The 111,029-nt window shown below is 36.2% G+C and overlaps 1 protein-coding gene and 2 long non-coding RNA genes across 4 annotated transcripts; 2 read left to right on the forward strand and 1 right to left on the reverse strand.

Moving 5' to 3' along the window:
• Positions 1-15,074: 15,074 nt before the first annotated feature.
• LOC128549606 (diacylglycerol kinase theta-like) lies at positions 15,075-80,562 on the reverse strand. Of its 2 annotated transcripts, none has more exons than XM_053526657.1 (22): positions 80,164-80,562; positions 68,347-68,529; positions 65,647-65,735; positions 63,902-64,033; positions 61,224-61,365; positions 57,604-57,720; positions 47,910-48,007; positions 45,014-45,086; positions 39,631-39,769; positions 38,952-39,042; positions 37,697-37,810; positions 36,898-37,048; positions 36,219-36,376; positions 25,688-25,839; positions 24,725-24,873; positions 21,379-21,487; positions 20,613-20,816; positions 19,332-19,487; positions 18,647-18,812; positions 18,138-18,236; positions 17,048-17,180; positions 15,075-16,234 (listed from the first exon to the last, which is right to left on the reverse strand). In XM_053526657.1, the coding sequence occupies exons 1-21, from the start codon at positions 80,387-80,389 to the stop codon at positions 17,052-17,054; spliced, it is 2,877 nt and encodes a 958-aa protein (XP_053382632.1). In that variant the 5' UTR covers positions 80,390-80,562; the 3' UTR covers positions 15,075-16,234; positions 17,048-17,051. The 2 variants fall into 2 exon arrangements, with proteins under 2 accessions (XP_053382632.1, XP_053382631.1); XM_053526656.1 differs by having other exon boundaries at positions 39,631-39,781.
• A 13,306-nt stretch (positions 80,563-93,868) lies between these two features.
• Positions 93,869-95,671, forward strand: LOC128549849 (uncharacterized). The gene is made up of 2 exons (XR_008367978.1): positions 93,869-94,038; positions 94,460-95,671. It is a non-coding gene; the product is annotated as an uncharacterized LOC128549849 (long non-coding RNA).
• A 7,973-nt stretch (positions 95,672-103,644) lies between these two features.
• LOC128549607 (uncharacterized) lies at positions 103,645-105,273 on the forward strand. Its single transcript, XR_008367818.1, has 2 exons — positions 103,645-103,820; positions 104,057-105,273. It is a non-coding gene; the product is annotated as an uncharacterized LOC128549607 (long non-coding RNA).
• The last annotated feature ends 5,756 nt before the right edge of the window (positions 105,274-111,029 follow it).

The following is a 111,029-nucleotide window of genomic DNA, read 5'->3' on the forward strand; positions in this document are numbered from 1 at the left end:
TACGATGCATTGTCTAGTAGTCCTCTACCAAAATGTTCAAATTATGCCCCTGGGGTTAAAAGAGGCCCTGCCCTAGGGTCACTTAGTTATTATGTGAGTTATGTAGGAAAAAATACTTAAAAAATCATTTGATCCTATTTCCAAGACTGTTTAATTATAATTACCTGATGATCCCAAGTAATATGATGTCACTTGACTGTGACCTTGACCTACATTCTTGTTTTTAGCTCACCTGAGCAATGCTCAGGTGAGTTTTTCTGATCGCTCGATGTCCGGCGTCCGGCGTCCGTCGTCTGTCGTCTGTCGTCCGGCGTCTGTCAACATTTAGCTTGTGTATGCGATAGAGGCTGTATTTTTCAATTAATCTTCATGAATATTGGTCAGAATGATAACCTTGATGAAATCTAGGCCGAGTTCGAAAATGGGTCATCTCGAGTCAAAAACTAGGTCACTAGGTCAAATCAAAGAAAAACCTTGTGTATGCGATAGAGGCTGTATTTTTCAATTAATCTTCATGAATATTGGTCAGAATGATAACCTTGATGAAATCTAGGCCGAGTTCGAAAATGGATCATCTCGGATCAAAAACTAGGTCACTAGGTCAAATCAAAGAAAAACCTTGTGTATGCGATAGAGGCTGTATTTTTCAATTGATCTTCATGAATATTGGTCAGAATGATTGCCTTGATGAAATCTAGGCCGAGTTCGAAAATGGGTCATCTCGGGTCAAAAATAGGTCATTAGGTCAAATCAAAGAAAAAACCTTGTGTATGCGATAGAGGCTGTATTTTTCAATTGATCTTCATGAATATTGGTCAGAATGATAACCTTGATGAAATCTAGGCCGTGTTCGAAAATGGATCATCTCGGGTCAAAAACTAGGTCACTAGGTCAAATCAAAGAAAAACCTTGTGTATGCGATAGAGGCGGTATTTTTCAATTGATCTTCATGAATTTTGGTCAGAATGATTTCCTTGATGAAATCTAGGCCGAGTTCGAAAATGGGTCATCTGGGGTCAAAAACTAGGTCACTAGGTCAAATCAAGGAAAAACCTTGTGTATGCGATAGAGGCTGTATTTTTCAATTGATCTTCATGAATTTTGGTCAGAATGATTACCTTGATGAAAATTAGACCAAGTTCGAAAATGGGTCATCTAGGGTCAAAAACTAGGTCACTAGGTCAAATCGAAGAAAAACATTGTGTATGCAATAGAGGATGTATTTTTCAATTGATCTTCATGAAATTTGGTCAGAGTGATTGCCTTGATGAAATCTAGGTCGAGTTTGAATATGGGTTATCTGAAGTCAAAAACTAGGTCACTAGGTCAAATTAAAGAAAAATCTTGTGTATGCGATAGAGACTGTTTTTTTCAATTGATTTTTATGAAATTTGGTCAGGATGATTGCCTTAATGAAATCTAGGTCGAATTTGAATATGGGTCATCTGAGGTCAAAAACTAGGTCACTTGGTCAAATCAAAGAAAAAACTTGTGTATGTGATAGGGGCTGTATTTTTCAATTGATCTTCATGAATTTTGGTCAGAATGATTGCCTTCATAAAATCTAGGTCGAGTTTGAACATGGGTCATCTAGGGTCAAAAACTAGGTCATATCTAAGAAAATGCTTGTTTTATCGCAAGAGACCAATTTTTTGGTCCAATCTTAATGAAAATTGGTCAGAATATTTGTTTCCATGAAATCACAAGGTCAAACATGTTTTACACTGTTATGGTGTGTTTCTTAGGTGAGCGACCTAGGGCCATCTTGGCCCTCTTGTTTAAGATACAGCCTTGAAATTTTGATGACATACACAGTTTTGCACACCAATTGTAAAACTGAATTTCATTGACCATGAATGTGACCTACTGACTTTCTTAATATTTTATCATCAGTTTGACATTTGAAACATGTGGCTCATATTACTCAGGTGAGAGATCCAGGGTCATCATGACCCTCTTGTTAATCTTCATAGAACTTGGTTAGAATGTTTGGTTATGATTTCTACTCTGGGTCATGTTGGGTCAAAAACTAGGTCACTTAGTAAAATCAAAGGAAAAGCTTGTTTATATTCTAGAGGCCACTTTTTTGCTCCAATCTTCACAAAACTTTGTCAATGTTTGTTTTCATGAAGTCATGGACGAGTTTTAATCTGGGTCGTTGGGGGTCAAAAACTAGGGCACTAGGTCAAATGAAAGAAAATGCTTGTTTACACTCGAGCCACATTTTTGGTCCTATCTTAATGAAAATTGGTCAGAATATTTGTCTCCATGAAATTTCGGACAGGTTAAAAATTAGGTCCGGTTGGGTTTAAACTAGGTTACTAGGCCAAATTGAAGAAAAAAAACACTAGAGTCCACATTTTTGCTCCAATCTTCATGAAACTTAGTCAGAATGTTTATCTCCTTGAAAACTCTGAACTGGGTCATGCGGTGTCAAAAACTGGGTCACTAGGTCAAACATATTTGTTATGGTGTTACTCCAGTGAGCGACCTAGGGCCATCTTGTTTGTTTTTTGGCCAATGGGTAGTCTTTTTTCAGCACTTTCTGTTGCTTTGACAATTGCTGGGCTTGAACACTTCAATTTAGCTTTTTATCTATGAAAAAAAAAACAAGAGGACCATGATGGTCCTGAATCGCTCACCTGTCCCCACATGACCCAGTTTTGAACTGAGTATGACGTCGTTTTTTTCTATTATTTGACATAGTGACCTAGTATTTGAGCTCATGTGACCCAGTTTTGAACTTGACCTAGATACCGAGATAAAAATTCTGACCAAGTTTCATGAAGATCCATTGAAAAATATGGCCTCTAGAGAGGTCACAAGGTTTTTCTATTATCTGACCTAATGACCTAGTTTTTGAAGGCACTTGACCCAGTTTCGAACTTGACCTAGATATCATCAAGGTGAACATTCTCACCAATTTTCATGAAGATCTCATGAAAGTACGGCCTCTAGAGAGGTCACAAGGTTTTTCTATTAATTGACCTAAGGACCTAGTTTTTTAAAGGCACGTGACCCAGTTTCAAACTTGACCTAGATATCATCAAGATGAACATTCTGACCAATTTTCATGAAGATCTCATGAAAAGTATGGCCTCTAGAGAGGTCACAAGGTTTTTCTATTTTTAGACCTAATGACCTAGTTTTTGACCAGACGTCATCCACTTTCGAACTTGACCAAGATATCATCAAGGTGAACATTCTGACTAATTTTCATGAAGATCCATTGAAAAATACGGCCTCTAGAGAGGTCACAAGGTTTTTCTATTTTTAGACCTAATGACCTAGTTTTTGACCGCACGTGACCCAGTTTCGAACTTGACCTAGATATCATCAAAGTGAACATTCAGACCAACTTTCATGAAGATCCATGGAAAAATATGGCCTCTAGAGAGGTCACAAGGTTTTTCTATTTTTAGACCTAATGACCTAGTTTTTGACCGCACGTGACCCAGTTTCGAACTTGACCTAGATATCATCAAGAGGAACATTTCTGACTAATTTTCGTGAATATCCATTTAAAAATATGGCCTCTAGGGAGGTCACAAGGTTTTTCTATTTTTAGACCTACTGACCTAGTTTTTGACCGCACATGACCCACTTTCGAACACGGCCTAGATATCATCACGATGAACATTCTGACCAATTTTCATGAAGATCCATTGAAATATATGGCCTGTAGGGAGGTAACAAGGTTTTTCTATTATTAGACCTAATGACCTAGTTTTGGACCGCATGTGACCCAATTTCGAACTTGACCTAGATATCATCAAGATGAACATTCTGACCAATTTTCATGAAGATCCATTGAAAAATATGGCCTCTAGAGAGGTCACAAGGTTTTTCTATTTTTAGACCTACTGACCTAGTTTTAAATAGCACGTGACCCAGTTTCAAACTTGACCTAGATATCATCAAGGTGAACATTCAGACCAATTTTCATACAGATCCCATGAAAAATATGGCCTCTAGAGAGGTCACAAGGTTTTTATATTATTTGACCTACTGACCTAGTTTTTGATGGCACGTGACCCAGTTTCGAACTTGACCTAGATATCATCAAGGTGAACATTCTGACTAACTTTCATGAAGATCCATTGAAAAATATGGCCTATAGAGAGGTCACAAGGTTTTTCTATTTTTAGACCTACTGACCTAGTTTTTGACCGCAGTTGACCCAGTTTCGAACTTGACCTAGATATCATCAAGATGAACATTCTGACCAAATTTCATAAAGATCCCATGAAAAATGTGACCTCTAGAGTGGTCACAAGCAAAAGTTTACGCACGGACGCTGCGCGATCACAAAAGCTCACACTGTCACTTTGTGACGTGAGCTAAAAAAACATTTGCCCATGGAAAAACACAAATCCCACTGGGGTCCGTAACAGAGCAAGGGTATATTGAGCTTCTTGGCACTTTGTCAAGTCGTTCAAAAGGCCCTATTGAGAAGTATCTGTATATGCCTCAGATGTCAGATATTTAATTTAAGTGGCAGTGCAAAAAGACAAAACAGTAGTGGACAGTGCTAAGACATGTAATTTTAAGTGGCAGTGCAAAAAGACATGGCAATAGATGGCAGTGCAAAAAGACAATACAGTAGATGACGGTGCTAAGACTTAAGTGGCAGTGCAAAAAGACTAAGACAGCACAGTGATCAACCCCGCAATGTGGTAACAAAATGACTTTGGCAGAAGACACGGCAGTAGCCGGCAATGCATGTGGTAAATCAAAAGTGGACTACAGATGATGATAAATTATACTTTAATCATAGAAAAAAATTGCAGTTTTGTTACAATGCAATGTTTCTATTGAAATACAAAGTATGAACAATACAGAATAACAGAAAATTGAATGAACAGCCCAATGGAGCAAGTTTGTTATTAAAATCACAGTCAAACATAGAAATGAACACTGCTATTTTTAACACTGATGTGGATATTGTAAGCTATACTTCTAACAAATTTACCAGGTTTTTTTTTTAAGTGTTGTGTTTGGTAGACATGGACATCACAATACTGATGAAGCATGAAAAAAATCCAAGTGTGTTTTTTTTTTTTTAGAAAAAAACAAACAAAAAACCCTGTTTGATCTTGGCTGACCAATGTATTCCATTGTCAAATTGATCAACATTTAAGTCATAGACATATGGTACAACAATTTCCATTGAGCTCTTCATCCAAATTTTAACTTCACTTCTGTATTCCATGTAACACATTACCAGTAATAGTTGAAAATACACATCTGAATTTCTATAAAGTTTACAGTATAACAAGTAGAGGTTGTTTTTGCTGAAACTTGTATATAATACAGTCAAAGCTGTCCATAAAGACATCCTGGGAACAAAGACACCTGGCTCTTAAAACCAGCAATTTCATTTCTGATTTAAATATCTGTTTTTGCAGTGTATTTTTTTTTACCTACGAGTAAAGACCACTGAGAACTTAAGCCCGATAGCTGGCTGTCCCAAAGGTGGTCTTTACAAACAGGTTTGACTGTATTTACCACAATACCTTCCTGCAGACTTCCCTCCCTCGACTTACACATAGTCGGGTATAAAGTTAGAAGAGTAGCAGTGGCCAAGAATGACCACAAATGGAGAGGTACCATAGGGTTTGGACAATTACACAATTACTGTTTTTTCTAAAACATAATTTTGTCAATCAAATGAACTTCAAAGAAGCCGTCTTCATTATACTTTGTCCTTGTCCTAAGTTTATATAAAACTGAAGTTGGTGCCAGTCTTAAAGCTCCAGCGCTATATAAGTACTTGTCAAGGGAGAAAACTGCAGGAAGTATCTACTGACCACTTCAACCTTTGCAAACTTCCTTGGTACTTCACTAGGTTCAATTAATTTATGGTGCACGTAATCAATGGGTTAACGCGGCCCCTGTTTTCCAAAAACCTAGCAAAGATATCAGACAACTGTATGATTCTTTCAAATGCTTTGAACATGTATGTATTGTCAGATACTAGCAAGGACTTGCATACCACAGTTTCATGATAATGCTGTCAAACTAAACTACCTAGGACTTGCATTCGACAGCTTAATGATACCACATAATGCTGTCAATGAAACTCTTGACCATAATCTACAGTATAGCATGAAGGAATGCTTACCCAGCTGACATTCCAGTCTAACAGTGATATTACCATCATCTGTTTGCTTAAATGTCCAAAACTTTGTAGCATTGCAAAACTACTTCTATTCCACGACCAAATACCCAGTGCTACATTGCCACTGAATAACCCAGTAAAGTACCAGAAGTTTGCAATTATATGTATGTTAGTTTCAGTGAAAACCACTCAACAAAATTCTGACATCAGTTCCAACATGATATACAACTCATTACAAGTGAATTTTTAAAAACAAATTTTATTTCTGCTAAAACCAATGTCAAGAAATGACTATACTAAATTGTTTTACACTAGCAATATTTTTCCACTAAAATCTACAGACTTTAACCTTTAGCCTGCTGGCGGCAACTGATTCTGCCTTTACGACCAATGCAGACCAAGATCAGCCTGCACATCCATGCAGTCTGATCATGGTCTGCACTGTTCGCTATTCAGTTTGTAAATTTTCAATGAACACCCCTTTGATTAAAAGTGGTACTGCCCAAACTGAATGATGGACCAGTCCATTTTAGAAATTTAGCAGGGTAAAGGTTAATACTAGAAAGCTAGAACCTGAATATTTGTTTTATTATATCTTTTCATAAAGATTCATTATGACTGACGGAGTCTCGAATTTCTAAAATTTTAGAAATTAGAACACAAATTTTACTTCAAGGAAAGTTACAAAAACTTTAAGGAAAATGTGGGTATGGAAAATAACTGTATGGAAAGTGTTGAAAAAAATTGTTGGGGAGCACATACTATGCTCATATTACTTGTCTGTAACAGTATTAATAACTAGAAACATTTTTTTGTGACTGAATTTTCAATATGATTTTACATGCAATAATTTCAGTAAGTCTTGTTACTTTTATAAGATTTGAATAATTTTTTTAATCATCTGTCTTCTTGTTTCTGCCATTTAACTGAATAACTGATATCAGACTGACTACTGACCAGATAATCAAATGTTTCTCTCTGTAAAAAAATACTCCAGACAATGAAGATGTGGTATTTATCCTCGAAAGTGTGTAATAAAACAATCTTTTTTTTTTTTTTCGAAGTCTGTTTTTTTCAGTTCAACTTCTCACTTCCATTCTCTCAGTAAAAATGCTGTCAACTCTGTATTTTGAAAGGCAAAGGAATATAGTTCATAGATTATTGAACAGACCAGGATCCCTATGCTAGGGGAAACATGGTGTCTAAATATAGACTAAATGGATCTGTACAATATCACACTCCTGTATTACTACAGACGTTTAGACTTTGTAATAAACCTGAAAACATTACTGATATGAAAATAATTTTCTCACCAACAAGGTGGACAGTTCGATACTTCTACATGCACGAAGCAAGAAATACCTTGTTTTATCTAGTTAAATCTGCAATACTTACATCAGCAGATTCCGAAATTCTCAGACAAAATATAAGGTCTGAAAGTATTAATGTATCTAACTGATAAAAGTTTTCAAACTTAAAATATTTGCAACTGGAATTTGCAGAAAATAAACCCTGAGAAGACTCCTTATGATTTAAGCAAGCCATTATCACTGCGACTGTTTGTAGAACAAACACGATGTTCAGACGTTGACAATAATCAAGAATTTTCAATTAATCAGTAGTGGAATTCAGTCACAAAAAATTGTTTATAGCCTTTTTTCAATATAAAATTTATAAGACGGAAAATCTGAATGTCTTACAGATTTTCTGGACAGTTTAAATAAGACAGAAAAATCTGAACGTCTTACAGATTTTCTGGACAGTTTCAAGGGAGGTAATTGATGATATACTGCCCTGCAGGAAGGGAGATAACTATATTGTATGTATAAACACTGCTCTGCAGAGTTGTCTCTCAAAAAAAAAAAGTTTCATAAAAAATCACAACAATATCATGAATGAATGAATATTTTTAAACATATCTATACAGGCAAAAGAACAATGAAAAAAATTCTTTTTTTTTTGCCATGACAAAATATCAGACTTCATCCATATAAATAATTACAACGAAAATTAGAACAACCTAGCATATATCAGCAAGTAGAATTAATGCATGTATATAATACAATCACTATAAAGTCAAATCATATAAATGGAGATTATATGTTAACTAATCATTCAGACTCGTACAAATAACAATGAGTTCATATGCTATAGGCTGGACAATGTTCGCGCCATGATGATGCTGCCAAGGTCCCGAACAAAACGGACACCATAAAAAAAGTTGAAAATTTTGTATTCTGATATTTGAATACTCTCGTTATATGAATATTTCATCCTGACAAAAAAAGGTTATTCAAATATCAGAAATCCACTGTACTTTCTTTCACCCAAAACAAGGTACGGCAGAAAGTTTGACACTGACAAACCATTAGTGTTTAAGATATGGAACTTTCTCTTAATTCAAATTGCTGTGATACTCGTGTATCACAGCCAGACGAAAAAAAATTAAAATCCATTTCTTTTACAAAATATTTTCTTACAAGGAATGCTTAAGACACTGAATATACAATTCTGACGGTGCACATAAGAATTTTATTTTATCAATATTATGTCAATTTAGAATTACATTGTTACATTTTGAAGAAAGCATTTAAAGAAAACCGCCATTACAATTGATTCTGTACCATATGAGGGCTCTACATAACATCTCTATAAAAGTAACGAGGAAGGTAAAACTCCAGTGTTTTCTTTTCTGTGTTAGGGGAATGATGGCAGGGTCCATTAGAAGGGGAAAATTCTGCCATAATGACTCAAATGAGGGAAATTGCAAGCTAACACAAAATGAAATTATTCATAAATATATTACTCAAAAATAACTTTTTTTAAAAGCATACTGTCTTGAGTTTTAAATGTTACAGTTTACAAAATTATGGAGAATTTCCTATAGATTATGTTGGAATAAAAAAAAAAAGAAAATCAAGCGTAATTAGAAAAACAGTACAAGAGGACCATGATGGTCCTGAATCACTCACCTCTTCCCACATGACCCAGTTTTGAGTATGACGTCGTTTTTTCTATTATTTGACATAGTGACCTAGTTTTTGAGCTCATGTGACCCAGTTTTGAACTTGACCTAGATATTATCAAGATAAAAATTCTGACCAATTTTCATGAAGATCCATTGAAAAATATGGTCTCTAGTGAGGTCACAAGGTTTTTCTATTATTTGACCTATTGACCTAGTTTTCAAAGGTACGTGACCCTGTTTTGAACTTTAACTAGATATCATCAAGGTGAACATTCTCACTAATTTTCATGAAGATCTCATGAAAAATATGGCCTCTTAGAGATGTCACAAGGTTTTTCTATTTTTATACCTACTGGCCTAGTTTTTGACCGCACGTGACCCAGTTTCGAAACTGACCTAGATATCATCAAGGTGAACATTCAGATCAATTTTCATGAAGATCCATTGAAAAATATGGCCTCTAGAGAGGTCAAAAGATTTTTCTAATTTTAGACCTACTGACCTAGTTTTTGACCGCACATGACCCTGTTTCGAAATTGACCTAGATATCATCAAGATGAACATTCTGACCAACTTTCATACAGATCCCATGAAAAATATGGCCTTAAGAGAGGTCACAAGGTTTTTCTATTATTTGACCTACTGACCTAGTTTTTGAAGGCATGTGACCCACTTTCGAACTTGACCTAGATATCATCAAGATGAACATTCTGACCAACTTTCATACAGATACCATGAAAAATATGGCCTCTAGAGAGGTCACAAGGTTTTTCTATTATTTGACCTACTGACCTAGTTTTTGATGGCGCGTGACCCACTTTCTAACTTGACCTAGATATCATCAAGATGAACATTTTGACCAATTTTCATGAAGATCTCATGAAATATATGGCCTCTAGAGAGGTCACAAGGTTTTTCTATTTTTAGACCTACTGACCTAGTTTTTGACCGCACGTGACCCAGTTTCGAACTTTATCTAGATATCATCAAGATGAACATTCAGACCAACTTTCATACAGATCCCATGAAAAATATGGCCTCTAGAGAGGTCACAAGGTTTTTCTATTATCTGACCTACTGACCTAGTTTTTGAAGGCACGTGACCCAGTTTCGAACTTGACCTAGATATCATCAAGATGAACGTTCTGACCAATTTTCATGAAGATCTTGTGAAATATACGGCCTCTAGAGAGGTCACAAGGTTTTTCTATTTTTAGACCTGCTGACCTAGTTTTTGACGGCACGTGACCCAGTTTCGAACTTGACCTAGATATCATCAAGATGAACATTCTGACCAATTTTCATGAAGATCTCATGAAATATATGGCCTCTAGAGAGGTCACAAGGTTTTTCTATTTTTAGACCTACTGACCTAGTTTTTGACGGCACGTGACCCAGTTTCGAACTTGACCTAGATATCATCAAGATGAACATTCTTACCAACTTTCATAAAGATCCCATGAAAAACGACGGACGCTGCGTGATCAAAAAAGCTCACCTTGTCACTATGTGACAGGTGAGCTAAAAACACACTTTTATTGGAGAAGGGAATGGGACCTATTTTTGGATTTTTCGGGCAAAAACCCTATGAACTCTGAAATATAACTCTGCCACATGTATCAAATGTCAAATGCCAGGATAATTTTTTAAAGGCTAACAAGTTTTAACTCTATTTGCTAGTACAGAACATTCAACGAACGCAGAATCAGTGAATATATCACATTCAGGACTTTGTTTTAGTGAGCGAGTTGGATTCGCCGTAAAACCCAACTCACTCACTTGTTTTAAATACAAATAAACGTTGTATCTCGTAAGCCATAAAACGTACACAGAAACTAGGCAGCAACAAGGCACAAACATTTCCCAGCCTATCGTACCTACATCAGTACAACTCATGACCTAGAATAACATACTTTCAACATTTACTTTAAAAGACTTAAAAGGACGGAACGAAAAACTATCGTAGCTCCTCCTTTATTTAATACGAGTTACTGCAGTTTTCCGTTCACTCCTCAAAGTATACAGAAACACTGGAATTCAGCAATATTCATTCCAACTGATCAACAGCAGTGGAGCTTTTCAATGGTAACTATGACAGAGAACGATACTTCTGTAAAAGATCTGACAAAACATTGCCACAAACCAAGTATTACCATTCATAGATCTGCCAGAAATCTTCAATCTTGTTTAAAAAATCCTACAATAATTATAAGGGATTCGGTTCTACTGAAAGCACAACAATGTTTTGAATCACATAACTGGAAAGACTGCAATACAAAAACGCATTTTACCTAAAATGTTTATTATTTATACTCCAGATTTATACCATGTTGAGTAAAAACATAATGGTGTTAAATTGTTTCATATGTTATATATAGTGCAGGTAATATACTACTAAATGTAGAAGGTAAAAACTTTCCGATACAGAAATGTATGAAAGACAATACATAGTTTGTGGGGGGCAGATTTCAATGCCATTTCTGTCCGCTAAAAGTGTCAACAGTTATAATACAATACAGAATGTTTTATATTCTGCCGTAGGCTGCATACACTTTTTGAGTGTATACACTGTGTATGGCATGTAAAACGTAACAGCGTGTTTGCATGCGGGAATCAGACCCTGAGTAGTACTAAAACAGAGTTAAACCTATACACAACATTTGCAAATACAGCCAACAATAATTCATGTAGATTATAAAATCCGTACCAGAAAAATCACGAAGTATTTACCAGCACACTTGTACTGAGTATGAATATATTAGTACACTATCAGGTTTATGGAGGTAACACCTTTGGTATTTTTTGCATAAAGTGAGCTATCATGTTAAAAAGGACCATCTCTCCGATAAAAACATGACATTTTGAATACTATGCACCGCAGAACACAATACAGTGTTGTTTAATTACTCAAACCCTAAAACAGAATTGAAATCGCTCGAGATCACAAGGGGATGACCAAAATGCTTGAATTATCCAGGGTAGACAGAAAATGTATGGAAAACTGGAGTGAGCCTTGGTGCTTTAACCCTTAATGCTTGAGTCATGGGGTGTTTCTCTGTGTGGCAAAAAAAGCCTTGTTTGGACATAAAGGTGTCTAATAAGTGTTTAAAAATAAACACCACTGCCAGAATACTAGGTATGATGAAGGACCTTATAACACTTCTCTGCAAATATATCAAAACTTTTGAGGTAAAAAAAAAAAAAATCAAAAAAAAAAATCAGGTATCCCCTTTCAACATGATTACTCACATTTATTTCTTTTTTTTTTTTCTTTTTTTTTTGTCCAAAGAATGACTGTCCAACAATATCTCTAACAGGAATATGATATGTAATTTTGATTAGTTTCAAGAGACTGAATTTTTTTTGTTGAAACAGGCATTTAAAGCCGGTTAAATCAAAAAGCAGAAAACACTGAAGAAACAAATTATATTAGTGTCTTTAAATATTTAATACATCTTTTTGGTTATGTCCACACAAAAAATTTCAAAATCTGAAGAAATTAAAAAGTAAACTAAATAGATATTACAGTGTAAACAGAATCTGATCTCTGAAATAAGAAAAAATCAGGACGGGGGAAAAAAAAATCCAGTTCTCGTAAATAGTAAATCTCTCATAATTATGTAACAACAAAATATATAGATAACTCTATAAATAATAATAACAACACAAATTAGTGTGCCCTAATATATAACAAACATATTGCACAGATTTTATCATTTTTAACAAAATATCAAAGCTAAAACAAAAGAAGCTCCTACATTCCATACTGCAGGCATCACTCTGATTTAGCGAGACAAACCAAATGAGCCACACCATGAGAAAACCCAACATAGTGCAGTTGCGACCAGCATGGATCCAGACCAGCCTGCATATCTGCATCTGCGCAGTCTGGTCAGGGTTCATGCTGTTCGCTAACAGGCTTTGAAAGCGAACAGCATGGATCCTGACCAGACTGTGCGGATGTGCAGGCTGGTCTGGATCCATGCTGGTTGCAAACGCTCTAAGTTGGTTTTCTCATGGTGCGGCTCAAATAACCTTTAAAGTTACCACGGTTACCTTGGGTCATTTTCATGAAATTACTTTTGTACAAATTTATCATATTTAACAAAATACCAAAGCTACAACGAAAAAGCTCCTACTTTCCATATCGCTGATATCACTCTTATTCCATGAGACAGATAACATAGCCTTCAAAGTTACCATGGTTACATGGGATTATTTTCATGAACTGATTTTTGTACAGTTAAATTGTTTCCTGTTGGTTGCTAAAGCAACTGCAATAACTTTTCAGTCCAGGTGAAATTATGTCCGACCCATTAAATTTGGTTGCCACAGAAACCAGAAATCGTTCTTTTTAACTATTATCTGAAATAGAAGGTTTGTACCTGTAAATGTTGAATATTGAATGTTACTGGCCAAGCTTCTTATTGAAGCGGAAATGTGGTCCGAAGCAATTCCTAACAAGAAATGGATAGGGCAGATATGAACCAATCACAATGGTTCAATTTATCCGGGGGCAAAAAGAAAACGATTTTTAAAGCTTTAGATTAAAAACTGATATGCTCTACAACCATTCGCAAATAATATGTTTAAAAACTCTATATATTATCACTTAAGCTGCTTCAAAACAAAAATATACAAAAACATAACTGATATGGAAACTATAATGCTCAGCACTATCAACTGAAAGGAATTGAAAATGCAATTTTTTTAATGTTTGAAGTTAAATTTTGTTACAACCTTTATGGTCAAAAGGTTTTCTACTTAACGATAAAAAACAAAATGGTCTACAGCGTAGAACCCCTTCCTCTTCTAATCTCCTTCTCTGTAAATACAACCAAAGCCTTAACTTAAAGCATTCTCTTTTCTAAAATTAGCTGTTACATGTCTGTTACGGAAAGCAGAATGGTAATAAATGGCCTGCATATGGTTTTGATTCCTATGTGGCCCTGACACAGCACAACATTACTTTAAAGTTACCTACCAATTCACTTCGTCATATAAACATTTTTTTTTTGAGCCAGAACTGTTATCTGATACTCTATGAAGCATACTGAAATGTTCTGTTCTTTATCTTGAAAATGTTGTTCACTATACCGAGCTGATGCTGTTTATGTACTAACCTTTTTAAAATCATTTGAGCCATGCCATGAGAAAACCAACATAGTGGCTTTGCGACCAGCATGGATCCAGACCAGCCTGCGCATCCGTGCAGTCTGGTCAGGATCCATGCTGTTCGCTTTCAAAGCCTAGAGTGATTAGAAAAACCATTAGGGAACAGCATTGATCCTGACCAGACTGCATGGATGCGCAGGCTGGTCTGGATCCATGCTGGTCGCAAAGCCACTATGTTGGTTTTCTCATGGTGCCGCTCATTTTTGCCTTGTATTTTTTGTATGTTGTTTTATATAGTAATTAAAATTTGGTACACAAAAATTTGCAAGAAACTAGTGCTAACATTCATGATAATTTATCCTAACTCTTACACAGCAGACATTATATGCTATCACATTTTGTCCCAAATTGTTTAAAAAAAAAAAAATTCTATGTAAATAATACATGTACAATGTACTTCGTCCGCGCAAATAAACTGGAAAGTATATCGAATTATGTCCTAAAGGGTTCTAAACCCCTCATGCCAGCACTTTTTTCTCTCATTCTTTTGATGCATTCTGTAAAAGGACCTGTTCACAAGGACCTATACCACAATTGCCAATGTGTATGTTTTCATAACTCATCTTATAAATTTAAAAAAAAAAAAAAAAATGCTTTAAAATACATCACTACACAAGCTCTATTTGAATACAAATGTATATGAGCCGCGCTATGGGAAAACCAACATAGTGGCTTTGCGACCAGCATGGATCCAGACCAGCCTGCGCATTCGCGCATTGTCAGGATCCATGCTGTTCGCTAACACTTTCTCTAATTGCTATAGGCTTTGAAAGCGAACAGCATGGATCCTGACCAGACTGCGCAGGCTGGTCTGGATCCATGCTGGTCGCAAAGCCACAACATTGGTTTTCTCATGGCACAGCTCATATATCTAATGACCTATTCCTGAAGTCTTTAAAGTGTAAGTAACTGCTGATCACTGACAACATAATGTTTAGCATGACATTTTTTTTTCTAAATTGCTTCATCCCTTTTTATTTTACTTTGTGCACAAAATTTAAACTAACATTTTTTAGTATTATTTTTCTTTTTGACTGTAGTGTCCTGTCTCTACAATTGCTTAGTGCATTCTTTTCGGTTAAGCTCTATAAACAAGATATGTTCAACCCACACCACAGCTTCAAATAAATATTGGCCCGATTATTGGCCCGAGCCTTTGCCAATTATACATCAAACAAACAAAAGAGGGCCATGAAAGCCAATAGTCGCTCACCTCACCTAAAAAATTATGGAAATGCCAGATCAAGAATGAACTTTCTCAGTTTCGTAAATATTCAGTACAAGTTTCAGGACAGGAAGTTACTTTTTCCTATTTTTAGCTCTCCATCGAGCAGTCGGTAAAAAGTTTTTAAAGTCTGCTGGATCATGTACCTATACAAACGGCTCAAGCGGAACGTACCACTGGTCCACTGGAGCTAAAACTTCTGTGAATCACCACCTTGCAGGTTGAGTTTGACAAATGTAACACATTTACTTTTTTACATTTTGATATAGATGTTCACCTAGAAAAATCGAAACTCTTTCAGATCAATAAATAAAAGACTAGGAGATTACTATAATGAGGGGTGGGGGGGAAGGGAAACTGTCATATGTAGCTATTTCATTTCTACAAAGAAATCTTTCACAATTCTTTTGTTGAATCGAATGAACTTTATAGTTACTAAATTTATTTCAGACACGACTGTAAAATTTAGAAGAGATCTAATCTGTCTTTCGTTTGTAGAGGAATCCCACAATGCAGTTAAAAGATCCATCTTGGGCCAGCGAATAATCTCCGTCCATAATATTTTGATAAAATAACGACACACACATATACACTACATGCTGAATGATTGCAATTACACATATGCTGTACACAGCTAAATCACACTTTACACATTTGCCGTTCCATTCTGCCATCACAAGTTCAGAAAACCAATATTTACATGTGTATATTGTTTAACACATATAAAATAAATAGAAGATCAGATCTGAAAAGGAAAAAACAAAAACATTAATTTTGTACTGCAAGTCAGTATGTTTGATACACTATGAAACAGTGGGCTCTAAATTTCTTTGTAAACTTTTGATGATGATATTGAATTTCACAATCAACTCAAACTACATTTAATAGTATAAACTATAAATCTGATTCATTCTTTTAAATGCCATCTTTGTGTAGCAGTAATTTACAGTATCATTAACTATTAAAAGGGTTGTCTACCGAAAAGTTACTGACTGAATGGCGAACAGTGCAGATCATGATCAGTCTGCACAGATGTGTAGGCTGATCATGATCTACACTGGTTGCAAAGGCAGACTCAATCGTGACCAGCATGATAAGGTTTAAGGTACCTCCAAAGAGCAATCACATTCACAGCTGAACCTGCCTTAGCAGCTACATTAACAAAGCAGCCAGTTCACTTAAGTAGCAAGTCGGCTTACTACCGAAACTGACCTAATTTTAAGCAGCCACCTGCCTTAAGCAACCAGACTGTCTCTCCTATGACTGACTGCTCGGCATGGGTCTGACTGTACATTGAACAAAATTCTTAGTAAGTTAACCTACAGTTGAACTTTGTCCGCTTGAACTTGACGGGCCACAAAATTTATGCGAGTTATCGGTAGTTCAAGACATCGAACAAAATTTGCCTTGACATGAAGATGAGTTCAAGCAGAGATGTGTTCTAATTATTTGAGTTAGAGCAAACAAAGTTTGAATGCATATAAAGTAAAAACTTCAAAGCAACAAGAACATTTTTGGTTTTCCAACTACTTTTTGCTCTAGAGGACAACAAACTTACTATGTTAAAGTGGACCAGTGCTGTTTTCATCACTGGGTGACTGTGCTTTTAAGCCTTCATTTTCTGGGAAAAATATACTTGGCTCTGTATTGCGTCTTCGGATCTTATTCTTACTCTTCTTCAACATTGTTGCCTGAAAACAAGTTTATAAAACATTCATCAGGCCGTAATTAACAAATTTTGTTTGCGGTAACACAACCCAGTTTTTTGTGTGGGCAGGTAGGTAGAGATTTTTTTTAATCATATAGGGGGGGAACATAAATTTCATCTGACTGGCCAGAAAAAAAAGTTGGGTTGCAGCGATTTTCACGGGGTAGGTTGTGTAACCGCAAACAAATGTTTTTTTTTTTTAATGATAGCCTCATTGAGTGCAATGTATTTCCAAGACATTTTGATGAAAAACACTTCAACAATCTATTGACCATTGACCTTATGCACTGTTTAAATTTTCAACTTGCTAAATTTTTCCATGTAATACATATTACAAACACATGTGCTTCTTCTTATTTGGAAGGAGGTATATGCTTGAGTGGTTTAAGGTTTGTTTGCCCTATACCGATGTAGTTTCCAGCCTCGCAGGTGTCAAATTTAATTCATTTGAGAAAAGAATCTAGTTGGCATGTAAAGTTTGTTAGTTCTACCAAGATGCTCTCTCCAGTATGAAGTTACGCCCAGACCTTGGGCCTTCCTTCGCCACGAGGCCAGTGGTTTTTTTTTTCAGGGCAAATTTAGAGGCCGGCATTCTTCTCCAATCCTACTGAAAAATCATGTTTTTTTACCAATTCAAAAGGTAATATTCTCAAATTAAATATATTGTATGATTATTTTTGTCTTCACTTTTTCAGCTAAGACTGGTCAAGTTCTTACTTAAGACAATGTATTAACCCTGTAAGTCACTATTGAAACAATTTCTTCTCCAATCAAAAAGTTTAGTCCACATAATTACTTTTCCAAATTGTAAAGGCCCCATCCTAATGTCTGTTAAGATAAGATAAAAGTCTTCACAGGACTAAAACTTATCAATGGCTTATGACCCAATCCTGCAGTTACTTTATCTGTGTAAAATCAAACAATTTTCAGAGTTTTGTACCTTTAAAGCTGAGCGTAGTACTACAACTTGACCTGCAGGCTGTGTCCACGGCTCACCATCAACTTGTACGGGTAAATCTTGAAGTAACGTGATCCGCAACTGAAAAAATAAAATCAAGGCTTGTCTATTCATTTATATTTCAAACTTTATGTATCTAACAATTTTATTTGCTTCTGTTCTAGTACATACTAAGGTATTTTAAACATTTTTTTTCTATCAAATAGTTTTGTTTTTTGAAGGGCATTTTTGTGAAACCAAACAACTAATACTGTGAAATTATTCATATTGTGACAAACAATTTTTCATGGATTTCTGAGTTGCACCAATCTAACAAATTACATATCCAATGTACGTATAAAATTTTCCATATTTTAGCTTCAGAATTTACTAATTCATAATCCCACGAGGAAGAGATATTGTCCCAAACTCCAATGCAATATTTACCAAAAACGTAAATTTTGGAATAACCCTCATCCAAACTCAGTGCTATGGATTGAAGATAAACTTACATGACCACCCTGAGCGACCCTGATACCGGTTCGTAGGCCACTATGGATCTGTGCCATGTGCACGACTCCCGTTATTCCCACCACCTCGAGGTTGCCATCATAGTGCGTGGGTTTCTGAAATTGGTCCTCTTTCTCTGGGCCCCAAGGGTTTGCCCCTGAGCCCCAACTAAAATACAAATCGTTTAATATTCATTCTTGGAACAGAAATATTTCTTAAACTTCACAATTTGAATCATACTGAAATATCAGTGGAATGATCTGCTATTTAAGGTAGTAGACCACTAATGACAATAGAAAATTTCCGTTATATTACTTATTCGATGTGTGCTGTTTCATCATTCTCCGATTTGTGGGGGTGTACATGTATGTGGCAGTACTAATTCAGTCAGGTATCCAGAGAGATTGGTAAATAGAGGACTTGCACTTTTAGCGATGAGTACCAGGTTTCAATCCCAGCCTGATCGCATGTTTTTCTCACCCTGTGGTATTCTTTGGGTAAAAGTTAAGATGAATTATTTTTTGCATGTAAGCTCTGATAAATTATTTCTGGGGAAAAAGTCTAAAACGATTACCACATTAAGATAAAAAAAAAATCTTTCTCATGACTAACAGTTCCACTGAAATTTTTTTTTAATCACAGCCAGTAACATGTAAAATATGCCAATTCAATTTAAGTAAAACTTACCTTAAAATATTTAGAATTATAATTCCCTCGCATGGAGGTAGATCAACTAATTTTCCGTCCACTTCAAGACGTATACACCGATGAAGATCTTTACAAGTGTGCGGCTTCACCATCTTTCGTAAACTCATTTGCACATATACTTTCTTATTATGTAAGCTGAAATTCAATAACAAACAAAAACGTATCGTCAAGCTATTCAAAACTTACAAATTAGTCAAACATCATTTGCTCAAACTCAATATGACCAGCAAAATTTGTTCGAGTTATCGGTAGTTCAAACAATTAAAAATTATTCATTAAATAGGGATTTTGCCAGGACCTGATGGTGAGTTTGAGGGAAGGGTGGCGTTCAAATTATCAGAGTTCGAGTAAACGAGGTTCGGCTGTATACCATACTTCATTAAAAGTGAATTCCGATAATACCTGTTGTTTACTTTGTGTTCATAATACATATATTTAACCTTTACACATATATGTAATGCCAAAAAAAGGAAGAACCAGATCAAATGCCAGAAACACCAATTTCATTTTCTAGAGTATCTGTGTTCGACTCGATACAAATAGTTCAATATACCAAAAATTCAAGATTCCTCATTAGTATACATCTTCAAGCCAATAACAATGATGCATTCCACAGCAAAATATCTATATCATGTACATTTTGTATATTTATTTTAGATGTCCTAAACACACAGTTATGGATAATGTTTTATTCTGCGCAACTTTATTCTCTAATCTGAAAAGTGTGTCGTATTTGGCAAAACAGAGGCTAGGTTTGTAAACTGAGTCTGAAATAGATTGCAAAAGGGGAACGGTTAACATTTCTGCCTCTCAATCCTTGGGCCGAGTGTCGAGTGTTCAAGCTCCACTGGGATCATGACAACACTGTCTCACATGCCACCAGTACTAGTTTTTCCAGGACGTGGACTTGGTTAAAATAAGCTTAACACTTTCATCATAATCTAGCTAAAATAAATTTGTATAGACTAGAATAGATTGTAGTGCACCTGTACCCAAGGGGTAGAATTCATACTATGGCACTGTGCTACAAAACCCGATAACTGGGTATCTGTGAACTCGTCCAAGCAACAACCAGATAAACTAATGACTTCACAGTACATTTTGCATCTTAAAACAGGATAAAGCAGCTTGTATAACATTAGACTGACCTAATATCTGCTTGTGCTGCGTCATTTTACTTGCCCATGTTGTCTTCATTTCCTTACGAACCAAATTATTTTTCTTTGGAATACTAAAAGCAAAAGCATTAATATCACATACCGACTATTAAATTTATCTGGTTTTTCTTCTCGGGCTTGATGAAAATCAAGTGATATGTCGGCATCAATACCTATACCAAAGTAATTATTCATGACAAAGATGGTGGTAGTATCCTCGTTCGTGTTTGCAGAATTTGTATCGTTTGCTATGGCCACCCTCGTATCGTTTTGTTCTTTCTCATTAGGGTGAAATATCACGGTCCATCTAAAAGTAAAAAGTTAGTGTTAGGGAATGAAATGAACTAAAATAAAGACAGTAAAATCTGTAGTGATCATTTAAAGTTAGCCAAAACCGACTGCTTTCCAGTCTTGATTAGAAATTTATAATGGCACACAATCTATTTTTAGCTGGTTAAATTTATAGTGGTACACATTCTATTTTTGGCTGGTTTCCAGCCTTTTCTAGAAAGTTATAGTGGTACACATTCCATTTCAAATCCAATCAAAATTACATCAGTATTTGTCTGGACATTTGATTTGTTTTATCTTTTTGCAACTTTGACTATGTCCAGAGCCATGACTCACAAGGTACTGGTTCGCACTGATTCATGATCAAACTTGAGCACGATATTACAGTGTAAAACACTCCGTATTAACTGGGTTTAGATGAAAGCTTTCGACATGTAATGAGTGAATGCATTATTAAAACCATCTTTTACAAGCAGCCATTTATATCACCTATGTATTCAAACAGGTCTTCTTTGTAAGTTATACATACAACCAATCTGTTAGTTATATGGAATCAAAGTGAAAAAATCAGGCTTTACCTGTCTAGTTTGATATCTTCTGCATCTATAACATCTCTCAAATAATTCAGAGGATCTTCCCCACCCGTATACCCTGGTCCCCACCGTAACACTCGTGCTAAATCATTACCTGAAGTAACAAAATAAAATACCATCTTAACAACTGCTTTACTACATATTCTAATGACAGTTACAGTAATTCTCATCAACCTTAAAATGTCTCATTTTCATTTCTCTGTGAAAGCTCTAATGTCATCAAGCATACTGCTTTTAACAAGAGGACCATGATGGTCCTGAATCGCTCACCTCTTCCCACATGACCCAGTTTTGAGTATGACGTCATTATTTGACATAGTGACCTAGTTTTTGAGCTCATGTGACCCAGTTTTGAACTTGACCTAGATATTATCAAGATAAAAATTCTGACCAGTTTTCATAAAGATCCATTGAAAAATATGGTCACTAGAGAGGTCACAAGGTTTTTCTATTATTTGACCTATTGACCTAGTTTTCGAAGGTACGTGACCCTGTTTTGAACTTTACCTAGATATCATCAAGGTGAACATTCTCACTAATTTTCATGAAGATCTCATGAAAAATATGGCCTCTAGAGAGGTCACAAGGTTTTTCTATTTTTATACCTACTGGCCTAGTTTTTGACCGCATGTGACCCAGTTTTGAAACTGACCTAGATATCATCAAGGTTAACATTCAGATCAATTTTCATGAAGATCCATTGAAAAATATGGCCTCTAGAGAGGTCAAAAGATTTTAATAATTTTAGACCTACTGACCTAGTTTTTGACCGCAGTTGACCCAGTTTCAAACTTGACCTAGATATCATCAAGATGAACATTCAGACCAACTTTCATACAGATCCCATGAAAAGTATGGCCTCTAGGGAGGTCACAAGGTTTTTTTATTATTTGACCTACTGACCTAGTTTTTTAAGGCACGTGACCAAGTTTCAAACTTGACCTAGATATCATCAAGATGAACATTCTGACCAATTTTAATGGAAATCCATTCACAAGTATGGCCTCTAGAGAGGTCACAAGGTTTTTCTATTTTTAGACTTGCTGACCTAGTTTTTTTCTGCGCATGACCCTGTTTCCAACTTGACCTAGATATCATCAAGATGAACATTCAGACCAATTTTCATACAGATCCCATGAAAAATATGGCCTTTAGAGAGGTCGCAAGGTTTTTCTATTATTTGACCTACTGACTTAGTTTTTGATGGCACGTGATCCACTTTCGAACTTGACCTAGATATCATCAAGATGAACATTCAGACCAACTTTCATAGAGATCCCATTGAAAATATGGCCTCTAGAGAGGTCACAAGGTTTTTCTATTATTTGACCTACTGACCTAGTTTTTGAAGACACGTGACCCACTTTCGACCTTGACCTAGATATCATCAAGGTGAACATTCTGACCAATTTTCATGAAGATCTCATGAAATATATGGCCTCTAGAGAGGTCACAAGGTTTTTCTATTTTTAGACCTACTGACCTAGTTTTTGACCGCACGTGACCCAGTTTCGAAGCTGACCTAGATATCATCAAGATGAACATTCAGACCAACTTTCATACAGATCCCATGAAAAATATGGCCTTTAGAGAGGTCACAAGGTTTTTCTATTATTTGACCTACTGACCTAGTTTTTGACGGCACGTGACCCAGTTTCGAACTTGACCTAGATATCATCAAGGTGAACGTTCTGACTAATTTTCATGAAGATCTTGTGAAATATATGGCCTCTAGAGAGGTCACAAGGTTTTTCTATTTTTAGACCTACTGACCTAGTTTTTGACCGCACGTGACCCAGTTTCGAACTTCACCTAGATATCATCAAGATGAACATTCTGACCAATTTTCATGATGATCCATTGAGAAATATAGTCTCTAGAGAGGTCACAAGGCTTTTCTATTATTTGACCTACTGACCTAGTTTTTGAAGGCACGTGACCCAGTTTCGAACTTGACCTAGATATTATCAAGGTGAACGTTCTGACCAATTTTCATGAAGATCTTGTGAAATATATGGCCTCTAGAGAGGTCACAAGGTTTTTCTATTTTTAGCCCTACTGACCTAGTTTTTGATGGCACGTGACCCAGTTTCGAATTTGACCTAGATATCATCAAGGTGAACATTCTGACCAATTTTCATGAAGATCTTATGAAAAATATGGCCTTTAGAGAGGTCACAAGGTTTATCTATTATTTGACCTACTGACCTAGTTTTTGAAGGCACGTGACCCAGTTTCGAACTTGACCTAGATATTATCAAGGTGAACGTTCTGACCAATTTTCATGAAGATCTTGTGAAATATATGGCCTCTAGAGAGGTCACAAGGTTTTTCTATTTTTAGCCCTACTGACCTAGTTTTTGACGGCACGTGACCCAGTTTCGAATTTGACCTAGATATCATCAAGGTGAACATTCTGACCAATTTTCATGAAGATCTTATGAAATATATGGCCTCTAGAGAGGTCACAAGGTTTTTCTATTTTTAGACCTACTGACCTAGTTTTTGAAGGCACGTGACCCAGTTTCGAACTTGACCTAGATATCATCAAGATGAATATTCTGACCAATTTTCATAAAGATCCAATGAAAAATGTGACCTCTAGAGTGGTCACAAGCAAAAGTTTACGGACGGACGCACGCACGCACGGACGACGGACAGTGCGCGATCACAAAAGCTCACCTTGTCACTTTGTGACAGGTGAGCTAAAAATAGAACATAACACTTTCCATTAAATTTTTAACATAGGCCAATAGATTAAATTGACAATTGGAAGGAAGACATTTGAAGCACCTCTTGCCTATGTGTGCCAGAAGTAATTTTCCCCTTTAGATATTGTATAATAATTTTGTGTGTTATGTTTAGGTCTAGCATCTTTTTTAACAATGCTTCATGCAAATGACTGTCTACTTATGTCCAACTTTATAGTGCCATCTCACTGTGACATGACACCCCACTCAGTCTCTTACACTGACCTAAGGCTGACCAGTCTTAGGGCTATACTCTTAATGCTGAGCCCTAAGCGAGTAAGCCACTAGTACAAAATTTCGCATCTTTGGTATGACATGGACAGGCAGCGAGCCCATGACCTCACTCACTCCTAGGAAGCGTTCTGCCACTAGGCTACCAACGAGAAAGCTACTAGCAACATATTTCACATCTTTGGGATGACACGGCCACGCAGCAAGCCCATGACCTCCCGCACTAGAAGCGAGAGATCTACCATAAGGCTATCAAAGAGATTATCATATAATAGTATGAAAACTAGGGAAAACTTTGCCAAACACACATGCTCTTGCCCTGGCAAATACTGTAAGGATGGTCAACATACCAGTGCCTAAAGGAAGTATTGATAGAGGCGGTGATTGACAAATGGCATCCTGTCCAACATTATCGAGACACGATAGTACCCAGCCAACAGTACCATCCCCGCCACATGCTAGTATCTTGTAGAAGGGAACATTTCGGAACACATATAAACTGAAAAATAACATTACAGTGATTAGAAAATTCTGTTTATGAAAATCATTTTGTGCTAGTGTTCACACTTTTTTTTTGTTTTGTTTGTGTTGGGTTTAACGCCGTTTTTCAACAGTATTTCAGTCATGTAAAGGCGGGTAGTTAACCTAATCAGTGTTCCTGGATTCTGTACCAGTACAAACCTGTTCTCCACAAGTAACTGCCAACTTCCCCACATGAATCAGAGGTCGAGGACAAATGATTTCAGACACAATGTTGTTTATCAAATCATCACGGAAAACATACGCCCCGCTCGAGGATCGACCTAACGATCCCGCAATCTGTAGACCAACGCTCTACCTACTGAGCTAAGCGGGCGGGTTAAGTAGTCTTTCTTAGTACAATGAACAGTTTTAAAAACACCAACACTTACCAAGCTCAACATAACTCTATTATAAGCTTAAGGTTTGATTAAAGTTTTGTAGGAACTAGCATTATATGTAACTCACACTTGACAAAAAAACATAGTAAAGAAATATGTATAAACACTACTGTAGGCTTCATTAGGCAAACACTACAAAAAAGAATGTCACAAAATTACACAAAACTTGTAAATCATATAATGCAGTGGCCATGCACTTTCCTGGTTTTGGCCAAAACAGCTTTTCTGTGGGTTCATCTTTTTTTCTTCATTTTCTGAAGATAAAATAAACGGAAATTCTTTCTTGGCAGTTATTTCATAAATCACCAAAACCACAAAGTTAGTCAACCCACGAAAAGTAACAAGTCTACAGCATTTACGACCGAGAAACAACATTTGAGGTGAGTTACTTACCCTGGAAGAGGGCCACCATTTTCAAGATTGAAGACTTGATGAGGGTTGAGGAGCTTTCTGAATGACGTTATCAGGTTTAAGCCCTGACATCCACCACTCTTAACATTAACAAACACTAATAGCGGGTTTGTGTTGTCTGGAATCATGTGTGGCTGCAAAGTAAATTCTAATATGCTTGTCTCTGTTAAAACACTCTTACGCTAGAATGACGTCACGTTTACGTGCTGTGACGTCAAAGTTTTTGCTGCGACCAAGAAAGAGCGCTTCTGTAATTTATCAACTGTTTTAGATTAAGGGCATATTAGAATCTAAATAATTTATAGCAAAAGACTTAAGAGTGTATTAACACTATTTATACACTCAGGCCGAAATACGTCATATAAATAATCTAACTCGGGCTGCGCCCTCGTGCAATTATTACGCCCGACGTATAACCGCCCATCATGCATAAATAGTGTTATAGCACTCTTTTTCTATGATTTACATCTTAAATGGAACGTCAATTTCATTTTTTTCCAAACAATATACTACAAATACGTGTTCTACTGCTGCAGTACAACAGCAAAATTAATATGTGAATTTTTGAATAAATTCCTTACTTGACAAACTTTTACAATAGGAATACACTTCATATACTGTTGGGGTTTATCAACTTGGTAGCATAACAATACACATTAAATTAACAGAAACTTTAATTCTGAGAGACTGTAAAACTATCTCAGAAACATTGTACATACAGCTAAACCTGTATCATGCAGCCAGTCAAGGCAGCAAAACAATTTAGCTGTTTAAGGTGGAAGGTGGATAGCTGCTTAAGAGAAGTTGAAACAAGAGCCATGTTACACATGGCTAATCCCCCCGCCAGGCATATTATAATTGAAGGCTAAAGTTCCTGGCAAGTTAGTGTCTGAAAGTATTAATTTTGGGGAAAGCTTTGAAGAACCGTTTAGTTGTGGTCCGCATCAGGGGTTTTAAAGATGTGGAAGAAAGAATAAGTCAGTAGAGAGGTGGTTTACTGCTAAATTTTATTAATTTTCATGAACAGTATAGCTATGATGTTTTTCTATATGGCCACTGTAAAAAGAAGGAATGGAAAGCTAACAGGGAACAAGAGTGCCAGAATGTCACAATATATGCCTGTCGCAGCAAATTTCTTTACTCTAGCAGCTGTATTTGCAAATGGAATGTTAATTTTGTGGTTGTTTAGTAATCACTGTAAGTCTTTTGTTTTTTTAAGTCCACAAAAAAACTTCTTACCAGGTAGAGATACCTTATATATAATAAAATACACCTAAAATTGCAGAGTAACATCTATGTTGTACCACAGAAAAGTGGTCTTGTTTTTTCCCTACGGTCAATTATAAAAATGTTACAATATAAGTTATTTATAGTAACAACTAAGGGAAGTTAATCTTTAAAAAAAAAAAAAAAAAAAAAAAAAAAAATCTTTATCAGGTAGAAATTGGTCAAAATACACCTCAAAATTGGATATAGCATGCATGTTGTACTACAGAAAAGTGGTCTCGATTTTTCCCTACGACTAGTAATGAAAAAGTTACAATGAAAGCTATTTAAAGTAACAACAAAGGGAAGTAATTCTAAAGAAGGGAACTGCGCATGACACTTCGTCTCATGATGGTGTATAATTGTGCCAAGTTTCATCAAAATCCCTCCGTGCATGAAGAAGAAATGCTTCGGACAAAGTCATTCTTGTATCTGACCTTTGGCCTCTAAGTGTGACCTTGACCTTAGACCTAGTGACCTGGATCTTGCGCATGACACTCCGTCTCGTGGTGGTGAACATTTGTGCCAAGTTATATCAAAATCCCTCTATGCATGAAGAAGAAATGCTCCGGACAAGGTTTTCATTCTTGTATCCTTGGACCTCTAAGTGTGACCTTGACCTTAGACCTAGGGACCTGGTTCTTGCGCACGACACTCCGCCTTGTAGAGGTAAACATTTGTGCCAAGATATATCAAAATCCCTCCATGCATGAAGAAGATATGCTCCGGACAATTTTTTTAAAGAAAATATGATAAAGGGGAATAACTCAAAAAATAGGCAAGGTAGAGTTATTGTTCTTGCACATTGCACTTCCTCCCAATGTGTTCTATCAGTGTATGAAGTTTGAAGAAAATCCCTCCAGTACTTTTGGGGTTATGCTCTGGACAAAATGTTTTAAGAAAATATGATAAAGGGGAATAACTCAAACAAGAGGGCCATGATGGCCCTATATCGCTCACCTGATATCATTGCACTTGAGGACAAGAAGGTCCTCAGAAAAAATATCTATCTAAGTCCAAAAGACAGGAACAACAACGGGAAGAAATTTAACCAAAAAGAAAAAATCTTACAAGGTATAGATATGTTAAAATACACCTAAAAATTGGAGGTACCATCCATGCTGTACCACAGAAAACTGGTCTCTTGTTTTCCCTACGGCCAATAATAAAAAAGTTACTAAAAATAAGCTAATTATATATAGTAACGTAAAAAGGAAGTAATAAAAACAAGAGATCACAGAGTGATCTTGGCGCCCACCAATGTGCTATTTTTGAGTGTTCCAAATTTCAAGACTTACTGACTAGCTCAAGGTCAAATTTCATTTCCGTACACAACAGTGTGCATGTGGTCCAAATTCGAAAGCTGTAGCTTGAGAAATGTGAAAGTAGGTCACTAGATCAATTTCAAGGACGAAATGTGAAAGTAGGTCACTAGGTCAAAATCAAGGTCAAATTACACTTCAGAACACAAATTTATGCATGTGGTCCAAATTTAAAGCCTGTACCTTCAGAAATGTGAAAGTAGGTCACTAGGTCAATGTCAAGGTCAAAGTTTGTTTCGGTACACAATCCTATGCATGTGGTCTAAATTTGAAGCCTGTAGCTACAGAAATGTGAAAGTAGGCCACTAGGTCAATCTTAAGGTCAAAGTTCATTTCGGTACACAAAACTATGCAAGTGGTCCAAATTTGAAGGCTGTAGCTCGAGAAATGTGAAAGTAGGTCACTAGGTCAAAATCAAGGTCAAATTTTATTTCGGAACACAGAACTATGCATGTGTTCCAAATTTGAAGCCTGTACCTTCAAAAATGTGAAAGTAGGTCACTAGGTCAAAGTTTGTTTCGGTACACAAAACTATGCATGTGGGCCAGATTTGAAGGCTGTAGCTTGAGAAATGTGAAAGTAGGTCAGTAGGTCAAAATCAAGGTCAAATTCCATTTTAGAACACGAAACTATGCATGTGGTCCAAATTTGAAGCCTGTACCTTCAAAAATGTGAAAGTAGGTCACTAGGTCAATGTCAAGGTCAAAGTTTGTTTCAGTGCACAAAACTATGCATGTGGTCCAAATTTGAAGGCAGTAGCTACAGAAATGTGAAAGTAGGTCACTAGGTCAATATCAAGGTCAACTCATGTCAAGGTTCATCTTGCCACTCAAAACCATACATGTGGTCCAAATTTGAATGTTGTATGTTATTGACAAGATTTTAAAATCTTTTCCCTATATAAGTCTATATGAACCATGTGACCCCCCAGGGCGGGGCCATATTTGACCCTAGGGGGATAATTTGAACAAATTTGGTAGAGAACCACTAGATGATGCTACATTACAAATGTCAAAGCCCTAGGATTTGTGGTTTGGACAAGAAGATTTTCAAAGTTTTTCCCTATATAAGTCTCATGTAAACCATGTGACCCCCGGGGCGGGGCCATATTTGACCCTAGGGGGATAATTTGAACAATCTTAGTAGAAGACCACTAGATGATGTCATATACAAAATATCAAAGCCCTAGGCCCTGTGGTTTTGAACAAGAGGTTTTTCAAAGTTTTTCCCTATATAAGTCTATATAAACCATGTGACCCCCGGGGCGGGGCCATATTAGACCCAAAGGAAATAATTTGAATCATCTTGGTAGAGGACCACTAGATGATGCTTCATACCAAATATCAAAGCCCTAGGCTCTGTGGTTTTGGACAAGAAGATTTTCAAAGTTTTTCCCTATATAAATCTATGTAAATTATAGAAATAAACAAAGGGCCATAACTCACTAAAAAATTGTTGAACCAGTCTGATTTTCAGGGGGACACAACTAGGGTACCAATACATCATTCTGACAAAGTTTGGTTAAAATCCCCCCGGTAGTTTCTGAGGAGATGCGATAACGAGAAATTGTTAACGGACGGAAGGCCAGACGGACGGACGGACGGAAGGACGAAGGACCACGGACGCAGAGTGATTTGAATAGCCCACCATCTGATGATGGTGGGCTAAAAACATAAAGGCTTCATAATCAGAGCTCTGAGTTCATAAAAGCAAAGTAGAAATTCAGATAAATGTTGTTTTAAAAACTTTTAAAAATCATCTAGTTGGTGGCCAGGGTAGCGTAAATATAATAATAATAGTAGAAAGCACTTGCTTCACAGTAAAAGCTATTTAAGTGAGTGCCTACAAACATAATGTAAATTACTTCCACTATTCTGGGCTTATACACAAAACAAGAGATCACAGAGTGACCTTGGCACCCACCAATGTGCCATTTTTGAGTGTTCCAAATTTCTAGACTTATTGACTAGCTCAAGGTCAAATTTCATTTCCGTACACAACACTGTGCATGTGGTCCAAATTCGAAAGCTGTAGCTTGAGAAATGTGAAAGTAGGTCACTAGGTCAATGTCAAGGTCAAAGTTCATTCCGGTACACTATGCAAGTGGTCTAAATTTGAAGGCTTGTAGCTCGAGAAATGTAAAAGTAGGTCACTAGGTCAAAATCAAGGTCAAATTTTATTTTGGAATACAAAACTATGCATGTGGTCCAAATTTGAAGCCTGTACCTTCAAAAATGTGAAAGTAGGTCACTAGGTCAATGTAAAGGTCAAAGTTTGTTTCGGTATACAAAACTATGCATGTGGTCCAAATTTGAAGGCTGTAGCTTGAAAAATGTAAAAGTAGCTCACTAGGTCAAAATCAAGGTCAAATTTTATTTTGGAATACAAAACTATGCATGTGGTCCGAAATTGAAGCCTGTACCTTAAAAATGTGAAAGTAGGTCACTAGGTCAATGTAAAGGTCAAAGTTCATTTCAGTACACAAAACTATGCAAGTTGTCCAAAATTGAAGGCTGTAGCTTGAGAAATGTAAAAGTAGGTCACTAGGTCAAAATCAAGGTCAAATTTTATTTCGGAATACAAAACTATGCATGTGGTCCAAATTTGAAGCCTGTACCTTCAAAAATGTGAAAGTAGGTCACTAGGTCAATGTGAAGGTCAAAGTTTTTTTCAGTACACAAAACTATGTGGTCCAAATTTGAAGGCTGTAGCTTGAGAAATGTGAAAGTAGGTCACTAGGTCAAAATCAATGTCAAATTTAATTTTGAAACACGGAACTATGCATATGGTCCAAATTTGACGCCTGTACCTTCAAAAATGTGAAAGTAGGTCACTAGGTCAAAATCAAGGTCAAAATTTTTCCAGTGCACAAAACTATGCACGTGGTCCAAATCTGAAGGCTGTAGCTACAGAAATGTGAAAGTAGGTCACTAGGTCAAAATCAAGGTCAACTCATGTCAAGGTTCATCTTGCCACTTAAAAATATACATGTGGTCCAAATTTGAATGTTGTAGTTATTGACAAGAACATTTTAAAAGCTTTTCCCTATATAAGTCTATATGAACCATGAGACCCCCGGGGCGGGGCCATTTTTGACCCTAGGGGCATAATTTGAACAAACTTGGTAGAGAACCACTAGATGATGCTACATTACAAGTATCAAAGCCCTAGGCTTTGTGGTTTGGACAAGAAGATTTTCAAAGTTTTTCCCTATATAAGTCTATGTAAACCATATGACCCCCAGGCGGGGCCATATTTGACCCTAGGGTATAATTTGAACAATCTTAGTCGAAGACCACTAGATGATGTCACATACAAAATATCAAAGCCCTAGGCCCTGTGGCTTTGGACAAGAGGTTATTCAAAGTTTTTCCTTATATAAGTCTATATAAACCATGTGACCCCCAGGGCGGGGCCATATTTGACCCCAGAGAAATAATTTGAATAATTTTGGTAGAGGACCACTAGATGATGCTTCAAACCAAATATTAAAGCCCTAGGCTCTGTGGTTTTGGACAAGAAGATTTTCAAAGTTTTTCCCTATATAAATCTATGTAAAATATAGAAATAAACAAAGGGCCATAACTCACTCATAAATTGTTGAACCAGTCTGATTTTCAGGGGGACACAACTAGGGTAACAATACATCATTCTGACAAAGTTTGGTCAAAATCCCCCCAGTAGTTTCTGAGGAGATGCGATAACAAGAAATTGTTAACGGAAGGACGGACGTCGGACCACGGACGCAGAGTGATTTGAATAGCCCACCATCTGATGATGGTGGGCTAACAAGAGGGCCATGATGGCCCTATATCGCTCACCTGTTATCATTGCACTTGAGGACAAGAAGGTCCTCAGAAAAAATATCTAAGTCCAAAGGACAGTAACAACAAAGGGAAGAAATTTAACCAAAAAGAAAAAAAAATTCTTACAAGGTACAGATATGTCAAAATACACCTACAAATTGGAAGTACCATCCATGTTGTACCACAGAAAAGTGGTCTCGGTTTTTCCCTACGGCCAATAATAAAAAAGTTACTAAAAATAAGCTATTTATAGTAACGTAAAAGGGAAGTAATTAAAAAAAAAAAAAATATTGTAAGTGAAGAAAAGAAGGATCTGCCAAATAAATCTGTTGACATAACTGAAATTTCAGATCAGTATCTTCATTAGTTACGGAGATATACCCATTTTAATTTGAAATAAAGGGAGGTAATTTGACATAAAATCAGTCCATAGTTATCTACCCTGATTGGCTCAGTCCAACTAATGACAATAATGAAATTTCAAATAAGTACTATAAGTACTTACTGATATAAATCCATTTTGATTACAATCAGGGGAGGTAATCAGATATAAAATAACTCTGAACCTACGCTTGTATCTGATTTGTCATGGAATCCAAGAATTATTGTTGTTGAAGTTATTTTGGAAGTTTGTATCAAATAAAACCATAAATGAAGTCTCTATATGGCTGCAAAAGCCAAAATAGCCAATTTTGGACCTTTAAGGGGCCATAACTCTGGAACCCATGAAGAAATCTGGCCAGTTCAAGAAAAGAACCAAGATCTTGTGGTGATACAAGTTGTGTGCAAGTTGGGTTAAAATCGAATCATAAATGAAGCTGCTATTGTGCAGACAAGGTCAAAATAGCTAAATTTGGCCCCTTCAGGGGCCATAACTCTGGAACCCATAATGGGATCTGGCCAGTTCAAGAAAGGAACCGAGATCTTATGGTGATACAAGTTGTGTGCAAGTTTGGTAAAAATCAAATCATAAATAAAGCTGCTGCTGTGCAGACAAGGTCAAAATAGCTAATTTTGGCCCTTTCAGGGGCCATAACTCTGGAACCCATAATGGAATCACACCAGTTCAAGAAAGGAACCAAGATCTTATGGTGATACAAGTTGTATGCCAGTTTGGTTAAAATCAAATCATAAATGAAGCTGCTATTGTGCAAACAAGGTTAAAATAGCTAATTTTGGCCCTTTCAGGGGCCATAACTCTGGAACCCATAACGGAATCTGGCCAGTTCAAGAAAGGAACCAAGATCTTATGGTGATACAAGTTGTGTGCCAGTTTGGTAAAAATCAAATCATAAATAAAGCTGCTACTGTGCAGACAAGGTCAAAATAGCTAATTTTGGCCCTTTCAGGGGCCATAACTCTGGAACCCATAAAGGAATCTGGCCAGTTCAAGAAAGGAACCGAGATCTTATGGTGATACAAGTTGTGTGCAAGTTTGGTAAAAATCAAATCATAAATAAAGTTGCTATTGTGCAGACAAGGTCAAAATAGCTAATTTTGGCCCTTTCAGGGGCCATAACTCTGGAACCCATAATGGGATCTGGCCAGTTCAAGAAAGGAACCGAGATCTTGTGGTGATACAAGTTGTGTGCAAGTTTGGTTAAAATAAAATCATAAATGAAACCTCTATCGTGCAGACAAGTAATTGTGGACGGACAACGGACGACGGACGAAGGGCGATCACAAAAGCTCACCCTGTCACTATGTGACAGGTGAGCTAAAAAAATATTGTAAGTGGACAAAAGAAGGATCTGCCAAATAAATCTGTTGACATAAATGAAATTTCAGATCAGTATCTTCAGTAGTTATGGAGATATAACAATTTTAATTCGAAATAAAGGGAGGTAATTTGACATAAAATCAGTCCCTAGTTATCTACCCTGATTGTCTAAGTCCAACTAATAACAATAATGAAATTTCAAATAAGTCCTGTAAGTACTTACTGATATAAATCCATTTTGATTCCAATCAGGGGAGGTAATCAGATATAAAATAACTCTGGAACCTATGATTGGATCTGATTTGTCATGGAATCCAAGATTTATTGTTGTTGAAGATATTTTGGAAGTTTGTATCAAATAAAACCATAAATGAAGTCTCTATATGGCTGCAAAAGCCAAAATAGCCAATTTTGGACATTTAAGGGGCCATAACTCTGGAACCTATGATGGAATCTGGCCAGTTGAATAAAGGAAGCAAGATCTTGTGGTGATACAAGTTGTGTGCAAGTTTGGTTAAAAGCAAATCATAAATAAATGAAGCTGCTATTGTGCAGACAAGGTCAAAATAGCTAATTTTGGCCCTTTCAGGGGCCATAACTCTGGAACCCATTAAGGGATCTGGCCGGTTCAAGAAAGGAACCGAGATCTTATGGTGACACAAGTTTTGTGCAAGTTTGATTAAATTCAAATCATAAATGAAGCTGCTATTGTGCAGACAAGGTCAAAATAGCTAATTCTGGCCCTTTCAGGGGACATCACTCTGGAACCCATAAAGGAATCTCGCCAGTTCAAGAAAGGAACCGAGATCTTATGGTGATACAAGTTGTGTGCAAGTTTGGTTAAAATAAAATCATAAATGAAGCTGCTATTGTGCAGACAAGGTCAAAATAGCTAATTCTGGCACTTTCAGGGGCCATAACTCTGGAACCCATAATGGAATCTGGCCAGTTCAAGAAAGGAACCAATATCTCATGGTGATACAAGTTGTGTGCCAGTTTGGTAAAAATCAAATCATAAATAAAGCTGCTATTGTGCAGACAAGGTCAAAATAGCTAATTTTGGCCCTTTCAGGGGCCATAACTCTGGGACCCATAGTGGGATCTGGCCAGTTCAAGAAAGGAACCATGATCTTATGGTGATACAAGTTGTATGCAAGTTTGGTTAAAATAAAATCATAAATGAAACCACTATCGTGCAGACAAGAAATTGTTGACGGACGCACGGACGGACTTACGACGGACGAAGGATGATCACAAAAGCTCACCTTGTCACTATGTGACAGGTGAGCTAAAAATAGGCAAGGTAGAGTTATTGTTCTTGCACATTGCACTTCCTCCCAATGTGTTCTATCAGTGTATGAAGTTTGAAGAAAATCCCTCCAGTACTTCTGGAGTTATGCTCTGGACAAAATTTTTTAAGAAAATATGATAAAGGGGAATAACTCAAAAAATAGGCAAGGAAGAGTTATTGTTCTTACACACTGCACTTCCTTCCAATGTGTTCTATCAGTGTATGAAGTTTGAAGAAAATCCCTCCAGTACTTTTGGAGTTATGCTCCGGACAAAGATCATTGCGGACACACGGACGGATGGAGAGCATTTCTAATATCCCCTTCGCCTTTGGCGGGGGGATAAATTAGAACAAAATGTCAATTTGGAAAGATAGTTGATCGGCTGGTTTATATATGTGGTTGCTAAATACAGGCGGCTGCTAAGACCAGTTTAACTGTATGCAGGGTTGCCGCTTAGTTGAGAAAATGTAATTCCCTGACTTTTCACTGACTAAACAGTACTTTTCACTGACCAATACCACCATATTTTTTCGGCCTCCTCCTTCCCTACAGCCGTCCAATCCAAGCTTTTATATTTATTTTGCTTCAGATATAACAAACTTTCATTTAACAAATACAAAAATTTCAAAGTTAACATTAAAACAAAATTAATTGGTTCAAACACTTTAAATTATGTTTATACACATTTACACCAAAATGTGTTTAGAAATACTTATAACTACTGCCTGAAGACTGCCATAGCCACTGAACATTTTAAAATCGACCCAAAATTTCATTTTCCCCTGACTTTTCTAAAATTACACTTTTCACTGACCATTATCAAGATTTCCCCGACAATTCACTGACCTTGAAAAAAAAAAAAAAAAAAAAAAAAAAAAAAAAAAATTCCCTGACTTTTCAAGGTAAGTGGCAACCCTGGTATGTCATATTAGAGCACTACCTAAATGTTGCTACAGACTAAAATTAACCACTTGTCTTCTTGCCTTTTCTGTATTTTAGCAAAAAACTCGATACAATATCTCAAAAGTTCATGTTTTACGTATATCACATATTTTTTGGTTGTGTTTTTTTCTTCACATAACGCGTGCACGCCTTACAGGATCTTACCTGAATATTAGGTAATAAAAGCACTAGTAGCTGTTTGTCATCAAAAACAGCATCTTTGAGAATATTGAACACACGTGTTGCCTTGTCAGCCTGGGAAAAATCTAACACAAGAGCACCATACTCGTAGTATATCACATCAAAACGCACCCACTTGTTTGCTGAAAACATACAAAAATTATTCTATTTTGTTGCCGTTGTTTTTTTTTGTGTGTGTATAATAATAATATTTGCGTTTTTTTTTTCACTGATTCTCATTTTATGAACATGGGAAGCTTCAGTCAGATTAAATTCTTTCAAAACTACAACTTTACTTTGCATGCAATTACTTTAAACAAACCATGTAGTTTCAGAGTCAAATGCCCTAGCACCAACCCTGGCCTGATAAAGTGCTAGATAGAGCTCCTGGGGCCTGTATACTGTGAAATCATTAATATTTGTGGTAAATAATTTTCAAGGACTTCTTGGTTGGATCAGTCTGCAAAATTTAATTCCATGAACCAGTAAAATTCCTATTTATTGTATGTACTTTTAACATTAAATCTTCAAATCTTTAAATTCATATCCTAACTCAGCAATTTTTGCCAACAAAACCGAATTTTATACCCATGAAATTAAGGATTTTACAGTATGTCTGAGGATTTTGGCTCAGAACAAATCAATATTTACTACCGTAACATACCTTTGCCAACAATGTCCAACAATATTTTCTCATACTGTCGTTGTGACAAGCCTGTGGGTAAATTTCCTACAAATAACGATATACTGGGGCCATGAGGGTCTTCTTTTTGCTGAAGGTAGTACCGAGTCATTTGATTTTGCCGTAGAGACTCCTGTAAACGGACAAGTTGTAAATATGATCACATGATTGTGTATTAATTTAAAGCAGGTACATGTAATTATCAAGGTGGAGAGATTTAGCATAACTTCAGAAATTGACAATTTATGTAACAAAGCCTGTAAAGTCATTTCTTAATGGACATTTGTTTAGCTGACAAGCAGTCACACATGAATACGAAGTTTTACATTTTCACCCATGTGCTATTCAAGAACATCATGGCTGTGTCACTCAAGAATTAACAGATTTTACATTTTTACTATTGACTGTGCCATTCACCAAAGAATTAAATCTGGTCTTCACTTGGTAAAAACTCATCTTGCATTGAAACAGGAAAATTTCTTCTTATATGTAGCACAGACTTGGCTATTTTGTGTTGCTTTCACTCTGCCTATATCTTTAGAAAGAAAACAGCTTTGTTTGCATTCTGAATTCTGTATCTAGTGGCTAGTTATACTGCAATGATGTAAAGATCATTATTTTTTACAAGTTTCAAATTCATTAAGCACACTGTCCCAAAATATAAATATAAAGCATTGGAAATGTTATCTGCTGTAGTATTCCTAAAACAAAACAAAAATCAATCTTTTTCCTTAGAAAAGAATAAATCCCAGTTTCACTATTGATAATGTTTCATAGTTACCTTTCTACTAGTTTTGATGAGTTCCCAGGGTTTATCTGTATGTTCTAAAGTACGTTCTGAGACACCCTTATCTAATAACACTTCTATTAAACTGAACCGTGCTGGTTCCGTGTCCTGAAATATACAATAAGTATACATTTTACCATTCTAGTTTCGTGTCTTGGAATATACAGAAGTTATAAATGTAACTGGGGTAGTGTGCTGATTCTGTGTCCTAAAAAATACAGTAGTTACAATTATAACCATGCTGGTTCCATATTCTGAAGTTATACAAGTAATAATTTCACTGGTACCAAACCCTGACTGAAGCAAGAAGTATATGTATGTAAATATTTTTTTTTTTTTTGGTTGGGTTTAACGTCGCACCGACACATTTTTCATACGGTGACTTTCCAGCTTTGATGGTGGAGGAAGACCCCAGGTGCCCCTCCTTGCATTATTTCATCACAAGCGGGCACCTGGGTAGAACCACCGACCTTCCGTAAGCCAGCTGGATGGCTTCCTCACATGAAGAATTCAACGCCCCGAGTGAGGCTCGAACCCACATCGATGAGGGGCAAGTGATTTGAAGTCAGCGACCTTAACCACTCGGCCACGGAGGCCCCTATATGTATGTAAAATCATCTCCTAAAACAGTAAAATTAATTATGTCTTAATAGGCCATCAAATATATTGAGAAAATCTGGACATATAAGTCAATGTGACATAAATTTCTGACCATTGAAAAATATTGAGTAAATGATACCAGTCCTTCAACCAGCACTTAATGTGGGATCTATGGTAACCTTAACTTTCCTCTGAATGTGAATTAAACTGAAAATTCTGACCTACATGACCTTGTGGTCTAGGTTGCCAACCTAGAATCACTCGCCTCCTTCCACCTCTGTTGGTTCAAAACCTTGCTTTGGACATAGAATTTTTTCATGCATAAAAGCATTTCTCTGGTGCCCTTTAGTGCTCAAAATGACTTCTTGGAGGGGTGGGGAGTGCGCAACTGATAAATGCAGTGTCAAAGCTAACTAAAGGCAGTACGCCAACATTAAATCTCCCCTATTGGATGAGTACACACCTATTATAATGACTGAAAGTTAGGGTTAGGTTTAACATAGGTTTATCTTTACTGCCTTTAGCTACACAATAACATCAGTACTGCCTTTAATGCTAACCATGGGAGTGGATAAGGCACCTACTCAAAACTGTATTCACTATAAAACAATCGTCGGTTATTGCAATTAAGTAAGTAATGATGATGTACCTCTATACCAAATTTGTTGAGAGCTGTTCTGATAATGTCTTCTGTAGTTGATTCACTAGACACTGTTATATTTTTATGACCAGATGACACTCTGAAATAAAAAGCTGAATTACAATATTGTTACCAAGGAAACAATAAAAATTGGTTAGTATTCATATATTTTAAAATATTCAGTGATTTTCAGAATTTTTGAAATTTTCACTAATAATATTCAAAGACACCAGGCAAAAAGTGTAACTATTCAGTTTTAATTGAATAAGTATGATTATTAAACACTAATATAATCAACAATATAACCCAGTACAAGTTGCAAGTTCTTAAAAGTCCTGAAGAGCCCTGCAGACAACTAAATTGCAACAGAAAAATGACATAAAAGAATTTCTACTGTAGGTATTACAAAAGTCAACTAGTACTATTTTCCTACAATTTTTTTTTAGCTGTTTGATGAAGATCTAGCAAGACAATAAACAGTCTAAAGCTTTAAGTCTCTTGGTCATTGAAAAGTTCCAATACAAACTATCTAGCCAAGTATATGGACAAACAATAATTTTGTTCTTTTTAAAAATCTCGGCACATTTGCCTACTTAAAAAATGATGCTGTCCTTGCCTTAATGTAGGACTGTAGGCAGCATGATGAAAAAAGAACAAAAAAACACAACACTTTAAATCATTTACTCACTTTAGACCACCGGGATAGACCTTTATATGGCCCCTATCTGGGTCTTGTTCTTTATATCGCAGAAATATCGATGGACGTTTGCCGTCAGGAGTTTTGAGCTGTGCACGAATCGGTTTAGTTTCGTCCAGCTGTTTTTCACCTACAAACATAGCTGAAATATGAACACTTTTTGTAAATGGCGAGTATTATTAGCAAAAACATCATAGTTCTATCTAGAACATGCACTCACGGGAAACCAGTAGCCAGACAAATTCCATGTTTCTCTTTTTTTATTTCTTCTAAATTCCATATTTCTTTTTTTATTTTTTCTAAATCATCTGACAAAAATGAAGCTCATACCCACTAAAATAAAGCCCTTACTTTACTCTTCTTGTCTGTAATCAACTGTTATGTAGAACTATTGGTAGCTCACAAAATTTCATGAAATATGTGAAAAAATTCAAAACTATTCATCTTTATTTTTTTTTCAATTTAAGACCACCCGGAAAGACCTTTACTTAGCCCTCCCTTATTTGGGTCTTGTACTTTGTACCACAGGAGAACAAATACAGTGAAAAACAATGATTGCTACAGGTTGCTAGGGGACAAGCAAAATGTTTAGTGTAATTCTGGGCTCGAGCCATACAAACATAGAAGATACAGTCGAAACTCGGTATCTCAGAAATTGAGCATATTACTTCCAGATACCCGAAATTTGACTTAAAATGATATTTTGTACACGTGTTTTCATGACGGGACTTGAAAATGCCTTATAGGTACCCAAAATTTTGAGATAAGCATGTTCATGATACTGAGTTTCATCTGTACACGAAAAACAGCCAGTAAATATGAAAGTTGCTCAAATGAGACCAGGATCTTGAGTAGTACATGCTCGAATGAGCGGTGTTTCACTCCACCTGTTTATTCAAACTGACAGTAAAGTTTTGTACAACCTTGAGTTGGGTGGCGGCAGGGGCTATTGTGGGGGGGGCTATGGATGGATACTATAAACCTCAGCAAGAAACTATTTTTTTCTTTGTGGCAGCACTGGGTAATATACTTTTTGAGGTATATGCAACATAAGCTTGTAAGTCCTTTATGCATATTTTTCACTATGTCATGTGATCTGGATGAGTGAAATCCCAAACAAAACCACCAGGTGCACAGCTTTACTTGTTATATAATAATAATTCACTATTCCTTCATGACTAAAGGTCAAACGCTTTCTGAAGATTAAGTGAAGAACAAACTTTTAGGCCCTTCATGCATAATATTTAATGGTCAAGGGCTGTAACTCTGGTCTTGCTGCATGAAATCCAAAACAAAACCCAAAGTGCACAACTTTACATCCTGAATAACAGTTCAGGCTGTCTAACATACCCTGACAAAAAATTAGGGCTAATTTTAGGGCAATTTGTACAAAAAAATAGGGCTAAAATTAGGAATTCGGTACAATTTTAAGGAAATTTTAGGGCTAAATTTAGGAATTTTCAAATTAAAATATGGACTTTAAAGACCATGTAATGTGCTTACCTTTATGTGATTGACATAAAAGTAACTCAGAAATAGTGCTTTATTTACAGAAAAGACGTCTACCAGCTTTCCACTGTTTGAACACATGGATCCACTGGTAAACTGCTTTGAACTGTGATAAACTGTTTTTTTCTGAATTAGAAGAACTTTTAAACAACATTTAAAACATTTTCTCTTTTTGATCATTGCAAAAAAGTTAAAAAAAGTAGGAATCTTTGTGAAAAAATAGGGCCTTTTTAGGAATTTCCTTTGATTTTTAAAAAAAAATAGGAATTTTAGCCAAATTGAAAAAAAATAGGAAAAAGTAGGAATTTTAGGGACGCTAGACAGCCTGACAGTTCTATGAATTTTCATGATTCTAGTTCAAATACTCGAGATAATGCACAACATAAATTCTGACGGACGGACAATTAGGGTTAATTAAAGTGCAAACCTTTAAAATTTTGGGGACAGAAAAAGGGAGAAGAAATAAGGAAAAATGACGTCAACCCTTACCATGCTAAATTTCTATAATGAACTTGTCCATCTTTCAATTTGGACAGTACCAGTAACTGTTAAAAGGGGTGCTTACCAAAAAGATACTGAATGGCGAACAGGCAGATCATGATGAGGCTGCACGGATATGCAGGCTGATTTTGGTCTGCACTGGTTGCAAATCACTTGCCGCCAGCAGGCTAAGGGTTAAATACTTATTCAAATTTTAAAATTGCATTCCACTGTTCATTAGAACACAAAAATATTCAAATTTTAGGATATTCAATTCCATCCTTTGTTTAAATGAATTCTTATTTTATGACTACTAAAACAATGAAATGCTTGCATATTTTGATACTTGCTTATAAGCGGCAGTTTACTGAACCTACTTTCACAATGTGACTTTCTGATATTGATCACTGAATGTTTTTTGAACTTATTACACATGAATTAACTTTGCTTATTATAGCAACTCTGTCATTATCTTAGTGACAAGATAAAATCCTAATCAGACATTACAAACATGCAACGCAGCAATTACAGGTTTTACAGTATCTTTTACAGCAACCCCGTATCTTTTACACCAAACCCGAGGCACAAACTGCTATCATAGACCAGACTGCGTCTCACTTGGATTTTGTTTCTGGACTGGCACTGCTTTTTATTCTAGTTAGGTAAATGACTGGCACGTGTAACCCTACCAGTATTCCTTGTTCTGAACCAGCACTAACCTGAATTACACAAGTAACTGCCAACTTCAGAGTTGGTGGACAAATGATTTCAGACAAATTGTCAAGGAGAACATACGTTTTACCCAAGCATTGAAGTCTGGCAGGCCCTGGGATCTGTAGATCTGCCTTCTCTGTACTGAGCTATACAAGATAGAAGGTTCACAAACTTAAGAGCAAAACAATATTTCTACACCTCAATTTTCTTACATTTTCTTTTTTATTTTATTTGTTTTCGTTATGGCTTTAACGCCATTAATTTTATCAACAGTATTTCAGTTACTGAATGGCTGGCAGTTAACCTAACCAGTGTTCCTGGATTCTATACCAGTACAAATCTGTTCTCCGCCATGGTTCATACACATTCTTCCAGACAAAATTCCCTGACATTTCCCTGACTTTTCCCTGACATGAAAGCATTTTTCCCTGACTTTTTGGTTAGGTACGATACAAACCAAGTCACCTAGTATGACTTTTGTTATCTTAAAATGTGCACATTTAGTGGTTCAATGGAGAGAAGGGGATCGAATCATTAGATATAGCCATCACCAGATTTGCTCAGGAGGTAAGGGGTGCAAATCCCTTTCAGTTTCTTCTATATGGAATTTGAAAAATATGTAGAATATAGATATATGCATATAATTTAAAATTATGCTTTAATTGTTGTAAGTGTGATAGCTTTCATTAAAAAGGAAATATTTGAAGAAACTGCCTTAACCTTTACAAATTGTTGCCTAACCAGATCAGAAAATTCCCTGACATTTTCCTGACATTTTCCAAATTTCAAAATTTCCCTGACATTTTGTAAAATTCCCTGACAATTCCCTGACCTTGAAAAAAAATAAATTTCCCTGACTTTTCCCTGACGCGTATGAACCCTGTCCGCAAGTAACTGCCAACTTCCCCACATGAATCAAAGGTGGAGGACGAATAATTTCAGACACAGTGTCTTCTTTCAAATCATTACAGTAAACATACGCCTCACCATGGGATTATACTCATGACCCCATCTGTAGATCTGCGCTCTCCCTATTGAGCTAAGTGGGTCGCCTCTCTTATATTTTCTATCTCGGGTAATATTTTAGTATGAATCTGAGAACTGCATGATTTTACCTGCAAAAGCAGTTTGAAACATAATATTTGTATTTATCCTACCCTCATATAAGATATAGCGCAATATTGGCCTGCCTAATAAACTTTGCTTTATCTAGTCAGTGTCAAGATATCACTTTTGAAATCACTTATTTTATCAAAATTTTGTATTTAAATCATCACCATTGTATTGGAAATGTCTCAACTTGGAAATTTTGAAAACAATTTTTTTCCGAATTTTTCATTGAAACTGTTATCATTGTATTGGCAATGTTCTAACTAAGAAAATAAGTTGTAAAATCAAAAGTTTTTATCCAGAAACAAAAAAGTTATTGCATTTTTTCAATTTTTCACAAACTGAATTACACTAGCAAACATCATATTATATGACGTCAAGTCTGCATGCTGTTGCTCTTTCCAACGACTTTTTTCCCTAATTTTCTGAACAGGTAGGATAAATAGAATATTAGATTACTGTCTAAATAAATTTAAATTTATTAGGCTCGTCTACGAAAAAATATAAGGCTCGGTAGAGCCTCGCCTAATATATTTTCTTCAACTTGCCTAATAAATTTAAATTTATCAGACAGTAACCTAATATTCTCTATTTTTGTTACTTCCCTTATATAACTTTCTGTTCAGAAGCTTAAAACTTGCAAATAAAACCTAACAACAGAATTTAGATTTACCATACATTCTGTATTCCCTTTTCTAAATCTGACAAGCTGTTACTCATTCTGTATTTGCAGGGTCTTGATTTTAAACCATCAACATATTTGTAATTAGTAAGTCCTTCTTTACCACAGTTATCTATTCTTGATCTGTAGGTCTCCCTATCCCTAAATATGGACAAAATCCTCTCACCCTCCACAATTTAACCATGATGGACAAATTCCCCCTTAGATTTTTTTCAAACTTTGTTTCATTCTATAATCAGAATTTCATATTTATCTTATAAAAAATTGTAATTTTTAAAAATCTGTTAACCTTTCTCTAAATCTAAAGTTTCAAAACCAAAGGGCAATTTTGTTGATCTTTGTCAGATTCAGCAGAGACGTTTTTGCCTAATGTAATTTTGTCCAACATTCCCCATTCCCATCAGCAAGACCTCTTTTTATCAATTTAATTCATTCTTACTTTACCACCTATTGTTTTTTCTAGATTTCTGGACCCTAAAATAACATACCACTAATTCTTGATTATCAGCTCCTTACTGATGACCATTCGGTAGAACTAAGGACCTTCCGCATGCCATATTGACGGCATCCCAAGCATGGTGTGAAATTTGATTCCACCTTTGCGACCAGTGTAGATCATGATCCTGCACAGCCATGAAGTCTGATCATGATCTGCACTTTTCGCCATTCAGTCAGTATCTTTTTGGTATGCATCCTTTTAAACAGATAATGGTACTGCATCCAAATTGAAAGATGGACAAGGTCATTATAGAAATGCAGCAAGATAAGGGTTAATAGCTGTGTCGGACCAGGAATTAGTAGTAACACTCAACTGTGAACAACTGAAAGACCAGGCTTCTCTGATGTAAAATGACCAATCCTTACTCAAACAATACTTACCAAACTCTGATGCCTCGGCAACATAGTAATTTTTTGGGTCGTCAGATATGTGGAATGTTTTCAAAGCTGCCTCCTGCAAAGTAGATAAATAACTTGTTCAACAGTATTTCAGATATATGTGAAATAGTGCTGCTTGCAAAAGAAGGTAAACTAGAAAATGCTTTTGTAAAAAAGCGCATGTCTCCCCCAATGCAAAGTCCTATAGGCAAGTCAATAGGGGTCAGGAGCGAAAGTCAAAGAGACACTGATGGTTGGCTGCAATAGGGATCATCTACTTGGCATGTCCAATCATCCCGCTAAATTTCAACACTCCTGGCCTAGTGGTTCCCAAGTCACTGTTCAGGCTTCTGTGACCTTGACCTTTGGTCAAGTGACCTCAAAATAAATAGGGGTCATCTACTCTGCATGTCCAATCATCCTATTAAGTTTCAACATTGTAGGTCAAGTGGTTCTTAAGTTATTTCCAAAAAATGACTTTACATGAACAAGCCACTGTGACCTTGACCTTTAATAGACTGACCCCAAAATCAATAGGGGTCATCTACTCTGCATGTTCAATCATCCTATGAAGTTTCAACATTCTGGGTCAAGTGGTTCTCAAGTTATTGATCAGAACTGGTTATCAATGTTCAGGCCCCTGTGACCTTGACCTTTAACGGAGTGACCCCAAAAACAATAGGGGTCATTTACTCTGCATGAACAATCATCCTATGAAGTTTCAACATTCTGGGTCGAGAGGTTCTCAAGTTATTGATTGGAAATGGTTTTCCATGTTCAGGCCCCTGTGGCCTTGACCTTTAACAGAGTGACCCTAAAATCGTTAGGGGTCATCTACTCTGCATGACCAATCATCCTATGAAGTTTCATCATTCTGGGTCAAGTGGTTCTCAAGTTACTGACTGGAAATGGTTTTCAATGTTCAGGCCCCTGTGACCTTGACCTTTCACAGAGTGACCCCAAAATCGTTAGGGGTCATCTACTCTGCATGACCAATCATCCTATGAAGTTTCAACATTCTGGGTCAAGTGGTTCTCAAGTTACTGACCGGAAATGGTTTTCAATGTTCAGGCCCCTGTGACCTTGAACTTTAATGGAGTGACCCCAAAGTCGATAGGGATCATTTATTTTGCATGTACAATCATCCTATGAAGTTTCAACATTCTGGGTCAAGTGGTTCTCTAGTTATTGATCGGAAATGGTTTTCCATGTTCAGGCCCCTGTGGCCTTGACCTTTGACGGAGTGACCCCAAACTCAATATGGGTCATCTACTCTTTATGACCAATCATCCTATGAAGTTTCAACATTCTGGGTCAAGTGGTTCTCTAGTTATTGATCGGAAATGGTTTTCAATGTTCAGGCCCCTGTGACCTTGACCTTTAACAGAGTGACCCTAAAATCGTTAGGGGTCATCTACTCTGCATGACCAATCATCCTATGAAGTTTCATCATTCTGGGTCAAGTGGTTCTCAAGTTACTGACCGGAAATGGTTTTCAATGTTCAGGCCCCTGTGACCTTGACCTTTCAGAGTGACCCCAAAATCGTTAGGGGTCATCTACTCTTCATGATCAATCATCCTATGAAGTTTCAACATTCTGGGTCGTGGTTCTCAAATTACTGACCGGAAATGGTTTTCAATGTTCAGGCCCCTGTGACCTTGACCTTTAATGGAGTGTCCCCAAAATCGATAGGGATCATCTAATTTGCATGTACGATCATCCTATGAAGTTTCAACATTCTGGGTCAAGTGGTTCTCTAGTTATTGATCGGAAATGGTTTTCCATGTTCAGACCCCTGTGACCTTGACCTTTGACAGAGTGACCCCAAAATCAATAGGGGTCATCTACTCTGCATGACCAATTATCCTATGAAGTTTCAACATTCTGGGTCAAGTGGTTCTCAAGTTACTGACCGGAAATGGTTTTCAATGTTCAGGCCCCTGTGACCTTGACCTTTAATGGAGTGACCCCAAAGTCGATAGGGGTCATCTACTTTGCATGTACAATCATCCTATGAAGTTTCAACATTCTGGGTCAAGTGGTTCTCTAGTTATTGATCGGAAATGGTTTTCCATGTTCAGGCCCCTGTGACCTTGACCTTTGATGGAGTGGACCCAAAATCAATAGGGGTCATCTACTCTTTATGACCAATCATCCTATGAAGTTTCACCATTCTGGGTCAAGTGGTTCTCTAGTTATTGATCGGAAATGGTTTTCAATGTTCGGGCCCCTGTGACCTTGGCCTTTGACGGAGTGACCCCAAAAACAATAGGGGTCGTCTACCCCAGCAGCCCTACAACACTATGAAGTTTGAAGGTTCTAGGTCAAATGGTTCTCCAGTTATTGCTCGGAAATGAAGTGTGACGTACGAACGGACGGACGGACAGGGCAAAAACAATATGTCTCCTGGGGGAGACATAATTATTGGTTTTACTAGTTTTCAAAAGTATTTCAGATATACGAAATTACTCCTCCCATAAAGATAAACATTTCTCAATGCATGTCAAAGTTACGGACCTAACAAGATCTAACATGACCTTCAAGCTCCAACTGTGACCTTGACCTTTGAGATAGGAACCTGGGGTTTCGGCAAGACACTCGGTCTCACTGAATTTAACATTCATGCCAAATATAAACAAGATTGCTCCATGCATGTCAAAGTTACGGTCTGGACAAACAAATCCCGCTAGAGGCACACACGCACATTCACTGAACAGCCATTTGGATGACTATGTCTTCGCTTCCGCAAGCGGGCTCGACAAAACATCATTTTAGAAAAATAGTATTCATATTACGAAAATCTATTATTATTACGTTAAGTATGAGAAACATACTGAAAAAAAGATCCTCCAAAATATATCATATGCCCCTTATATACATAAATTACAGTTTTCTTACCAGTATTGCCTGGGCTGGGGCATTTTTTGGAACAGAAATTGTCCTATATAAACGCCTCTTCATGGAAGCATTGCCATCAAACACACGAATCACCTCCCCTGAAACAAAAAAATCATTTTTAACATCTATTTATATCTTACAAACTGGATTAGATACCTGGAATGCAGACAGGCAAAGAGATATACTATTGGTTTAGGGCCGATCTAGGACAAAATCACTTTTATGGTCCTCTTCTATTTGGAGGACTATCTCATAGAACATTAAAGTACTTTGTGTGCACCTAAACTTTTCATATGTAACAATGTACAACAACAAAATTGCATTCCCATGGAATTGAAGTGAAAAACGTTATACATTTTGAAATAAACTGTCTTAGACAATTGTAAATTACCAGTTATCAAGTTATATCCAATGCTATCTTTGTAACTAGACATATTTATGCTACAGTCTAACCTGTACTAACGGTCACCTCCTTTCGGCTGTCATTTTATGACTCCCCCCCCCCCCCCCGACAGATTTTCCTCTATTTCATCATTTTATTCAGCGGCAACCTCCAACCCGTGGTCAGCTGCCACCGGAATTGCCTCCCGACCACCACATTTGACCCCTTTCAGCAGCCATGTTTCTTCCCCAAACCAATTTTTAGGCAAGAATCACCGAAGATACCCGATTATTGAGAAACACGTGACTGCTAAGTTTCGCATCATTTCACCACAAAAACGACAAAATGACAAGAGCTTCTCAATTCAAACTGATAACCAAAGGTGTGATCCTCTTTTTGTTATGATAAAATGGCCAATAATCATCGGCAATTAGTGTGTCACCTTGTGTCAATTTTGTTGTTCACAGTTTGATCTCGGTTAAAGATAATACTTGATGTTTTATAACTATCATAATATTTGTGATTTTTTTTACATTTTTTTCATCAAAATACTATTACATTTATACGAAATAAATTTTGCTTAAAAGAAATATAAACCACTCGATTATTTACGGAACGTATCAGCAATCTTAGATTTTAGCGTAGACAGTAAGCGAGAAGAGTAGCTTTCCTTTACCAATATGGCGAAAAACGTAAACAAACTTGTTTTGGTTTGAAGCTGGAAAATCGTTTTGTAAAAAACACGCCGGAGTTGTTGACTGCTAAGATGACCATTCGTACTGCGAAGGCAAATGCACGTCATTGTATCCTGGTAAAATAATTAGAGTAAAACGAAAAAGAAATGGGCCTATGGCCAAAGTCATGCTTGAACACTTGTCAGAAGTCTAAAATAAATATATACTGGCTGCCCCTCCAATCAGCGGCCAAGTTGTCTGTTTCCCCTGACTGGCTGCTTAAGACAGGTTAGACTGTATGTGTCAACTGCTAACAGTTTTAGGAGAAGCTGACCTTAGTACAGTTGCACCCAGTAAACTAGGGGGTGCACTAAAAGTAAAGAACAAAATATAGAATTAAATAAAATGTTAAAAAACTCTCAAAATCAAAATGCTCACTAGAAAAACACTTCTTTAAAACAATAAACAATGTAAACAAAAGGAACAAGTCAAGAGTCGTTCACCTGTGTGTTTCATAGCCAGTTTACTGTGGCACTGCTTACAGAATATATTTTTTCAATCCTTTCTCAGCTCTCTAAATTAGAGTATAAGTATAGAAAAAAGACCTTTCAACTGGCAACCAGGGTTTGTGGGGGGGTTGTGTGTCAAATTAAATTGCCTTGAATACTTTTGACAAAGCAACATCTAGCAGTAATTTCTGTGAAATAACTTGAAATCTTGATCGTAGCTTGCAAAGTTTGATTATAACACAACATAGTTCTGAGAAGATCTGCTTCATTTCTGCTAGTTTGGTACAGGGTCATGCAATAATTATTCTTACGACGTTTTCAATGAAACTGGCCCAGTAGTTCCAGAGATAACAACTGTTGACATACAGGAGATGGACAACAGACAATGAGAAATCACAATGGCTCAGTTTAACCATAGGTTCAAGTGAGTCAAGGAAAAAAAGAACTTAAAATGATTGAGGTCAAACACAAAATGCAAAAATAAACAAACAAACTGACTAAACAGATTAAAACAACCTATATATTTAAAAAAAAAAAAAAAAAATAAAAAAAAATAAAAAAAAATAAAATAAAATACTAAATAATCCAAAGTGTCAGCACCACCACCTGGAGCAATGGGTAACTTTGTTTTTGTTGGGTTTAACGTCGCATCGACACAATTATAGGTCATATGCTGACTTTCCAGCTTTTATGATAGAGGAAGACCCTATGCATCAGGCACCTGGGTGGAACAACCGACCGTCTGTAAACCAGCTGGATGGCTTCCTAACAAGAAGAATTCAATGCCCCAAGTGAGGCTCAAACCCACTGATGTGGGGGGCAAGTGATTTGAATCAGAACTTAACCACTTGGCCACAGAGGCCCACACAGTGGGTAAGTGTTGGACTTTTCAACAGTATTCATGAAGCTTTTAAAACACAGACTGTTCTGCTATACTGCTTTTAGTTTCCAGACTAAGAGAAAACTTTAAACATTTGGCCTTCAATATTTCATCTGGTCTATATTTCACAGACTGTTCTTTTTTTATGAACTATTATAAATAGACATAGGCAAGGACAATATGTTACATTGAAATTTTTGTTTTGTTCTGCTCAAATGTCAGCATTGCGAAATGCGAACCTTGCTTCTATTTGTATAGCTAAATCCATTTCTTTAACTGCTTACCGTATTTCCCCATGAAGATCACTTTTTAGACAAGTTTTTAAAACAAGCAGGCCATGATGGCCTTGAATCGCTCACCAGAGTAGAGTTGCTTGCTTGAACAAATTTCTTAGCTTATGTTTCAAAAACAACAAAATTAGGAGAGTGTGTCAAGGTAAAGATAATGCAAGATTACTTTAAGTTTTGAAATCTGTAAAACAAGAGCTGTCACTAATGGTGACAAATGCCCCCCACAGCACCTTGACCTTTGACCTGGTGACCCCAAAGTCAGTAGGGTTGGTGTACTCATAAAGTACTATCAGCATGTAAAGTTTGAAGGTCCTGGGTGAAGTGGTTTGCGAGTAAAATGCCTTCATGCAAAAAGTTAATATTGGCCCCTGTGACCTTGACCTTTGACCTGGTGACAGTAGGAGTGGTGTACTCAGTAAGTACTATCAGCATGTTAAGACTGAAGGTCCTGGGTGCAGTGGTTAGCCAGTAAAGTGCCTTCATGCAAAAAGTTAACGTTGGCCCCTGTGACCTTGACCTTTGACCTGGTGACCCTAAAGTCAATAGGGGTGGTGTACTCAATAAGTACTATCACCACGTGAAGTTTGAAGGTCCTGGGTGCAGTGGTTCGCGGGTAAAGTGCCTTCATGCAAAAAGTTAACGTTGGCCCATGTGACCTTGACCTTTGACCTGGTGACCCCAAAGTCAGTAGGGGTGGTGTACTCAATAAGTACTATCAGCATGTGAAGTTTGAAGGTCCTGGGTGTAGTGGTTTGCGAGGAAAGTGCCTTCATGCAAAAAGTTAACGTTGGCCCCTGTGACCTTGATCTTTGACCTGGTGACCCCAAAGTCATTAGGGATGGTGTACTAAATAAGTACTATCAGCAGGTGAAGTTTGAAGGTCCTGGGTGTTATGGTTCGGGAGTAAAGTGCCTTCATGCAAAAAGTTAACGTTGGCCCCTGTGACCTTGATCTTTGACCTGGTGATCCCAAAGTCAGTAGGGGTGGTATACTCAATAAGTACTATCAGCATGTGAAGTTTGAAGGTCCTGGGTGCAGTGGTTCGCGAGTAAAGTGCCTTCATGCAAAAAGTTAACGTTGTGACTAACAAACTAACTAACGAACGAACGAACGAACGGACAGTTGAAAACTAATATGCCTCCCTTCGGGGGCATAAAAATACTACAGGTGGTCAAAATCTTTTTGCTGTAGCTTAAAAACAAGAAAGAAGGTCAGTAGGTCATATTGACGGTCACTGAAAGTCAGTTTAAAGATCCGCATGCTAAACTGTACATGTCATCCAATTTTCAAGGTTGTATCTTAAACAAGAGGACCATGATGGTCCTGAATCGCTCACCTCTTCCCACATGACCCAGTTTTGAGTATGACGTCGTTTTTTCTATTATTTGAAATAGTGACCTAGTTTTTGAGCTCATGTGACCCAGTTTTGAACTTGACCTAGATATTATCAAGATAAAAATTCTGACCAATTTTCATGAAGATCCATTGAAAAATATGGTCTCTAGAGAGGTCACAAGGTTTTTCTATTATTTGACCCAGTTTCAAACTGACCTAGATATCATCAAGATGAACATTCAGACCAACTTTCATACAGGTCCCATGAAAAGTATGGCCTCTAGAGAGGTCACAAGGTTTTTCTATTATTTGACCTACTGACCTAGTTTTTTACGGCACGTGACCCAGTTTCAAACTTGACCTAGATATCATCAAGGTGAACATTCTGACCAATTTTCATGAAGATCCATTCAAGGGTATGGCCTCTAGAGAGGTCACAAGGTTTTTCTATTTCAAGGCCTACTGACCTAGTTTTTGATCGCAGTTGACCCAGTTTCAAACCTGACCTATATATCATCAACATAAACATTCAGACCAACTTTAATACAGATCCCATGAAAAATATGGCCTCTAGAGAGGTCACAACGTTTTTTCATTATTTGACCTACTTTTTGAAGGCACGTGACCCACTTTCGAACTTGACCTAGATATCATCAAGATGAACATTCTGATCAATTTTTATGGAGATCCATTCACAAGTATGGCCTCTAGAGAGGTCACAAGGTTTTTCTATTTTTAGACCTACTGACCTAGTTTTTGACCGAACATGACCCTGTTTCGAACTTGACCTAGACATCATCAAGATGAACATTCAGACCAACTTTCATACAGATCCCATGAAAAATATGGCCTTTAGAGAGGTCACAAGGTTTTTCTATTATTTGACCTACTGACCTAGTTTTTGACCGCACGTGACCCACTTTCGAACTTGACCTAGATATCATCAAGGTGAACATTCTGACCAATTTTCATGAAGATCTCATGAAATATATGGCCTCTAGAGAGGTCACAAGGTTTTTCTATTTTTAGACCTACTGACCTAGTTTATGATGGCACGTGACCCAGTTTCGAACCTGACCTAGATATCAACAAGATGAACATTCAGACCAACTTTCATACAGATCCCATGAAAAATATGGCCTTTAGAGAGGTCACAAGGTTTTTCTATTATTTGACCTACTGACCTAGTTTTTGATGGCATGTGACCCAGTTTCGAACTTGACCTAGATATCATCAAGGTGAGCATTCTGACCAATTTTCATGAAGATCTTGTGAAATATATGACCTCTAGAGAGGTCACAAGGTTTTTCTATTTTTAGACCTACTGACCTAGTTTTTGACGGCACGTGACCCAGTTTTGAACTTGACCTAGATATCATCAAGGTGAACATTCTGACCAATTTTCATGAAGATCTTGTGAAATATGTGGCCTCTAGCGAGGTCACAAGGTTTTTCTATTTTTAGACCTATTGACCTAGTTTTTGAAGGCACGTGACCCAGTTTCGAACTTGATCTAGATATCATCAAGATGAACATTCTGACCAATTTTCATAAAGATCCCACAAAAACTGTGACCTCTAGAGTGGTCACAAGCAAAAGTTTACGGACGCACGCACGGACGGACGGACGACGGACACCGCACGATCACAAAAGCTCACCTTGTCACTTTGTGACAGGTGAGCTTAAAACAAGAAAGTAGGTCAGTAGGTCAAATTCACGGTCACTGAAAGTAAGTTTTAAGATTGGTGTGCAAAACTGTACATGTCATCCAAATTTCAAAGCTGTATCTTAAAATAAGAGGGCCATGAAGGCCCTGTATGGCTCACCTGACCTATTGACCTAAAGATCATCAAGATAGTTTTATTAAGATATGGTCATAAATGTGGCCTCTGAAGTGTTAACTAGCTTTTCCTTTGATTTGATCTGGTGACCTAGTTTTTGACCCCACCTGACCCAGGTTTGATCTTGACCTATAGATCATCAAGATTAACATTCTGACCAAGTTTCATAAAGATATTGTCATAAATGTGGCCTCTAGAGTGTTAACTAGCTTTTCCTTTGATTTGACCTTGTGACCTAGTTTTTGACCCTACATGACTCAGATTCAAACTGGACTTTGAGATCATCATGAGTAACATTCTGACCAAGATTCATATAGATATAGTCATAAATGTGGCCTCTACAGTGTTAACAAGCTTTTCCTTTGATTTGACCCGGTGACCTAGTTTTTGACCCCAGATGACCCAATATCGAACCTGTCCAAGATTTTATTTAGAGTAACATTCTGACCAAGTTTCATTAAGACAGGGACAAAATTGTGACCTCTAGAGTGTTAACAAGCTTTTCCTTTGATTTGAACTGGTGACTTAGTTTTTGACCCCAGATAACCCAATATCAAACTCATCCAAGATTTTACTGAGGGAAACATTCTGACCTACTTTCATTAAGATCGGGTCAAAATTGTGACTTCTAGAGTGTTAACAAGCTTTTCCTTTGACTTGACCTGGTGACCTAGTTTTTGAACCCAGATGACCCAATATAGAATCTGTCCAAGATTTTATTGAGGGTAACATTCTGACTAAGTTTCATTAAGACTGGGTCAAAATTGTGACCTCTACAGTGTTAACAAGCTTTTCCTTTGATTTGACCTGGTGACCTAGTTTTTGAACCCAGATGACCCAATATCGAACTTGTCCAAGATTTTATTGAGGGTAACAATCTGACTAAGTTTCATTAAGATTGGGCCAAAATTGTGACCTCGAGAGTGTTACCAAGCTTTTCCTTTGATTTGACCTGGTGACCTAGTTTTTGACCCCAGATGATGCACTATCGAACCTGTCCAAGATTTTATTTAGAGTAACATTCTGACCAAGTTTCATTAAGACTGGGACAAAATTGTGACCTCTAGAGTGTTAACAAGCTTTTCCTTTGATTTGAACTGGTGACTTAGTTTTTGACCCCAGATAACCCAATATCAAACTCATCCAAGATTTTATTGAGGGTAACAATCTGACCAAGTTTCATTAAGATTGGGCCAAAATTGTGACATCTAGAGTGTTAACAAGCTTTTCTTTTGATTTGACCTGGTGAATTAGTTTTTGACCCCAGATGACCCAATATCGAACTCGTCCAAGATTTTATTGAGGGTAACATTCTAACCAAGTTTCATTAAGATTAGGCCAAAATTGTGACCTCTAGAGTGTTAACAGTCAAATTGTTGACGACGACGGACAGACAACGGACACAGGGCGATCACAAAAGCTCACCTTGAGCACTTTGTGCTCAGGTGAACTAAAAACAAGAAAGTAGGGCCAAAAATAGCAAATTTTGACCCTTTAAGGGGCCATAACTCTGGAACCCATGATGGGATCTGGCCAGTTTTCAAAAGGAACCGAGATATTATGCCAATACAAGTTGTGTGCAAGTTTGATAAAAGTTTATTGCAAAATGTGGTCTCTATCATGTTCACAAGCCAAAAATAGCAAATTTTGGCCCTTAAAGGGGCCATAACTCTTGAACCCATGATGACATCTGGCCAGTTTTCAAAAGGAACCGAGATATTATGCCAATACAAGTTGTGTGCAAGTTTTATTAAAGTTGATTGCAAAATGCAGTCTCTATCCTGTTCAAAAGCCAAAAACAGCATATTTTGGCCCTTTAAGGTGCCATGGGATCTGGCCAGTTTTCGAAAGGAACCGAGATATTACACCAATACAAGTTGTGTGCAAGTTTGATTAAAACTGATTGCAAAATGTGGTCTTTATCGTGCTCACAAGAAATTGACGGACGGACGACGGATGAAGGGCGATCACAAAAGCTCACACTGTCACTATGTGACAGGTGAGCTTATAAAAAATTATAGACCAAGAAAAAAAAACAATGCAAGTTTCTTCGTTCATATGTACTTTTCTGCTATTTTGTCGTAAAGGTTGTCTTTAGTTTGCAACTGACATGAAAATTCTCTTTGAAAATAAATGAACATTGCTCTCTAAAAATGTTTGTACCTCAAAAAGCTATTTGAAAATGATTAGCGGTATAAATATAAAACTTTTCACTTAAAACTGAGGAAAACATCTTGTACAAAAAAAACATGCAGTCCTTTTATTAGTCTATAAGAACATTAACCCAATAAATATTTACCATAGGTCTTGCACCCAGGGGTAAAACCTAAAACGATTTATTATTTGATTTAAATGAAAAGCATGACAGCTCCTATGTGTGGATGGTCATTCTTTTTTTTTTTATAGCACAAATGCCACATAAAAAGCTTTAACTGAACAAGAAAGAAAACTAGAATTTTCAAACATCTCTCTACTGTGAGGATTTTCAGGCTATTATGTATGATAACAAATGTGAACAGTGAATTAAGACTGATAACACTATGTCTGGTTATCATGCAGGATATATGTCTACATGATACCCCAGTCACACATATGCGCCGACAGCTACGTCTAGAAACGTAGTAATCCGTATCGATCCGTACCTCAAAGTAGTAATCCGTATCAATCTGTACCAACACTTAGTCTAAACGTATTCAAGACTTATCCCAAACTTCAAAGTTTCTCCAACTTTCTAACATGCACAAAAGTTCGAGGGTCCGTAGCCATTTGAGCGTGACTTTAGTCCAACCTGGTTGAAACTTATTCATCCGTAGTTAAACGTACTAAAACATCGTTATCCGTACTGAAACGTACCTTGCCGTAGCTGAACGTAGGTATCCGAGGCTAACCGTACACAAGCGTAGTTCAACGCCGTTCACCGCAGACCCGTCCACGCGCTGGGCAAGTTGCCAGGCTTAGTAAAACGTAGTACGCCATACCTATCCATACTTATTCGCGTCCTGTATTTGTTTTTTTTTTGTCCCCGTTTCTAACAATTTTTCCCATACTAAGACGTACTGCTCCGTATTTAATCCATGTCCGCTCCAGCCCATCCGCACCGTACCTCAACACACGGACATATCCGTATGTGTGACTGTAGCAATACATGTTAACCATAATATGTCATGATATACACATTTTATCGTTAATTTTGCAGTCGAAAGTTAGCTGTTTCCCCTAGGCAAAAGTGGCAATATTTTCCATATTTTCGCTTAAAGAATCCTTGGAATTTAAGGAAATGTTTCGTTATATTCATGTATATGATAAGCTGTCTACAATATTTATGCGAAAACCATCATAAGTATGGATCCAGATCAGCCTGAACATCCGCTTTTCAGTTGCAAACAGGTGCTGAAATTGATGAACGAACAGTATTGATGTGGGGATTTACAATCGATTTGGGGATTAACAAACAGTATGGATATGCACTTATGTGGATCCTTGCTGGTTGCAAAGCCCTATTGTTGGTTTTTCGCACAGCGGCATCATATGAGCCGCACCATGAGAAAACAAACACAGTGCATTTGCGACCAGCATGGATCTAGACCAGCCTGTGTATCTGCGCAGTCCGGTCAGGATCCATGCTGTTCGCTAACAGTTTCTCTAATTGCAATAGGCTTTGAAAGCGAACAGCATGGATCCTGACCAGACTGCGCGGATGCGCAGGCTGGTCTTGATCCATACTGGTCGCAAATGCACTATGTTGGTTTGTTCGCACAGCTATTTTCACACATATATACTTACATTCCGTATCTTTATCCTTCTCTTTACCATCTCTGTCACGCGGAGACCGATGTTCTCTGTCTTCCTCCTCATTTCTCGAGTCTCCGCTACTTGACCAGTCTTCTGAGATTGTTCGCGCTATTTCAGTAACAAAAGAACAGAATTGAATTTATTTACCGGAAGTCGAGGATAATGAACAAATTTGAATTCATTGCTAAACAAATATTAATGTATTTAATTCAAAGGTAAGTTTAGTGTTTTTAGTGCTTTTCACCATGAGGCAAGACCATTTAAGTTGGATATCTCCACTTAGGAGGTGATGCATTAAAAACCTACAAATGTTAACAATATCGATGACCTCTTACGAACTTTTTACTTTCACAAAACAGCTCAGAATCAAGAATCTTATAATATGTTGTCATTTCTTTTGACATTAATTGACATGTTAAATGCTACTTTTGTTTACACTTTACTGAAACAATGAGTTCCCACAATATACAAGACAGAGCACCTTCATTTATAATGTAACTGCTAACAGAACTGCTCTTTTTCAACTGAAAGAAATACTCACTTGGTATATCTGTATCCGCAGAAAGCACAAAAGAAAAACCTTCATTATATCTATGCAGCAAGTCATTTTCAAATCCTAAACCATTTTACGTACAGGGATAATAATGTTTTAAGTAATTTTATCTTCAGTGTCTGTGTGTCTAAGCTGTGATATGTCACTATTGAATTCTGTTTTTTTTTTCTAAGGCCAGGAATCGTGCTAGCAGTCAGGAAACTCAGTCTGCGAAGCATTGAAAGCAATATTCCCCAGTCCCTGGTTCAAATCCCAGTCCAGCTGGTTACTTTCATCATCTTTTGACTCATGCAAGAAATTATTCATAATCAATTATGAAAGAACAGTATTCAGATTAGTTTATTCTGATTTATTTAAAGACCTGCTCCAGTCCTTTTAACCTTAAATTGTCACTGAAAAAGCATAAAAATCCTGACTATGAACAGTGACGCCTGTCAAAATAGAGTCTATTTTAGGCCAGAGAAAATAAATGTTTAGATTCTCATCCGAATTTTGAGAAAAAATGGGGCGGGTGGGCACTTTTTATTTTCTATTTTTTAATTTTGAAAAATGGTAGTCTGGAGGTAAATTTGACTAATAATATTTAAAATATCACTGTATTGATATTCTAGTGTGTTGCTGTGTCCTTGAAAGCTTTTATATGTAAAACCCATTTTGAAATACATATATATGAAAAAAATAATTTCATGTCATAAACATTTATCTTATTTATAATTTGATAGTAAATCATTTTGTCTGATGTTGATTGTATCCTGTACAAATAAGTAAATATACAACAACAATGGCAATCAATATTTGTCTGCTCAGTGATTTGCAAATTCAAAATATTTAGTTCTGTCAAAGTACAACCACGACCTGTAAAGAAAACAATCAAATCTGTCATTCCTGCCGAGCACGTGCTAAAAGCTATATACCCTTGGAAACGCTGATGCTGTTGACTTACGAGCTTAAAGTATAAAATACAAGGAATCTAGTAGTTTTACAGCTGAAAAAAAATTCAGATGTTTCTTAATTTGATGCACTTGCATACATAACATATTTTTATCCTATTTCCAGATCTATGAAACATATAGCCGGTTAATTCAATATACTTTGCACGTGAAAGTGATCGACATGTCAGACTTCCCCACGAAGACAAATGTTTCTGATAAACACAATTGAAATATTGAAATCCAGACAACAGATACTTATTTCTAATCAATAAAAATTAATAACAATCAAATCAGGATAAGAAAATACATTGGCTTTACCTTTTTCTAAAAGTTTTTGAAATCGAAAGTAGGTTGCCAGAACGTCTGCTAGTCGTGTGAATTGCCGATTTTTTATGAACATTTCTGTTAATTTATTATAATAAGAGGTAATGTCATGGTAAATTTTAATATCAGATACTTTCAAATGCTGTTAAATTGTCTTTGCATCACCACAGTATGTCAAATATTTTCTTTAAACTCGAGAATTATGCAACTGTTTATGCAAGTGTACCAGTATCCGGACATAAAATTTTGGATATTCGGACTTTGATTTTTGACTAATAAAAAAATTCGAGGCGGGGGGTTTCAGATAGGGGCGGGCGGGGATGAGAATCTAAAAACTAATTTTCTATTGCCTTATATAAAATTCTGTATTAAAATACCTGTGGTTTTGCGTGCTAAAGTGTGGGCATGGCTGTTAACTGTTACCTAATGTAATCATGGGTTGCATACACACAATAGAATTTGAATAGCCACGGAGCTGGGCTTTAAAGCTTACTGTGAAATCATTAATATTCATGGGGACTAATTTGTCATGGATTTCGTGGTTGAGTCAATCTACAAAATTTAATCCCAACAAACAAGTAAAATTCCAATTCATTTTATGCTCAAAAGTTGAAATCCATGAATTCATATCCCAATGAAATTGCCGTTTTGACAAAAATCACGAAATTTCATGCCCATGAAATTAAATGATTTCACAGTATGTGAATCACTCTTCAAAGGCCACTTCCTGGAAAAACCAGTACTGGTGTCATATGAGAACATTGAGAAGACACATGGACATGGTCCCATGGGGCTCCAATCCAAAACCTCAGCACTGAGCCACTTATACCTTGACCATTAGACTTCTGTCCAAACATACCTAACTATGTTAGATTTGCGATAAATGCTTTATAATTAAATGAAAAAGTAATGATCAATATATTGTAAAATCATTAATATCTGCAGGACTTTGTGACTTCAGCAATCCACTAAATTTTAATTCCAACAAAAAAAAATTCCCCAAAATACTCTATTCTTGTAACTTTGAAGTTTAAAATTAGCTAGTCATGCCTGCTGAAATCACAAATTTTTACGTGCACAAAATTATCTTTTTTTTACAGTACTGTAAAAGCAGAAATTCTCGCAAGGGTTTAATTTTTGCTATACAGTCGACATTGTATTAAGAGACCGCCCAAGGGACTGTTAAAAAGTGGTCTCTTAATGAATTTCAGTCCGGTGAAGAGAACAGTTATTTTTAACTGCTAATGTAACTGTATTTATTATGAACATACATATATGTATATATATTTCAAAAACTGTGAATATAATAGCTGGATTGTTCGTCAGTTCGACTGTTACAAAAGTTAATTGCATTTAGGCAGGTGCAAAACGTACTCGTTAATTACACAGGTGAAGAAATGCCCGGCAGGAATTTGGTACCAGGTCGCTTAATAATACTTTTAATGAATATTTTACCTGTCGGGACTACATTAATGTGGTCGCTAGTCTTTTAATAAAAAAGCCGTTTAATGGAATGAATTTATATACTGAAAACTTTCGGGAGGGATTTTGACTGGTCGTTTAATACAAAAATTGCTTAATAGAGGTGGTCGCAAGTACGATGTCGACTGTATTCGGAAGGCCCTACATCTCGCGAAAATTAATCCTTGCTTAAATTTATTCGTATAAAGTAATTTCAAGTAGGGTACTAGTTTTACAATTTCGCAAATATTTAACCTCACGAACGTACTCAAAATTTCAATTCAGAAGTTTTGAGCTAGCGAAAATATGTGCTTTTACAGTTCAATTATTATGATTCTCACTTGTTTTTTTACTCATTCCCATCATGGTTTCAACACTGAGGTCCATTCGTGGCATTGACAGACAACTAGAGGGTAACATGATTTCTCGTAAACTACCAAAATTGCACTCAGCTGGAAGAAGTCGGTAACAATTCGCATGGGCCTGCAAAACATTACATATCATCGCATTAGGTATATTATAAAAATAGTGATTTTGTATGTGAACAAGATTCCAGACAAATTAAGGTGATCAAAGTATACAGAGGCCTTACAATTTTGCTTACGTTGTAATATATAGATATTTGAGTAAACATGAATCTTTTGAAATTAAATGAATTCATCTTTACAAAATGATACAAATAAGAGGGTGATGTTTGCCCTAGATTGCTCACCAGAGCTTGCTTGAACAATTTTGTAAGACATGATAATTGAGCCGCGCCATGAGAAAACCAACATAGTGCATTTGTGACCAGTCAGGATCCATTCTGTTCGCTAATGGTTTCTCTAATTGCAATAGGGTTTGAAAGCGAACAGCATGGATCCTGGCCAGACTGAGCAGATTTCAGGCTGGTCTGGATCCATGCTGGTGAAAAACGCTATATGTTTGTTTTCTCATGGTGCGGCTCATATTATAAACAAGTCGAGCTTGCAACATGCAAATAATCGAAAGCTCGAATCATCCAATTAAGAATCTAGACTTCCCTATGTTTACCAAGTAATTCTTAAAACAATAACATTAAGTTCAATGCCACTTGGGGTTGCGAAGTTTACCAAAAACAGCAAGTTTTCATTCACATTAATCACAATGCATGACTTGTTCTTCAACTGGTAAATGAAGCCAGAACTGATTTTCACCACACAGGAAAAAAAATATGTTTTTCGATTCTGGCCTGACCAATAGGCTCTTTTTTCACGTTTACCAAACTGTAAGACTTTTTTCAGCAGTCTTGCCATGTTAAGAAAGTTTGAATGTAACAGAAGCCATTCCGTATTCCTTGGATATTAATATCATTACACTGTAATGTGTTTACAACGTAAAAGGTTAAGGAATAATTCAACCAGATTTATTGCGTCAGCTTGGGACATAAATATTAGGGGTGCGTACCGGTTCTCGATATGTATCGAATACCGGTATTCAGGGTTCGATCGATACATCGGATCGAACGTTCCTGTATCGATCAAAATATCAATCAAAAGCTAACTACATGGTAAATTTATGGCCTCATTACCGCAGATACCTATGTATAATGCGCAGTTTTTTGACCCCGGGACCACCCTGAATCGTGGGCGTGCAGATTATACACAGGTATAGATGATTTTCCAACTTCAAAACAAGTTTGTTTCCGATGGTCGCCATTTTGGTAAAGGGAAACTACACTCCGCGCTAACTGTCACCGCAAAAATATAAGATTGCCCTTACGTTATGTAAAAGATCGAATGGTTTAATTTTTTTTCAAACAAAATTAATTTCATACAAATTTGAAAGTATTTTGATTAAAGAAATATTAATAAATCACAAAATTTATGATACTAATTAATGACCGAATATTCTCTTTAACTGGGATCAAAATGTGAACAACAAAACTGACAGAGGTGACAGCTAATTGCTGGCTATTTGATCATAACAAAAAGACTATCACACCTTTCATTACATTTGAATTGAGAAGCTCATGTCATTTTGAAAGATACCATTCTGAAATATTGAATCAGCTGTTAGTTATTTCTTCAAAATAGTTAATTAAAAAAAGGTAAAACAACAATTCTAATATGCTTGCCTCTGTTTCCTGAAGAAAAATGTATCCAAGTCCTGTGATTTTGACTCAGAATAGACCGACCTTAGAAGTGAGTAATTATAGTTCATATTGCATTACTATAATGGTCTTGTACTCTGTTATTATTCTGTTTGAAAATATCATACGATATATCGAATATCGATCATTTTGTATCAATACAAATATCGTATCGATCATTTTGACCGATACGCACCCCTAATAAATATTGGGACATAAATATCAAAGACACATTGATTTCTAAAAACCTAAAAATACAATTCTGTAAAGTATGGTTAAGAATGTGTGTGCGAGTGTGTGTTTGGGCTTAATGTCTTTTTCAACAATTTTTCAGTCATATAAACAATGGTGTTTACTTGTAGCAGTAAGCATAATTCCTAACTCACTGGAATATCAAACTGTAGACACGTGACATGATACCCCACCTAGTCACATTATACTGATAGTGTGTGACCACTCCTAGCACTATCCTCTTAATGCTGAGTACCAAGCGAGGAAGCTACTAGTACCATTTTTTACGTCTTTGGCATGACACGGCCAGGGATCATACCCATAATCTTCTGCACTCGAAGCGGGTGCTCTACCACTAGGCTACCGAGGCGGTCAAAGTTTGGTTGAAAGTGACTAAGTGATGTAATGGAGGTTCTGTACAAAAATTATAGACGATGGACAGATGACAGACATGAAAAACCTTTTAAGCTCACAATGAGCACTTCGTGCATGTGTTCAGCTCAGCTAAAAATTTAAAGTTTGCAGAACAGACAGATATACTTTTCAAAATGTATGTTCAAAGCACAGTTAAATGTGGATTGCGCAATCGATTTTCTCCACTAATTTGTAATCAAAATGCCTGTAACCTTTGTCAGAAAGGTCATTCTCAATGGTATTATAAACATGACAATATCTTACCGTTAATCCACACCACTCACATCTCATACCAGCCAGACACTCTGATGACCAGCATGTTTTCTTGCATGCCAGACATTTAGAATTGGCTGGCAAGTTCCCTTCTCGCCAGTGATGATAATGCACAACAGACTCCTGAAAAACAAACAAAAAACATCGTTCAAGTTCGATCATCAATTTCACCAGATGCGCAACTAACATGGGACTTTCTGAAATTTTCTCATTATGTATGTGTTTCTAACAAGGAGATGCGTTTTTAAAACACAAAATTATACCCCAGGGTGTATGACCAAAGATGTTGTTTTTAGAGGTTTTAATATAATAGGCGAGGATAATATGGAGGTCAAGGTCATCTAATTATGGTCAGTTTGTAGGTCTTGCCACGTTTATTTAGTGTGCGTGTGAATTAAATTGTGTCATATATGTTGACTGTAGGACCAAAAATAATGTCTATCAAGGTTTAAAGTTTGAAAATGAAGGTCATATGAGGACCAAAATCATGTTTGTAGACCTTGCCACAAGGATTGTTGAGTGTGAGCGCAAGTGTGAACTAATTCATTTCATTAATGTGGGCTGTAGGCAATCTGGTGGTACGGACGGACAAACGGACAGTTCAATCACTATTTGCCCGGGAACATAAATTTAGCACCGTTTTTTTTTTAAAACAGTTTTCTGTTGTGTAGCTCACAGTTAACCATACCAGTTTTCTCAGGATTCTGTATCAGTACCAACTTGGTCTCCGCATGTAACTCACTAACTGCCAACTTCCCAACATGAATAAAAGGTGAAGAATGAATGAATTCAGACACAATGTCTTTCATCAAATCATCACAGAGAACATCTGTGTTAATCTGTATTCAATATGACTGAAAAAATATACACGTCTTTCAAGCTTTTCCTATCAAGCAGTGGTTGGGAAAGGAGGGCACCATTTTGCACACTCAGTTTAAAAAAGACCCATCGAAATTCCAATAAAATGTACGAAAATCCCGACAGAAAAAACATATTAAGTCGCAAAAATCGCTAAAAAAATATACATTGAATCAAGTCTGAGTCAATGACGCGACGTAGTGGTACTTTCCACGGATAACTATGCTAAAATAAATCGCTTCCGCAGTTCCTATTTATGATTGCATGCAGCGATCCAATCAAAGTGTTTTTTAGAAAAATCTCTTTATGTCACAGGTCAGCCAGACTTTCTGCGTTCCGTAGTTGCTACTAAGAAATGTATTGACAATTTCAATCAGTAAAAATGTGAATTTTATTTCTGGCCAGGTATATTTGGAAAGGTATATCTATTAGTATTAGTCACAAGTAGTTCTTGTTTGATTTGCATTTTAAATAAATAGCGTAAAGCATGGTGAAAAAGATCACTGTCGGGACGACTTCCAATGGCTGACATCGCCTATTTAAGTTTTTATGTTTGACATTTTATTTATCGTAAAGTAGTAACGGAATAAAAAAACTTTGCATTGCATTACATTTTCATTCCTCTACTTTTTATAGAAAATTACGGTAAGTTGAAATGTTGAAAGTGAAAGTGGAACGAGAGACAGAGTACTCTTTTTAGATCATCAGATTATTCACTTTTTGTTGACATTTTTCGTTGAAATTAAAAAGCCCCATTCTATTTGAAAATCCCCCATTAATTTCAGGGCCAAGGGGGGATTTTTCACAAATTTTCTTCCCAACCACTGTATCAAGCTGTTCATGGCTAACAAAAGTCAGCGGTGAAAATATAAACTTACCCGTGTAATAGTTGGAGAGTAGGTTGCACACTCTTTGCAGTCACTGACAACAAAATCATGGCAGTCCAAATGTGCATAATATTCACAGACTGGAAAAGAAAACACCAATATATTCCTTTCTTTGATAAGACTTAATCTTTTATATAGCTGATCTGAATAAACAAGAGGGCCAAGACGGCCCTAGGTCGCTCACCTGTGAAACATACCATAACAGTGTTAACATGTTTTACCTAGTGATTTCATGGAGAAAAATATTCTGACCAATTTTCATTAAGATTGGACAAAAAAAACACGGTCTCTTGAGTGTAAACAAGCATTTTCTTTGATTTGACCTAGTGACCTAGTTTTCTACCCCACATGACCCAGAGTCAAACTTGCCTAAAATTTCATGAAAACAAACATTCTGACAAAGTTTCGGGAAGATTGGAGCAAAAAAGTGACCTCTAGAGTGTATACTAGCTTTTTCTTTGATTTGACCCCATGTGACCCAGATTTGAAAGCATCCAAGACTTCATGATAACAAACATTCTGACCAAATATTATGGAGATAGAATAAAAAAATGTGCCCCCTATGGTGTAAACAAGCTTATTCTTTGATTCAACCTGGTGGCCTAGTTTTTGACCCCACATGACCCAGATAAAAAATTCATCTGATATTTCATGCAGACAAACATTCTGACCGAGTTTGTCAAATGAACAAGAGTGTTAACAAGCTTTTCCTTTGATATGGCTGATGACCTAGTTTTGGCCCCATATTATCTAGTTTCAAACGTGGCCTAGAAATCATCAAGATAAACATTCTGACCAAGTTTCATGAAGATAGGGTCATAAATGTAGCTTTTCCTTTGATTTGACCTGCTGACCTAGTTTTTAACCTGACATGACCCAGTTTCGATCTAGGCCAAGAGAACATCAAGATAATAATTCTGTGCAAGTTTGTTTCAAATCAAGGCATAAATGAAACCTTTATATGGCTGAAATGGCCAAAACAGAAAGTTTTGCACCTTTCAGGGCCAGTAACTCTAGAACCCATGATGGAATCTAGCCATTTTCGAAAGTAACTGAGATCTTATTGTGACTTAAATTGTGTGTAAGTGGTTAAAATCAAATATAAAATGTCGCTTCTATTGTGTTCACAAGGTAAAAATTACCAAATGTTGGCTCTTTCAGGGGTCAATCAGGGGCTGTAACTCTGGAACCTGTGATTGGATCTAACAGATTCATTATGGAATCCAAGATCTATTGTTGTTGAAGATATTTTGCAAGTTTGTATCAAATCAAACCATGAATAAAGTCTCTATATGGCGCAAAAGCCAAAATAACCCATGATCTGGCCAGTTTTCGAAAGGAACCGAGATATTATGCCAATACAAGTTGTGTGCAAGTTTGATTAAAGTTGATTGCAAAATATGGTCTCTATTGTGTTCATAAGCCAAAAATAGCAAATTCTGGCCATTTAAGGGGCCATAACTCTGGAACCCATGATAGGATCTAGCCAGTTTTCGAAAGGAACCGAGATATTATACCAATAGAAGTTGTGTGCAAATTTGATTGAAATTGATTGCAAAATCTGGTATCTATCGTGTTCACAAGAAATTGTGTACGGACGGGCTGACAACAGATAAAATGCAATCACAAAAGCTCACCCTGTCACTATGTGACAGGTGAGCTAAAAACATGTATATTTTACAAATATAGTATATGAATAAATACAGTGGGCGCAGCCAATCTGAAGTGCAGTAGGATATTACAATGTTCTGGATAGATTTCCAAAGCCCTGTGCATTATTTGTTATAAATAAATTTTTCATCAGTATACTATTTGATTTGGTTGTTTATTCATTTTTGTAGGATTTAATGATTATAGGTCACATGGCAACTTTCCAGCTTTTGATGTTGAAGGAAAAACCTTGGTGCCACTCTGGGCAATTTTGGCGGTCATGAACTGGCACCTGTGGAAAACCAGTGGCATAAAACTTTCATCTCACATAATGGAACTTGTGCAACACATGTCAGATCACCACAGTGAACAAGGACCATTTGTATGAAGTTGTTTTAAAAACTGGCCAGCAGTTTCATACAAGAAAACATTTAGTTTCCACTATGTACATATACGGAAAAGCGACTATGCCCCCTGGCAACCATGTTTTTTGACAATTCAAAATAATTTTAACAATATAGGTAGAAAGTTACATAAGTCCATTTGTGTGAAATTATTTTAAAATCGGACCAATGTTTTTCAGGAAATGTTCTTTGAAGATTTTTCTATTTTTAGCTCTGGCAGCTCCTGTGTGCAGCAAAGCAGAACCATTTAAACAACTTTGGTAGTGGTCCACCCAAGGAACATTCAGGCAAAGGTTCATCAAAATCCATTCTGTGCTTTTGGAGGAGATGTCATTTAAAGAAATTGTTGACGACAGACACACGACTGGATGGACGGACGCATGACTGACATAGCGTGACCACAATAGCCCACCATGAGCTTCGTGGTAAGGTGAGCAAAAAATCTCATGAACAACTTTCAGTTCGGTGTGGTCTTAACTGTCGAACCTTTAAGGTTATATTTATCTCTTCATTGCTACATATACTTCAAACCTCTAAAAGACAAGGTTTCAGAAAATCATATTTTAGGAGTCTGAATAAAAGTACCAACTACATCATGAAAACCTGCCGAAAAAAGAATCGCGGGAATATGACTTACTTTCACATCTAACAGCGTAAGAATCTTCAAGCCGTTTACGGCAAACATTGCAGAATTTCCTCTTGAACTGGCTTGCCTCTGACCAGCAGTGTGCTACAGGGTTTTTTATGAGGGTAGCTGCTATACTGGAGCATGCTGACACAACTGTTCTCAAACACTTCTCGTGTACAACAAAGTTACATACTGAAAGTACAAAAATAAACAAACATTAATATATGTTAATCCAAAGAATTGCCAGGCAGTACAGAGTTACTGGGCACAATTTGAAGTTTGCTGTGCAATAATTTCGTAATCAGGACAGTGGTTTCTGAAGAGGACATTTTCAAAGTTTACCATATTGCCATAAAGGGAAAACTACCGGCTTTTTCTAGGGTTTTGAGGAAAATGGCCCCTTGTCAGATTTTTTACGCGATGAAATTTCAAAACTGGGAAAAAAGCATTGACAAATCAAGTAAATTGTGAGTTTTTTTATATTCAATTATGTTAGTTTAAGACTTTATTTTCAAGTTTTACTGGTAGACATTCAAATGAATTAGAAATTTAAAGCATCCCACATGACCCAGATTCGAACTTGACCTAGGAATCATCAAGATAAACATTCTGATCAACTTTCAAGAAGATAGGTCATAAATGTGGCTTCTAGAGTGTCAAGAAGTGTTCCTCTGATTTGAGTGGGTAACCTAGTTTTTGACCGCACATGATCCAGTTTCAAACTTGGCCTAGGAATCATCAAGATAAACATTCTGACCAAGTTTCATGAAGATAGGGTCATAAATATGGCCTCTAGAGTGTTAACAAGCTTTTCCTTTGATTTGAGCGGGTGACCGAATTTTTTACCTACATGACCCAGTTTTGAACTTAGCCTAGGAATCATCAAGATAAACATTCTGACCAAATTTCATGAAGATATGTTCATAAATGTGGCCTTAAGAGTGTTAAAAAGCTTTTCCTTTGACTTGAATGGTGACCTAGATTTTAACCCCACATGACCCAGTTTCGAACTTGGCCTAAAATCATCACGATAAATATACTGACCAAGTTTCATGAAGATAGGGTCATAAATATGGCCTTTAGAGTGTTAACAAGGTTTTCCTTTGATCTGAGCGAGTGACCTAGTTTTTAACCCCACATGACCCAGTTTCGAACTTGGCCTAGAGATCATCAAAATAAACATTCTACGCAAGTTTGAATCAATGCAAAGCATAAATGAAACATCTACATGGCTGAAAAGGCCAAAATAAAATTTTTTGCCCCTTTCAGGGTTAACAACTCTAGAACTCATGATGGAATCTGGCCGGTTTTTGAAAGGAACTGATACCTTATTGTGACTTCAGTTGTGAGTAAGACTTATTAGGTGTGGTTAAAATCAAATGTACAAGAGGGCCATGATGGCCCTATATCGCTCACCTGAGTACCATTGCTCTTAATGATAAGATCAAGTTTTGACATAGATCACATAGGCATACACATTAAATATTATCAGGATAAATATTTTCTTGTAACAGTCCCTTTTGACCTATGGGTCACTAGTCAGGGCCAATCTCCAAACCAAGTTTGAGGGACCTAGGCTCAAATGCTGCATTTTTGTACTAGCATGACTATTCCTTACCCTGGAAGACATAAATAACATTTATAACCAATCTCATTAGATGCTGCTGAGGTATATTCATTTACATAAAATAAAGGGAGGTAATTTGTCATAAATTCAGTCAAAAGTTATCTACCCTGATTGTCAGAGTCCACCTGATGGCATAAATGAAATTTCAAATCAGTATCTTCATTGGTTACTGAGATACAATCATTTTAATTTGAAACAAAGGGAGGTAATCTGACATAAAATCGGTCCATAGTTATCTACCCTGATTGTCTCAGTCCAACTTATGACAATAATGAAATTTCAAATGAGTCCTATAAATACTTACTGAGCAGGGCACTTGTTTGGCCATTTTTGGGGCCGGGGCCCATTCCCCTCATAAAATAATATGTTTTTTCCCCCTTTCTCAGAAGAAAATGCCCCTGAAAATAGTTTGTTTGACACAACTAGATATGAACTCTCTTTCAAATTATATTACAGTGCCTCTTAGGAAGGTTACTGCTGCAATATAGTTAAATTAGTTGGAAATGACTGAAAACAGTATTAATACAGTGTAAGTGTGAAAAGTAGTAACATATATATGGCTAAAATCTTCCCCTTTTTGTCTTAAAATGACAAAAAAAATTCCCCTTCCTGAGGGTATGGGTACCTGTCCCCAAAAGTTGTCCAGTGCTCTGCTGAGATAAATCCATTTTTTATTAAAATCAGGGGAGGTTATCATGTATTGGTATATGCATGTAGAAGAGTACAAGTCTTTATAACAATAATTATATTAGAAAAGTATTCATATTGATAAACGTTCAATCAAGAGTTATCTAACATGACTATTTCTTACCACGGAAGACATAAATAACGTTTCAAACCAATCTCATTAGAAGCTGCTAAGGTATATTTACATAAAAAATAAAGGGAGGTAATTTGTCATAAATTCAGTCAATATGTATCTACACTGATTGTCCAAGTCCTTGTGATGGCATAAATGAAATTTCAGATCAGCATCTTCATTAGTTATGGAGATATACCCATTTTAATTTGAGATAAAGGGAGGTAATTTGACATAAAATCAGTCCATAGTTATCAACCCTGATTTTCTCAGTCCAACTAATGACAATAATGAAATTTCAAATGAGTCCTATAAGTACTTACTGATATAAATCCATTTTGATCAAAATCAGGGGAGGTATTAAATCAGATATAAAATAAGCGAATAGTGTCTAGATCAATCTGATTTCAAAACCAATACCATCAATAGTTGCAGAGATATAACCATTTTATGGATAAGTGCTGACCTTGACCTCAATGTGTGACCTTGACCTTCAAGCAATGGGAACTGATATCTTATTGTGATTAAAGTTGTGTGCATGATTTTCTAAAGTTGAATGCAAAATGCGGCATCTATCATGTTCACAAGGTAAAAATTAACATATTTTGGCACTTTCAATTTTCATTCAGGGGCCATTACTCTAGAACCTATGATTGGATCTGACTGGTTAGTTAATTTGCAAGTTTGTATCAATTCAAACTATAAATAAAGTCTCTATATGGCTGCAAAAGCCGAAATAGCAAAATTTGGCCCTTTAAGGGGCCATAACTCTGGAACCCATAATGGGATCTGGCCAGTTTTCAAAAGGAACCAAGATATTATGCCAATACAAGTTATGTGCAAGTTTGATAAAAGCTGATTGCAAGATGTGGTCTCTATTGTGTTAAAAAGCAAAAAATAGCAAATTTGGCCCTTAAAGGGGCTATAACTCTGGAACCCATGATGGGATCAGGCCAGTTTTCGAAAGGAACCAAGATATTATGCCAATACAAGTTGTGTGCAAGTCTGATTAAAATTGATTGCAAAATGTGGTCTCTATCATGTTCACAAGCAAAAAATAAATTCTGGCCCTTTAAGGGGCCATAACCCTCTAACCCATGATGGGATCTGGCCAGTTTTCAAAAGGAACCAAGATATTATGCCAATACAAGTTGTGTGCAAGTTTGATTAAAGTTGATTGCAAACAGTGGTCTCTATCGTGTTCACAAGCCAAAAATAGCAAATTTTGGCCCTTTAAGGGGCAACAACTCTAGAACGGTTAGAACCCATGATGGGATCTGGCCAGTTTTCAAAAGGAACCGAGATATTATGCCAATACAACTTGTGTGCAAGTTTGATTAAAGTTGATTGTAAAATGTGGTCTCTATTGTGTTCACAAGCCAAAAATAGTAAATTTTGGCCCTTTAAGGGGCCACAACTCTGGAACTCATGATGGGATCTGGCCAGTTTTCGAAAGGAAACGAGATATTATGCCAATACAAGTTGTGTGCAAGTTTGATCAAAATTGATTGCAAACAGTGGTCTCTATCGTGTTCACAAGAAATTGTGAACAGACGACGGACAAAGGGCGATTAGAAAAGCTCACCTTGTCACTACATGACAGGTGAGCTCAAAATGTCACTTCTTTCGTGTTCACAGGGTAAAAATTAACAAATTTTGGCTCTTTCAGGGGTCAATTAGGGGCCGTAACTCTGGAATCTATGATTGGATCAGACGGATTCATCATGGAATCCAAGATCTATTTTTGCTCTTAAAGATATTTTACAAGTTTGTATCAAATCAAACCATAAATGAAGTCTTTATATGGCTGCATAGGGCTGTAACGCGTATCTGAGTACTCAGATATTCACGAATTCGACTAAAAGTTTGAGTACGGATATTCGTCATTGTCGAGATCATTGGATCGTGATCTTTTTCATTAATACCGGCAATATGTAAAATTCTATCAATAAAACTAAATTAAAGCCACATTAAACGTCTTCAATGAATTTTCTTGCATATCTAAGTCGATTACGCGTTGTCAGTTTCTAAACCAGATATAAACAAATGTCTTAGGTAGAGTTAGCATCGGTCTTATATTCGAACTAAAATAAATGTGAAATCTGTCAAAACAGTGAATAAACATTCATCATTTAAGAAATTAAATTCAATAAAAAGTTAAATACACAATTTCTTTCCAATAAATAAAGTTTTCTTATAAAAAAAATGCGAAACTGCTACTAAATATTTGTGATATTAATGACTGACGTCATATATAGTTCGTCTGCAAGTATGGCCGAACATTACAGAAGTCCACCCGCAAAGTTTACTTCAAAAGTTTGGCAGTACTTTGGAATTGCAAAGTTTAGATTCCATAAAGAAAATGGTACTTATATAACAGTCTTGCACTTTTGTATCATTGTAAGTTGTTGTTGGTGATCCGTGGTTCGATCTGTGAATCATTAGCCCCAACTCGTGGATCGGATCGGATCGCCACTTGTCCGATGATCCACAGCCCTATGGCTGCAAAAGCCAAAATAGCAAATTTTGGCCAGCTCTGGAACCCATGATGGGATCTGGCCAGTTTTCATAAACTGAGATATTATGCCAATTCAAGTTGTGTGCTAGTTTGATTAAAATCAATAATTGCAAAATGTGGTCTAAATCATGTTCACAAGAAATTGTGGATGGAAGACTGACGAAGGGCTAAAAAAAATAACAAGACAGTCATGATGCACCTATATTGCTCACCTGTTAAACTTGGCCCAGGCATCATCAAGATAAACATTCAGACCAAGTTTCATGAAGATCATAAGTGTGGCCTCAAGTGTTTACAAGCTTTTCCTTTGATGTGAGTGGTGACCTAGTTTTTGGCCCCACATGACCAAGTTTCAAACTTGGTCTAGGAATCATCAAGATAAATATTCTGACCAAGTTTCATGAAGATAGGGTCATAAATATGGCCTCTAGAGTGTTAACAAGGTTTTCCTTTGATTTCACCAGGTGACCTAGTTTTTGATCCCATATGACCCAGTTTTGAACTTGGCATAGGAATCATAAAGATAAATAGTCTGACCAAGTTTCATGAAGACGGGGTAATAAATGTGGCCTCTAGGGCGTCAACAAGCTTTTTCTTTGATTTGACCTGGCAGTGATTTTTTTGGGGAAAAAATAAAGGTGCCTATGCCCGCTGAATTGGGAAAATAAATGCCCAAAATTGGGAAAAACAGAAATATGTTTAATTTCCATACTAAGTGATATAAATCTCTACATTTCTTAACTGAACATTGTTTGAAAGGTTTACATTTTTTCAAAACCATTTTTGGATTTAAAATCGTGAAAGTTAAGGGTGGAAAAATTAATTAAGACACAGATGCAACTTATACAAATTGTATTTTTCAATTTTTCAAAAACTAGGAGAGATATTGTAATTTTTCATTATCATAAATGATTAACTGGCATAATGGAACATATTTAAACTGACTGAAGTCCATATTTCTCTTCAAAATTGCCAATGTTTTGTTTGTCATGTATTTTTGCGACGGTAACATTGATGCAATATTGATCTCAAAAAGGACATTTTTGATGTCATTTCTGCCAATTTCATGTTAGATATTGCGTTTCTCACACCAATGTATAAACTGTTACATTTTGGAAATAAAATCCTTTAATTTGATGGGGAGAAACACCTCTTTTTTGGAGGAAAAACTGACGATTTTGGGGGGAAAATAGCCTATTTTGGCCAGGGGAAACTGACAAAATTCGGCAGTAAAAATAGGCAAAAAAAATCACTGCCTGGTGACCTAGTTTTAGATCCAACAGCCCAGTTGACAAATGACAGATTCTCAGGGATCACTTTTGGCAGATACCTTTATGAGATTAATTCCTATTTGCCTTGAATCAATGAGATTTTGACAAAATGAATGGGATTTTTTCTTTTTATAATGAGATTTTACATCGGCGGACAGCTACCTTTATTACACTGCAAAGCAAACATCTGTTTATTTGTAAGAACAATTTATCTTTATAAGTAAACAAAACAGTTCCTTTCAGAGACACTTTTAACATAACTCAAAATTCTGTGCCTGAATAGGTTGATGAAAGTTGTAACTGACTGCAGAGTTTTTTTTCACCAAAATATTCGGCGAAATTTGGCCCCATTCCCCCCTCAAAATAGTATGGTTTTTTCCCCTTTCTGATGCCTAAAATTCCCCTCCAAAAAATAAAAAAAAAATGCCAATCAATTAAATCATAATTCACTAGTTTATTTTATTTATTTTCATATAGAAAACAGTTCACCGCGGTATCTCGCGTTTTGTTTACATTGACACCGGTTGGAGTAACTTCCCTTGATAAATCAGAATCATCGAAGCGCTTTATTATTCTGCACAACGCTGTTGAATGTTAATCTGTAAATGATTTGCATTCTATTTGTTTGGCCGGGTAGTGTTGAGTTTTCCATCTTCTAGTCAGTCAGGGTTTGATTTTATGTTTTGGGACGGGACTAGTCCAACGCATACATTTTTTTACAGTTTGTTTTTTATTGTGACAGGTCAAATGTAACAGTGTCTGCAAATGTCAGAATTTGACAGAAATTAAAAAACAGCCACTCACCATCTTGTTTAGGAAGGGACCTAATGTCTGTTGTAAATTTTGGTGGTCTGATGGATATGTCTTATCCTCCACATTTGAAAAATTTATTTGGTTATCTGGTATCGATATGCTACATTGTGTTATATGTCATGTCACATACTCTTATGGGCCCTGAATTTATCAATAAACTTGAAACTATAGTTTATTTCAACATAAATGAAAATTCCCCTTTTCTTAGTTTTACGTCGTATTTTTCCCCCTCCAAAGGGCACCGACCCCCTTCCCCCAAAACTGAAAAAAATCACTGGAGTGCTAGGTCCACATGCATTTTTTCCTTTCAGTAAGGAGTTAACTTTGAGCTTTTACTTCAAAGCTGCTCTGTCCACATGGAAGTTTAGTTATATTTTAATCTTTCTGGATCTGATACACTTCCATTAGGCCAGGACAGGACAGCTTTGAAGTCCAACTCATAATGACCCTACCCTCCCCCTCAACTACAAACATTTCGTACGGAATTTCAGGCGTTAAGCGTTTTTTTCATCAAGGGTCTTCAACAGGGGTTTCTCCACCTTGTTATTATCATTGCTACTCATTTGCGAGAATGGAAGCAAAGTTTGGCCTTCCAAACGTTTCAATTTCTTCTTTGGTGGTATTTTGACACTTCGCGAAAACAGGTGTTTTTTGCCTGGTAATCATTATCACCGGATGCTCTAAGAAGATAAAACAAAATTCAAGCGCCATACAATCAGCAAGTAACGGCAAAGTCTGCATTGCAGCGAAAAGTCGCAATTTCAGCAAAAGATCCACAGCCGCGCGGATGCAATTTTAATCGCATCTGAGCAATATTTATGCGATTTTCACCAAAAAAACGTGAGAATATCGCGAAATTGCAGCCAAAAGTGATCCCTGGATTCTGTTATCGGGAGGGAACCATACCACGCAAAAAAGTTGTATACAGTGCTAAATTTGATTTGATTAACCTTTTCCCTGATAAATTTCTAAAATGGACTGGTCCATTATTCCAGGGGTGTAAAATTCCACTCGCCCACTCGCATTGGCAAGTAAAAGTCTGGATAGGACGAGTGGACCTCGCTGTATACTCGACCAATCAGGCGAATGCTTTTTACGTCATTACTTTACCAAAATTCAGCAAATAAAGTTTTGAATTCCTAACTGAAAAATGATAACAAACTTGAATGCGCTGGTAGACGCTTTAAAATTCAATTGCTTACCAATAATGATTGCGCGCTTATTATTATTATTATTATCGATGCAATTATTACAAGAAACCCATGTACTGTAAGCCAGTCAAGATACACTTATTTACCCGAGTTAATGTTATTATTGTCACTGTTTATTTTCCCGTACTTTGTCAAAGCATGGCAGACCAACATCCGTAGTTTATGTGGTGAGCGACAACAAAAATACAGTGAAAGAAAAAGAAAAATTTCTGTTGTGAAAAGAAAATTTTAGCAGATCTCACGGATGAATATCATTAATTAAAAAGGGAAGGTAGTGTACAAGAGAATATTATTTGTCTACTGTGCGTTATATTTGAAATTTGTTTGTTTTGTTTTTTTTTGGTTGGGTTTAACGTTGCACCGACACATTTATAGGTCATATGGCAACTTCAGGCCTTTTTTTACGCTGATTTTAGGGCCGAAATTCGGCCCCATTCCCCAATCTAAAAAGTATACTTTTTTCCCCACCTTGGCCAAAAATTCCCCATGCAAAAACAGCCCTTTTTTTGTAAATTTGGGGAAGGGTACCAGGTCCCTTTTGGAGGGGAAATTTACCTCGCGAAATCATTGTTTGGAGGAATATATTTGCTGAAAAGTTGTTAAAATCAGGACTGAAAATCAAAACTAATTTCATTTTTTTTTTGCATGGGGAATTTTTGGCCAAGGTGGGGAAAAAAGTATACTTTTTAGATTGGGGAATGGGGCCGAATTTCGGCCCTAAAATCAGCATAAAAAAAGGCCTGAAAAAAAAAAAGAAATTAGTTTTGATTTTCAGTCCTGATTTTAACAACTTTTCAGCAAATATATTCCTCCAAACAATGATTTCGCGACGTAAATTTCCCCTCCAAAAGGGACCTGGTACCCTTCCCCAAATTTACAAAAAAAGGGTTGAACTTCCAGCTTTGATGGTGAAGGAAGACCCCAGGTGCCCCTCCGTGTATTATCTCATCACAAGTGAGCACCTGGGTAGAACCACCGACCTTCCGTAAGCCAGCTGGATGGCTTCCTCACATGAAGAATTCAACGCCCCGAGTGCGGCTCGGACCCACATCGATGTGGGGCAAGTGATTTGAAGTCAGGGACCTTAACCACTCGGCCATGGAGGCCCCTTTGTTTGTTGTACTTAATACTTCTTTTGTAAAGTGACAGTATTAAAATGTCATTAAGATTGTAATTTTATTAGGGCGAGTGACTGTTCACCAAGGGCAAGTAGATTTTACTGGCTACTAGTCCTGCAGGGTGAGTCGTGTGAAAAATATTTTTACACCCCTGTATTCAATTTGAGCAGTACCACTTATTATTCAAAGGGGTGTTCACTGAAAATTTATTGACTGAATAGCATTAGCCAACAGAACAAACCAAGATCAGCCTGCATGGATGTTTTGGTCTGCACTGGTCGCAAAGGCAGAATCCATTGCCCTAGCAGGCTAAAGGTTAAAATGAATTGTTCGATTTCGCAATGGAATCGCATCAAACAGTGCCAAACGTAGCGCAGAAACATCAAAACAGCCTGAACTTTGTCTGTTCTGGCAACCACCTTGAAACTTTGGCTTGCCCGAAACAGGATTTACTTCCCAGGCTTCGGGCAACCCAGTTACGATGAAGACTGCTTTGACGTTCAAGGCTAGAACTTTCTTTTTAATTGTGCATGCAGGGTCACTTTGGAACTTCAAACTTCGCTCAAATTTATCTAACCTCAAAGTGAAGTGCAAGTTGTCCGGTTTTTTTGGGATTGGCACTCGTTAATTACTGCTAAATATTCGGACTGTTCACAATTTGCACAATATCAAAATGACTGTTGAATACACAAACACACGCCGATAGCATAATTTAAGTTCGGCTTACTTCAGGTACTTGTGAGATTTTCGCGAGAAGCGTAAAAGCGAATCAAATTATCCGTTATACCAGAGACGACTGTATCTGGCCAATTAGCGATGCGGTTACATCTTGCGTTGAATTGTCAACACGACTGTGCTAGTGCAAAAACAACGCTTTATAAAGAAATTGTTGAACCATGCGATTAATTGGAATTTTACACAATTATTTGGCATCTATGGTAAAAGAACGACATGTAAAGTATAAACTACAAAAATTTGACTTTCATCGATGGAATGATTTAGACATATTATATTTCTAGTTTCCACAGTTAAGTTCTGAAAACAGAACTTTGCTTTCTATTTATTCATAAAAAATAGTAAATTTTAAAAGAGAAATAATAAATATAATGCTATCTTACTGGTTTTATTTTCAAGGAAAAAGACAAAACAATAGTACAGCAAGAAGAATAAAAAATACCTGATGTAAAGTCAATTTTTGGGGAAAACAGCATGATCTAAAAGATTTTCTTTCATGACAGTGATTACTACAGAAGAAAAAATTGTTTTTTTCTAGTCAATGCTAGTTGCAAGAAAACCTTGCACACATGTGGTATATTCATTTTCATGCAATTTTTATCAGTGTTTTAAATGCCCAACCAACTTCAAATTTTTTACTTCTTTCAAAGTTTTGAACCAAAAAAGTAAAACAAATTGATGATTAATAACGATTTTTCTGTTGGCAAAAAACAGTAGTTTCCAAGAGATTAGCTAAGATGTATTTCTGTGCATTAGCCTATCATCCTGATATTCTGGTGATGATAGCTCAACTAACTTACTAATTTTAGGGCAATGGTATTCTTTATGGTTTAGTTCTGAACCTAAAAGCACTTGAAATCGGAAGCAAGATTGATTGAGAGAGTACAGACTACAATTTTCACTTCACTTAGTGCAGACATCTTATCTTTCAGCTATTTACAAAGGATTATTGCATCATTAAAATTAACAAAGTCCCTTTTCATTGCATATGGTCATAGGATCCAAATTTGTGATTTATTCCTTTCAGAGGAGCTATGGTTCTATCAATGATAGAATAAAACTATATTATTGATCTCCTTTCTCATTATCTGACAACATCATTTATACACATTAGTCTATTCAGCTTTTCCCATTGAAAAATCCAATATCTCCCAGCTAATACAACTTACGGAGAAATATTTTCCCCCGTTTTTGTCAACCCTTATAAAAACTTCTAATCAATACCCAGTTTGAGTTTTAACTCCGTATATAAGAAAATAGTCTTTATTTTATTCAATAAAAAGACTGTTGACCTGTTTTCTATATATCCACATAAATTAAGAACCATGTTAATACAAGCTATTTCATCAATAATCTTAACAGAATTTTAAATCAGTTGCAGTGTTTTCTTCTTCATTAAACTCCCTGTGTTAGGTCTATTTGTATATTTGGTGCTATAATGTGTTAAAAGAGTGAATGAAAAGGCTTCAAGTCCCTTTAATCCCTGGCTATTAATAGTCTCTTTAACTGACAAAATCAAGGCCAGATCCAAGAAAAATCAATATCATAGCTATTTGTTGGTTGCATACAAATCCTGGCAAATATATCTGATACTCCATCGGATTTCATTTTAACAACAACTTCGGGGTGTATTTTATGAAAGTCATACCATCACTCTCTAATAACGCGGATCTTTTTATTAACATTAGGTGAAATATGCAGCATTCTGTCAAAAGTAAGAAAACACAGGCCTACCTTCGCACACAAGTCCTTGGCCTATCAGACCCCACAGCATATCTGTGCAATGATGACAATATGTCGGTTTGTGAAAAGTCTTTTTCACGAAAAAATGCCCATGGCCTCGGTCGTCAAAGTCTGGGTATGTGCCTGCCGAACTGTTAGTCCGATCCATCGTCTCCTCACCACATACCGCCATCTTGGATACAGATTCCGAGGTCGCGTACTCACTGCGACATTTCATGGAGATTCGTGTTCTTGCGCCAAATTTGGCTGCTAGACAATATCGAAAAAGGAGATTAGTATGTGTTGAAGGTGTCTAAAACTTAAATTATTTTCCATATTCATTTTTATCCGATTCATTGCATGGTTGTAGGAAGTCACTCATTCGATACTGTTAACTTGTTCCAATACGGAAATGAGCATCTCGCGATATCGATAGCGAGGCTGGGATGCTGGCAAAACTTTCCGCGAAGCATCTTTATGCAAATTAGGTAGAAACGTCACGGCTGCAGCGGCTTTCATTGAGAAAACGAAAGTAGAAATGGCGTAAACTCTACAATACATAATGTAGATATATATCGGACAAATCCGGGATATTAGCGTAACCAGGGCACTTAGATAGATAGATAGATTTATTCGTGTAAATATATACATCACATTGACACAATTATCACATACATTGAATTTAAACAGCACATAATATATTAACACAGCTCTGATATCACAGATATTTTTGGTGACTAGTGCACAATTATGACATATATAAAAACACAGGATAACCTGTAAAAGCCTTGCGGCTTATTTCCAACAGGGTCCTTGAAAATATTGTCATAATGGATAAGAGTATTTAAATAAATAGATACAGTTTATGCAGAGTAAGTGCACAATTATGTTGTCAGTACATAGACATACATATATTACACGAACAATATTATCACATTAAAAATCATATCACATAAAATCTACATTTGACTATACTTACAATTAAAAATAGATATAACTGGAATCTTCAGTCAACTTCATATTTAAAATCAAGTGCTTTTTAACTTCCTTTTTAAAAGCATATTTACTCTTAGTATTATGTATAAATTGAGGTAACTGGTTCCAGTCTAAAATACTATTATCTAATAAAAAGTTGAAGTTGTAAAACCATTTACAGCTGGCAAATAAAAATTGGTACTACTACCTCTACTATTATACTGGTGTTGTTCATTACACCTTTTAAAATTTTCTTTAAGATATGCCGGACATTTGTCATTAAATATTTTATACACATGATTAAGTCTAAGTTGCTTGCACCTGTTTTCAATATTTAAAAAACCTAGATAACTAAAATCTGAAACACACAGAGAAGTTCTACATTCATAATTCAATATATATCTCACAATCTTATTTTGAGCAATTTGTAGTTTACACTTCAATTGTTTTGTGAGTCCACAATACCATGACGAACTAGCATAATCAAAATGGCACTGTAAGAGTGCATTACATAGAGTTTTTCTTAATGATTCATTTAAATAACTCTTTTGCCTATATAAAAACTTTAATCTTGAATTGACTTTATTAACGATATTATTAACAATAGAAGTGGCAGATAGGTCTTTATCCAACATAGCTCCCAAGTATTTAACAGAGTCCTGTGCCTTAATTGTATGTCCATTACAATGAACTGAAAAATCTTGAATTTTATTGAGCTTACGTCTAGAGCCGAATAGAATACACTCTGTTTTTCCTAAATGTAAAGATAGTTTATTATCTATCAGCCATTTACTACAACTAGCAAGTTCATTACCTAAAACAGAACTGATCACTTCTGGGTTCTTATGAGAGAATAGAATAGCGCTATCATCAGCATATAAAATTAACTTGCAATTTTTACTAATGCTAATACCCATATCATTCACATAGCACAAAAATAACAACGGACCCAGTATACTACCCTGAGGCACACCACAAACTATATTATCAAAATCCGACATAGTATTATTCACATGACTAGCTTGGGTCCTTCCAGTTAAATATGAGCGAAACCACTCCACCGACTCAATACCCATCGCCTTCAATTTAAGACATAATATCTGGTGGTCGACTGTATCAAAAGCCTTTTGAAGATCTAACATAATCATCCCTGTATATAGTCCTTTTGATGTTTGATTTCTTATGTGATCAGTCAAATGTATCAGGCATGAGTCAGTAGAGTAGTTTCCTCTAAAACCGCTTTGTAATTCATATAATAAACCATTTTTGACTAGAAAAGATTCTAACTGGTTATAAACCGCTCTTTCAAGAATTTTAGATACAATTGCCAAAATGCTTACAGGTCTATAGTTGGAGACATCAGACCTATCATTTTTCTTAAATAAAGGTTTAACCTTTGCACTTTTCAAATCTTCTGGAAAAAAGAAATGGGTAGGACTTAGCAGATTAGCCTAACAAATGCATAGAGCATGACAATCATGCGCAGATCCAGAGACGGGGGTCCAGCTGGAAAATTCTAAAAAAAAAAAGAAAAGAAGGGAAGAAGGAAAGAAAACGGTTTTCGAAAAGGCAACAATAGGACCGCATTCAAAGTGTATGCTGCTACATACGACCATTTATGTAAATTATCTCAAAGAAAAACAGAATTTTACCTTTAAAAAACTTAATTGTATTAGTTTTCCCAAATTTAACAGGTGAGCTCATAAAACGTGAAAATAAGGGGTATACTGTATATAAAAATTGCAGTGGAAAAGTTGCTCCTAAAATGCCCCAGAATGCAGGAAATGAAGCGCCGAATTTCATTTAGTGTATAAAGACACATGTTTGTCCCACCCTCTGAGAAAATTTGCTGGATCCACGCATGCATGTTATCTATAAATTTTTGATGCACTTTCCTTGTAACAAACACTTCACAAAAAATAGTCTGGCTTTACAACTTTTATTTGTTCAGGTGCGGCTACAGGATTTTGGAGTAGAAGGGCACGGAGTTTCTAGCGGGTTCCAAAGACGTGCCCCCTCCCCCCACCCCTGCCCCCCTCTGGAAAAAAAATGTTCTCAAATATACCATCAAATAGTTCAGGCAGACGTATATTTTACAAACATGGGGCCTAAATATCTGTCGCAATATCATCTTTTGCATTTGTAAATTAGAAAAAAAAACAATTGGGTTAAAATTATAGCTTTTTACTGTCATCCTTTACCTTCTCTTTAGCAGTTATATATACTATTGATCATGTTCCGCGAGCAGAAAGTTTCATCTGTTGGAAGACTCCAAGCTATAAAATTGTATGCCGCCAGATTTTAGAGGGGGCGCGCCAGGTGCGTCCCCTTCTGAACCGCCACTGTTTTTCAAAATCTACCATATATTTATAGCATAACAACACCCTCTCCCCTGCGCACTCTAATTTATTATAAGTCTAAAAAGATTATCTGCTGCAGCTTAAATTGTGGGGTAAATGGACCAGAAAAAAAATAGATGCTTCTTAGAAGCCCGCCCACTTAGCTCAATAGGAAGAGCACAAATCTACGGATCGCGAGGTCCGATCCCGGGGGCGAGGAGTATGTTTTTCGTGACTAGATATGGCACAAAATGTGCATCCCTGCACAAGTGAGTCCATTTGTAAGATTCTCATGGGGAAGTTGGCAGTTCGGCCTACTTGCGGATCTGTATTCTAGATAGCCCTTTAGAGGATTGTCTAGGAGTACGGACCTTCTTTTTCAGGCATTAAAGGCACTGACCTCCAGATTGTACGACAGAAAAAACGAGATTTTTTTTTAGATATCAGATAATTATTGCTATATTTCTTAAGAAGGCTTTGAAACTTTGTTACCGACAGATTATATGAATTTTTATATTGAAAACTGAAAAGCGTTTGTAACGCTTTACTCTAGGTAATTTAACGTTTCCTCCGTGTATTGGCCGAGACCGCGGGAAAGTTTTTATTGTCGCGGCGGCCCGGGTTCGATTCGCGACACGGGCATCTTTTTTTCTCTCTTGATTTTGCATTCGTTTAAGATAGTTTAAACCAAAGCTCATATTCTAATGTTCGTAATATGACCAAACTTCAATTTTAAAGAAATATCAGTTTTAGTCATAATCTGGAGGCCAGTGCCTTTCAATGTTACTGCAAATGCCGGTAAAAATCAGACAATAATGCGACTAAATAAACTGCGTACATATATAAAAATTAGTTACTTTTTTCTGATTTTTTTGCCTGCTTATCAGATGCTGATTATTTGACTATTTTTAGCATGACCCATTTTGTAAGTTAGCATGCGATAATCATGCTACAGTTGAGCATTTAATTAAACAATTAGTTAAGAAATCTAACTAATAAATGATATCATTTATTGCGGTGTTCGTTCAATATGTCAAAAATAGAAATGCTATAGAAACACCCGTCGTGCGGGTTTGGATATACTTACCGACACGACCGTCGTGCGAATAAGTAAAATAACCGGCACGGCCGTCGTGCCGATAGACACTTCCTAAAATTATTCCTAAAAAAACTGTTTATCATAACATAATTCAACTTCTTTTTATCTAATCAGTTTGTCCCAGCCATGTGTGCTGCCGGGATGTCGAACGAAAATTTCTGTCCAATTTTACTATTTTCATTTCATCCACGATAAGTTGATTTCATCTTAAGATATACATATATAACAAAACAAATAGTCAGCTTTTGAACACTGGTTATCCAGTTAATATAGTTAAATAACATCTTTAGTGTCACTTTCAAACTAACTAAGAAATTAAATATTAAGTGAATTAAAGTACTACTCACCAGCAGCCCACATTGTGCTGAATGTTGTAAGATAGAGAATGAGAACACAAGGGTAACTGATTTATTCGATCAGACGCATTTCTTGTCTTATCTTTACGATTTTCAACCAATGAAATCACAGCTTACTATCACGACAAACAGTAATGCGAATTATGAAAATAATTCTTATACAACTACTAGTATTCTTTAGATCTTAGTGACAGAAATGGCATCTTCATGATCCGTCGTACAGCCAGCGATAAAAGCAGTTAACTGTTGGTACAGCCAGCGGTAAAAGCAGTTAACTGTTGGTACAGCCAGTGGTAAAAGCAGTTAACTGCTAGTACAGCCAGCGGTAAAAGCAGTTAACTGTTGGTACTGCCAGTGGTAAAAGCAGTTAACTGCTAGTACAGCCAGCGGTAAAAGCAGTTAACTGTTGGTACTGCCAGTGGTAAAAGCAGTTAACTGCTAGTACAGCCAGTGGTAAAAGCAGTTAACTGCTGGTACAGCCAGTGGTAAAAGCAGTTAACTGCTGGTACTGCCAGCGGTTGAAGCAGTTATTTGCTGGTACTGCCAGCGGTTGAAGCAGTTAACTGTTACTACTGCCAATGGCTAAACAGTAAATTTTTATTACTATCAACGGTTAATGCAGTTAACCGTTAATACTGCCCGAGTCTAAAGCAGTTAACTGCTATATTTGCCAGTGTTTAAACCAGTGTGCCGCTACAACTATTTTTACTGATCCGACAGTTGTGGAACATGTGCATTTTGTATTCGTCTGTGTCCCTCACTTGGTCAATACTGCAAATTATACTGAAAAAGATGAGGAAGGAGAGGAAAAATAAAAAAAGAAGAAGAAAAAGAGGTCGAAGTCGAATGACTCCGACATACAGTCGTAGAGCGGCTGGGAAATCGAACTAACGTTATAAGTCACAATGTTGTGAAATGCTGAACAGGGATATTTTGATATACTAATTACATGACTTTATTAAAGAAAGAAACAAATTCCTTTTATGTAGTATTTTGTTTTAAATACTACAGTAAGTTTCGTCAGGTGCTTCTAAAAAGTGAAAAATTAAATGTTTTGCTGTGTTATAAAAGTTAACAATTATCTAGAAGTTCATATATGTTCCATAAAGACGGACACTATAGATTAAAACTACCGGCCTTCTCAAGGGTGTATAGAGGGCCTCCTCGTATGTCGGAAGATAAAATGAAATCTTTCTTGTATACCAAAGGCTAATCCTAATCCGTCAGTCTAGTTACCCCCTCCCCCCCACCCAAGGCCCACCTACAGACTTGGCTACCAAGATGCTATCATGGTGGTTCTCCTCGGGTATATGACAAACTTCTATTGGATGAGAATGAACAAAGACCTGATGAACGGACAGGATGCAAGTAATGTTCTCGCTACATAAATTTAACAACTTTAAGTATCAAACCATGTAAAAGAACAAATGGAAGCAAGTTTCATGCTTGTGAAATTCATAACTGAGTGCCTAAACAGTCTTAATGTGTTTTTTTTCGCGAGAGTTTTGGCCGTTGGCGTTGTTCTTGATTCAGGTGTTGTTTTTGTTTTTGTTTATTATTATTATTATTATTATTATTATTATTATTCGATAATGACTGTACCATAAATGTTTGTGAAGATAAGATATAGCTGAGGTCCTTCTAGAACTGATAACTGGCCATAGCTTTGTCAAACGTTGTTCGAACAATGAATTTTTTTTATAAGTAACTGTACGGAACTTTTGTGTTTGTCATAATTATGTGTTTGAATTTTATATGTATTTATTTATAATGGTATTTGTACCCACCGGTAACCCATGTTGGCGGCTTCATGACACATGGGGTCAGGACCAGTTTACCAAAACAAGATTTCCAGCATTCTTTCATAATGAAAGCAAATCACTTTTTTTACAAAAAAAAAAAAAAAAAATAATAATAATAAATAAATAAAAAATAAATAAATAAATAAAAAGTTATTCCAACATTTAATGTCCTTTGGGAACAAAGGCTGCCTAAGATTTGGGTCGTGTGGATACAGATGAACAGAAGTGGATATGACACTAATTGTCGCAATCGTGTCATTTTTCACTAGGCTTGAACCCTAACAATGCCAGTTTATTTATTTTTTTGTTTATTAATATATTTACAATATGCTATTTGGGTTTATTTCACACTCGAAAAAAAAAATACCTTTGTTTTCTGTCGCATGACTACATTTATTAACATCGTTTTTCGCCCATATTCCTTTGCGGGACAACTCTTCAAATTCCTTGCCGAGAGTGGTTCGGAATTACTCCCCTTCGATGTAGTCTGAATGAACGTTTCAAATATATAGTGTAACAGCCAGCAGCTGCCAGAGCGCTACGTTTATTTTGTGCAACCGTATTTCTTATCAAATAGTATGATTCCATGATATGGCATGAAGCTTGCGTGTTGCACTATGAGACCGGAAAATGACACGGGCAGAAAGGTTATGTAGTATGAATAAAGCAAATAACTTGCAGGGTTGATGTTCCGGCAGACGGGACATGTACCCAGAGAGGTGACACGTGTGATGTTCCCCAGACACATAGAACTGGTACATGTATTTGCAAATGGGAAGTGTGTCCAGTGTGTAAGCACGTGCGAGGTTCTTCAAACACGTTGGAGACCAAGATGCTGTTTTTTAGTAATATTTGTTTATATTGTATATTGAACTTGAAGCTGTCAAGTTAACATGGAAATCTAAATAGAGATTATGTTGTTGTTTTTTTTTTTTTGTTTTTTTGTTTTTGTCTGCTGGATGGTTGATATGGTTTGGTGTTGTTCTTGTAACTTATAGTCTCCAATGTTGTTAAATGCGTTAATGATATTTTTATTTATTCATTTTGTTATTTATTGATGTTATTCTACACAATTTAAGGCCCGGTCACACCGCCCGAACTTTGTTGGAGCGTTCCTTCAACGGTAGGGAGAGGGGGCGGAATTTAGACAACGCTCGTCACCGCGCACAAAATGGGAAAAAAATCGAAAACACGGGCGTTGCCTTAGAGGTGCACCGCTGAAGTCGGCGTTGCTTTAGCGTTGGTTTAACGGTAGCGAGCGGTAGCGAGCGTTGGTTTAGCGGTGACGCGAGCGTTGATAGAGCGGCGTTCCGCGCATGCGTGCGTTGGCTCGGCGGGGTTTTAAAGTTGGTTTAGCGGCATACCGCTTTTGACTACGGAGCTGACTGTCTGACCCACACAACTCTGTCTCTCCTTCTTCTCTCTCTTCTCCTTCTGTCAACAGCTTGTTGCAATCTGAGGAGGTTCTGATTCTGCTGCTGGACTAGTGCACCAATCATAGCAAGTCTCTCAGCATCCATGGTAGTACAGTTTTAATGTAACTTTGAGCAAATTCGATATAAATGAGGTCTGCACTCAACGGCAGCTCAATTCCAAATGGGCTCCTGGTCCATTTCTCCCCGTATTTATAGCCAAATTCTGGTCCCGCTCCGACACCTCCATACCAACGCCAAACCAAAGTTCATCACCGCAATGGATCGCTGCTTCAACGCCCGACACCGTTCCAGCAATCCCGTGTCCGCTCGTAAAATGCTTACAACCGCTCCACCAAAGTTTGTGCAACGTTTAATCACCGCCCGGGCAAAGCTGGCGAAGCAGCGGTGGTCCAGCGTTCAAGATTTCTGCGTTGGCCTAGCGGACCCAAGCGTCCACGAACTTGCGTCTAGCGGTGCCAAACTTGACTGGGCGTTGTTAGAGCGGTGGTGAACTTTGCCGGAGCGGAAAATTGTCCGCTCCTCACCGCTCGCAATATTTTGTGCAGCTCAAAACTTTCGGCGCGGTAGGAGCTAGGGACCATCAGCGGTGGCCGAGCGTATACGGCGTTGCCTTAACGGGGACCAACTTCTGTTAAACGGTGGTGAACGGTAACGAGCGGTGATGAATTTTTTTCACCGCTCCAGGAACGCTCCAACAAAGTTCGGTCGGTGTGACCGGGCCTTAACATAACAATATTTTGCCATTTCAAACGTATGATAATTATCAATTAATACTGTTTGTGACTAATACCAGTCAAGTGTTGTTTGTGTGTGTGTGTGTGTGTGTGTGTGTGTGTGTGTGTGTGTGTGTGTTTTCCCCTTTTTTTAAAGTAACTATAATGAACGTCTATAACAAAACAACAAACAAAAATGTAGATGTATATAATAAAAGTGTCATTATAACAGTAGCTAGAGCAGGGATCGTGGATTTTGCAAGGTCGGATCAGACTCGGCGCTTGCGCGCCTTGTGAGATCTGATCTGGCAAAACCCACTCTAGCCGAATACAGCATCACAAATCGAGCTACTATTATAATAACCCTATTGTATTTATTTGTAATTGTATTTATATCCTCTACCGGTTACCCATATTGGCGACTTCTCAACTCAGGACAGCACACAAGATTTCTAGCAGCCTTTCATAATGAAAGCAGATCATTCTTTTTACCAACATTCAGAGTCCCTTGGGAACAAAGACTGCCTAAGATTTGGCTCGTGTGGGGACAGATGAACAGAATGGGCCGGATATGACACTAATTGTCGAGATCGTGTCATGTTTCGGAGCCCAAGAGCCATGTGAAATTGAACAATACGTCAAATATGTAGAACACATTAACGTGTGAATATACATTGTGATGTAGGAGTTTATCTATTTATTTGTTTATTAATTTATTTATTTACAAAATGCTATTTGGATTTATTTCACACTCGAAAAAAATATGCCTTGAATGGATATCTTTGTTTCTATTGTATTAACATCTTCGCGGGACAACTCTTTTAATTCCTTGCTAAGAGTCATTCGGAATTACTCCCCTTCGATGTAGTCGAATTGTGTATTGAAGATACTTTGAAATGAATATCTAGTATTGACCCTGATTGAATGAACGTTTAGAATATTATAGTGTAACAGCCGCCGGCAGCCGCCAGAGCGCTACGTTTACTTTGTGCAACATTATTTCTTACCTTCAGCCATGGAGATATAGCAAATAATATGATTCAATGAAATGGACTTGTTTTTTTTTTTGTTTTTTTTTTGGTAAGGTGCCCTATATTTGGAGAACAAAGCACTTTTCTTGTGTCGAGGCAGTCCGTAATAGCTGATTTTTTACTGTGTATTTTAAATGTTTAGTATTATAAACCTTAAACATTTACCCTGCTAAATTTCTCAAATGGACTGGTCTATCATTCAATTTGTGCAGTAGCATTTATTACTCCAAGGGGTGTTTACTGAAAATTTACTGACTGAACAGCGAACAATGCAGACGTGCAGGCTCATCTTGGTATACACAAAAGGCAGAATCACTTGCCGCCAGCAGGCTAAAGATTAAATGGGATGAACAGGTTCTAAAACATATAAAGGTATGCATTTTACCTATAATTATAATGAACATGTACATTACCCTAAGAAGGTTTTATAACAATTTTGTTAATTAATGATCATAGTTTGAGAAGTTGCTATTAATCAGTTTACAACAGATATGATGAATAGTTGATCTTTTAGAACCATTTCTTAATTCAGTCACTTATGTGCTTGTATTGCCTGTCATATCGTATTTACTTTTCTTATAGCATATTTTAGGCTTATTAACCTTTACTCTGCTAAATTTCTAAAATGGACTGGTCTATCGTTCAATTTGGGCAGTACCACTTATTATTAAATAGGGTGTTCACTGAAATTTTACTGACTGAATTTGGTCATCACTGGTCGCAAGAACAAATCCACTTGCCGCCTGCAGGCTAAAGGTTGATGATATAAAAAATGATAGAAATGATAGAATATGCCAGTAATGGATTATATAGGAATGTTGAGACTGAGTATCATTTTTTATTTATTTGTTCCAGGTATATACATATACGAAGAATGTACTTAAATGTTTCATGACGTACTATTGGCAAATACAATTATGTACAGTGTTAGTTCAAAATATAGTGGACTGCAATACAAAATTGCCAAATACATATAAATACATGCATTCATCCACACTGTTTCTAATAAAATATAGTATTTAATATGAATTAAAATTCATCATTATGAATATGCATGTGGAGGTTATGTAATGGCCAATAGTATTGTGTTTATATAGAAGCTGGCCGCCAAATAAAGTTAAGTTTACTATAAAATATGATATGAAATGCGCCAATCGCCAATGGTTCTAAGTTACATATTCGGCAGTAAGCAAACCGTTGATTGAGGAAATTCTAAACAAATTCTAGTTTTCTTGTCAAGAATGTCTTCTCTTTTATCTTTTTTTATTACGCTAAATTGTGGGTATGGTTAGCTTTCCGCCTCATTTGGTGACATAATGGTACAATGCTTGTAATGTAATTTGTTCAAGCTTTTCTGTAATGACTTTGATATGTTTGTAATGGCTTAATACATGTGTGGCACCGTTAAATGCCGTAACACCGTTAAATGCCGCAACCACCGTTATATATCGCAAGGTCAACGTTAAGTGTCGCAACCACCGCTAGATGTCGCAAAATCATCTGCCGCGATATATACATGTCGCACCTTAAACACTAAATGTCGCAAGACCAACGCTTAATGTCGCACAGCAAAAGAAGAAAAAAAAATAACTAAGGTAAGTTCAACAGTCATTACAACTTAGATATTACTTTCAATAATTTTGAACCTGATATAAGATTAGGTGAGTGTGTGCGTGCATGCGTGATCATGCATTGCGTGGACTATAGGAAGGGCTTATAAATGGCCTACTGTTCAGAACTGCATGTTTGTTTTTCAATGTTGCCGTGATGCCATACATACGTAATTCATTTGATATTTGTTTGATATTTGAACGTCGACGCGTGACTCGCCACAGTACTAAAAGTATTTTAGGTCTAAACTACAGAATCTGATGGAGTCTTTAGCTAGCTAATATGCGATAATAATATCATGCGTCGTGTCGCCCGTCGTATCTTTGTTGAACGTCGCGTCGCGCGTCGTTTTCCGTAATGTCGCGCGTTGTATCGCATGTTGTGCGCCGATTTAAAACACAACACAAAGCACAACAATGCGACACGACGCAAAATACGACGGATGACAAGATAGTTTTGTAACATATGCTGGAATTGTTTTTACCAAATAATATTGGAGTGAGACGTTTTCGTCATATACCGTGATATTGATATTTGAACAGTTTTGCGCTTGTTTTCGAATTGTTATTAAACGATGAAAATGTTAGAGTTTATGCTTTTCGTTCGAAATAAGGTATCGTGCACTAGAGAAAAGATGTCGGGTGCTCGAGAATACATGTCATGCGATCGAGGTAAGATGTCGTGCGCTCGAGATAATATGCCGAGCGCTCGAAATATTAAAACAAAAGAGTCATGATGGTTCTGGATTGATCACTCGAGTTTCAAAGCTCAGACACATGTTAAAGCAAGCTGGAGCCACCAGCGGTCATTTTTTTCCCAAAAACATATATTGTGAACAGTCTAAACAGAATGGTTCCATGAAGAATCATTTGCAATAAATTGTTTTGACAAAACATTTGGAGAAAATAAGTCACGGTCATGCTACCATTAACAACACACAAAGAAAAATTTTTGTTTGCAGTTATTTTAATATCGAACAAGCATTTTCATCTTATTTTGACTGCTTGAGATAATGTTATTAAAAACATAAAGAAGCGTCCTAAACAAATCACTGTACTTTTATGTATAGGTGTAACAAAGCTAAAATTTTACATTTATATGTAGGTAGTTGCCAATAACTTCCCCGCACGATACCAAAAATAGTAAAAAAAAACACAAGTGATCTTCTGTCAAAATTGTAGGCTAAACTAGCCTAGGCCCAGCCAAGCCCAGTTTAGCCTGACGCATTTGAGTAAAAGCTGCTACGAGAAGGAAAATGTATGATATATGTGAAATAAAAAGGCCTTTGCGAGACTTTGACCTGTTCGTTAATGATGCGCCCACTGCCAATTAACCTAAACAGTGTTCCTTTGTTTAAGACCGTACAGCAGCAAAAACGTGTGAGTCAAGGGTTCTATTTCTTTGTACAGTTAAAGTCAAAGTAATACATGATCATCATCCCTGCCCACGTTCTCTCCCCACTCTTCCACCCCATCCCCCACACATTAACCTTCCCCCCCCCCACCCCGCACAACAAAATTTTGTTTTTTATTATTTGTTGTATTGTGTCCTAGATTCCTGTATCACCACTTTCCAAACCCCTACCCCAGCCCTACAAACATACTGTGTTATTACCAACCCGTATTTATGTAGTGGAAACTTTAGAATATCAAAATATTTACACAAATATTTTTCTTGCGTGACCCTCTGTCAAAGAGTAAAACATTTAGCGTTGATGTTATGACATATAACGGTGGACAAATTTTTGCGACATTTAGCGTTAAAGGTACGATATATAGCGGCAGATGATTTTGCGCCGTGTTGCCATCAAATGAAACATCAAAAGGCCATTAACATTTTGTAAGGATTTTCATATACCTTTAAGCCAATACAATTTGACCCTTTTTGGACTATATACTTCCGGCAAGCGTTTCCAGGGGGTATGTGTCACACGACTTTATTCTTGTTTTAAGATATTTTTAAACATAACTCTTGCAGTGCTCAACTGTTTTTGTCATTCCGGTTTTTCATGTCTATGTCGAAATGATAAACAAATAGTAAATTATGATATTATGATCGCAACAAACGCTTTCGAATATATATATATATATTGATTTCATGGAAGAGTTTATATTAATACGCCATTCGGTCTCCCAGCTATGACTAAAATTTTGTCTCGTGGGGCCGCAGGTTTTTTTTTATATATAAATGGGCGTCGAAATATAACTGTTTATGACATGATGTACTATCAATATCAATCGTCACAACTTTAACCAGTCTAATTATAGAACAAGACAATTCACCACTAGCATATCTAGCGATTGTTATAAGGACCACCTCCGCAATTTTAGAAAAACTCAAGTGTTTCTTGTTTGGCTATTCTAGTCTAAATATAGACTTTCAAAATTCCCATTCAGACACATGTAACTGCTTACAAACACTGAAAAGAGTTAGAAGAGATATTCTAGACCTAAAGAAGACTTTAAGAAAAGACGAACCTTAGCAGTTGCATAAGAAATTGTCTGCTTTAAGAACTATTTTAAAAGGTAAACATTTTGTTATATAAATACAAGGACATTGCTATATTCATCGTTTTGTTCTGTTTAGTTCCATTCTTGCTTGTGTGTACTTGCCAGTAGTTATTTTGCCTTTAACAGATATTGCAGAAATTAAATTCCGATATATGCTTGCCTTTAACAGATGCTGTAGAAATCAACAGATGCTGTAGAAATTAACTTTCCTTTGACAAATATTGTAGTAACTAAAGTCCGATGTATACTTTGTGCGTAAAGCGCCTTTTAACGTGTTTGTCATGAAAAAGGTGCTATATGAATCCTGGTAAAATGTAACATAATATATCAAACACGTACAGTTATTTAATATGCTAGTTTCTGAACAGAACACTGGGCAATAACAGTCTTATTTCCTATAATTTTCGACTGTAATAAATCATTATTTCAATTTCAGACAAAAGAAGTTCAGGAATTCATCATTAATATCATACAAATGGCTTCCTCAAAAATTGTCCTTATGATGGCCTGTGTTGTAGTTTTGGCTCTCTTCGAGAATGGGGAATGCCAAAGGCGGAAGTTATGCAGAATGTACAAAGCTAAAGGCACATGTGGAGAAATTATGCGAAGAGACAGGGGGACAAATGTTCCGGCAGCCGGGAGATGTGCCCAGAAAGGTGGCACGTGTGAATCTCTCCAGACACGTCGGGGAACAAGATGTGTTTGTGCAATCATGTATGATGTCTAGATGTAAGAAACCAATAATGATGCGGTCAATTCAAAACGGAAATTGGAAGAACAGATTGTCTCACAGAACACGAAAACAACAGATCCTTTAAAACTGTGGCTGTGCGTCTTTTAAAAACAAATAGCTGATATGTCATTCAACATGGTTAGTGAATGTTCAGTCTTGATTTGTTATAACTTTTATTGTTGGCATAAAATTGGCATAAACTAACATTACTTTATCAAGAAGAATCATTCAAATTTGTATAAGATGAGTTTGAAACGTCCGTTAGATGTTTGATAAGGTTTGATGCTTTTGTAAATAATTTTGCAAGTTCTAGACCTCACTAGCTCAGTGTCGTATAATGTCTTAATGCGTATTTATTTCAATGCGTATTTATTTCCGTTCTGTTGTTTGTGTTGATGTTTATGTTCATATTTTTGTAAGTTCCAGTCAACGTTATGCTCAAAGTCGTTTAATGCGTATTTATTTCCATTCTGCTGTTTGTGTTGATGTTTATGTCCATATTTTTGTAAGCTCCAGCCAATGCTATGCTCAAAGTCGTTTAATGCGTATTTATTTCCGTTCTATTGTTTGTGTTGATGTTTATGATCATATTTTTGTAAGTTCCAGCCAACGATATGCTCAAAGTCGTTTAATGTGTATTTATTTCCATTCTGTTATTTATTGTTTTATCTATTAAAGGGATTTTCCCAAATGAGTTTGTATATTTTTACTCTGTTAGTGTTATTGCCAACATATGATGAATATTAGTTCCTGCTGTTAGTGACTAATTGTATTTCAAGTGTTTACGTGTATTGAGAAGTGTCGTTTATATAATGTCCATGTTGGTTGATACTTTAATTGATATATTACAGGGTAATATCTTGCTTAAACATATGTTATTAAACATCATAAATTTTGAAATAAAAATTAAATGTATTTGTTTTCTATGTTTGTGTTTTCTTGTAGCCATATGTTTTGAATTTATTCGTCTTACACTGCTTGGATATGACCACAACTAAGACCTAATTAAGAGTGTAAAATACTTAGTAAATAACATATCGAAGATTAAGAATAATTAGCGCAAATAAAAGAGAAACAAATCTATGGGCGGCGGTTTCCGCCAAAATTAGTACATATACAACCCATCAATTAAGAAGCCAGTCGGCGCAGTGCATTGTAACGCCGTCTAGTCTAAAGTTCCATCCCGTTCAGTAACTTTTTATTCAGTGCATTGTAATTAGATATGTACCATCTGATACAAAACTTCATTCCATCCATTCATACATGAAACGATACGTTGAAAAACTTGTTGCGATGCACCGAAATATGAAACCGTGTGACAAGTTATGTTGCCATGCTGCCCAGTGAGTAGGCTGGCATCAGTCGTTAGAGTTCTTCAACACAAATATCTCTACCATATACTCCTCTTTAATAGCTCTTTCTTGAACAATTTACAATATCTCTTATCTCTGACTCTAGTGTTGAAATGAGTCTAGATATCCCTTTGCACAAGGTACACTACCTTGTTAAAAAGTTGTGATACTATTTACCCTACTGCTTCTAATTAACTGCCACATTTATGTTAATTTGTATGTTTTCAGTTTTTACTGTGAAATTATATATATATATATAATAGTAAAAATATCATTATAACTTTTCCCCATAAGAAACTATAGATACAGCGTGTGTAAAATTTAGTTTGAAAGCTATTCATTTGATTTTAACATTACATTAAATTGACCCCCATCTCTCTTATAGTATCTTTAAAGAAACACAAACATTCAAATACTATACTTCCACACATTTTCGTAATTAAATAGTGCAAAACATGATCAAAGTTACCAGGTTTCATTACTTTCTACAAAATAACTCATATAAAGAAACATTGAAAAGACAAGAGCACTTTGGATAGGACCATTGAGTCAGTCATTGATCAAATTATGTCCAGATTTACATTTAGACTGGTCGCAAACACATCTAAAAATATTAGGTGTAACTTTTTCTTCACATGTCAAAGATATTTGGGATTTAAATGGTCCGCTTGTTTTAGAAAAATGCAAAGATTTGATACGCTCGTGGTCAAAGAGAAACTTAACTTTATTTGGTAAAGTAACGGTTATCAAATCGCTTGTAATTTTGAAATTTGTGCATTTGTTTATAGCAAATCCCCCGTCAATCTTAATTAATCAATTAAATAATATAGCATTTAAATTTTTATGGAATAATGGACCGGATAGAGTAAAGAGATCAATTATAACAAATGATGTCGATTCCAGTGGTTTAAAGATGATTAATATTAACACATTTATTACAAGAATAAGATTATCAATGATATAGATCTTCTAAATGAAAATGGAATTTTTTATTCGATAGATGAGTTAAAACGTATATATTCAGTAAATGGTACATTTTTAGACCTACATAGAATTATGAATAATATACCAAACGAGTGGAAAGAAAAGATAAGAAATAATAAAACAGCTGTCCACAAATACAACGTACATGTAGATATTAACCCATATTTAAGATTACTTGTTAAACATAAAAAGGACAGTAGCTCTTTTTATAATACCATTACAAGAATTAAGGAAATATCCATACCAAATAAATGGAACCAAACATTAGGACATATCTCAGAATTAGAATTTAAATTATTTTGCAAAAATATAGAAACAATCAAGGAAGTCAAACTAAAAAATTTTCAGTTCAAGATAAATCAAAACATTCTAGTAACTAAATCATGTTTGTATAAAATAAATAAAGCCGACAGCAATTTATGTTCATATTGTTGTCAACAACAAGAGACAATAGAACATTTAACATTTGAATGTGCACATGTTAATAAGTTTTTATTTGACTTAAGTGATTGGGCAAAAGAAAGATTTAATATTGACATTAATTTACAGAAGAAAAAAATTTCATTTTTTCGTATGATACCTGTACCAATCGAGCTGGAAATTATCTTGCTTTACTCCTGAAGTATTATGTGTATAAAACAACCGACTTAAAACTCTTCCAAAGATTAAACTACACACTAACTTGCATAACAGAAACTGTTGTAGGTACCTCTCTATACCAATGTTCAAAGTTTATTTTAAAGATAAACTTATAAGTTTGAAATACATTACAGCCATAAATAATAAGATATCATTGGTCTCAAGTTATCGAAACGATAGATAACTAAGCTAAAATTAACAACAGAATTTAAGAAATAAAGCAAAGTAAAATATTTCCTAACCTGCCAAAATATCGTCTTTAATAATACCAAAATATTGAAAAATAAATACTTGTTAATTCCGATCTTTTATTAATAGAGCTAACCATAACTGTCTATTAAGAGTTATTAAAGGGATTTTTCATTTTATTAAATCAGTTTCCCCCATTTTCCACTTTTTTCTTCCTCTTTTTTTTTCTTAAATAACTTGCACATATTTCTGTTAAATGTGTGCTCTTTTTTTCCTGTCTATATTTTTTATTTTTTTTTTCATACACTCGTCTTCACATTTTTGTAAAATATCACCCCAATTTGTAAATTGCCTGATAACAAATGTCAATGACAATATACGACTTTAACTAGTATATGAAGTAGTTACAAAAATATGTATACATATACAATATGTCTTGATATTTACATTATTAATTCATGTAATTGTACGTTTGCATCATGTGTTTATATGTATCTATATATGTATACAATTTGAAATAAACGGGGTTACCCAAATTGGGGCCTGAAAAAAAAAAAAAAAAAGAAATAGAAGAAGAGGAAACTCCACATGTTACTCAACATGACAAAAATGAAAATGTTGCAGGCTCGGTTTAATTGAGCCCGTTCATTGATGGTAGTGGAAATGTCGCATGCTACCGTCCACGCCCTCTAGGGTTTTGGGTTATTTCTATTACATAAAAATTAGAACTGGTTACTAGGCCAAATTATAAACACTTTGCACATCTTTTCACATTTTAAAAATTATGTTTATTAATATACGGGCTGCAAAAAATATTAATTATTATACTTTTTCTTCGTTACATATTATTAAAACTCTTTGTACTTATATAATGTAAATAATTTTCTAACATGTCCCACAGATGTACTATTTCTCCAGTATCAATACTGCATGGCAATATGCTATATAGATATGAAATGAGATGTGTCAACAAACTGATGTCTATAATCTACTGTATGGACCATGTGGTACCAATTAACGGATGGCCCTTATTAATTAGATTTATCATAATCTCAGTACCATGAAATCCTGATTTAATGCTGGGAAAGAGATATTTTCAGGAACATTGTACCTTGTGCATAGGACTGTAGAGAGAAAATACAATATTGAAACCGCGTTGTTTAATATTAAGCGTTGTAATAAATCTTGATGCCATGCAGCGTAATATGAAACCGCCCAACACAACTTCTATACGTGCAATTGAAAACGGAATGACGTCATCATATGCATATTGAAACCGTTTTGTGTACAACGAAGCGGTGAATACGGCATAGTGTTTATAGACCTGTGAGGGTATTTGTGAACCGCGCGGGCGTAGCGAGAGGTGAAAAGCATTTTTGTGGTCTAACATCACATGGCATGGACAACACTAGTTACACAATGGTTTACTGCCCACGTAGGCTATTAGAAATTAGACAATTATACATTAAAATCATTTTCGGCTGTTTCCTGCATTTATTGATATTAAGTAATTATGAGTACAAATTTACTAGTCACATATATAATTAAAATGTTATGAAAGCAATTATACAAATTTACTAGTCACATATATACATAGTATATAATTAAAATGTTATGCAAGTAATTAAATACATTTATGCGAAATCCATACTAAATACACGTAGGTAGCCTACAATTATCAAGTTATATAAGTAATTATGTATTCAATAAGTACACCAGAATGGAGAAAATTGAGTTTAATGATTCGTAATAGCCCCATTTTAACTTGGAAATACTATTTCCTTGAAATGATTCAAATCTTATAACAAGCTTTTGTCATACAATATAATTATCATGTCTGATAGTTTTGTACAGTTAATCAAAGCGTTTGAGAGGGATGAGTTGAATTCAACATTTACACGTGCTACCAGTACAAAAAAAAAGTATAATTTAGAGACACCCACAGATGTATTCATACGGTGGTGTACATTGAACCTTGAAAGAATATGACAAATAGATGAATACATAGCCTTTAATCAGTTTGTTTGCCAACGAAAGTTTGCTTTAAATGATATAGATTTTTCTGTTATATCTTGACGTTGCAAGATGGTTTCTTGTAATATGAGGTATAGTGGAGAATGCAAGTTGTGTTGGAGAACCGACTTAAAACTCTTCCAAAGATTAAACTACACACTAACTTGCATAACATAGACCACATTTCTGACGCTAAATTAAGAGGAAAGAGGAAAGCGAGACAGATGAAGACTGATTGGCATTAATAGAAGCAGCCAGTTACTGCATAAATGTGATGAGAGTAAATGAGTAAATTACTCCCACATAATAACTGGCCATTGATACTGAAGTGTTAAAAATTGGTTCGGTTGTGTCATATTTAATTTACTAAACATTATTTCACCAGCAATATTTTATAAGCTATGTTTTACTTTGATAAAGAACTAATAACACAAATCCATAAAAAAAAACAAAGATCATAAACATTTTACATTCAACAGTATGAACACATGCATAAATTCGGAATGATCTTCAAGCCAGTTCTTGATCCTTTATAATTGTTATTGTTATTGTTCAAAGTTGATAACATTCTTACCTGACAAGAATTGTACTATTTTTACCAATAGGGAAGCTGATTACATTAAAGTAATAACGAACTGTTTGCATAGAAATGACATATCTTGTAACTGAATTGTGAAAAATATATTCTAAGCATAACACATGGGCACTGTTTGTTCAATGAATAAGACACCTGTTTTGTTTCGTATGAAGTAGTGAGCTGATTACCTTTTTGAAATTGTAAAAGTAAACTATATATAAAGCAATGGAAATAACTTTGACTATATATTATTTGCCGCCATTTCAATCAATTTGGTCAATATGAGATGAGTCTGTATTATAATAAATTACCAGTGCAGGACAAAGAAATATATACATTTGTTTTATGTAGTTCTTTGCAGATCCATAACTGCATTGCCTTGACTAATGCGCGTTTAACTTTTAACGTATTTTTTCACTTTCTGCCATACGTAGAGTGCGCATGCGTGAAATTTTACTTCCGTTACTAAGGAAGAGGTCACGTGTAAATTCATCTTTACGACCAGAGTAAAATACACACATATTTTATATCATTATAAACGAACGATCACATCAAATTATAACACTGACAGGTACAAAGAAAAAGAATCGGGACAAGGTAATTAAGCCATAAACAGAAATATTGTACAAGATAATTATACCATGAACTGGTCAAGCACCAGTCATTGCAGCCAGGAAGGACAGAATTAAATGATACAATGAACAAAATAAAATGCGTGGTACAAGGAAAGCATATCATCACTTCGAACAGCAACAACAAAAAAAAAAGAATCTTTCCAGTCATAGTGCAAATGCACTATCAACATGAACAACAACCGCATCCACGGCACAAGAAAATTATAGGAACAAAGTAAAGCAACCGCACCCGTTGTACAAGGTACTTATAGCACCGGCAGGAATAATGATAAGGCAGTGACTGCATGATTCACAGATATTATACCATCAGCAAAGACAAAGAACAACCGCAGCAGCAAATCAACATGCACAGCGAACAAATATTTTATTCTTGGTACATGTAACGATGTACAAGGTAGTATATAGTTATACTATCATCAGGAATATTGAACAATCACATCTATAATGTAGGAAAATTACACAATCAACATGAACATTGAAACATCTTCGCAACCAAGGCACATGGATTCTAAAACATTAATAAGAACAAAGAATAACCACCTTATTCGTAGTACAATGAAATAATATAAAAGAACAAGATAATAGAAAGCCAGAGTGGTAACCGTTTGGTCTTTACTAAAGGAGCCATTTTTGGAACCATATTGTCTTACTTAAAGGAATCAGTGTTGGAACAATTTGTCCTAATAAATAGATCAATGTTGCAGCTATTTGGTCTAAACTAAAGGAACCATTCTGGCACCCATTTGGTCTTTAATGAAGAAATCAGTATGGTAATCATTTGGTCTTTCATAGAAGAACATGTTCGGGAACAATTTGGTCTTATCTAAAGGAACCATTGCGACAATAATGTGGTAGTGAGGGCCTCCATGACCAAATGGTTAAGGTAGCTTACTCCGAATCCCTTGCCACTGACCAATGTGGTTGTTCGGAACCTTACTGTGTTCAAGTACCTTAGCACAAATATATACCTCAACTGGACAGTGTGTGGCATACAAGACCTACGCCCCTATCTAAAAGGTCAAGATTACTCTTATAGACCATTACCTTATTTTTTATTCTTTGCCAGTCTAAAACGGTAAACACGTTTGTATTTTATGTATACATATATGGATATTCAAATGACGTGGTATAAACTTTCGCCATAAAGAGTGGATGTAACATTTAATCATGTAATAATGCAGTAAGTATTTACGATTTTTTTTTCAGTTCGTATGTTCTATTACATATCCTAACATCACATGGTGGGGTCACGCGTGCTCTAATGACACGTTTCCAGTTTTAATCTAAATTTGGCCTTGCATTCTGACAGCCAAGATGTACAGCAAATATAGGAATCATGGTTTGCGAATGAAAAAGACAATATGTGAAGGCAGTCTGCTCATAAATGACACTTTTTTTTTTGCATAAATAGCATAAATACACAGAAACGCTTTTGAAACACACAGTTTTGAAGTTCTCCTAAAATTCTAATTACGTGAAATTTCTAATGTTTAATTTTGAAATATTTCATACATGAAAATATATTGGATTTATGAAAATCTCATTTTCTACCTGCGCTGAACTAGACTAGAATTCAAAGGTTATATGCATAAATTTAGGAGATACTTCGATCTTGAAACTGTTTGAGAAGTATCAACAATTACAAAAAAATGTTATTGTGACCTTTAAAATCCGGTGATTTGCCCCTTAGATCAATTGAAAACCATTATCTTAATGAACTTTGTGTAATTTTGTGGCTTTCTTTTTTACCATGTGTCTTCTGACGAATACGCACGCGTGATTTTGAGTTTTTTCTTTATGAAATTTTACGCTAGTTAGAATGACTTATGGATGCGATTATTGTGTGTTGCTGTTGGTGGTAGAATTTTATAGTTTTGTGCTTGCAATGTTGTTCTTTGTCCTTGTTTATGGTTTAATTTTTGTATACCGTAGTTGCGGTAATTTTTGTACGTTCCTCATGATGTATCATGTGTACTGTGAATGTGACTGTATGATTGTCTTGTTTTCTTTGTTCCTCTTGCACCACGATGGTGTGATTTCCTTGGTTGCGATGATTTTTACAGTCAAGAAGCGCTCAAATTTTCCTGTCGGTATTTCATACCTATCGTAAATAAAATAAATCATATATTATAATACTTTCGTATCAAATGTTGGAGGGTTTCCAGAGTAAATCGACTTCCCAGGCATGGTATAGTAAGTTCGTATGTTAGTTCCCTTCTCTCGATGACCACATGTTTTCCGAAGCCACACGAAGCGAAGGAGTACATTTCTCAGAACAAGAAGTATTAGGCCTATCACTCGCAAAGAAAAACAAAAAACAAAAACAACAAAAAAAAGCCTACTATTTTTCTTTTGAAAGTTATTTGTGATTCAAGTGTGTTTTCCCCAATATGAAGCAGTATATTTATAGAACATATTGCGTTTGTACCGACACTTGTAAGGACAGCCCCCGCAATTAGTAATGCTCAAGTGGGAAGCGTCAAGTGTTCCCCCATTTTTGCCCCGTCTAAATATAAACCTTCAAATGGTATATAACTGTATACAGAAAGGAACTTCTTCACAAAGGAACCAGAACTCGGCGAAAACAGTTGCAAGAGATACTTTAGACGTAAAGAAGAATTAAAGAAACAAAAAAACGTATCGAATTTTCTGTTATAAGAACTACTTTTTTACAGGTAAATACTTTTTTTTATAAATATGGGACAACATTGGCATCTACAAAATAGTTATATACATCTTTATGTTTTATTCTATAAAATTTCCAGTTGTATACTTGCCAGGAGTGATTATGAATTTGACGAATATTTTAAAGTTAATATCCTAAATTTAAACTCAGTAGAGCCTGATAGCATTGAGATAAGTTTCTAAATAAAAGACTATGAAAATATAGTGCTGTATATTTTGATTTCAGATAATAAGAAGAACAAGGTTCGATAGAATGGCTTCCACAAAAGTTGTCTTTTTATTGGTCTGTTTAGTTCTGTTAGCTGTCCTGGAAACTGGACAATGCCAGAGGCGGAAGAGATTATGTAGAATGAACAGAGCTAAAGGCACATGTGGAGAAATTATGCAAAGAGCTGGCGGCGCTGGTGTTCCGGCAGTTGGAAGGTGTGCCCAGAAAGATGGCACGTGCGAAACTCTGCAGATAAGGGGGAGAACAAGGTGTATTTGTGCAATCATATTTGATGTTTAGATGTATAGGTCAAGCTAAGAATAAATATTTGCAGCATAGATGATGAAAACAATATATCCTTTAATACTACGGCTCAAGCTTTAAAGTGAAGGAACAGATCCTCTGACGTATGCAAGCCTAATTTTCATGTTAAAGCCGTAGCAGAAAATGTTCAATTAGCATAAAAACTTCTTTTTTCCACTGGAACCGCAAATGCAATAACGGGATTAACAAGGCAGTTCACGTGTTGTTAATACATGATTTTTTTTTTATTTGAAATGCTGACCAACACATTCTTTTTATACCAGCAACTTGGGATTGAACGAGATACATTCTGAAAAAAAGACATATTAGGCCTACAGACACAGTCTGTTCAACCTTTCAACGGAATATACCATTTTCTTTTATGTAAAGGTATGCGAGTTACATATTACTTTAACATACACACATATCATGTGCTATTTCATGCGATCCTTTATTTATTATAACTGTACAGTTGTTATGCGGATATAGGTATGAACCTCTTTATTGTGCAAGCATTATATTGTCATATCCTAAACGTCCCGTCCGGACACAGGCCCATTAGATCGTTTACATGATTAAATGTTTGTTTTGTATTTCATATGCTCAATATCGTTAAATGCCTTTATGTGTATATATTTCAGTCTGTTATTTGTCATTATTTTTACTTACCAATGGGATTTTCCCACATGAGTTTGTTCTTATTTCAGCGTTATTATTGTCATTTGATATGATCATGTATAGCTTACATGAAACACATACCAGCTCCTGTTGTTAGTGACTAATGCATTTCATGTTTCAAGTGTTTATAAGTGTACTGATAAGTGTAATATATTTGTTAAATTTACATTGATACATTTATGTATGATATTTTGCTTTAAATTAACCAGTGTTTAAACTTCAGAATAAAAGATATAGTTGTTTTTGAAAAAAAATCTTGACTTACTTTTTTTTCTTATATATTTTATTGAATAGTGATGACCCGGAGCTTATGCGAACACTTTCGAGTCCGCTTCCTGGAAAAAAAAACATTTCGACGGCTGAGCGCGAAATTGTTGAATATTGTTCTTTATTTTTATACATTTACAGTAATTTTGCGCTCAGCCCACGATTTACGATGTCATATGAGAAGGTATCGTCACAGCCACGAATTCCGGGTTGAGCAGCAGACACCTTATCCGCTAAGCCCACAGCTCCCCTCATTTTGTCATAATACTCCTTCATGTTTCAAAATGCAATTCTGTTGATGAAATGCACACTTTAGCAAAATCAAGAGCCACAAATGCAATCTTTAGTATTATCAAATTATTTATTTATGTTCACCTGGTCATGATAAAAATGTTTTGTTTTTTTAATGTATACATGCATGTAATATTTTTACCATTAATTTTCAAAATTACTCTATTTAAACTTGTCCAAAAGGACCTTAATTGTGTGTATTATGTAAGCTTATTTATAGTCGCCACCGGTAACATATATAATGCAAGATACAGAAGACGCTCCAATTCCAGAAGCTTCCCTGGGCCTTTACAATCTCCGAGCAGAGTTGTCGTTCGTGATCCTCACTTTAAGAATGAAATATCACCGGAAGTGCAAGAGATCGGGGCCTTAAGTGTGCCATGTGTAAAAGCACCCATACATGGGACTCTTATCCCAATGTTAATCATTTTCAGTTGGAGGAGCGTGGGGCTCGAACTCACGACCCCTGGTTTCGTAGTTAGACAGTGTTACCACTGGACCACTGCTTCCGCTCTGACCTTAACTGAGGCCCAAGCTTTAAAATAGATATCGAGGTTAAGAGCGAAGCAAGACTGAGTGCTTATACGAAAGAAACAGGACCACTTAGCTCAGCAGAAGGGCGCGGATATATGGAACGTTGAACTGTATGTCCGATCTCTTAGGGAGATTTATGTCCTCCATTACGATTTGATAGATAATATTGTGTCTGAAGTTATTCGTCATCCATTTCTGACTCGTGTGTAGAAGTTGGCAGAACAGGTTTTTACTCTATTACTGGTACGTCCGAGAATTCCCGTCATTATACACTGTCTGAAATACAGTTGAAAACCAAAACGGCTCTAAAACAAACAAACATTTCCTCCTTATTACGTTTTGTACACAAGACAAATAATTTAGTGCAAATCTATGTGCATATTTTCCATGCAATAAATGTCAGGTTTTTTGCCGATTTAGCACAATCTGTGCAACAAACAAGATACATCCGTGTTTCACCAGGATATGCAACAAAACTCCATCGAATGTATAGTACAAGTACTAGTATGGTGGCTGATTTAGGCCATTCCTTTCTGGCGTATTGGCGCGTTTAAAGAGCGCTAACACGCCAACACGACAAACTAGCGCGCCAATATAACAGACCCGTACATTTGTCGTATAAGTGCTAATTATCGTCCCGTCAGCTTTAAACGCGCAAACAGAACGACTATTAGCGCGCAAGTACGACTAATATATGGTAATTGTTGTTTTGTCGCGCTATTTGTTGCTCAGACGTGTTGGCGTGTTAGCGCCCTTCAAATGCACCAACCGAGAGCGGTCGCAGTTGCCCAGTGGTAACACTGTCTGACTACGAAACTAGGGATCGTGAGTTCGAGTCCCCGCTCCTCCAACTGAAGATTACTAACATTTGGATAAGAGTCCCGTGTATGTGTGCTTTACATCTGGCACGCTAAAGAACCAGGGAAGCTTCTGAAGTTGGAGTGTCTTCTGTACTCCTACTAACATTACTAACAGTCTTCTGGAGGAGTCGCCCATATGGGTTACCGGTGGCGACTATGAATAAGCTTATAAACAAACAAACAAGGACAAATTAGTCCGCCGATACAAGAAATACAGTGTTTGTCGTATTGGCGCGCTTGTTTTGTCGTTTTGGCGTTTTGACGCGTTTGAAAGTAACGAAATCAGCCACCATATATAAACGCTAAACAGTATTTAAATACCATGAACGGCTTGGAGACGTTCTTGAACCACTAACTGATGCCATAGTGTAATTTTGAAACTTCTGTGTGTCGTTTTTGTAATTTTATTTATAGGGCGCTATTCATCTTTGTACCAAAACGTCGTTAGAGTTACAAGCCGACTTTCGAAGACCAGTTTGATCAGTACAAACTGATTTGATTAAAACAGCAACGACAACAATAAAAAGCGGTGTCATCGCTCTCCCACTATTTCATGTGTAAAGTTCTCCACTATTTCATGTGTAAAGTTCTCCACTATTTCATGTGTAAAGTTCTCACTAGGATAATGGTTAGCTGTGTGGGTGTGTGAGTGTAAGGAACGGTAACTCTGCAAAAGATGGTGTAGAATAAGACTTTTTTCAATTATCTGTACGTAGCAACGCTATAAGTGATCAGTTTCTAACACTTATATAATATAAATAATAAAAAAAAAAAACAATGGTCGATATTTCACGCAAGAATGTTAAAGATGCACGCTATTTCTGTCAAGAGTGTCGTCAGACGAAAATAATCCTACATTGCTGGTAAATATTGAGATTGAATTTGTAATTTCGTTTTTAAAGGTTTCTTACGCGTGTATGTGAGAGATCAAATTTAAATAATGATGACGTTAAGAGATAATAATGTGAAGCTTTTAAAGAGATGAAATTTGTTATTTAACGTTTTTCAAAAAAGGAGACAATTCAAGCGTTAACTAATATTCTCGCGGGTGTTTGAACTTAAATTCACTGAATAAAAGTCATTTAAAGACGCTTAACTGAATTCTGTCGCCATGTCCTGCCTAATAGGCCGTAAAACAGAAAATCTGTCCAACTTACTAAAACACTCATAACAACATAAAACTGTTTATAGATAAAATTGTTAAATCATTTTATATATTCTCGTGTTGGATAATTTTAATGTGCGATTTTTGTAACATTTATTCCGATTAATATACGGTCATTTTAACAATAAGTCATTGACCCAAAGCGTATGATGAAAAGTACTTATTATTTATATTTTGGATTTTAGCAGTTTTACCTAGAGTACACTTTAAAGATGCCGAACTTTCAGGAGTTAAATATGTTAGTCGTGACTTTCATATTTAGTTTGACAATCGCGCCTTCTTGGTCTGGTAAGAGTATTTTTAAAAATCTTATTTACGACAAATACTGTTGATATTGATATATCTTAGCGGAAACATGACTATCAAATTTGATTTTTCGAAATTTCAAAATAAGCAAATCAGTAAAATGCAGTATTTACTTCACAAAATGTCTATTTCATCACAGCGTGCGTGCGTGCGTACGTACGTACGTGCGTGCTTGTGTTTTATTTCAGCTGCTGTTGTATAATTTGGAAAATAGTACATAAAATAACACGATCTGTGTATATTGATGCAGATTTCCCTTTTAGAAAATTACTAAAGTACTGAAACAACCTTGTAAATCGTTATATTTTACCGTAACAAAACAAATATATTTTACCGGAGCACTTCGAAATGCTGGATTTTCAAATTACAGAAAACATTGTACCGTACTTTAACAGGGATGTTGTCATAATCTTAATACAAAGAGAGGAACAAAGAAATGAGCCGCACCATGAAAATATTTTATAGAGGTGCTCGAGATGAAAAAGAAATTTGGGCCACGCCATGAGAAAACCAACATAGTGCGTTTTGCGACCAGCATGGATCAAGACCAGCCTACGCATCCGCGCAGTCTGGTCAGGATCCATGTTGTTCGCTTTCAAAGCCTATTGCAATTAGAGAAGCCGTTAGCGAACAGCATAAATCCTGACCAGACTGCGCGGATGCGTAGGCTGGTCTTGATCCATGCTGGTCGCAAAACGCACTATGTTGGTTTTCTCATGGCGTGGCCCAAATTTCTTTTTCATCTCGAGCACCTCTATAAGATATTTTCATAAATGGTGTGAGATGATCCAATTAGATATTTGCTCAGCGTTTACGTATACTATTCTGCCATAATAAAAATTGAGTAACTCATAAAATGCATTTCTTAAATAAGTTCCATGCTCTATGACAGATGGATGGAACTTATTTAAGAAAAGAAGTGGAGAGAATTACTATAAGCTCTAGCAGCTTTCAATTAAATCCACTTGTCTTGATATTTGTATTGTATGGATGTTATATGTATGGATGTTATGTGTAATGTATATCCTGATAAATAAATATGTTTAAACCAAGAAAAGAAGTTCTCGTGTAAATCACTTTTTGAACATCTTTTTGCTACAATATTATTTTTCAATATCTGTCATAGGCATGCGAGTGACATCAAGGTTTAAACTTTTCTGAACGATTTTCTCGTGTTGCATACTTCGTAGACAGGCAGCTGTACACTCTAATAGAGCAATATTTTTTTTTAACTGATATGATCTTATTTTATCTAAATTTGCTATGTGTAAACTTTTTTTTAAATTTTTAAATTTCAGCATCGTGTACATTCAGAGAAATGGTTGGTTCAAAGGATGCTTATGCCGCCAGTGTACAGTCACCGGACACACGGGATACGAGTAAGTATCAAACTAGAGTATCTTGTAACTATCGAAAGTTCAAGATTCCACACTTCACAAATTATAACTTGAAAATGTGAAAACTGAAATAATAAATTTCACAATTTCACACATCGTAACTTCGCGATTTCGCGTTAATGAAAATAAAAAAAGATCGTGATGTCGTGACATAGTGAACTTCATTATTTTATACTTCATGATTTCATACTTCGTGATTTTACGTTTTTGTGAGAAAAAATATGAAGTCCTGAAATGTGATTTCGGGAAGTGTGAAATTCAGTATTTCATACTTTTTTTACAGTTGCGAAATTGGAAATCTTGAAGACTGTGGTCACCGATCGTTCATATGAAATAGCAGATATGTTGCTCGGTGAATTTGGCTCAGGAAAAAACCCCACAATGGATATTTGTTATTTCTTTGCATTCCTTTTCGGTGTATTATTTCGAAGACTTATGCCGGTTTACTCTATTTTTTTTTTACACACTTCGAAAGTTATGTAACATTCAGCAATCAGCATTCTCTGTGCTTCGATCACGCAAATTCACGTGCCTGTATAAAATACATAAACTGCCGAATATTGCCGAGAGCGGACTCAGTTGTCTAGTGGTAATATTGACTACGAAGCAAGGAGTCGTGGGTTCGAGCCCCTGCTTCTCCAACTAAAAACAACTGACATTTGGAGAAGTGTATGAGTACTTTACACCTGGCATGCTAAAGAACCAGGGAAGCTTCTACAAATACGGTGGCTTTTGTATCTTGCGCAAAATATGTTTGTAATTACTGTTGAAAAAAATGTCCTAAATAGAGTGAAAATGCCTATCAAAACCTGTGATTTTAGCAGTCCTCTGTGAAATGTTTGAACAAAATTAGAATAAAAATCAAGTACTGAAGTCCTCAAGATATGAACATTCTGCGTATTGATCTAATTGCCATCACATTGAAATTTGTTCAAATTTTGTTGCCTGTTTAAGAATTATGGTGACCTAATACCTGGTTAAATATAGACATAATTGTCTTATAACATTATTCTTCTTAAATAAAATTCAACGATGTGTCGCTAACCAGACGTTCAGTATAGAATGGGATCAGTTCTGCGTCAACATTTCGTGACTGAACACTGGTTCACAACTTTCGATTTATTTTTTTTAAAGCCAGTGCATCATTACTTTCTTATTCGACTTGCGAACCGCCTAGAAATCAGTTTCAC

This window comes from Mercenaria mercenaria, chromosome 16 (genome assembly GCF_021730395.1).
Source record: "Mercenaria mercenaria strain notata chromosome 16, MADL_Memer_1, whole genome shotgun sequence".
NCBI lineage: Eukaryota > Metazoa > Mollusca > Bivalvia > Venerida > Veneridae > Mercenaria > Mercenaria mercenaria.

Coding starts and splice junctions, on each gene's coding strand:
- LOC128549606 (XM_053526656.1), bottom strand. CDS start 80,389: ATGAAATGTCGCAGTGAGTACGCGACCTCGGAATCTGTATCCAAGATG. Junction 19,488..20,612: donor CCAGATAAATTTAATAGTCG/GTATGTGATATT, acceptor ATTGAATTTCAG/CTTACATAATAAGAAAGTAT. Junction 17,181..18,137: donor TACTACGCTCAGCTTTAAAG/GTACAAAACTCT, acceptor ACTTGTTTTCAG/GCAACAATGTTGAAGAAGAG.